We start from the raw sequence: 132535 nt of genomic DNA, 5'->3' as shown, positions 1-132535 counted from the left end.
CTAGAGATGCAACTGTAGTTTAGTTCACTACGCCTGAGGCACAATACAAAGTATTACAAGCGGCCACAGTATAACGAAAAAATTGTCCAACAGTTGAATGAGTTATTCGATAACGGAAGAATTTCAAGAATCGACCGATGCTTTTGGGCATAGACCGCTGCTGGTACGAAACAGGGTGAAAGGTAATGTCATGCGCCAACGTAACAGCCTTTGACCCAGATTTTGCTGTGGAGTCAAAGTTTCAAATGCCTCAGGGCAGCAAAAAACCCAAGTAGTGAAGCAGTCTACTCGATGTTTGAGCACATCGAGGCCTTACGATTTCCCCTTAACAATGGAGGCCGGCACGGAATGGCAATCCTTGGCTGCTAGGGCAAAGTCAAGTATACTACATGCCTTTAAGGCTATTCAAGGCCTTAGCACGCATATGACGGCATATTCATTGTAACTTTTCGGGGTATATACACAAGGGTTGGCTGTCTACGTTGGCGGCAACAGAATGCAGCCATGCTCAGGAGCAACTACGGCTTGACTTGCAAGCAATCCCTAAGAGTTAAGCGATGGTATGCAAGTGCTTGAAAGTGCTATCCTCCTAAGACTACACGTAAGCTGAGGCCGATATTTCGAAACGGGCGATTCAGGCTTGTCTGGCAAAAACGAGAACATACGGAACGGCATTAGCGTATTACGGTACGACCCTATAAATCGCCTCGTTTACAGCAAGTGTTGTTGATTAAGCTACAAAGTCGGAAGAAGAGATGTGCACTAAACAGGGTAATACTCCACACTAGAACGTCAACCTTAACAGCAACACCTGTATTCGCCACGCTGCGAGATTTCTGTGGATTCCAGCGGACGGAAGAACAGAGCCATAGCAGGACATGTATGGACCTGCAACTGATTTGTGCGAGACAGAGCTCCCTGAGTGTCCTAAAGTTTCGCCTTCGCCAGCCTGGGGCACCCCGTTCTTGCGGCGAGCGTTCTTTCACTACGGTTCAAGTCCAACGTATATTGGCATGTACTTAACGCTTACACGACAAGAAGACCTATCCGCTTAAGTGCATACTCCCCAGCTGATATGCAGACAGACCGATTTTCGCACGCGTTGTGCAGTGCGTATTTGATTGTACCTGCGTTACAGTTTGACTCCAGTCAGAAATAGAAGGCACGCACCTGAAAAGGCATGCATACACAACTGCACGCATTTGAACGTGTAAGCGCCTTAGAGACTTTTACTTCTCGCATGATGGCACGTCTGGTGAGGCGGTGCCGAAGGGAAGAGTGAATGTCGCAATAGGCTGCATTAGCACAAGTCAGCCTTTGCTGCCATCTGGCATCTCAGAATCACACTAGTGACGATTTCGCAGTAGCTGCACGCAAGCCTTGATGCAGGTTTATTTGTATTCGATAAACTGTTTCCCTTCTTGCGGTCCGCACAAGTTCCCAAGCTTGCACCACCCTCACCGCCTTCGCGCCTTCCCCCCCTCTTGCGCTACCCTCAATCTTTTCTAGGGTAATACTGATTGGCTGCTGGGGGCAAAAGCCACCAATCAAAACGAGCACCAGGTGCCCTTGCATTCTGGAAACGATGGGATTATCCGTTTTGAAGGCAAAAGCCTATAAACATAAAATGCGGCCTGTCGTCTACCGCATCCCCGCGCCAATTGGCTCCCCAGCCGGTCTCTCGATTGTGTTGGAACTCTTGGGGGAGTCCATAATGAAAGCTCTATACGACAGTGCTCGCTGTAGCTACTTCGAAGCGCAGCAAGCTGTGAAGGGAGTCTTGACTGAGACACCGTTGCTGTGTTACCCCCTAATCCCAGCAGTTAGATTTGCGGCCGCTGCGATCGCCTCAATGCCCTGCTGCAATCTAACCAGCTGCTGCGGAGTGAGGTGGTGCACTGCGGTGAGCAGCGCAGCAACGGAGGGATCGGCGTCTTCTTCATGAGCTGCGAGGTGCTCACCCCGACTAGCAGCGTCGTCATCTTGTGCTAGTGCTGCAGCTGTCCTGCCGGTGCTGCTGTTGCTCTGAGTGGCTGCGCGGCGCCTTTGCTGCTCCTGTTGCATCTGCAGCAGCAACAGCTGTTGCTGTTGCTGAACGGTGCGCCTTGCGGCAGCCTCTGCTTCCCCTATCTGGGGTATAAATGTCTTCTGGTAGAGAAAGGTAAAAAGACCCATGACGACTTGACAATCGAAACGGTCAGTGACTCCCCCATGACCAGGAATGAAGTATCCAAAATCCTGTATGCAAGCGCCTCAAACAAGATCACTCAATTGCAAAGGACGCACAAAAAGCCTTTGAGGAACGGACATGGAAACACGTGAGTGCCCCGAACACACGGATACGGTTTACCGGAGGTGGCTGATGGCTTGTGGGAAACATGTTTTTGTTGGATGCACTGTTTTTTACTTCCTTAGGGTAGAATGACATGAATATATAAATATATGTATATATATAAGGGAGGAATCACAAGCAGGTGTTATGGAGGTTCAAACAGCCCTTGTGGGATCTACAAATATGGGAATTTGCGCCTCTATACTCCTCTCTACTACATGTAGATCGGCTTCTTGTGCATATTGGGTAGAAAATGGACATATTGTGTAAATACCTTGATCCTGACGGCGCGCTTGAATCCTGATGCGAAAAAGCCTCCGAACGGCGCAAAGAAAGCGGCAAAGGATCCGAGTACCATTGAGTGGAAATCAAAAGGAGAAGCGAATAACGAGCGGCAGAGGCCCCTCTCGGCTGCTGCAGTCTCCTCTCTCGCGGCTTCTAATGCGAGTAGGCGCGCCACTAGGCTAGAGCGCATGGCTTGTATTGCCGCCTCTTGGTGCTGATGGTGTTGCTGTTGGTGCTGTTCTGGAGGCTGCAGTTGCTGAGAGTCCGAAGGCAAGGCGCTAGGCGGCTCGGATTCCCAGTCCTGCTGCTGCGCTGCAGCTGCTAGCAGCAGCAGCTGCTCGTCTGCTGCAGCGGCCTTCACGGTGAGTGCCTGGTGCTCCTTGAGAAGCGCGAGCTGCTGCCGCTGCAGCACCTGCTGCTGCTTCAGCACCGCTGGGTCGTCCTCCCACCAGCTAAGCCCAAGTCTGTGGATTTCGGTGTCTGTACACCGCGAGATAAAGACAGGCGAGGGCGTGCATGAGAGCTCTCCAATTACGGAAAAGGGCTTGAAGGATATATACGGCTGGGGACAAACAAACATGGGATGCGCTTCCAGCTGCCTACCCACAACCCATGCCCAAAGGAGCGTCACGCAGGCAGCTCCTAAGTACCCCTCAACCGTCTTTTTAGGAGAGAGCCGAATCAAGCGAGTCCTTCCAAACGCTGTGCCACAGAGATATGCAAAGATGTCGTTTACGATAACGAGGGAAGTTGGAAGAAAGAACCAAATAAGCCCGCTGTAGATGTTAGCGATTTGTATCAAAGATTGGGAAACCACGAAAAGGAGCACCACCAGCATAACACCCAGCTGGCTAAACTGGTACCGCAAGTAGCTCTTTCGCAAGGAAAGAATAAACCAAATGAACCCGACGAACCAGGCGACATACACACCCAAGGAATGATAACTCAACACCACCTCTGCCGTACGAGGATCCACACCCCGAAGACGCGGCAAGCCCCAGGGCAGCCCTATGGCTACAATTGTCAACAGCAACCAGTACCACTTCAAGAGGTGGAAATCGGGAAGGCGCTCCTCTTCCCGACGCTCCTTAGCCTGCAAAGCACAACAGAAATGCAAGAAGCACACTCTATCTATGAACAGAAAGGGCATCGCACGCAACAAACACTCCCTGCGCGAAAGTGGGTCTGCGACTTCTCGCTCACAAGGCGTACGTGCCCCCTGCCTGCATCTGTATGAATGTATGTATGGATGGATAGATGTATGAAAGGGATGTAAAGTGCATGCATGTATCCTCAAGCGGCCTTGCCAGGGAGTGTGGGGGTCACTTCCTGGGTACGGGCAAGGCCTGTGGCTCAATGGGGGCTAATGCCTTGGGAGGTGCTGTTTCGAGCGTACTTGAATTATTTCTTTGTAAATGGCAACAATGAGAGAAAGCACGAGCACCATGCAATATGAATGGCCAGCTGCAAGGATCAAGAAGAAGAGCATCACCAAAATGAGGGTCCAGCGGCAACGAACTCTGAAAGTGGCAAATCGCCTTTCCCAACTCTCTTGCTCTGCAGAGAGAGCTGCAGCGGATGCCATGGAGGAGGGAACCGCTTCAGCACGGCCACGGAATTGCCCTGCTGTACAGGTGCTGGCATGCTGCTGCATCAGCTGCTGCAGATTTTGCTGCTGAGCGCCGCTACCGTTACCACTGCAGCTGGCTGGCGTGCCACTTCCGGAGTACCCGCACGAACGACGTGAAAGGCCTCGTTGTTGCAGATCTTGCTGTGACGCTGCAGCCGGTGCTGAGAAAGACGAGCGTGCTCGAGGTCGCTGCCACAGCGTATTACGTATGGCAAAAGCGGTGCTGCTGCTGTTGCATTCAGGCTCATCTGAATCCCCAACAGCCTCTGTGCCATCGTCCCAGCCGCTTGCTGCCGCCTCAGAGGAAAATGGCAGGGCTGCCTCGGACTCTGACTCCGTCATAATTGTCTGATACTGCTGCTTTCTCTAGTGCACATGCAGGTACGGCCCCGCCTTCAGCGGCTGCTCGTGCTGCAGCAGATGCTAAGACTCTGGATCTGCCAACTGCATTTAGAGCTGTGCCCGTCCTTGCCCCTCCTGGCTTCCTGGTATCGGCGTGATGCTCCTTAAGGCACCCCCGGTCGTGCAACTCTCCGCAGGCTTGGCTTGTGCACACGGCAAGAGCCAAGTCTTGAAGGTGGTACAACTGCTACTCTTACAGCAGGCCCGCCCTGTAGGAAGGTGCTGTACCGAAGGAATGCAAGCCGTTTATGTCCGAAGCTTATCTGCGTCTACGGAAAAAAAGAGTACAATAGCGAAACCGAGGAGGGTCTCCCAGCAGGAGCAGTAGCCGCAGCCAGGGAATGCCCTGTAGGAAATATACTCGACGGTTGCGGGATGTGGCCTTGAAATAAGCAACTTTTGCACAACACATCGTTTGACATAGATTAAGCTTCAAAAGAGAGCCGGCTTTTCCCCCTTAGCGTCTGAACTGTAGAAGGAGCCCTTCTTCGGGGCTGCGCGCGTTGCTAGCAGCAGCGGTACCAGCAGCAACAGCAAAGGCTGTCTTGTACGGACGTTGGCTTCCCAACTACACACCAGTCATCAATCCCTTACATTGAGTTTTTCTAAACAGGAATTCTACGTGTGTGTGGCTTGCAGCCTGATGCAGGCCCCTAGCTCTCCAATGCCGCATTCGCCATGCGCAGGTTTCAGCCTTGTACGAGTTGCTCTGTAGACCGAGGTCACTTTACCTCAAGGAGCGCCTCTCGAAGGCCCTAAATTGTGCTGCTAAACCCTCACAGGCGATGCAGATGAGGCGCAGCCGTTGGGCTAAGAGTTTTCGAGCTTCCCTGCCTCTTGTAGGCAACGCCTTTGTTCGGTCACACTTGGTACGATTATGCAGAGGGGTCGGTTTTCAAAGCTGCAACTCTGCCCATTGGACTGTATGTGGCTTTAGCCAAAGGCACAGGCATACCCCATACAGTTTCATGAGTTGAATGTTGTAAGCCATGCTCGGACACTTTTCGAACCTGCAATGACTAGTCCTGCCACGCATTCATGCGTCAAGAAGTCGTCCACACCGCGATTTGCAAGCGTACACAGATAACGATGCACTCGCTGCACGTCTTTATAGCGGTAGCTCGTTGTTTTCGACGTTGCTACATATGCCTACGCAGCTAGTTGTAGCAAGTTGTGGCCAACCAGAAGGCCACGCGAACGTGTCACTTTCAGATATTTTGAAAGTTTCAAGATGATGCAAGAACTAAGTGGTCGACACTGTGTGCCAACCTAAAGGAGCGCTGTGTAGAGCGATACCTGCTTGTAGCCACACTGTCTGACGTATCGGTTCTACATCGCCTGAAACTGCCTACGCTGGCCAGTGCTCCTCAGAAGGCTGCTGTGACAGTGTGTGATGTAAGATTTAGGCCTTCCAAATGTGAAAGGGATGATCCATTTTCCTGAGACTCCTAAACCCCTCGGCCCCTGGCGATTCAATTCTCTGAAAAGGGGCCCTGCGGTAGCATCTGGCTAGAATGTTTGAACCATAAAGCCACGCTTCCTCACGAGGCACTTGCATGAAGGAGGACGAGTACTAAAGCATCGGGAAACTAAAATCCTGAAAAGCACTTCTTTGGCAGTTGGCCTCTTCCCGTGGCGGGTGTTACAGTTTGTTTAACAGCGCTCAAAAGCGTGGGACCTCTCACATACTACTTAGGCCTAGGATCACATTCGCTGCGTGTACAAGAAGGCGTTTTGTCACACACTGGCATACTTAGGCCTCCTCACCTTATGCATACTGCGTGTGCATTTCATTGGCTGCCTTATCAGCCACAGGCAGCTGCTACAGTCGCAAAAGCCAGGCGCCCTTGCGAGCGCGCGACCATTGCTGCAGATACACGCTCTGTGCAGCTACGTGATTACCCCTGCTTTTGATGTTGGAGTTGCGCACACTCCTCATTCGTCTGCTCGGGATTCCCAGCATCAACCGCAGCGCTTGCTTCCCCTTGCTGCTGGTGTTTGCGATTACGGGGGTTCTTATCGCAACAGTGCAGCAGGTGGTGCCTCCACACTTCAAGCTGGGGCCCCAAGCAAGCATCGCAGTACATACAGTAACCGTGCTCTGTGTCTGGGGGAGCTGAACACATCCCCGCAGCAAAAAAATTCAAAAAGGCAACGGAGCAGCATAATGTATGCCCTGCGACGAAGTTCACAGGACCATCTCTTGCGTAGAGTGCTGCCCACGGGAGCCCTAAGCCTCGACATGCGACCACTTCATCTTGCCCTAAGCTTCTTCTCTATAATTCTGTGTGGCCAGAATCTACAAACTAAATATTACACTCGCAAGTCTCTATTCGCCTGACGGCCCACACCTTAGCTCCGATGCCCCCACGTACGAGTGCAATGCGCGTGCGTATTGAGTTCCTCTAAAAGCTTGACTCGGAGACAGTTCGGGCATTGGCCATAGAGAGACCGGGCTGCACATTCTTCTAGCAGGTGTCGGCCCATCGTGGATGCCTGCAAAAGCACAAGGCGGGGCCGCATCAGGCAGTAGCAGCAGCACTTTTAGGAAAACCAATTGGCGATGCCGGGGCAGCACGTTGCGTGGGGAAGTCCACTGCAGGCCCGTTTTCGCAGAAGCATTGAAAGAGATAAGTGCGTTGTCACTAAAAATTGCGACCTGTATTCTTGCATGGATACAGCTGTTACGAGTGCTCCGGTTTCGTTACAGCAGCTGCTTCTGCAGTACCTCGAGTACAGTGCTACAATGGCTGCAGAGAGCAAGGCACGGGCATGCCTCGGAAAAGTGCTCGTCCATGCCGCTGCCCACGAGAGAAGACGATCGGAGAAGGCAGAACAGGCACATGGGCAACGCCTGCAGCAGCGGCAGCAAAATTGGCGATGTCGCATGCATCAAGCATCAGCTCTTACCGCAGCGGGCTGCAGAGCACAGGCTCTGTTCCGGCCAGAAAAAGCGGCGGGCATGAGGAGCGGGCAGGGGTCGGTCGGGGGTGGGGGGAGGGGGCAGTAAGTGGCTTAATAAGGAAACAAGAAGACAGCTGCCGGTAACAGGGCATCAGAAGGAAAAGCGGCGACGATAAAAGTGCCAGCTCGAACAGAGTTGTGGGTTTGCTGTCTCGTGTGTGGGACTGGCAGCTTGCGAGGTGCGAGGACCTGCACAATGGACAACAACGCAAAGTCGGAAAAGCCCAGAAAGGGACACCCCAGTTGCCGTGGAACCTTCATCGACTCCCATTTTGTGCTCGGCCTTCTCTGCGACTCGATACTACGTGCGCGAATTCCAGGAGACCTTGGAAGCATTAGAGTAAGAACTTGCCGTTTGCGCCGGTTGTGGCAAGCAGCTTGCTAGGGCTGCCGTTGCCGTTCGAACCTCCGGGCTTCCTAACGAGGTGAGGACCTTGAGGGTTTGCAAGTGACTCTCTGCCAGGTGGCTCCCACCGCTGGTGGGACTGCTCCTGCTACTGGTCGCGTGGTTAATACCGTGGGTGGACACGATATGCTGCAGCAAGCCTAGCCAGACCAGCCGACTTCTGTTACCCATGAGCCAATGGCGCAAGGAACGCAGCACAGCAGGCGCAGTGACGGTGGCCCCCCAAGTACTCAAGTGCCTAGACGTGAAAAGCCTTTACACAGGCGCCACCCGGAAGGACGCACAGAGGCTGAACGTGCAGCATCTCTAGCTTCCGCAATCAAACCCTAAACCCTGACCTCCACGGCGCAAACCGTCAAGCCTGACACCGAAGCCCCGGGCGCTTCATAAGAAAGCAAAGCACCTGTTTCTCAAGGCCACGCCATGCCGTCTAGAATTATCGGGTTTGAACGCTGCCGTGTTGGTGGTAACAGCTTCCGCAGAAAGGGCAGCGAGTTCCTGCTGCTCAGCAGCAGCAGAAGCGCCAAGGAAAGCGAAGCCCCTCGCGCATATAGGTTCCCCAAGACCCCGTCGCACGCAAAGCCGCAGCAAGAGCTGCTGAGCCCTCTCAGAGAAGCCGCTTGTCACGCAAAGGCATACGTTGTCCAGCACCTCCATAAACTAGAAGCGCACACAGACCGCATACACCCAGGCTCCCCGTACGACGAGAGGTCATCTTCAGCCACAAGCACAACAAAGCATACACGGCTTAGAAGGGCCTGCCTTTCGAGAACAGGCCTGGTGAAGGTCTCCCTGGAAATGCCTGAATCTTGATGAACGGCCACTACATCCTTTCAGGGCTCCCAGGCATGAGTTAATTCCTCTACCCAGGGTTAACCGCAGGCAAAACGAATTCTACTACTATCGCGGGACCTTTTCGGTGGTTGTATCGCTCCCTGCAAAAGAAACTAAACAGTCATTTAGACTACAGAGTTATGCAGCCACTCCCAGGCCCTAGGGCATGGCGGCACACCAGCGGTGAGTGGAAGTACGCATCTGGGACTGTGAGCTCATCTATGAGGCTTTCCAGTATCTGGGCGGCTACGAGGAGCACCTGCAGCAACGAAAACTCTTAAACGCAAGCGGTTGACCTAAGCTTCTAAAGCTAGAGGCGTGGATACTGCCCTCCGCGCGTCCGTGCAGCCCTTTTGCCTAGGCTATAAATCTCTGCCCTTTAGAGAAAATTGGCAGCTGAGATTTGGCTAGGCCGTGAGGCCTTCAGCATGAAATGTTTCCACCTTCAGGGTTTTGTCTGCAAATGCGGCGCGCAAAGCGATCGCGAAGGCCTTGAAGAAGTTTTCGGACCGCAACAGGTTCGCTGCAATCGCACCAGAAGCAGTGGACGCAGAGGCACTGCGCAAATGCAGCGGCGCCGTGGATACGTGCAGCTCATGCTTTCGCAGCGGATGGCATACCAGCCGCAAGATTAGCGGCAGATGCGGAAATACCTGTGTGCTCTTACGCTGCTGCTGCCGCTGTAGCTGCTCTTCGTCCTGCAACCGCTGCATGAGCGCCGTGAGCCCCTCCGCGCGCTTTCTCGCAGATACATGGGATAGGCATTCGACGACTTGAGGCTGCCAAAATTCTAGCAGCTGTGCCAGAGCACCTGCAATGCATGCAGCGCCCTCTGGTGCCGGCGTCGCTGCTGTCGGCACCGGTGTTGCTGCTGCGGGTGCCGCGAGTTCCTGAGGGTGTAGTGCAAACCACACCCCGGGTGCATGCAAATAAAGATTGGCGAAGGTCGAGACAAAAGAAAAGACCCCAACACTGCAGTGCTGCCACGAAGAGCGCACGAAAGTTGTTGCACTACAGGACGGACCCTCGGGGACTTCGAGACTCCTGCAGGTAGTTCTCCCACTTCAACGGGTGCTAGCTGCACACATTCACGCGGTGCACTTAAACTGTGGTATCTACCCCGTGTTCTAGCCGCCGCGCTGAGCTTAAGTAAGAGCGAAGCTTTGACCAACGCTGCATATGCACACGGCAGCGCCTGATCGGCGCTCCAGCTGGCTTGGCCTCACTGAGGCACTCAGGCAGCGCTTGAGGTCCTCCTCCGTAAGCTCTTCATCCGAAAAATGCAGAGGGTCTACGTCGCCTTGCAAGAGCAGGGCAGCCGCAACCGCACGGCGTAACAAGGATACGATGCCGTGCAGCTGCCGCTGCAAGGTCGCCGCGGCAACGAAATCTTCTTCTGCCACTGCAGCCCTATAGTGTACACAAGCATCACAAACCGTGGTGCACTCCCATCCCTAAACCCCTTAGCCTCAACGCTGGCAGTTGCCCGCCGGCTCTGGGTGTCTGCGGCGCTTCAGTCCTAGTTTGCACGCTTTAGGAATGGGGAGCTTCGAGCTAAGGCTCTAGAGCCCCTGCAGAGGGCATGCTGTACGTTTTCTTTGCTTCTATGGCTTGCACTTTGGGAAGCGCTTGCTGCAGCTTGACGATGGCCTGGTGAACACGGGCCGCACTGTTGTACATCTCCTCCTGCGCTCGCTGCTTCTTGACGTGCTGCAGCAACTGCAGCTGCTGCAAGAGAAACAAGCTAACCCGTTGATGCTCCTGCTGCAGCACCTCCTGCTCCTGCTGCGGAGAGGGCTGCTCCGCCGGCAGGAGGGACGCCACCTCAGGTGTCTGCAGGCACCACAGTACCAGCAAACCGTGGAATATACGCGCCAAAGCCACGGCCTTTACGCCAACATACCAATCACTTCTGCACACACAGGCCTAGCCGGCCTCTAAGCATCCCTGTCAAACTAGCAGAGAGCCAACAGAGGCGGCAACAGAGCAGCAGCCACTTGCTCCTTCCTGCTGCCCGACTAGAGTCTTGATTGCTGAGCAGGCTTTCCCAGGGGCAGCCAAGCCTCCAACCTTTAAAGACCGCAATAGCCGCTGCACACCAGCAAGGCAGGCGCACCATCTTCTTGTACCTGTTGCTAGAAACACTTTCGACAGACTCGTAGAAATAGAGGGTAGCTTGCAGCCGGAGGCAGGCGAGCAGCAGCAGCAACCGTGCAGATACAGCAGGAGCTCATGCAGCAGCCAGCAGCTGCGGCAGCAACACGTCTGACCCTTGCAAAAGATGTTACAGACATTCCATCGGCAGGAATGATGCAGAGGATTCGCAGGAAGCGAGAGTAGGCGTTCTGAGGTAGCCGGATGCACTTGAGCTGAAGACCCTGCTGCAGCCGCACATAGCCAGCTCGGGTGTATGTGCATCGGAGGTAGGCGGCAGCAACCCTGGCAGAAGCACGAGGCTCTCGTGAAGGGCAGCCTGTTGTAAAGCAGCACCAGCACCTGCCATGGTCATCGACTGAGACGTTTCCAGAGGACGATCCTTCGGCTGCTGCTGCTCCGGATGCTGTTGTTGCTGCTTGTAAAGCTGCTTCTTCTTGTGCTGCTGTTGCTTCTTGTCTTTCTCCTGCCGCGGCCCCTGCCTTTACTTGTGCTACCGCTGCTTCTGGCGCTACGGCTGCTGCTAATGTCGCAGTAACGTCTGCCGCTCCTATTTCTGCTTCTGCTCTTACTTCTGCCCTTGCTTCTGCAGGGTGGAGGGGCCCCCCCTGGGGGTCAGCCAGCCACTGAAAACACAAAAGCAAAGAATACTTCAAATATTGTTGCGGCTCTAGTCATATCCAGCAAATAGCTTGGAGAGGGGAAGGGTAGCGCAGCCTGGGGGAGCCTATTGCTCGAAGATGCACAAACACCTGTCTGGATGCATATATGTATATATATTTGAAATTTTGTATTATACGGACGATTTCGACTTTGGCAGGACCCTGAGCTGCGAATTGAAGGCAGAGGATGCGGCAGACGCCATTAAAGGCCACCCCTACTTCGTAGCTGGTCTTTCTGCAGCTGCAGCGGCAACAGGGGCAGCAAAATTGCACTGGCACCTGCTGCATCGCCACGAAAAACAGGCTATCGACCATAGAGCGCAGCAGCTGCCGCAGCGCGAGCTTACCTGCTGCTAAAGCAGTCAGTTGTCCAAGGGCCGCCAGGTGTAGCTCGACATCGTTTGCTGTTGCAGCAACAGCAGGGCGCCATATACACCACCGCAGTGGGAAGGGGATGAGGCACAGGGAAACAGCACTTGCTGCTGCCCTCATCATGACGCCTGTGCGTTTTAGCGTTAGCCAGCCGTTGCGGGAGCTGCTCCTGCTCTCTTGTAACAGTAGCCGACGAGGGACGAGCAGCTGGCAGGGGAAGGTCCTGTGCGGTATTGTCTTGGTGGTGCTGTTGCAGCTCGTGCTGCTGAGCAGCACCATGACGGCGCCAGCGGCTACTTCGCCGTCGTGGGGTCTCTTGAGTGCAGCAGTTAGCAGCCTGCTCCTGCGGTGTACTACCCTTTTGTAGCGGGAGCTGCTCCAACTGCTGTCTTGGCTTTTCCGAGGAGCTCATATTGGCGAAGGGCCGCTGCCACGGCTTCGCCTTGCCAGCTGCTCTCTCAGCTGCTGCTGAGGCGCTCAAGCTGTCCGGTGTAGGAAGGGGCACTCTCGTGGTCAGATGAGCGAATGCTTGCCTTGGCTCTGCTTCGATTGAGGAGGACGCGGCATGGCGGCTTTCGCTGCAGCTGCCACTGCAGCGAAAGCCGCACCTTCCACTGATGTCACTGCTCGTCGTCGGGTAGAAGTCCAGAAAACAGAGGCGCTGCGCCTCCTCGGGGAGGCGAAGAGCAGATGCAGCCGCAGATGGGAAGCACGCCGAGGCGGGTGTTACCGATGATCAATGCGGCGCGTTCCGGCATTATTCGGCGGCAGAAAAGGATGCAGAGGGGCACCTGGATTCTCGGTGATCAGCATTGAGTTTTAGGGCAGCAGCTGCAGCCGCAGATGCCGCTGCTTCTAACGCTGGTCCCGGTGCATCGAGTCGGCTGCAGCGCGAGGCTCCAGCCGGGGTGAGCAGCAGCAGCAGAACGGTACCAGCAGCAACAACAAACGCATTTCTGAAGAATTGAGAAGCAGCAGCTCTATCGAAAACACATCGCGACAAGTTTCGCCTGGAGGTGCAGCACCAACAGCGCTGCTGCTGTGTCTGCTGCTCCTTGAGACCTCGTGCTCTTTCAGGAAGAGGGGCGCAAGCCATGCTAGGCCCCCAGGGAGTGGCTACAAGAAGCCCAATGGCTGCAGTCGCCAAGCTCAATTAAAAGACGAAAAATCAAGCTTATCAAATTCAATCCAGCCCCTCTTTTTCGTTCGCTCTCCTTCGTCTCGGTAGCAGCAGCAAGTAGGACCCCTGCTGCCCGTCGGCAGCGCCAGCGAAGGCTCCAGCGTCCACCAGCAGCGATAGCAACACCAGCAAAAGACGCCAGCAACAGCCGTCAGCAGAAAGAATCGTGTCCACCTGAGAGTGCGCAGTTCGCACTCTCTGCGACTCAGGGCAGCAACTGAAGAAGCCCCACACCCCAAAGGCAGAAGCAGCAGCAACAGAAGCAGCAGCAACAGCAGCAGCACGAAAACGACAACTTAGCCAGACCATGCTGCACATTTCGTCGCGGCCTTCGCTGTATCTGTTGGTGCTGGTGCTCTGCTGCTGCAGCTCCTGCTGCAAACCAGCTCTGTGTATGTCGCTACAGCAACCTGGCGCTGTATCCCTGTTGCCCAGGCTTGTGCAGAAGCAGCAGCAACAACAACTCCAGCACAAGCAGCAGCTGCAGCAGCAGCACCAGGCTACGGGATCACAAACGCCTGTGGCGTTTACAATTGCGACGGGGAGACCGTCCTTCTTCCAGATATCCCATCCCCCGCAGTACATGAACACCTCCGCGCAGCAGCAGCCCCTGCCGCTGGTGCAGCGGCAACAGCAGCGCAATGCCGCATCTGCTGCCACTCGCCTACTGTATCAGATTCGCTTTCAAACGCCAGAAGGTACGTCTTTGACTGCGGCTTTCCCCCTCCCAAGCCTCTTCCTTGGAGCCCCCACTCTCGGGATTTCTTTCTGCCTCTTTAGCGCCGCCGCTCCTGCTGTTTGCTGTTGGTGTCGCCGCTGCTGCTCAGGCCAAGAACACATTGTCGAGTGTGCGGAGGACGAATATATTTTGGACGCTGCGGAGGCAGCGGGAATCGAGCTGCCCTACTCGTGCAGGGGCGGCTCTTGCAGCACCTGTGCCGGTACGCCCCCTCCCCTGCGCTACACCACGACTGCGGCTTTGCGCTGCCGTTTTCTTCTTTTCGGCGTCTGCCGTTGCTCGTGCCACGCCGCCTTAGCTGCCGCTACTGCCCATGTTGCGCTTTGCTGCAGGCAAGGTGTTGAAGGGGTCAATCGACGCAAGTGAACAGAGCTACTTGGATGCACAACAGCAAAAGGAAGGATTTGCACTGCTGTGCACAGCATACCCTAAAAGCGACTGCACCATTCTCACCCACCAGGAAGAGGCGCTTCATAGCCAATCCTAAACCCCCAATTCTAGAAGGCCCTTCAAGTGGTTTCCGCCAATCTTCCTCAATCCGAACCAGAGCCCTTCTCAAACGCTAGTCTGCGCAGTATATTGTGCCTATCAAGTAACGTCATGTGATCAAATGACTCTATGCACTCAGAGGAAAGCTACAGTGTCATCAGCTGCAGCAGGCGGAGGCGCAGCGATTGGATTGTCTAGCATCGGAGGCAGCAGAGAGCGGCACCGATAGAGGTCGTCCTCTGGCTCTGTGGCCCTATATTTGTACTCCTTTTGGAGCCCCTGAGCGAGTGCCTAGGCAGCTAGCCAGCGCTTTTGCCACGAGCTATCGATGCGTGTTGAGGACGGGGTGTACCCTAGTGAGCTGCTTACTTCTGATAGTTACAACCTGAGGGCTGAGCAAATCGTGCGCTGCCCCTCTGCCATTGCAACGGCAGTAAATTATTTCAGGGAAGACCGAATGCCCCGAGTGGGGCGGAACACAGAACAGAAAATAGTCGGGGACAGGATTATGTAGCACGTTGACCCTTTACAAGGGTCCTACAAAGAGGCCACCGGTGCGATACTACCTAAGACCTGCACGCCGCTGCAGCTTCATTAATGACTTCTGCAGCAGATGGCAGTTCGGTGCCAAACTGAGAAAGCAAGGGGACCGCCAACGGTGCTGCGGCACAGGCGGTGATGGCGGCATGGAGGACAAGTTCTTGCCCCTTGAGCAGCTTCTGGATCATTTGTGCAGCCTTCTGCTCGTCCGCCTCCTGGGTGCCCCAAGACTTCCCAACCTGCCCTGAGCATGCAAAACAATAGACGCGCAGCCTTGCCGAGCTTTGGAATGGCAGCAGACGATGTCTTGCGGCGCAGGCGCAATGGGAGCAACGGCAGGCACCAACACGGGTGCAGTTGTTCCACCAGTGGGGTGTTCTAGCGCAGTGACTGCGGTCGGAAAGCGACCCTCGGCGAGTCACTTAGGGATTTCATCTGCAAAGCGGGGATAGAGCAGCCACCTCAGGAGTTGAATGATGTGCCTACCGGATATGTTGATGAGGAAGCACTCAGGATCAACACCGGTAAGGTTGCAGTTGATTTCTGGGGAAGTGCTCATGGCCTGCTTCGGCTGATCAAGCCCTTGTGTCTTGCATATCGACGGGAAGGTACTCAGGGCCTGGGCAGCGCCACTGAAGTCTTCCTGGGTCTCTAAGAAAGCAAAGAGCATTGCAGCGGGCGAGCCGGCAAGGAGGATTTCCGGGCTTATCTCGAATTCTTGTGCATTGGAGGCGACAAGCGAAGAGGCACAAATAAGACCAAAGAGAAGAAATACGCTACGAATAATGTGCGCCATTGTTGCCCGCCGCGCGAATGGACTGACGATAGTAGTTGACGCCTTAGGGAAAGGGGGTGTGCACGCTGTCCCGTGTCCGTTGCAGGTGATTCTGTTGCCGCCAGAAAAGTAAGCAGAGAAAAAGAAAACCTGAGGCGATACAAAAAGCTGTCTCGAAAAAGTATAAACAATGGATACCGATGATTTACATGTTTCTTTTAGCTGACAGTGCATAGCACAGTGGAGGCACAAGCTGCCAGGTCACCTGTGGCCATGCCCGTTACTCCCTGCTGCTCCTCCTGCTGCCGTCGGATCTGCACCTGAGCCTATCCCTTTGCTATTTGTTCGTGGATCGTGACCCTTTCCTGCCACCAAAAAGGAGAGACACAGTTCCATACCAGTGTTTTGCAGGTTGCAGTTCGAACTTCCGTTCCAGTTCTTTGTGCTGCGGCATCTGCTGCGAGGTATCTTCGTGGCAGCGAGTGGACCTTGCTGCTTCCTTCACAGCCCTAGCAATGCTGCGATTATCCATCATCTCATTTCTTCTAGTATACGGTGTCAGGCTGGCCTCGGGGGCCCCCAATGGTACGGCTCGTGTGCCCTAACCCTCCATATAGCTTTCTTCGGCCCTGGATCACTATGCTGCCAAGCCGGCTGTAACTAGGCACTCTCTCTATCTTGCTAACCCACCGATCCGCTTAAATCTGCGCTGCCGTTTGTTTATGCGCATAAGTGTATACAAAAGCCCGTAATCAGCTGTGTTTGATGCCGCTACGACATACTTTTTCAAAAACAGAGAGAGACTGTAGCATCCTTTCTGGCTTGCTCACTCCTCTCGTTTCGCATGCAGTGGTTTCTTTTTGCTGGAATGCGTCCTCTGCCCTCCCTTCTCGTACTCTCGTGTCACTTGTGCCGGGCCCCTGCGTGTGAGAAGCACACTTTGCACAACCGGCCCGCCGACCTATTTCCGTGTGCTTCGTGTCTCAGGCACCAGCAGCAGCACTGATGTAGATTGCAAGGGAGGCTACGGTGCGTGGTCCCAATGCGAACCGCTCGAAGGCCATGACACCCACCACGACTCGGAAGACGAGTTCAACCTACAGCGGGGGCCTGACGGGTACTTCGTGGGGGAATGCTTCCAATACCGCACTTACCATGTTATAACTCCGGCCAGGGGAGCTGGCAACAAGTGTAGCAAGCGGGATGGCTCCAAGGTCTTCAGGTATTGCAGCGACTGCAGCGCTGTTCCTGCGGTGTACAAGCGCCTAGATACGCCCCCCGTTATCTCCAGCATGCGCTTTTTTGCGGTTATTGCCGGTATCTTCTGCCTTGTTGCCACAATTGTATTCGTGGCGATTTGCGTGAAAAAAGTTTTGGGTGAAGACTCGCAACAAGTCAGAATTCCCTTCTACCCAACACAAGCAAACAGACCGGTCACGCCAGCCGCGCCCATCGGCGAAAACTCAAAGGGTCTCTGCCTTTCCGTGGAAGAAATGACGGACGCTGCCTCAACAAGGTAAAAGACGCCTTGGTAGCAGACAGCATAAGCGCTTTGGATCAGCGTGCAAAAACAACAGTCAATGACGGCTGTGTTTGCGCTACAGCAACAAGCGCAGCACTTCGAAACAAGTAGCAAAACAGGCTACCGTAGTACGCAGGTGCTCTGAGGGTCACTGATTGGGTCCCCCAAAAGCGACAAAACCAATCTTAAGTTTTAACCTTCATCAAGAAAAGCGTGCCACAGCTTAAGGATCACAGCAACAGCCCCTGCTGGTGTTGCTGCTTGTGCAGATAACTGGGTAGTTCATAGCTGCATATGTTGAAGCATGCCCCATTAAGCTGCACATTAAGACCCAGTAGGGAGACGTAGCAAAAGTGAAGGAAACAGCAAGCTGACATCGACAAATATTGAGCCTCGGGTTAGGGTGCCATCGGCGCTTGGCTGCGATAGCGCGCGCTCTAATGATTCACACAATGACGAAAAGGAACCCAACACTGCTTCAGCATTACCCACTCCATTTGCATGACCACGATTTGCGGTATGCACCCTGGAACGGCAGCTGTCGCTCAAATTTGCTCGCACGACTACCCACACATCCGTTATCTCGAAGTGTGAACTGCTGCGGGAATACGAGGACTATGAGTGCTGAGCCGCGCAAGCAGCAGCGCACAAGGAATAAAACAGGTCCTCGATTGCGGCTATGATTTTAATTGTTTTTTCTTAAAGCAAAGGTCTTGTTTTGGTGCCTTTTTATCAGGTCTTGCGCTGTATCTACGACGGCCTCGGCAAGCACGTTGGAAGTTCCCACCACGGCGTCGAGTGCATGTGTGGTTGCTGCTGCTGCAATGGGAAACACCGTGGGTATTCTCGCTAGGGCCATGTCAACCCGGGGCAGAGGCACTGTAGGCAGTTGCTCCTCCAGCTGCTGTATATTCCGGAGTGTCCGCGATGCGCCCGCAGCTCCAAAAGGTGTTTCTACTGGCTGCCCCACTGTGTGACTTGCCAGTTCTTCAGCTACTGCAGGTTCATCGCTTGTCAGCTTCGCGTCTTGTCCTTCTGAATCAAGCATCGTTTCTGCGATTTCACCTGGCAACCCGTTATTTGCTGCTCCAGATGCAAGCGCCTCTGCCACTGCTGAACCCGTTTCTGATGCGGTTGTGATGTGCAACGCAGAGCCTGTTTCAACTGCTGCGGCTCTTTTGAGTGCCGCCTCCCGTGATCGATTTCCATTTTTCTGCGCAGTGTATATCTCGTTTGGTGTTGGCACTACATGAGGACCGGCGACTTGTGCATCTGGTGCTACGCTTAAAATGGAAACCTCTTCTAAATCTGCCGGAAGTCGTGCCTGATCGTTTCTTCCAGAGGTGACAGGTACCGTTGTGGGTATACTGGGATTTTCTGCAGGTGAATCAGATGTTCCTAGGCGTTTCTCTTCCTCAAGCGTGGCGATGTGTGTTTCGCCTGTTGCCGCTACCATTGTACGTTTGTCTGGCGTAGCCGTCTTCAGCAAGGCAGCCGATGCGTCTTCCTCCACTGCTTGGTCATGCTCTTTCAGGTTTTCTTCCTCCTCATAACCAAGTCTATCCTCATCCAAAAGATCGATCAATTCTTTTATTGTTTGTTCCATATTTTCCCTATCAAGTACTCCTTCCATGTTTGTTTGTGGGCTGACCATTTTCTGGGCCAGCAGCATCGCAGCGTCAGACATATACACGAGAGACCGTTGGGCTTGCTTCATTGCTGGGATGTTTCTAGTCTGTTCCATGAGCTTCGAGGCAGCAATAGAGAAGGATGTCATGAACTCTGTAAGTAGCAAAGAAAGAGCCTGTTGTAGCCGGGGTGTTAGAGCTTCCAAGAAAAAAGGTACTTCAGGTGAGACCAAATTCAGCAGGTTGCCGGCATTTTCGAGGCTTCCTAAAAGTACAACAAGGTTCGAACTACCAGTTTAGTAGGAGCACAGCCTCATTTACCAGTACTAGATCCTAAGTTGAAGCGTTCTTGAGCATTCGAATTGCCCTGTGGCTCCCGTTTACCTCTCTGCTCGCATCGTACCAGTGTACGGTCCTACCTGCCGTCCATCTTTAGGCACCAGTTCATTCCAGTGCACGTCTGAAGTGTCTCAAATAGGGATGAAAGGATCATGCGCTTATTATGTAGTGAGATTTCATACCGTGTGTTACTGCTGGTGGATTCCCTGCGTGGCCATTGCCCTCCGCGGCATGGGGAATCAAGTTAGCCGGTCCGTCAGCGGCACCTACCGACGATAGAAGGGCCCCCGAGATGCATAACTTGGCGCAAATCAGGGACCCAATAAAGATGGTGCGTCCCTTGGACATCATATCCACTTTCTGTCAGCGTTTTATAAGAGAACTACTGGGGACTGTTCCGGAAATGCTGATTGCTGCATTCAATGGAAAGCAGACGAAAAACATTAATTGAAGGACACAGATATTCACTCGTGAGTTGTGAAAGAACTTTGGATCTGAAAAATGATGAGTAAGGATTGATCTGACAATATTCTATCCCATTAAACGGAAGTAATATGCTGCTTGCCAGTTGCATGATCACCTTCCTGCGCTCTGGTTCAGGTGTCACTACTCGCAAAACTTTTTCATTGGAAAGCAGTGAATCATCAGCATAATTCTCATGTATATTGATAATTTGGTTCTGCTTTTAATGTTAAAAATCTGTTCTCTGCGTCCCGTTCATCCTGAACAAAGCTGATAGAAAGCACTTGCACTGGCTTTCATGCCTTCGCGTCTTTCATTCCAATACAATCCTTGGCGAGAGTTATGGCTAGAAGAAGAAGATGGTAGATGCTAAGTTACGGTACTTGTGAACCAACACGACAGGGCAGAACGCTTCGAAGACTGGCATACGAGCCTTGTTGCAACCCTGCTAGTTTTTCGTCTCATAGCATTTGTCAGCAATAGGATCTAAGTGCGGATAATACACTTCTAGAAGAAAAAGTGTATATGTATATAGAATGAACCTATGAACCTTCGTACTGCTCGGATACTATGTGACAAGCGTATTTACTAGGATGTTGCACAGATAGGCCGTCGCCTTCATCAAAGACAGACTGCTGAGATTTTGATTGCAGCTATCGAATGAATGATGAAACAGAATTCCGTTTTATTGATCGCAATTATACCTAGAATCCTACACTGGACCTCTACCTACGGGCTCTGGACATTCAATGTTTTGGGGCTGCAGCCACGTGTTCGATCAGGTGATACTTCGGGTAGTGAGGATCGAACGCGGGAAACACACGCAATTCCAGCACAGAACTATTACTGAGCTAAGCTGGCAGTCCAATGCATAAACCAGGCTTCCTCGTAGGACTCTGTATACTGGGGTTTCTCAGCAAGAGCCTCCATATTGCCGGCATTGGCACGTTGTCAACTGACTACTGGCGAAGCTTGGCTGTTTCATCGTTGGATGAAAGGTGTAGGACATTGTTGCGGCCATGTATTCCCACTGAAAGTGAAGTTGCTGTGGCTGCTGTGTTCCTGCAGCTGCGGCACGAGACATGCCGCCGGGGCTGCTGATTCCCTTGTCACACCTTCCTTCTCCAACTGAGCATCGGGTTTTTGAATTTCAACTGGGTGCAAGCAAGCCTATAGGGCTGCCTGCCCTGCAAAATGGAAGTCTAGAGCCGGATTTTCTCCTTGTGGGGTTCCTCTTGCGCTGTTGCCTTTTCTTGTTTTTCGCTCTGAAGCTTCCTTAGATTTTGCCTTGAATTCGCCCTCAGCTGCACCATGTGGTACGGACAGCTGGTGATAGGGCCCCCCGGTAGCGGGAAAAGCAGCTACTGCTTCGGCATGCAGCAGATGCTCGATGCATTAGGACGGAGGCACATTGTCGTGAACCTTGACCCTATGAACGACCTGCTTCCTTATAAATGCGACATTGATGTCATGGACCTAGTGAAGGGGGAGGACGTCATGAATGCGCACAGCCTTGGGCCTAATGGAGGCAAGGCATACACATCTATATACACACGCAAATACATTCATGCCTGCAACCTTACAGACGTACTGCGCTTCGCTCACTCTTTGCTTCCCCTTCATTTCTTCACCTGCGATGATTTGTTGGCTTTTCTTTTTACCAATTATCTTCGTGTGGCCCTTTGCGTAACTTGTGCTCCTTTCAAGCACTAGATGGCCCATGTGCTCTCCTGTCTGTGTTTTGCGGATCACCTGAATCCTGCGCCCTCCTGAGGCTTACCCATTCCTTCGCATTTGTATGGTGCATCTGCAGCCATGATCTACTGCATGGAGTACTTATTGGAAAACGTGGACTGGCTGGTTGACAAGCTGAAGGCCTTCACAAGTACCGCTCAGAACGTTTGTTTTCCAGAGCCGCTAACGCAACGGGCAACGCATCCATGGATGCCTGTTGAGTTTACGGCCCTTGTCGTTTCCTGAGGTGTAAAGGCCATATGCTTAATGGATTTCTGTGTGTCCATGTGTGGGTCGTTGCTGCTTTTATCACCACGGCAGCGCTGAAAGCATTCAGCATCCCGTTTTTCATGCGTCCATGCGGCATTGAGTTCTTCTGCGTCTCCTGCCTGCTAGATTCCTACGTCTTGATCGACTGTCCCGGTCAAGTGGAGCTGTTCACTCATCACGATGCACTTCGCGCGATTATCAGGCACCTCGAGAGACTTGATTTTAGAGTAAGGCGCGGCAGGAGAAGCAGTGGCGTTCCCAGTGGTAGCATACGCCTTTCAGCAGCACCCGCAGCAGCAGCAGCGGTGGCGTGCGAATGCAGTGTTTTGACTCGCTTGTAAAAATAGGGAGTCCATGATTTTGCTTTTTTTTGACGTTGTGGCCCTGCAGATGACGGCTGTCCAAGTCGTGGATAGTACTCTCTGCACAGACGCATTCAAAGTGAGCAGCAGGAGAGCGCTGATGCTCCTAGGATCGGAACCACAGGGCACTTGACGTGAACGATCGTGTTAGCTCGTGGTTCTACCGACGCAGATGCTCAAAAGCGCAGACGGACGAAGCGTCCCGTAACAGGCATTTGAATTGGGTGGTCCTCGTGCACCTGAGTGGGTGTGCTGCTGCAGCACATCAGCGCGCTGCTGATGTCTTTGAACGCGCAACTGCAATTAGAGCTGCCGCATATCAACGTTTTGTCCAAAGTCGACCTCTTGAGACTCCACAGGAAGGACTTGCGTATGACACGTGTAGCGCTGCTGGGCTTTATTCTCCTTGTCCTTTAGCCACGCGGGTACTGAGGTTGACACTTGTGGGTACTCTCGCCGCTGGTGCACGAAGGCTGCTTCATGGATACAAATCAAGTGTTCGCGGCTCGCCAGCTGCCCAAGGGCACTTGACTGCATTATATTGTAGCAGGCATCAGAGCAGCCATACGCGCAACAGCGCGGGTGCGTATGCTGCTTTGGCTCCAGGGTTTCGTCTGGAGTTTTATGCTGACGCTTACGACGTGTCAGCGCTGCTTCAGGCCATGGAAGATGACCCGCATCCTTTGGGGGTGAGCGTTCATGTTATCACTTCATTGCTGCTGCGCTCCAGCTCCCGACTCATATGTGCGCACACGTCTGCCTATGTGGAGCTAGATCTACGTCTGAACACGCCTGCAAAGAGGGGCAGAGCCGAGGCGCAGCTATTCCCCTTCATACTAACCCCTCCATCTCTTCGCAGGCTGCCTTCATGTACGCCACTGGCCGTGTCTGCCTGTGCGCGCCTACGCCACACTGTTCTTCTCTTTCTTGTGCGGTCGTTCTGCGAGGGGCTGTGTTCTTCGACGACTGCACTGGAGGACATATGTATACATGACTGAAGATGCATATATGCATACATACAATCGATTGTACTTTAGCATGACTTGCCGGCCGATTCACAGATCCAGGAGGAAAGTTTTGTTCTGTTCCTTGCTGCGGCCACGTCTTGCGCCTGGCGCTTTGTGCAGCAAAAGCTGTTGGGCTTCTCTCGAGCCGTTTGCGAATTGGTGGAAGACTTCAAGTAAGAAGGGTGATCCGCGGCTGTGTGTTGCTTCTCCTTTTTTCACGGGGGTACACATGCACCGGTGCGGCGCTATAGTAGATATAAAGAACTGCACGCATGCATGCACTCCCTTACATGCATGTATGTTTGTTCGCACAAGGGTCTCAGTAGCTTCTCTTGTTGGCCCATGGCTGGGGATGACGTCCCTATTGCAGCGTATGCATTTAGTTTTTTCATGGCCGTCGTATGTGTATATGCATACTCCTACACATGTACAGATGTGTATGCCTTTGCCTTATTGTATCGGCCTTTGGGGTCTGAAGCAACGCTACCTAGGCACATATATCCGGCGCTTCCTCCACTCGAGTTGCAGGCGTCCCTTTTTCCGTGCGTTTTGTCGCTGTGGCTTCCTGTGCGGGCACCAGCCTGGTATCCTTCCTGCCTGTCTGCGTCACCGACAAGGAGTGCATGTTGCTAGTTCTGAGAGCTGCCGATGCGGCAAACGGATTCGCCATGGGGAACTACGCTACAAACGAGCGAGGTTACCCCTTGCAGCTGGATACCGAAGAAGAGCGGCAGCAAATGTACGCCTCCACGAGCACGCGCGTTCTAAGGCCTAAGCGAGCTTCGAACAAAACGTGCTCAGCATGGGAACTGTAAAGCTACAATGACGCAACGGCAGTAACCAGTGCCGACGGCCATTGAGAACGGGTGGGTGTGCTGGCGCTGCTTTTTCACTTCCTGAGGTGCCATGGGTGCTGCTGCGAATGCGCAGAATGGAGAGGCTGCAAGAAAAGTACGTGGATTTCGACCCGGAGAAGGACGAAGCGCCGATTGAAGAAGCCACGGAGGCAGAGTAGGCCTTCCGGCGACAATAGCAAAGCGATTTAGAGGCCGTTCATAGGCGCGCGAGCCACTCATAGCCAGACTAAAGCTGAATGCATTGTCTTTTGTATTAGCTCTGTTAAGGGCAGGGCGGGGCACGGCTTCTTTTGCATTTGGCAGTGGTCTCGCAACCTCGTCAAGGATGCTGCTGTCTTTTAACAAAGCGCACAGCGCTAGGCACCGGGCAACTCTGGTTGTCTAAAGCCATCTGCCCCCACCACCTATTCAACTGCAAATATAATCACTGGCGGCGGCACTTTTGCTACTACTAATAATATCACTCTGTGGTCACGAAGGACTGCTGCGCGCCGAGAGCGGGCACTTCATGTGGAGATACACGCACAGCGGACTACGATATTTGTGCTCCAACACAATCCTACATACATAGGTACATCCTTCCATAATTCAGGACTTAAAACAGCTGTCTGCAGAGTGTAATGTGCGCATTTATGGTAATGCATCATTTGTACATCTTACTCACGAGCATAAAACACTGGCAACGACCAAGCAAGACTGCAAGCATTACTATGACATCATGGAACCAACGAGCCCATATTGAATCCTTCTTTTTAAGAGGCAAACTAGTGGCCCCAACTTGACGCAGTTTCGAGTGTAGAGATGCACATCGTGGTATTGCTGCAGCTTCGCCCACGCAGCAGTGGCAAGACACATTAAGATCCGCCCACACGAGCTACAAACCGTATGTATGTGTATTTGATTCTGCAATTTCTCCGGTAAAGAGCAGACAGTGGCGAGCGCCTTGCTGCGAGCAAACTTCGCCGCAAAAAGCTCCGGCTGCCGTCAAGCAACAGCAGCAGCAGAAGAGGCAGTCATTGGCCTTGCGCGGTCTTTAGCTTTTGCTGCCTAGATATTGTACCAAACGAATGTACGAGTAGTCAACAGTGGAGTGACGTACTTCTCTGCCTTAAAAGTGACTGGGAGTTTCAACTGCCATTATTCCCGCCCGTTGTGCGCCCATCCATGTTGCTCGTTCAAGTGGCGATGGCGGGGTGTCATAAAGCGAATTGGAGGACTATGGACAGGAAGGCATGCTCGCACACAAGCAGTAGGAAATTGCCAGCATTAGCGTTAGGAATTCTCACCAACAGGGATGTCTCAGTAGAGATACGCGGTTTCCTCCGCCCCACATTAGCTAGACTTGCTTTCTTCTGAGTGTCTCTACTCCCATGTGTGACCGCCCCTCAGCTTTCTTCTGCCTCTCTACTGCAGAAAGCAGTGAGCGACCTAGGCCTAGGCCTTTAAAGATTAGAAGGGTGCGAGTGAAGCGTGGAAGATAGCACGAAAGTCTGGTCGAAGTTGCTCGTGTTTCTTGGGTGCTCTACCCGGATGCAAAACTCCCCATCGCAGGGTTTTTTCACTGTAGGAAAAGGGGTTCTAGAGCCTTCGGGCAGCTAGAGACTTGCAGCGGTACACATTCCCCCCAGGACGCCCCACTGTGCGCCACGCCTCAAATGATCACAACTTCGATCCTGCCGCTTTTGTTGCCTACTCTACTCCCCTTCTAAGATGGCGTCACCTTGCTCCCACACTAACCCCACGCCCGCCCGCGCTCTACTGCAAAAATTCCAGGCAGAAAGTCTCCCACGTAGAGCCACCACCTCAAAGATACTCTGGAAAGAACTCAGCAAGTTTTGCACTTTGGCGTACGGGTCTTCTGCGGCGCACTGTGCAGGAAGGTACAGCGACTATGACCCTCCACTATGCATCAGAAGCACACAGCCAATCCGGATGGCATCACGCAAGCTCTGCTCTGTGCGGGTGCGCAGTGACTCCTCGTGGGATGCAGCTATGCACTTGTGGCTGGTGGGTATCTTACTGAGGCTCCTGCTGGGGCAAAGGGAAGGGCGTCCGACGAAGGACTGCATGCTGCCCTTGAAGCTCCACCGAAAAACCACCCCCGACGTCTAGCCTCCAGGCCCTCTTCCTGATGCCGCTGCATGCGGCTGCCTTTGAAAGACGAGATGCAAGGTCTTCCACCGTTTGTGGCAAAACATCGTGGCCTTCCATCCCTCTAATAAGCCAACGGTACAGCAACTGCTGCCGCACGAACTCGGAGGCGACTTCAGACCAGGCACGAAGGGGGAGCGCTGACACTTGCTGCCCTTGCAGCCGCTCCTCTGTTCGTGCACCTGCATCTGCAACCGTTGCCGTTGGTGTTGCGGCTTCTGCCGTTGGGCTTGCTGGTGGACAGGGTGGCTCTACGGCGGCTCCAGCAAGATGCACTTTTGCTACAACATCCGTTGCAGCAATAGCAGACTTCGCGCTCATTGCAGCGGCAGAATTCGAAGCCAAGCTAAGGTTTACGCGCTCCCATGCCGCGGCCTCTTGATGGATGTGTAGCTTCAGCAGTGTCACTTGTCGATGCAGCAGGTCCATGCGGCGTCGCAAAGCAGCGAACCCGCGACTAGCCATTGCGTGCGTTGGTGCCGTCATGTCTGCTACTGGTGCTGCCGTTGTATCTGAGCGTCCTAACGTGAGTGCAGATGGACTCGTTTCCAGATTGTGGCTTGCGACAGCTAGTGCTGCAGAGCTCGCTGCCGCTGAAGGCGCGGCAGATTCTGGCACGGGCACACCAAATGCCTTGCCTGGTGCTGCATGAACTGTGGTGGTGGCAAGAACGAAATCGTGCTGCTGCTGCTGCTGCTGTTGTTGTTGTTGTTGCTGCTGCTGTTGCTGCTGCTGTTGTTGCTGCTGCTGTTCTCGCGTTTGCCGCTGTTTCTGCACAGCGGCGTGCTGCGTAAAGTTGGCTAGGACAGGCAAAACCTTGCAGCGGAAGGCGTTCCTGAGATACTTGCAGCTTTTGTTAGAGGAGTCCTCGCACCAGCCACTTCCAAGGGCCTGTGCCAAAAGCAGACGCAACAGTTTGTCTTCTCTGTTCGACGAGCTGCCAACGGACAAATCTCACGCATTAGCACCAGCAAATGATTGTAGCCTACCTCAAGATAAGAACGCAACCACTCCTTAGGGAGCGCCAGGAACGGGCGCCCGATGTGCAGGTGCGGCTCGCCAGCTAGCTTCACTTGGCTGGCTTGCTGCTGGGGGACGCTGTCATCCGAAATCGTCGCAAGGGGTTCCATACCGCTGAGCCGCATGCATCGAAGGACAGCAAAAGTAAAAGGTCACAACAGCACACGCAGCACCGACGACGACAGCTCAACGGCACGGTCCAGCATTGAGGCATTCCCAGTGACATACGCAGCAGGCCCGCTCGAAGCAACAAGGACTGCATGGCAGCACCAACACAAAAGCAGTGCAACCCGTCTGTTTCGGCAGAAAGACGGACTGCAGGTTAAGGAGATGCACGCCTCTCAGAAGCTTCAAAAAAATCGTCTCTAGTTGATCGTCTGCATGATGCCCGGTAAGAACAAAACCCCTTTGCTGGTGTTGCTCATGCTGCTGCTCTTCTTGCTGCAGCATACGGATTAGAAGGGCTTTTGTTTCACTTCTTCGCCAGTTGCGCATGAGCTGCTGCGGCGAGGCCTTGCTACCGCGTCTACTGGAAGGATGGTCTTCTTGCTCCTCCTCGCGCTGTGTTGTGCATTGACGCAACAGGCGGTCAGGCATTGCGATGCAATGTAACGGCAGCCCATACGCCTGGCACATGGCCCTAAGATGCTTCTTCTCAATCTCTACTTCCTCGTCTCTCAACCTATGATTGAAGTATACCGCTGCAACGCGCAAGCCGACGCCACCCATCTCGCAGTACGCGGCTAATCCTCCATCGCGTTCGCTGCTGTTGTTGTAACAGCGCGTTGTGGCAGTGCCAGATGCGCTATCAGAAGTGCCTTGCAACTGGGTTCTGTGTTGCTGCTGCTGCTTTTGCTCCGTAGAGCCAGTAGCGGCAGCGGCAGCAGCAACAGCAAAAGGAGTAGCAGCACCAAGGCCTAAAGAGCGCGCAGTTGCATGCAGCAGGGCAGTGCTGTCCGAGCCGCCGCTGCAACTGAGCAGCAAGACTGGCTGCGGATGACATGTGTTTGTTGGTGCTGCGTTTTTTCCTGCAGCATTTCCGGTGCCACCTAACGGGGAACGGGCGGGTGTGGTGCTCAGCTGAGGCTGCTGCAGAAGCCGGAGCAGAAAAGATCTAGCTTCAGCATCCACTGTTTCGATAGCACTACGATCCTTAGGAGCCGCAACTAGGCCAGCTGCAGCAAGGGTGCTCGCGGCGCGTTCCCTTGCCGCAGCATCTGCGGCCCTCTGCCACCGTTGTCTAGATGCTACCACGCACTTGCTCGCAGCAACTGTTTCTCGTGCTTCATTAGACAGTGCGGCAACGCTGAACTCTCGCGTCGCTGTAGCAGCGCTGTACACAGGAGGGCGTCCAGCGCGCGTCAACAGGAAGCAGCTCCGCAGCCTTAAAGTTGCGCTGCTTGCCGTATGCAGCGGCAGCAGCAGCGCGAGAACAAGCGTAACGATCGCCAACTTCCCGCTATGCTGAGCGTGCGGGCTCATGGAACTGGCTTAAAGAGATGGGGAGACGTCTGTTGGACACAAGGGGGACAGCGCCTCGAGAGGGCATCAGAGAGCCCCTCTCTGAGAGCTGCCCGCTGGCTCTGCAGCTGAAGAAAATCCAAAGACTAGCTCTGCTTGGTCATTCGCCTGAGCAAGCCTTCCAAGCAGTACCTCGGACAAAAACTAGTAGCGCGCAGCGCCGCCGCAGGGTTGCTTGCTCGTGCCTTGCTGGCAATTAGGTAATACTCCTCTGTGCAAGGCTCGGGCTGGTAAGGCATGTAAAAAGCGCTAAAATTCATGATTGTTTACTCGGAAAAACACCATGTGTTAACGGCTCTAGCTACCATATTGGAAGCGGAGTGGGCCCATAGGGGCCCCCTGTTACCGGGGTGTATGGTCAACCGCTCAACGGCAGCCACTCGTTGCCGCTGGCAAAAAGAAGAAAGCCCGCCAGATTCGCACATTGTTTTGCTGCTTTCATCGATCAGCTATCTCGGTTGAGGGTTTTATGTGCTTCACCTGTGCACAGAGATGCACAAGCATGATTCGAATGCTCTTCAGTAAGCAGAAGGTCTACCCAACACTGCAAGAGGAAGTGACCTGACACTGTTAGCCTTGAGAAACTCGCGCATGCCTCTACTAAGACTCTCAAAATACCACCGTATGGCTCGGAGGTGACGGCACCGCTCGCATCCATTTCAAGTTTTTCATAGGTGTGTGTGTTTGTCTATTGGCGGTGGCTTGTAGGGTCACCTGGCTGAACTTCTGCCTGCCCCCTTCCTCTCAACCCCCAAAACCTCCGCTGTAGCGATTCTTACCCGGCGTCCAAGGGCAGGCACTCTGTTAAGACCGAACCCAACCCAATAAATGGAAAGTTTGGAAGTAGCCCTTCATATGAATTGCCTTCACTCCATGCCCTTGCTCCTCAGGCTGCAACGGGGGGGCACAGGGCTCATACCTATGATGCATGGACATACCTTTAGCTGGCGAAGCTACATGTAACACTTTTGACCACACTAGCTTTTAGGGGCGGGGGCAAGGGGAAGATCCGAGTTCCTTCGAGGAACATTCAGTTAGTTTCCATCAAGTTTGAACTGAGTCTGGAGTTAAGTGCCACCCCACGGAGACCTTAGCTGCAGTGTTACAGTTGGTAGCACTGCATGGTTCGATGCCACTGTGCCCCACGCATCCACTGGCTCTAGCTACAGTAGGGAGTCTGGCTTCCCCACAGCGGTAGTCTGTTTCCGGTAATCATTTTGTAGCTCAATAAATAATTTTCAGGGGAGCTGGCTGCGCACTCTCTGGAAGTTGAAGTGAAGGGTGGTGTAATGCCTGTTGGGGCAGCAGAGGCCGCCCTGCACGCTGATGTGGACGAAGTTACTTCTAGACGGCTAGTGGGAAGTCATGATTTGTAAGCTAATCAAATGTTTACGGATGCATCGATGAGGCTATGACAGCCATAAAAATATATTGGCCGTAAGGATGTGCACGTGCTCCAAAATTTCACCAGCCGGCCTAAGAGGCACCTCACTTTGCATATGACGAGGAACGAGTTGTCCTTGGGCATGTTTATTGGAGAGCACATTACCTTAATGGTGGCTCTATTAATGTACAGGAGTTCGTATGTGTTACGGGGTAAAGACAGTCTAAGCCTTCGTACGAGTCCTGACCCATCGCTTTGCGCCGATATCAGCTCAACAGCTTGGGATATTTAAGAACGCTGAAGCGCAAGAATCTATTAATAGATCGGTATGCCGGGAAATATGAGACTTTGGCTTGCAACAGCCACAATGCATATAGGACATGTGGTGTATCAGGGGCTTTTCTCCTTCGCAGCATGGAGATCAGCTTTCCAGTTGAACAGCCGACCAATCAGGCTTCGACAAATGTGGGCCTTCTAAAACCTTAAAAGCAAATGGGGGCACCTCCTGCGCCCTTCGCTGGAAGAAGCAGCAGGTTAGGATGTGTAGAGCGCATGAATGTAAGGGCTGTGTCAAAGGGCCCTCGCCTACAGTCTAAAGCCGACCCCAAAGCCAGAAGAATTCCACGTTCGTAAGCAGCCGCAGTTGGCCTCCTACCAACGCTCCTACTTGTCTATCAGGAAATTGGCCAGACCGACCGGAACTGTGAGCGCATGCAAAATGGTGAGGAACCCGAAAGACAAACTAGGTCCAGCAGAAGTAAGCTGCTTGGCAAGCAAAGCAGGCGATTTAGGGAAATTGAAAGAGCTCCACGAAGAGAGTAGCGCAGCGGAGGGAGTTCCAGAGGATGCAGGGGCTCTCAGGATACATCAGGGGCAGTTCATAGCTGATGCAAGCTCTCATCAATGGTTAAGAATTGCTAGCGCTACTTGACACTAAATGTGATGTAGATCTGTAAACCGAGAAAACCATGCAGAAGTGCAATATGCTTGTTTACTCGATAGTGCAGTTCCTAAGAATCGCGCTTTCTAGCGAGCATCAGAACGCGAGAATCGGCGGGACTGCCGCAATTAATGCTACTTCGAACCGGAATCGAGGTCTGCCAACATCAAATGTGAATTCTATATTTAAACCCTGCACCATGACGTTATCCTAGGCATGCCATGGGTGGGAGGTCCAGCGGAAGGTGCGCCTGCAGCCACAGCTGCACGTTCTAAAGGTATGTACGCCAGGAAGCGCTAGGAAGAAGCAACTTTTGGTTTCCTCAACAATGCTGCGGCTCGATCCACGTAACTGTAACGCTCCAGCCAAGATCTGCGCAGAAAGGCGCCTTAGTGCAGACTGAATAGGAACTTTATAGACTTAATAGCAAGTTATCAAGAGTTTTCCAAAGAACTGCTTTTCCATGTTCACATCCCTGAGTCTCCGATATGAGGTGGAAAAATCCCGAGATAAGAGAGGGGCAACTAAGGTGCTCATAGGTGCACCCTCTATGTATCCGGGCATTCAGAGCACGTTGCACAAATCATACGGTGCACCATCCACAACATTTCGTTGTTTTGTAGTCGAGAGCCCGGCAGTAATACTCTGTATTAAATAAGACATAGGCGCAGACAAACCAGCCGGTCATTTCTGTAGTGATTTTTAGTCAAATAGAGCTAGTGTAGTCGAAAGTGCGAGGTGTAACTTAGCCCGCTACAGCTACAAGCGCAGTTTGCGGACTCACCCCTGTGTGCCATTGCAATCTGCAGTCTGCCCGAACCCTCCAATGCGCCAGTTCTATGGCTACCTATATCCAGCAACAACTATTTCTAGATCACGGCAGTTGGTCGTTTTTCTAGTTTGCAGAGCAGGGTGTAATATGATGCACAACTGGATGTAGACAGCACGCATAGATAGCCTAGACAGAGCTGGGTGTCTCACAGAGCGATGCATCAGTGGTATCGAAATGAGCAGCTTCGGCGCCGCCAGCTGAGCCAGTGTTAGCCAATCCGATACTCAGAAAGGGCTCTTTGCCGAGTGTACCGCAATGGTCTCTAGAGTGTGGGAAGGTGTCTTGCTACTGCACACGGCGCATTTGGTGCTCCCGCATGCGACAAAGGACGCCACTGCGGTCCCAACAGCCGCCAATAACTTCCCTACGTTGCCAGAACACAATTCGGCTAAAGAACAAGAACAACACAGCAGCATCCCCAGTAGCGGCATCAGGTGACCTCCCGAGCTGCCATGCACGTCGTTCCCCAGTAGCATCAGCGCACTCTCTGTGCATATAAGAGTCACTAATGCAGCTGCAATGGGAAGAAGAAAGGGGAACCTGCAGGGGCATCCGCAGCAGGAGCCGTGGCAGCTAGTGGAGATAAGCAGCAGTTCATGTACTGGCTGCCACGGAGGGGGTAGCAGCAGAGCGGCAGCGCCATCAGCGTTGCTACGCCGCAACTACTGCCTTCCTGAGAGAAATTCCATTAAATTGCGTAAGACATGCAGTCTCTATAGCGTCATACTGCGGAAATGAGCGAGGGCTTCTGGTCTGTACTGGCTGACGACAGCAGCAGCGGCAGCTTCTCTGTGTGGCGTTCCACGTTCCCGCGCATACATGGGATATTTTTGCCGAGGAAGACTGCAGTGACTTTTGGCTGCTCCGTGCAGCAGAGCAGATGCATTAGCATGCCACCAGCAGCACCTGTGTTGTAACCCTGCAGCAACAAAACTACCGGCTCTACTGAGGGGCACACTCTTTGCAGCAGAAACTGCACGGAGCAGTAACAGCAGCAACCCTTGCATCCCTCACGCCGGCAGCAACAGACCAGCCTTCTCGACCTGCCCACGGCTCCGCGAGAGAGGGAGAACGCTCGCAAGGCTTCCCATGCAGCAAAAGCCACGCTGCTCTTGCAGTTAGACCTAGATCGCGCTCCTGCGGTGCCCTCTCCTGCACAGGCGTGGGTACCTCGGCTCGTGTAGAGCAAGCCAAGGGCAGTGGTGGAGAATCGAGCGCACTTCGCGGCAGCATGGAAAGCAGCACCTCATGATGACTCCCACAGCAAGTAGCAGCAGCCCATCTTCTCCAGGGGAGGAAAAAGAGAGGGAACGGTGAGGTCTCCTTCTCTGCCTGCTGCTGCTGCTGCCGCTCTTGCTCTTGCTGCTGCCTACCCTGCAGCTTTTGCCGGCACGCCGGGTATTTCCTGGCTCTGCTATCTGCAGCCTCCTCAACTGCATCTGCGCTGCAGCTATGAGGCCGACGAGGCTGCTGCTGCTTCTGTTCTTCTTTGCAGGAGCCAGGCAGGCGATACGGCTGTTTCAGCGCCGACGCCAGGGGGGGGATCGATTGCAGATGTAGACATGCATGCAGCCATGCTGCGACTTCCACGGCATTTGCTGCTGTCGACGGGCATAAGGGAGGCTGTGCTGCAGCCGGGAGTGGCGCCGGAGTCTTTAGTGAGGAGGCACACGAGTTCGTGCGACTGCAGCAGCAATAGCAGCAGCAATAGCAGCAGCAGTACCACCACCACTACCACTGGCAACAGCGCAAGAAACAACAGTGGCAACGGCAGCGCTTGGCCCCCTGCTGCTCTTGCGGGGAGAACAAGCAATGCCACCTCAGACAGCGCAGCGAGAAAAGGGGGTACTGCTGCAGAAATCGCCGCAGCGAATAGCGAAGAAGAGCAGAGTTTCCTCGAGAGGCAATCTGGATATGAGCACTCAGATCACAGCACGCCTGCTGGCAGCAGGAAGAACTGCGACAGGCAGTCTTCAAGAGCACCCCCGCAGCTCCCCGCAAAGAGGCAGCCCATGTCTCCAACGCCTTCTCCGGCAAAACTCCCCTTCTGCGTGAGTGCAGTGCTCCAGCAAGGAACGCTGCTGCAAATGCTGCTGCAGCAAATGCAAGGCAGTCCAGAGGCAGCAACAGCTGCCGCCGAGATCAACGAAGGGGGGCTTACTGCGTATTGCGTATATTGCGCTGGTCACCTTCTCGTTCCTGGCCTCTTAAGACTTGATAAAAATCGCCTTATCTTCAAGGAAGGTATGCTCTTATTGCTGTTGCCGCTACTATTGTTGCTACTATTGTTGCTACTATTGTTGCTACTACTGTTGCTGTTGTTATTGCTACTATTGTTGCTACTATTGTTGCTACTATTGTTGCTACTATTGTTGCTACTATTGTTGCTGTTGTTATTGCTACTCCTATATCTGCTGCTACTATTATTGCTACTATTGTTGCTACTGTTGTTGCTACTATTATTGCTGTTGTTATTGCTACTATTATTGCTACTATTGTTGCTACTATTATTGCTACTATTGTTGCTGTTGTTATTGCTACTATTGTTGCTACTATTGTTGCTGTTGTTATTGCTACTATTATTGCTACTGTTGTTGCTACTGTTGTTGCTACTATTGTGGCTACTATTATTGCTACTATTGTTGCTACTATTGTTGCTACTACTGTTGCTGTTGTTATTGCTACTATTGTTGCTACTATTGTTGCTACTATTGTTGCTGTTGTTATTGCTACTATTATTGCTGTTGTTATTGCTACTATTGTTGCTACTATTGTTGCTCCTATTATTGCTACTCCTATATCTGCTGCTACTATTATTGCTACTATTATTGCTACTATTGTTGCTACTGTTGTTGTTGCTCCTATTATTGCTACTCCTATATCTGCTGCTACTATTATTGCCACTACTATTGCTACTATTATTGCTACTCCTATTGCTGCTGCTACTAATATTTGCCACTATTATTGTTACTATTATTGCTGCTGCTACTATTATTGCTACTCCTATTGCTGCTGCTACTCTGGTTGCTCTTATTGTTGCTATTGCTGTTAAGCGCCTCCCGCACTCACTTGCTGCCCTTTTACACGCAGTCTACCAGTGACGTGCACAGCCGCTGCAGCAGCCTGCTGCTCCCCGCAACTTTGCCATGGACTCTCCCTGCGTGGCACCCCATCTTTTGCTTCTTCTCTGCTGCTGTTGCTGCTTTTGTCACGTTTTCTGGCGTGTTCTACTGCTCCGTTCTGTGTTTTTCAGCGCCTCCTAGGGATGACAAGGGCCACCTTCTCTGCCAAAGCGGCCAAATTCCGGAGATGCGCATTTTTCTGGGCGACATTTTGGAGTGTGCATGCGTCATGGCCCCTCCTCTAGACGACTTGCTGCCGTCCCCTTCGTTAGCAGCCACTGCTGCAGCCGAGGCAGCAGCAGCAGCAGCCGCTGCGTCGGTGCAGCGGTCCTACACGGCTGCAACTTGCAGCCTGCTCGACGCTGCAAAGGCAGAACCTCCCTCCTACTTGCAGGTGCTGCTAAGGACGCTAGGCTCAGACCAGGAGCCAGCAGCGCACACCATGCAGCAGCAGCAGCAGCAGCAGAAGGCTACACGGCGCGAAGGGAAGAGTGGGAGGTGGCCTCTAGCGGATGTCGAGCAGGTGCCAGCATCGCACGTTGCGGTCTGTGCGGGAAGCCCTTGCAAGTCGACGTCAGCAGCAGCGTCCTTTGAGGAGCTGCCCGTTGGCTCTGCAGCAGCAGCAGCCGCCGCAGCAGCAACAGCAGCAGCAGCAGCAGCAGCAGCCAATGGCCCTTCGGCTCAGCAAAAACAGGCGCAAGGCAAGTCGTCTCCGCAAAGGAGAGGCTCCCTGACGGAGTGGCTTCGATCGTGGAAACACACCAGCACCCCGCCTACCCCCGAAGATCTACCGTCGCAACAGCTGCCGCAGCAGGAGCAGGAGGGGCAGCAGCAGCAGCAGCAAGCGCAGAAACACGGAGGCATTGCGAGCAATTCTCTTCGCATGCCACAGGGAGAGTGAGTTGCGTCGTCCTTTCGAGGCGGGTGTCGTGCCTGTTCTTTTCCTCGGGGTTGCTTCTTCTTTTTGCAGGCACGAGTTCAGCGTTGCCTTGCATGCACACAGCTAGAGGATGAGAGGATCTATGATGACTGCGGTCGTTTGCGCGCTTGTGTTGCTTGTTTGCGCACCTACCTATAGGCGTCTTCGAAGCGGCTCAAGCAGCCGCGCAAGCAGTGTCGGCTTCCCTTCAGCTGTTCGTGGCCGTCGGCTGTTCGTGCTGTTCGGATTCATGCGGCGAGCGGACGCAAATGCTTTCACAAGGCGCCTTATTGAGGAAGTAGATGCTTATGCTCAGGTGTGTGTGTTTGGTTGCTTTGTATTGTTAGGTATTGTATTATTATGTGTTGTGCTGTATTATTATGTGTTGTTGTATTATTATGGGTTGTGCTGTATTATTATGTGTTGTATTATTATGTGTTGTATTATTATGTGTTGTATTATTATGTGTTGTATTATTATGCGTTGTATTATTATGTGTTGTATTATTATGTTTTGTATCATTATGTTTTGTATCATTATGTTTTGTATCATTATGTTTTGTATTATTATGTTTTGTATTATTATGTTTTGTATTATTATGTGTTGTATCATTATGTTTTGTATTATTATGTGTTGTATTATTATGTTTTGTATCATTATGTTTTGTATTATTATGTTTTGTATCATTATGTTTTGTATTATTATGTGTTGTATCCCTGTTCCTGCCTGCCTGCTGTGTTGCTTGCTCGTGCGCGGGCAGCAAGTGTCTCGGTAGGTAGCCCATCGGTAGGCTTGCTTCTGTTGCTTCCAGGATGTTTTTTTACTCCGTTTTGGCTCCAGTTCGGACAGCAGTCTTGTAGTTCTCGACCTGGCGCTGAGTGTGCTTCTGATGTGGCTGCCTGGATGTTGAGGATGCACAACCCGTGAGAGGAGTCTCCCGGATTATGTCTGTATCTGCCTAGGAATACGGCCTTTGTGTGCAGCGAGAATGTGAGGACGAGGAAGAGCATCAGGAGCAAGAGCACGAGCCACAGCCACTCAAAGCTGCAGGCCGCAGTTGCACGATGGTCCCTTGCTCATCTAGTGAGGCTTGGCGCTTTATTTACGGTTAACGGTTTAGGCTCTATATATATATGTGTATGTGTATGTGCATATGTGTATATGTGTGTGTATGTGTATGTGCATATGTGTATGTGTGTGTGTGTATGTGTATGTATGTGTGTGTATGTGTATATGTGTATATGTGTATGTGTATGTGTATATGTGTATATGTGTACATATATGTTAATGTGTGCGTGTGTATGTGTATATATATGTATATATATATGTTACGCGTGTTTCTGGATGTTGAGGTTTTAATGGGGGGAATAGATGTTGGCGTTTGTTGCAGATGCGGTGATAAATGCATGGGAAGAAGCACTTGATCGAACGGCGGAGTTTCCAGTAATGTGAGTTGCGCCAGCTTGACTTGTGGGGAGGCCGCCTGAAGCGGGGTAGCTGCTGTCCAGTGCTGCAGTCTTCTTGCTGGAAAAGGAGTTGTGGGGAGGACGCCTTTGTTGGCAAAGGCTGTGCGGTTTAGAGTTCAGGGTGTAAGTGTGTGCGAAGAAAAGGGGGGTGCTGTGCTGCAGGCTGTCCTCGTCAATAACCAGCGGTCTGGAGGGCAGCGTGGAGCAGCAGCAGCAAGGCGATTTCTGGTACGACGAGGGAAACGTAGCAGCTCTGGCAGCTCCGCAGCAGGAAGAAATGAAGGGCCCTCTATGTTCGTCTTCCTTCGCGCCGTACGCGTTTGCCGCACCCGTCCTCGAAAGACCTCCTGGAGCTGCTACGTTTGTATCTCCCCATATTGCTGCTCAGGTGTGTTGTTTTTGGCTGGTCGTTCCGCTGCGGCTGGCATGCGGTGCTGCCCCTTTCTTCTCGTTCGCTGAGCGACCAGCTTCTCGGCTGCTCTCCTTTCTGCCGCTTTCGTTGCCTCCTCCTTCCAGCAGCCGAGTCGCTCCTCTGCTCGGTGCAGCGCCCTCTGCTGCTGCTGCAAAGGTGCTCCGATAACTGTCGCTTCAGGCAAGGCAGCAGCTAGGGCCCCCTGTTTGCGTCGTCTGGCTGTGCGTTCAGATTTGCATGCACTTGCCCCTTATGATTTCGATGAAGCGTTGGCATCTGGCCTTCTGTCTCAAGCTCCACGGCATTTCGTTTCAGACGTACGGTGCTGCTGCTTGCCACTTCACACTCCAGCATCCGCTGCGTTGCCGCAGTTTGATCGCTGGTCCCCCGATGATACGCTCTCTCTTCAGACACTGTATTTTTCTTGTGGTCTTGCTCCAGGTTCTTTCGGAGAGTGAGTCATTCTGGTGGGTGCGTCATCGCCGTAGAGGATTCTGAAGGCGTAGTATTTGGAGCCTTCACAGATGAATTCCACAAGTCGTACAAATACTATGGGTCCGGTGAGCTGTGCACCTCCCTACTTGGTGTTCTTTCTACGGAGGGGCGATTGTGCTGCTGCTGCGTAGCGAATCTCGCGGGTGTGCTTCTTCCCCCGGAACGGAGCACAGGCTTTGAAGCTCGACACTTCTTGCGTTCTGCGCAGCCGACACATTCGTCTTTACTTTCAAGGGTCCAGATGGCAAGCAGCCAGCAGAGAACCCCGTAAGCTGTTGGCGACTTCTCGTTGCCGTCGCGCGAGGCAGCCCTCTAACAAGAGGCCCCTCTGAAGAACTTGTTGCTTTTGAAGGGTTTGTTTGTGGACGGCCTAGCCTAGATCTCTAGGGGAGTTACGCCTTGAGTTTGGCGAAGTAACTTGACGCAGATTTGCACGTGTCTGTGACGCCGTGTGAATGGGTGTGTGAATGTGTATGCATACGCGTATGCGTGTTTATATGTATGTATACATGTGTGTGTATATATGTGTGTATGTATATGTGTGCATCTACGTGTATTCCTATGCATGTGTGTGTGTATGTATATGTCTGTATGTGCGTGTGAATGGGTGTATGCACATGTATATGTGCATGTATGCACGAGTATCTATGGGTTTGCGTGTCTTGTGCGTTTCAAAGAGTATCCACGTGTACACCTGGAGCAGCAGCAACGCTTTCTTTTGTTTCACGGATGGCGAGACTATTGTCGTTGGAGGGGGTGGTCATTATGCCCTTACGATCGATAGAGACTTCTTAAGAGGCAGTTCCCAGTGCTGCCCCACTTTCAACTCTCCGCCTTTAGCGTCTTCGCAAGACTTTATCCTCAGAAACTTGCAGGTAGGGAGGGATACACAGGCATGCAGGCGTTCCAAAACGCATGCTCTCACACATATGCGCGGAGAGGAAGACCGTTGCGCACTTCCTGGCTGCTCTGATGACGCGAGCCTGGGGAATAGGGGGTGGCCTTTATAGAGTTTGCGATTTGGATGTAGGTGGGGGGGCTTAACAGGCAGCTAGGTCAAGCTGACGTTGCAGAGAGTTTCGTAGGGTGTTGGTGCTGTTGCCGCAGGTTTGGCTGCTGCTGGACTAACTAACATGCGTAGAGACTGCAAGAACCATTCTAGACAAGCGGGCAGCACTGCACTGCTGATCTTGCGTTCACTCGACGCGCCGCTTTTTACTGCTGCTGAGGCATCAGGTTTAGCGTGTTGACTGGCTGCCGCACACCTTTTAACAACGCGTAGCCAATTGTCTGAGTCGCCACTCGGCAGCCTCTGCCTGCAGCAACGGGTTACGTCGCTTGAGCAGCTGCTGTGGTTGCGCTGGCGGCACTAGCAGCAATCGCCGCGAGGAGCACCTTTTAGAAGTAAAAGGGGATGGGGCCCTTGTTGTACGTGTGCTTCTATCTGTCCATCTATACCTCTATATACATGCGTGTATCCGAAGAGCGGCATTCAAGCGACTTACTTGAGCCGTGCGGCTCACCCCCCATTTCTACCTACGTTCTTGGGAGTGGATGGTGCTGCGCAGCTTTCAAGGGTGCTTGTTGCTCCCTCGAGGGCCTCCTCTCTCGCATGGTTTTTGCCGTTATTTTGTTCTAGTTGTGTCGAGGGAGACGCACAAATGCCAGTTTGAGACTGCTGCAAAGCCTGCGAAAGAGCATGAAAGCGGCTTCTTCCAGTTAGTCACGCGACATGAGATGCCCGTATTCGGACTATGGGAAGGTGTCCGCGGGCGTCTTATTGTGCATCGACGTACAGTAAGACTCCTAATATATTAGTATAATTACCGCCTACTACCTACCATCGCTTTTAGATCGTGTCCAGAGTCTGCGAGTCGCGCATGCTTGCGCGCATGCACACAGCAGGCTGCGTCGGTATCGCGCCTGCGTGCATCCGCGTGCGTTCACCGGACTCATCAGTCCCGTCCGAATCACTAGTTGGGGTAATGTAGCAGCGCAGCAGATACGACCCCTATGTCGGAAAAGCAGCGGCCCTCTAGCAGCAAGCAGCGACATTGTGCATTCTGCAGCACGAGCACGGAAATCCCGCAGCCAACAAGCCAGCCACGACGCCTTGGGGATGTCGCTAGTGTCGATTCTTCTAGGTACTACTGACCTAGCGTACACGATTCACACCTAGAATGTGTCGCACTAGGCTTGGGGTATAGGGTGAAGAGCAGCTGCGTGCAGGCGAACCAACTAGAGAGGCCTCCCTGTCTTGAGGATTTCCCTGCTAAGCCAGCCACGCAAGGGTAGGTCTTGCACTTCTGACAGTCCGTCACCACGCAGCAGCAGCAAGGGCGTCATCGAGAGCCTGAGGCGTGGCGTGTATATTTTCTAGTGTGCTCGAACGTGGTAGGCACGTGTAGGCTGCACTCCTGCAGTCTCTCGCCACGACGAGCGGAACCTCCCTACAGCTTTTAGGCTCATTTGTGCGACCAGCAGCAACAAAAACGACAATGCCCTTCAGGTACCTCGGAAAGGTTGCATTCACACCACTGCACCGAGGCGGATTTTCGAGCCGCATTAAACAGCAGGCATCCGCTTGATACTCTGCAGTTTAAAGGCGTTTCCCAGCAACGTGATTTCTACCTACGGGTTGCTAATTTATTGCGGCTTTCCTACAGCGCTGCCTCCGCTGCAACAGAAGAAGGAAGCCGACGCACAGCGCTTCGGCTGTGCATGGCGCGGCACATTTACGAGTGATTGTCTGCGTCAGCAGCTTTTTTTTGCTTTTCTTCTTCAGCCATCGTCGACTCCTAAAGAGACACCCCCGGTACCAACGGTAATAATACGCCAATCAACGGGAAAGACAAAGGGGAGGAGAGCAGCACAGGAAAGCGCCAAGTCCATCGTAAAGACACACAGATATACATATACATCTATACACATATAGATATTCATACACGCAGAAATGTACGACGCTGTGTGTAGTCCGACGCTGCACAGGGCACGCCGCCAGATACTGAATTCTCAAACCGCATACTCAAAAGGTGCCTAGTGCTTATCACTGCGGAACGTTTTCCAATAAAAATAGCGCATTAAAGACGCTTCTACCAGGCCCACCAAAGGCTCTGGACCTGCACACGAAGCCTACAGCGTTCACAGCACTAGCTTTGGGGAAGCCTAAGTCCTCCTCACCTTCTCCTTCCGCTCCGCCTCTCTCTTGTTCTGGATTTTGTTGTCGATCAAATTGTGCAGTGCCAGCACGGAGCGCACCACACTCGCTGCAACGCAAAACTCGTAAAAAGAAGTTTTTAATAACACGACACGCCCCCAGTCTGTGTGTCATCATCCCTCACGCAGTAACACCCAACCAGCCATACACCACACGCAGGCCGCCTGTGCACATTTGGATAGGCAGAAGCATGCACATAGCGAACTCCATCCTCCGCTTGCCTAGATAAAGCGTCATCATGCTATCGTTGGTTTGCGTTGCGAATGCCTTCTGAAGCTCCGGGCAGGAGCTGTCGGGAAGCAGATTAAATATCTCCTGCGGCAGATTGCGCGCGTTCAAATCGGCATGCGCACCAAGCAGTGTCTTCTACTCAAAGTACATGTTCAAGCCTCCTACCCGCCTTTTCAGTGTATGCGCCTTTCCCTGGCGCTGTATACACTTGCTCTCCGCTTTCCTCCCCCCTGCCCTTCTCCGCTAGTCCCCAATTCTTGCGTGCCCGTGTACGCATGCAGCTCTGCTGCTGCATCAAGTCTTTTGAACCGTCTGTGGCTATAATATTTATATATGCATGTATACATATATCGCTGCCTCTACTAACATCATTCCTCCTCTTGTTACAACTAGCGGATCGCCTCCTGGCTGCCCGTTCGCAGCGACTTTGAGGTGCTCTTCGCCTTTCGACTGACGCGAATGGTGCAAGCATGGATTGACTCAACTAGCCGCAACAAGTCATTCTCCCCCCTCTAAACGCACCAACCTGACTTGTTTCCCCGACATCTGCACTTCTCCCACCGCTGGTCAGCCCTTACTTGGATCGTGTAGATGATAGTCGGATTAGGCTTCAGCTTGTTGCTAGCCACGTCCTCGAGATAGGCTGAGATCTCGCGAAGGCGTCGTCCGAGCATCTTGAGTGTCTCTAGCTGATCGCCCACCTATAGCAAACAGTGGTGTGCAGCAGCAACTGAGACGCGGTTCAGCAAGCAATGCAGGACGGCTCCTCTCTCGAATGGCGCATGTGCAACTCCCCACCGTGCCTCACCAAATTCCCCAAGAAGCCTTTCCAACGCCAAAGCACACTCCAGAACCGCACAGCACACACAACAGGCGTGAAGGCCTGTGAACTCCTGCAGCCGTTTTTCCCTCTCTCCCCTTCCCGCGAACTACCCCGATGTTTGGTGATACAAAAATAAACCCCCTAGAAATGCGAAGAAGCATGCGTAAAGACGTTCGCTGGAACCTCTTCGATCTCCTCCTCCTCCCCCCACTTTCCCCCTTTTCCCTCCCTCTCTCCCTCCCCCTTCCCCCTTGCCTGTGTGCTTGATTCTCTCAAAAAGAAGGGCAGAAGAAAAACCCTAGAACGGGGAAGCTGTGAAAGTGGTGGTGTTCGTCGCGGCAAAACACGCCCCCATAGGATACAGACATGCAGAACGGCATACAGACAGTGCCTGTCTGCATGCGTGTAAAAGCACCAGCATCCAACATATGTACATGCGGGGTAGGAAAACGGCTGAATGAGCATAGCGGCGTTTGGCAGCAGTAGCTGACCTTAGTGGCCAAAGTGGACGTGGAAGCGTTCTTCGTGTCTCTTAGAAGATGCTCCACTCCGACTTCTTCAGCTTCGTATGCCCCTACAGAAAGGAGGCATGGCAGCAACAGAAAACAAGAGAGCGATAAACGCGCATGCCTCTCGCCATGCTGGTTAAGGGGTGGGGGGGGAGATGGCGCAGTGTGGAAGTCGCGTAGGGGGCTGGAGGATGAAGCTTGCCGCAGGAGAAGGGGAGGCTGTCCATAGGAGAAAGAATGAATGGAGGGAGGGAGGGAGGGGGGAAAGAGGGAGGTTAGGATAGAAGGATGGATGGATAGAGGGAGGGAGGTAAGGATAGAAGGATAGATGGAGGTAAGGATAGAAGGATGGATAGAGGTAAGGATAGAAGGATCGATAGAGGTAAGGATAGGAGAAAGTGTGGGGGAAGGGGGAAGGGATGCGAGTCACAGCGAGAGGAGACGCCACGAAATGACAGCGCTAGATGCCGTGCCAGGGAAGCCCAGAAGGCGGCAAAGAAGAGAGCACTGACATACGAGAGAGAAAGCATGCAGCAGTGGTAAAAAGTGGAAGCGTGACGAGATCTGACTGACCAATAGTGCAGGGAACATAAACAAAGGATTTCCGAAAGGCTTTAGAATTTGTTGGCTCTTCGATCGTGCAGTACGCCTTGGCAGGCACCACCATATCCTGAGCAGCCACTGCAGTTTCTGGATCTTGCGTGGGAGACACGCTGCGAAGGCTTTGTTTCGCAGCTAGCTGAGTGGAATGCCCCTTTGGCTAGCTGGGTGTTAGCGAGGCATCGAAGAGGACTGCCTCTACCCGGAGCAGCGTGCTAATAAAGCCGCGCAGACGGCAAGCAATCCGCTGCGATGTACATACGTCACTTGGGGAATAATATTCCCAGGAGTCTTTTCTCACCTTCGGCTCGACGTCTACCAGCATGTAGAACGGATTAGGGCAATGTTTCCTAAAGATTTCATGGATGTCGAGATCTTGAGGCTTTGCGGCTGTGCCAGTGCTGTACCACCCTAAAATCCTCTCCATTGTGTTTACCTTGAGAGAGCGCACAAGATCGCAGATCGCAGAACCTGCCATCGAAAGGGGCTTGAAAAAAGTGAGGCTGCATGTGTTATTGTCAGAAAAGGAAGAAAAACCTTTTCCCCCACCCTCCTGCTCCTTCTGCCTCCTCTTGTTGCCCTCACCTTCTTGAACATAATGAAGAGTTGCTCGAGATAGTCGCTGTCTAGGAACCAAACGGCTGGATCTTTGGGATCTTCTTCGAACGGCACGGCGAAGGAGTTTGTCGCATGCCATTCATCTCCGACAGCCTCGCCCAAAATGCAACCGACAACCCGCCTGCTTGTACCTTGAAAGAAGTGTTCATACACAGCATCCACACAGCTACCAAGCCTCACAGGCTTCCGTGGGAAAGAACGCCTTTTCTTGTACTAGTGCCCCCACAAGCAACGCAACCGAACAAAGCAGAGCAGAGCCGAGAAGAGGCCGCACACAGCCCGCTGCTTTTAACCCCGGCGGAATGCAAGAAAGAACTGCTCGCACAGAAGGGCAGAGTAGGTAGAGAGCAGCGCCTTTGCGCAGAGGACGGCTAGGAGCGAAGGCTCTGGAGTGTGGCAAACCTTTTGCAACCCTGTTGTAGTGATCGACCACAGAAAGCAGCACAATCGGGTGTACTACCACCTGAACAGACACCGCAGCGACACCCAGAGAGAGCCTAAAAGCTGCACATGCTGAACGCTCATCTGAACAGCAGTTGCAACCTCCGCAAAACACCCACCCCTACTCCACAACGAAATCTAACAGTCACATACCACTTTCTTGGTGAGTAACCCGGCCACAGCGGAGTAACTAGAGAGGCAGTCCACGGCATCGTTTCCAGCCATCTTGAATCCTAAATTAAAAGACAGCGCAGCTCGATGGGCTGCCGTGAGAATTGGTGCAAGAGTGGTCTGCGTACACCTCGGCGCCGCGGGGCATGCAATCTCAGAGGCTTCTGCACACGGACAGCCGTAATGAAAGTCGTCTTTACCTCAGGCTGGCTGCCTAGGCTGGCAGCACTGGCGTTTGAAACAGCGACCCCGTAAACAGGAGCTGTAACACCAACTCCGAATCCGAGCAACCCTTTTTGAGCGTCGGTTTGGCCAGTGGCAGCACAAACTGCAGCAGCAGCACCAGGGGCAGCCAGCAGTTTCCTCCGCGTTTCGGGGGAAACAAGCGGACACGCGACACGAAAAGACAGTTTCCCGAGTCGCCCCTCGAAACGAAGCGGTGACGTGCTGCCCCCGCTGGTGATCAGCAGCAGCATGCAGAAGCGGCGGCACCAGCGCAAGGGAGAGGAACAAGAAGCAGCAACGAGCAGCAAGAAACAGAGAGATCCAAGCGACCTCTTGTTATGTTTTACAGCAAGAATTGCAGCCGCAACAGTGGCAGCGGCGAACACCAGCGCAGCCGACCAGGAGCCACAGAGAGAACCCCGAGAGGGGGGGTCCCTATGCTGGCGTTCCAGGAGAAGCTACTTGCCCTTCTGATGACGATTTTTGTCGCCTCAACTATATTTTAGGGTCTTTACGCGCTTAAGGAGCAACAAAGTCATTTTTGGAGGCTTATGGGCTGTCTAAAGAGCTGTGTGTGGAGCGAAACTCCCCCGTTCTAGAAGCAGCGAAAGCTGCGTCGGCTGTGTACGGTGCTGCAGCTAGTGCAGCGGTTGCAGCACCTCCTGCTTCTGTAGATTCTCTCAGCAACACGCGTCAGCAGCAACAGCGGCGGCAGCCATCGCTGCTGCTGATCAGACATCAGCATTGGAGGAAACGAGGCGGGCAGGAGGGAGGGGGAAGGGGCTGAGTGGCTGGCGGCACTCTCCCCTGCACGCAGCTCGTCACCCCTTTCTCATGATGCACTGAGCACCAGGAAGCTTCTGCCTTCGTTTCCTAGGCGCAAGCAATGGCTAGGGGCTTGCGCTCTACAGCTTTCGGCGTAGGAGCGGCCGTTGTACGGACAGCCCAGTGCTGGCGTCACTTTCGCACACACACCTGAATCCAAAAGCCGCAACTGAAAAATGCTGGATACATCTTGTCTGCGGGGGGCTTTGAGCAGAGCCGCTCCCCAGATAGACCCCCAAACAATCGTCATTGAAGTTGGCACCAGGTAGATGGGGAGTTCTTTCTGGGGGGGGGTGTGAAGCACTTCTTCTTGCACTCGTCCTTGCATTGTCACTTCTCTGAACCCGCTGCTGCTCTTTAAGTAAATTAGGGTGCTTCTCGCGTTGCTCCTGCTGCTGCAGCGAGGTGCGCGTCGGATTTGCGGGTGCTCTGCATGCGGCTTGCCGACTCCCTGCATTCGTCTCCCGCAGTATGCATGCTGAAGGCCTTAAGGTGAGCGAGCCTTAGCCCTTAGACCTCACCTGACCGGTGATTTGTTCATAAGAATTTGCTTGCTTGAAAATGTACAGATATCTATGCATGTATGAGTATGTATTTACGTATGTATGTGTGTATGCATGTATGTATTTACGTATGTATGTATGTGTGTATGCATGTATGTATGTATGCGTGTATGCATGTATGTATGAATGTGTGCATGCATGCATGTATTTACGTATGTGTGCATGCATGTACGAAAGTATGTATGCTCGTATGTATGTAGGTGTGTATAAACGTATGCATGCATGTATGCATGCATACATGCATGGAGGCTGGCGGGTATGGCGTGTGCGGATTGCATCTCAGACGCTGTTTGGATGGGAGTCCTTTGACAGCCGTGACAGCAGTGGAGGCTTTGGCTATTATCCTGTGTTTGCTGCTCACCCTGCACACTGCACCAGTAGCGGAGGTTCCTTGGATTTGCTCATGCTGCTTCTCGATGAAGCCTTTGACAGAGTGAGCGGAAGAAGCGGGGATACTGCCCCCCTGAGCTATTATCTTTGGACTGCGGTTTGCCAAAGCAGCGTCTTGAAAGGCGTCGAGACAGTCGCACCAGGCTGTGTGTGCCACAGGCGTTGAAGGCAAGACCACATACCAGCAGCAACGAGGATAACAGCAGCTCCTGTTGCAGCGAGCGCAACCTACTGCTGGTGCTGCCACTACCAGGGGAGCCTCAGCTCTTGGCTGTGCTTCTTCGCTGGGCTTTTGAGCAACGCAGATTTCGGCGTAAGATCCATAAGTCTGCCGATCTAACGGGAGTACAGCGCTTGTTTCTGTGCCTTGTTGGGGGGGGAGCCTTGAGGCGTTGCGCAGTCTCCACGGGGAGTGACGGCTTGTTCCTGACTTCTCGCGTCTAAAAATGTGTGTATCGGCGTGTTTTCCTCGAGTTGCGAGAGGATTCGAAGGCGTGCTGCGTGCTGCTGCAGAAGTCAAAGTGATGACAACAGAGCGAATGGCAGTGTATTTCCATCTGCCCCATTTGCCAGATCTCTGCTCGCAACAGGGTGCGTGTGTGTGTGGGTGTGGGTGTGAGTTTTTCTTCTCTCCCTCTCTCAATAGCAAAGGGATACCGTACCCCCTAAAGCCGTTTGAGCGGCCTTCTTCGCGGTGCTCTCTTCCTTGCGTGAAGCACTTGCCGCTGGCTCGCCTTTCTCCCTTCCTTTAAGAAACGCTGCGTCGCTGAGAGCTTAAAGCGTAGAGCTGTGTTTTGGGTGGGATGAGGTTTGCAGGAGCACTTGTTGTCGACGTAGGAGAGTGTGGACTGCGGGTTTGCCCTGTTGAAGGCGCCTCTTTATCGCCAATTTCATACTGCCGTTCTGAATCTCTGGGAGCAGCGCAGCTGCTCTCCGAGCTGCTGTTGCTGCACTTGAGGAAGCGGAAACCCTTGCCATTCGCCAACACTGCTACTGCTGCTCCTGCTGCTGCTGCTTCAGCTGCTGCAGCAACCTGCTCGCCAGACGCTGCAGCAGCAGCTGCGGCAGGTGACCAGGGAACTGCGGGTGCTCGCAGCGAAAAAAGAGAGGTGCAGCACGCGAAGCAGCCACAACTTCTTCCACAGCAGACTGCAGCAGAAGCAGCAGCAGCAGCAGCAGCAGCAGGGCACACTGCCGGATTTTCATTTGGTGCAGGCTCCGGCAGATGGGGTCCTCAATCACTCGATTGGAGAGACATAACGCGCTACAAAGAGACGCAGTGCTATGTTAGGTGAACTCGAGGGATTGTAGGTTTAGTGCTACGGCGATGTTCACTTGTTGTTGCAGTGTCTGGGGTCCACAGCCAGCAAGAAGGAGAGGCTGTCTTGCACAGAGGGATGGTGCAGAGCTTTTTCTCCCACGCTTGTGCGTTTTTTGCGCTGCAGCCTAGATCCTGCGCTGGACTTACACCTCCACAGAAATCACAAACAACTTAGGCCCCTCTTCACGTGCAGCGAGTTCGTCTTGGATCGCAGGCAGTGAACGTCTGCCTGCTGTTCGCTGTGCTGCACTTGAAGTTTTAGCCCCCGAAAAGAGGCTTGCGGTGTGCGCGCTTACTGCTGCAGCTCTGGTGTTTGTTTGCGGCTGATTTGCGGCTTTTGCAGCGGCTCTGTAGTGCAGCCTTGGTCTGAAACGTTTCTGATCCCAGAGGTTTTATTCTCGCCGCAGTTGCTGCTGGACTCGAACCTCACCGCCGTTGCACCCAGCATGGATGTATGCTAGGCAGATAACCCTCTTGAGGAGAAATTGTCGCTTGGTCTGCACTGTAGAGCGCTCGATACGGGCTTGCTGCTTGCAGAGGGACTGCTCGCACGGGGGCTTACTTCCACGCGTGCATGCGCCTGCGTGCTGCAGCACAAGAGCATCAGCGAAATGATCATACAGTGCTTCAAGCGATCCTCAGTGTGTGAGCGCGAAGGGTGGCTGAAGCGCATCTGCCTCGTCGGTGGCACTGCCCAGCTTCCCAACTTCGCAGAAAGGTGAGCGCTTGATCCTGCCTGCCCTTCCGCCTACCTCCCCGCCGCTACTCCACACGCACTCAGAAAGGCGTCGAGCATCTTCTGGCTCTCCAGCGCGATCCTCAACCGAGGTCTGCTGCAGCCTTCGGTGCTCCATCAAAGAGTACCTCTGGATGCATCGAAATCACGCATTCCAAGCGTCCACTCTCTCCTCCCCTCGTTGCGAATTGATGCCTCCATGCGCTACAGACTCGAGATGGACTTGGTGCAGTCTTGGCAGGAGTCTGCGGGGAACTACTTCCGCACCAATGACAGTATTCAGCAAGCCAAACCCTCGATAATTACCTATCTGCGTCACGAGTAGTTCACGAGCTCCTGATTAGGCTGGAGCTCAAGTTTAGCATAATAGCTCCTCAAACCTAAGGCGGGCGATGGCGTGAAGCTCCCAAGCCGCACGCCTCTGAGACGCTTATAGGCTCGCACTTGGGGTCTAATGAGGGCAGTGTTTTTCGGAAAAGAAGGCTTGCAAGCTGCGTTTGCAGCGCAGGCTAGTGACACTGCGGGTGCCCTTGCTGCTGATCGCTTGCTGCCTGCTGCAGGGTAAACGTGCTGCCCTGCGAGGATCGGCAGCTAGCGGCATTCCATGGAGCCTTGCTCTTTGGTACGTCTCTTGAATGTGGCGTGCGTAGCAGATTCGCTCGTAAGAGCCTTGTTTGTCGAGGGGGAGGAATTTGAGGCAGTCAGAGCTACCAGGAAGTCCACTGGCAAGGGGAGATTGCAAATCGTGCAAAACGTTTTTTGCTTGCGACTTAGGGCTTGTGGCTCGTCAAGAGCCAGAGGCTTGGCTAAGTCGAGGACTCTATGAGAGAACAGAAAGCCTCGAGAAGAGGGCAAGGCAGATGGCGCTTTACAGCTAGTCAGGCAGCAACTGTGCGGCTGCACTGGTCAGCCGTGCCGACTGACGCCTAACTACGAGGATCGTGTTGTTTGCACACGTGGCTGTTGCGGCACTAGCTAGCTGGCTGGCTAGAGCTGGGTGGGGGATTGGGGGATAAGCGGTTACAGAACTGTGGGGGGCTACTGTGCGCCCGTTGCAGCGACACACAGGGAGTCGAGGAAGAGGGGAGACGCGACGGACTTGAAGTTTAGGGGTGGGGAGGCTGCATTCCAGGCTGATTGATGGCTTGGACGGGGGAAGGGACGGCTCGGGGGGGGGAGAAGGAGTTGCCGCAGTCGCCCTTAGCTGTAGCTGGCTCTGCACACTTGTGACGTTGGGGATGTGTCTGTGCCTTTTCTGCAAGCTGAAAGCCTGTCACCCTTTTTCGTGTGACTATGTTCTCTCGTATTTCTGGCAGACGCGCGACAGTAGCCGCCTATTTGTAATAGCTGTTAGTGTAGCTGCTTCTGCGCGCGTCAGATTAAGCATGCGCGCACTAAAAGCTGGGACGTTAGGGCTTTGGTAGAGCAGTTCTTAGCTGTGCTCGCCGCAGCAGAAGCAGCGCATTGTGCCCATCGGCTGCCAATAGCAAGAAGCCTCTCTGGCTCAGTGCGGCCGCTGCCTGCTTGTTGCTCATCCTTCTGCGAGTGCTGCTGCTGCTGTTCCTTCGCTGTAGCAGCTGCAGCAGCTGTAAAGCGTGCTGCAGTGTCAGCCTGGAGCAACAGTGGAGTGGAAACAGGGCATTCCACAACATTTTGGTGCTGCTGAAGGGCAGGTGTATGGACACCTCAGCAATTTGCCTGAAAAAGCGCTCCTCAAAGGGCAGAGCGCCGCAGCGTCTGTACGGCGGCGTCTGCTGCTGCTGCTGCGCGAGCTGCCTCTGCGTGCTCTTGAGCCGCTGCTGCAACAGCACCTTGTCGTGCCCCTCAACTCGCTGGTAGAAGGCTGCAGCAGCAGCAGTAGCGGCAGCAGCTGCGGCGTTGGGTGTGTCGAGCACTCTCACCCAAATGGCCTCTTTGCATTCCATGGATGGGGCAGCTGCGTGACAGCGTGCCAAGCCAGTGGTAACTCTGGAGCTGTTGCAGTCTAGAGCTTCCTCAGTTGCCAGCAGTTGCGCCTTGGCATACCCCCACAGTCGTTGTTGTTTCGCCGTTAGTGCTGCTGCTGCTCCTTTTGCTGATGGTGCTGTTGCTACATGCGCTGGCTGGGCAGTGTCATCTTTGCGCATCTCCGCGGCTGCTCCCGACCGCATGCTTGCCACTGCAGCAAGCGTGCGATCAGGAGCAGCGCAAAGCCTCTCCAGAATAAGCCACCGCTCCCGCTGCAGCAGGAGGGGAAAATAGAGCAGCAGTCCAAATACGCAGCGGCAGCAGCGGCAGCTCAGATCTCCCCCTCCCCCACACAGCGCGTCGAATTGAAAGCCTGTAGATGCCCTCGAACTAACCGACTCCCCCCCATGAGCTGCAGCAGAGGCCGCTGTTGCTGCAGTAGCGCCTCTACCACACACGAAATCAAGGAGTTCAGCGAAGAACGGGCATAGAGCAACCCCGCAATAACTTGCTGCAGAAGTCTTCGCATCCGCTACAGCAGCTTTCGCAGAGGCGCAGCATGGCAAATGCTGCTGCAGCCGCAGCAAGCAAGGCCAGCTGCCTCGCCTGCAGTTGCACCTGCATGTTGCTGCTTCTGAAGCACTCGCAGATGCTCTGCCGAACCCTCCAAGGTGCTGCTGAAGTAAGGGCTGCAGCAGCAGCAAGTGCACCAACAGCAGAATATGATCAGCTGACACTGCAAGGGTTGTAGCTGCATGCAACCATGACACCTGAAGAGGAGCTCGCGCTTCTTCATCCCTGCTTCTACTTCTGCTTCTATTCCCATAACGAGACCGTTGCCGCGGCTGCTGCTGCGTCTGCTGCTGATGTTGCTTTTGCTGCTGCTGTTGCTTTTGTTGCTGCTGCTTTTGTTGCTGGTGCCTCTGCTGCTGCTTCTGATACTGCTGCTGCCGCTGAGTCCATCCAGCAGCGCTTCCCAGGGAGATCTCAAAGACTTTCCCAGCCTCAGAGTGAAAGATACCAGCTGCACGAATGAAGCGCAAACGCATAATAATGCCGAATCAGTCGGAGGCTCGAACAAAGTTCATCTAAGAGAGGCACAACAAGCGGTTTAAGCGAGGGGGGATTTGTGTTGTAGTGCTCCATGTGCTAGAGAGCGACGTTTGCGCTGTATGCGCAGCATCTCTCGAGCTTAGGCAGGAGCCTTCTTGGCGTAAGAATTTACGAGGCAGAAGGTGAAAGAGGAGCTTGGTAACAGAGCGAATTCCAAACCATAACACCCAAGGGTCTTCTTCTTGCTGGAGTGCATGCACCATCTGGGAGCAACAAACGCCACACACGCCATACAACCACTCATGATTTCTTGCAATTACGATGCCTCTGCTGCAAGTAGAGTCTCTAACTTGAGGGCTTGGCGCAGCTCTCACTAGGCCAGTGATGCATTCGACAGCAACTTGGCCTTGAGTTGCTTTGCGCAAGGCTGCCGCTAGGAGCAGCAATCGGTGCATGCAGCTCTGCAGCGGCGGCTCCTGCTGCAACAGAAATATCATCGCGTCTCTCTCCATGTAGGGCTGTATGTACCTGCAGCAGCAGCAGCAGCGCAGCACACGCAGGCCGCATCCTTCCCAAAAAAGGCTTCACACCTGAAGCGGTGGGGTGTTTCCTTTTCAGGAGAGAAAAGAGAAAAAAATCTCTCGCAAGCAAAAGCAACAACCCTCTTGTGAGGAGCGAACACGCACGCTGCATCATCTGCATTCAGGATGAGAGCTCGAGGAAGCGCTTTATAGCCCAATGCAACTGCTGTTGCACGACCTGAGAAGCCACACGAAATTTGCTTTTCCAACAAGCCTGCACAAACAGACGCACATGCATTACAAACAGCAGCACATGCATTACAAACAGCAGCACATGCATTACAAACAGCAGCACATACACATGCCGCAGCAAATGCATTACAAACAGCAGCAAATGCATTACAAACAGTAGCACATGCATTACAAACAGCAGCACATACACATGCCGCAGCAAATGCATTACAAACAGCAGCACATACACATGCCGCAGCACATGCATTACAAACAGCAGCAAATGCATTACGAACAGCAGCACATGCATTACAAACAGCAGCACATACACATGCCGCAGCACATGCATTACAAACAGCAGCACATGCAGCACCAATACACATTCCAGTCAAGAAGATGGAGGCGGTCCTGAGTGCAATGCGCTAAAGCAAAAGGCTTTTGCTGCAAGGCAAGGATGAAGGAGACAGGAAATAGAGGTGGCAGGAGCAGCAGAAAGCCCCCTTCCCCTCCGAGTATTTCAACGTGAGGCGTTTCTAGGAATAATTCATGCGGTGGAAGCCTCTTAGTGGCTCACAGCTGTCGCTTGCATCCGTATAGAAGGCTGATATCTGAAGTGCCTTGAGGCTCTGCAGCCTATGCAATTGCTGCGAGACACCGTCTCCCTCAAGGCCTGCTGCTGCTGCTGCTGCTGCTGCTGCTGTTGCTGTTGCTGCTGTTGCTGCAGGGGCTGCTGCAGCATCGTATTGCAGCAAGTGGAAGGAAGCTAGCGACAGACCTTGGGAGCCGCTGCTGCCGCTCCCACTGTATATACTCACCTGCAAGTAGCCACGACAGAATTCACATAAAAGCGTGACAGAAGCCTCCGTGGGTGTAGATAGTCTTACCCTGTGTTTTTTCAAAGTGTGTTTTGCCTTGGCGTGCCCTTGACTCGACTGTTAAAAAGAACTCCACTACACAAACTTGGTTATTTTTCATCCTTGATTCGGAGCTTACAGGCTTGAGAACGGAAACGCCAGCTGAACCCCACCAGCGTCTGAGGGTTCTCCAGGCGGCAGCAGCAGCTGCTTCTTCTTCTTGCTGCTGCTGCTGCTGCTGCTGCTGTTGCTGCTGTTGCTGCTGTTGCTGATCGGCAGCAGCAGCAGCTAGGCAATGCTCTAGAAACACGCGAGCACATGGCGAGGCGGCGTGTCGCAACTGTATGTACGTCCTGAGGGCCTGCATGTCAGCAATAGCAGAAGCAAGACACGTTTCCACATTACACCGCAAGAAAGAAATAAAAACTCCCTATTCCATTCACGAACGCTTCTGGCTGTGCACGCTGCCAGCAATGCTTTCTTTCAAACCTTGAGATAGCTAGAGTTTCCATAAGTCTTGCGATGTTGCCGCAAGAGAGCTGCAGCCTTCCCCCAGAGGAGCGCTCGCTGAAGCAGCAGGTGTTGCTCTTGCTGCTGCTGCCTTAAGCTGACGCCACTCCTCCGCTGTATGCACACTGGGTGCGAAGACATCTGCAAAACATACACACACACACACACACACACACAGAGCAGCACACCCTCATCTCGACTGTGAACAGAAAGCCATCTATTTATCCATTCCAAGTGATACTGGCGTGGAGCTCCAAATAGGCTGCTGCAAAAAGGCAGCAGCGCTGCATGCAAATTCGCAAAACTAACTTCGCTATACCTTCTGATCTGCCCTGTACGCCCACTGCTTGATGTGGCTATGAAACCAGAGCCACATAAGAGAATCCCTGCGGCTGTTGGTGTTGTTGCTGCTACTGCTACTGCTGCTGCTGCTGTTGCGTTTTGCTGCCTTTTCGTGGGCTTCATAGGGCTGCTTGTGTTGTTGCTCCTCCTCCCGCTGCGCGTGCTGCTGCTGATGCGCCTCATCCTCATGGGTGTGCAGCCATCGCCAGTCTTCTGCTGCTGCCTGCTGCAGCAGCAGGAGCAGCAGACGCGCAGGCTTCAGTGGTTTGTGGTAGCGCGTTTGTTTGGAGAACGGCCTTATTAGCACGCCAGCTGCGGCTGGCTCAAGTGGGCTTGCCGATCCCGCGTCTAGTGTATGAACACCAGAGGGCTGTGGATGCCTCTGATACTGATCAGGGTTCCACTCCTGTTGTGACCGCAAATGAGGCTGCTGCTGCTGCTGCTGCTGCTGCTGCTGCTGCTGCTGCTGCTTGTTAAGACCCTCGGAAGCCGCTGTGCTGCTGCTCTCCTGCTTCCGCAGCACTTGGTGTCGAAGAAACATTGGTGCCACTTTCTGCTGTTGCTGCCTTGAATCCACAGAATTCTCGGCTTGGGAAGCCCCCCCCCCGCCTCCAGCAGGATCTGCGCGTGGAGTCGCTGGTGCGCTGCTGCATTTCTCCTCGCTGCTGCTGCTGCTGCTGCTGCTGCTGGCTCTGCTGACGGCGCCTGCACTGCTACCCAGAAGCAGCAGCCTTTGCATGCATCGCAGCCGCAGCAACTGCCTCAAAAAAGCGTCTCTCTGCAGCACGGCAACGAAGCGCAAGCCCTCACCCTTAGGCCGACTCAGAGGAGGCTGCAAAGGCAGGCGCTGTCTTGACGTCTCCCAAGGTAAGCTCCAAGACGCTGCGCATCTTTGCGATAACGCCTACGAAAGACTAAGATCTTTTAGATGCTTCGGACAGAGAGAGAGAGAGTGAGATAGAGAGAGAGAGATAGAGAGAGTGAGATAGAGATAGAGAGATAGAGAGAGTGAGATAGAGATAGAGAGAGTGAGATATGTATATATATATATATATATATATAGATAGATAGATAGACAGAGACAGACAGACAGACAGACAGACAGACAAACAGACAGACAGACAGACAGACAGACAGACAGACAGGCAAACAAACAGAGAGATAGAGATTCTTGCTGCCCTATGCAGGCTACAGGATCGAGGCAATCTGGAAGCTGGCATGCTTACCTTGGGTGTGCTCAGAATTTCGGCAGCGAGGTGTATAGACACCGCATCCCCGAGCCACGAGTCGTCGTGTTGACAGGGCATCCTTAAGGTGCTGCCGCAGCTTGCGGTGCAGCTCAAATTTGCATACCTTGTGGGGGAGACTCTGCTTGAGGCTGCATCACTGCGTCTCGAACGAATGGTGGTCGTGGGTGTGGTTCCTGTTTCCTGCATGTCAGCAGAATCCTTAGATACACTGTGCGCCTGCCGCGTGTTTGGGCTGCTCAAGCTGCACTCACTGATGCTGCTGCTGCTCTTGCTCGTGCTGCTTCTGCTGCTGCTCGTGCTGCTTTTGCTGCTTTCACTGTCGAAGACACTGTTGTCGCCGAAAAAGAACATGCTGCTGCTGCTGCTGCAGCAGCTGCTCTCGCTCTCGCGAAGCCTGCAGGGCAGCATTGCCGCTGCTGCAGAGGAGTCACGGGTGCGCATGCAAGAGCATGCACTGCCCCTCCCCCCCCCATGTAGAGTGCAGTGGGAGTCGCTGCTGCAGACTTGGCGATGGCGACGACGACTGCGACTGCTGCGGCTGCTGCTGCTGCTGCTGCTCCCCGGCTGCGTTGCAGCGGCTGCGCTGCCACTTCCAAAAACGCAAGTGCAAGTGTTTCCGTAGTAGCAGGTGCAGCAGTTGCTGCATAGCCACAGCAAGCACACCCCCCAATAGAGACTGTGCAGAGCCGTAATCAAGCTCTCCAGATCGGATGCTGCTTCTGTTGCTGCTGCTGCGTGCGAAGTGAGGTAACTCCCGGTAGAAAAGCCTGCTGCCGCAGCCGCCCTCCCTCCCCCTGCTGCTGCTGCTGCTGCTGCTGCTGCTGCTGGGGTTTCTGGTGCTGCTGCTGTCCGTACACCTCGAGGAGCCCGCCGCAGCGGAGGCGCGATGATTTCCAGCAGCAGTTCGCTGCACAGCAGCACGCCTGAGTATGCTGCAGCAGCAACGCCGAAAACAGCAGAAACAGCAGCAGGAGTCTCAGCAGCAGGAGTCTCAGCCGCAGGAGCCTCAGCAGCAGGAGTCTCAGCAGCAGCAGCTCTTTGCCGGCTACACCTCGAAAAACGCTCCAAAGAAAACGCCACAAAGGCGCTCTCTGTGCTACAGGGATGCAGGGAGATGCAAGAGGGTAATTCCTACCCTTGCATAGAGGCACAGCCAGACCTGGACAGAAGACTACGTGCAGCTGCCGCCGCTGCAAAGGGCAGCCAAAGGCTTCCCCAGCGACTGACACAGCGTCTCGCAGCAACGCCAGAAGCAGCTGCAGCAGCAGAAGCAGCAGCAAAAAGCGTCCTTGCGGCCTTATGTGCAGCTGCACATAAGGCTACGGGAAGCCACTCAGGATCTAGAGAGCCTGCAGCAAGCTGCCTGTTACGCCACGTACATTTGTGTGGCCTAAGGTTCAGTGATCCCCTCACCTGAACATCCCAGTGCTGAATGCTGAGCGCCTCTCGCCAGTACACCCTCAGACTTCTCGCGAATTCACCTGCATACCAAACAACACGCCGTTTTGCCACTGTTGCCGCAGCAGCAGCGAGAGCAGCCGGGCAGAAGAGCACCTGCCTTCCTGCGATTCTCGAAGACTCTGGACTGTAGTGTGCTGGCAATGGCCTTAGAATGGCAGTGCCTTTCGGGGAAGAGGGAGCATGCATACATACATACATGGCAGTTCGCCGGTATGAGGCAACGCTGCAGCAACCACCTTCATTGGTCCTGCAGCTACGAATAGCGAGCTACAGCTGCATCAGAACACAAACTCCTGGATACAGTCTACCCATGCACAGTGCGGCTTCCCACCACAAGCCCTACAAAATTTCAGTTTAAGGCCAGACACCTCCCCCTCTCCGAGGCACTAGACTTCCACAACCCCCCAACGCGGAACACACACTTCTGATCGGAGTCTATCGAGTTCATACACTTCAGGGAAGCACAGTCTGAGCCAGCCGCAAAAATAAGCTTCAGGGATCGACGAGCATGCGGATTAATGCGGACGCACTTTATATGGCCTGTCCTCTCGAATACCCATACACGGCAACTTTCGCTGAGCCGTACATACACCCGAATTATACCCTAAATCTCTGCAGCCCCTAACGCCTCACGGCTAAAAGGAACCAAAACTCAGGCTTCAAGGCCCCCCTAGCAAGGCACCGAAGTCTGGGAAACAAAACGCAGAGGCTTTCTCGAGGCTTAGAGAATCTGCGAGGCGGTTTGGACCCCACCGTGGCAGTTCGTCGAGAATTGAAGGTGGCAGAGACTCACAGCAGCCGAACGGCTGCTGCGCCTCTACGCTGTATGCTGTAAGGTCCCCATACATCGCAGCAAGGGGTTCTGCGAAACAAACACCCGAGCAAACAAACACACAAACACAGACACATACAAGCAAACACATAGGCTGGATGTAAGTGGCATCGTTTTTCACGTGCATGCGGTCTTTTGTTTTTGTAAAAACCCAAAGCTGCCAATCTTCTCCAGCACCGAGACATGCGGCCCTTCAGACTCGACAGCCTTACACCTATTTGCCTCTTACCGTTAGAGACAACTGTAAGCCCTGGAGGAGCTGCAACGGTGAGTTGGACCGTCATCTGCAGGCGATGCCATGCCGCAAGGCGCAATCGATGACTCATGGGAATGCATGGCATCCATGAAGATACACCCTAAACGCCTCACGCCGAGACACTTGAATGCCTCACCTTGCCGTTTTGGCTATCGATGCACGGCAACAAGGTTCTTCCTTCAAACGGCTGCAGCATGGTGCAGAAAAATGGTCCGCCTTCCTCCCCCAGCAAGCAGCAGCGGAGGCCTCCTCCCTCTGCATGAGCACAATGCGCACACACCCTGCCTGATCGCTGGAAGCGACAGCCTTGCTCTGCTAAACCGACTTGGAAATGCCTTCAAACAGCGCTAAAAAAGAAACCAGCAGCACTTGTAAGAAGCAAGACGGAGCATAAACTTAGCGGCAGCAGCGGCGCCAGCAAGCAAGCTCACCGGCTAGGGCATATGCATTGACAAAGTGGATGTACAGCTGATTGGTGCCATGCCGAAGCATATCCCCAGGAATACGCAGCAGGTGGCCTCTCCAAGTCACGGGCTGGTGCAGACCTTCAAACAGAGAAACTGCGATCGCAACAGCGAAGCTGACAAGCGCACCGCGGATCTGAACATTTTACTAGTCGTATGAACAGTGCTCACCCCTATTGGCAGTGCCTTTGAAACTGAAGAATTAGGCTCGAAAAGGCAGGACTAACGTCTTTCTGTGGGGCGTCCATCTGCGCCAACGGGCCTGCCGTTAATGGAAATCCTTTGGAGCACCCCGCCAGAGAAGTTCAGAAACACGTCTTCTCTCTGGCTGTGCGCCTGCTGTAGCACCAACTGCAGCAGGAGCTCTCCGCTGTATCTGCAGCAACTGCTGCTGCTGCTTCCGGTGCTGTTGCTGCCCAGCAACAAGAGCAATGAGCAGTGCGCCTCATAGACGTGCCTGTTCAAGCCCTCGTGCTCTCCCTCGTCGTCTGTCTCACCCTGCGGCGCAGAGGGGGTGTCACAGCGGGAACACTGAAAAAGATATGAAATGTATCCTCAGAAGCCCGCGCGCGAAGGAGCTTAGGACGAGAGGCTTTGGGGGAGCACCTTTTAGAGCATGCTTTTATGTTGCGATCATGGATCTAGGGTGAAGCTTTGAGATTACTTCGTCTTCCTGCATCCACAAGGGTTGCGGAGCTTCATTGTTGCTTCTCAAGGCTAAGCCCCAAACCCGAGAGGCCAAAACAAAGGCCGCGCCGGCGGTACAAGCCCATTGCAGCGCACTCTCCAGCACCATCCCTCCATATATGCCCCCTTTTCGTTTTGAATTCCAGTGATGCAGATTTGAAGGGATGCACAATGAGGAGGCTCCAGGCACACAGCCCCTCTCTTAGAAGCCCAAATACACATAAATTAAGCTGTTCAGACAGGGGCTAGCCCCTCAATCGTCATTCATACACCGTGAATCATCCAACCCAGGACTCTGTGCCAGAGGCCTCGGTGGGATGCAATAATCACATTGATTGAAGGTATGCTGAAGCGTAGAGTCCAATAAATGCCTTCTAAATAGCTTTATTTTAAACCCAACACCTGTAGTTTGGCTATTTCTCTGGAGCCTTGTCGCTGTTGCGCGAAGAGCGAAGCAGTGTCTGTCAGGCATGGGTGAGGGTCCCGCACACCCAACCCTGAACCCTCGAGGTGACCCTTAACTTCCTGATCAAAAACGCAATTTTTGATATCGTAAATGCGAAAACAAAAGCTATATACCGTTTTGATCGTATTGCGTTGGCTATTTCCGGCCAAAGGCTTGCGCTCGCCTGAACAAAAGCCGTGCGGTCGAGAGCCCGTCGGCATGAGGGTCACGTCCTGTCGCCCCCCCTCCATGAAAACGATGCGCACAAAACCTTCACCCAATAGTCCTCCGCCGTCAACTCCGAAATTCCCGCTTAAGATCCCACTTCTGTGGCTGTAGAAGATGATGCACTCGCTCATCTATCCGGCAGTAGGCTGTAAAGTCAAGAGTTAACGATTTAGACCGAAGCCCGCTTCTGAGCAGCAGATGCAGCCCCAAACACACACAAAAACCCCAAGGCTGCGCCATATTGAAGAAAATATGTAAAAGCGCTTTTACTGACCAGTCTGCATGCTTACTGTAGCCCGTAGCTCGGCTACCCAATGTGCTTCAACATAGCAAAATCATATCGATCAAGTGCCCTAGGAGGCTCGCCGTGACTTCCTGAGTTTACTCTCCCCCACATAGTCTAGCAGCCTTAAGCTCCAACCCGCAAATCACGAGCCCTAGAGCTCAGTTCCGAAATTCTTTATTCCTAAACCCGTCGCCAAATTCCCCTAGTTCCACGCGCTCACGCCTACGGTATGTGCCTCTTGACTTACGGCGACAACTGCCGACTCCCCATTCCAAAATTTAGATCGACGCTCGTTAGAACCAGACTCAAAAAGAGCGCCACGTGCAATGCAGCACCCTTCCAGGGGTCCTCCACCTTTAGGAGGCCCCTGGGAACCTCCCGGCTTCTCCAATGGCCAGAGCACCACCGAGTACAGCTTTTATCCGCCTCACTATGAGTCGACCAGTCACCCGACAGCCAACCTAGCCAGCTCCGCTGCTAGTTACTCTGGGAGTCGCACAACTAGCCGCGCAGCTAGCTACGGGAGAGGACAGGAAAGCTCAAGAGAGTCAGACTCTTACCCATGGGAAACCCAGAGTTGGCGTTGGGAGGGCCCTCATGGCCAGCCCCCTGAAAGCCCCCCAAAGCCAGGCTACATTGTGAGCCAGGCGCGAAGACGGGCAGATAACTCTACAGCAGCTGACATCAGGCGGCAGCAGCGGCCATGGCAAACGGAATCCCCCAAGGATCTCCCAAGAAGACGATCAAGTGCCGCGCAAGAATTCCTAAGGCAACAGCGACAGCACCAACAGCAGAAGCAGCAGCCCCAACAACAACGCGGTAAGTACATGGCTTCCACGTATACTGGTAAAGCTGGAATCTCAGCAAGTGCAGCAGCAAAACACGCACAAAAAGCAGCAGCACTCAACAGCAGCCTTGAGGAAGTGCAGCGAACGCTCCAACGAGCGATTCAGAAGTGTAGTCTGAAGCACCAACAGCAGCAGCCACAGCAGCACGAGCAGCCGAGGCCACAGGAGCAGCATGTTGGACCTCTCCCCCCTGCTGCTGCCAGCCGCAGCGAAGCAGATGTACGACACGATGAAGTCTACAGGCAGCTCCTTAATCACGGCGGAAAACATGGCGGGATAGCGCCTTTGACCAAAAGCTCTCCTCAGCACCATCCGCAACAGCCGCAGTCTCTGATGATTGAAGGGACGTTTACCGCCACTTGCTCGGCCTCCCCTGCCAGTAGCGTTCCCCAAACTCCAGCATCGATCTGCCACAGTGCAGCAGCTGCTGCTGCTACCGGCTCCGCCCAGCAGCAGCTGCTGCTGCACAAGAAACAGACGCCTAATGAGTCAGTGCTTTTGCAGCCTTGCCTCCCTAAGGAAGCGGCGGAGAGGCCAGCAGACATCTCCGGATATCCCACAGCGCAGCAGCAACAGGAGAAGGAGCAGCATGCGGTAAAGCAACAAATCCAGCAGCAGGAGCAGCCACAGCAGCAGCAGCCGCCGATTTCCGAGGTGGCCGCCACGCCACTGTCTTCCGGCTCGCAGAAGCTAGCTGTGGAGCTTTTGCGGCGGCAGATGCTTCAGCAAGATCAGCGACGCCAGCTACAGCCACAGCATCTACAAGAAGAGCAGCAACGACGGCAGCTCATGCAGCATCAGCAGCAGAGGATGCATGAGCTTGGGCAACAGGCGGAAAAGCGACAACTCGCAACAAGTGTTCCCCCAAGGTTCTTAGGTCCCGCTGGTTTAGTCTTGTCAGAGCGCCAGTCAGTTCTGCAGCACCAGCAGGAGCGGCAGCCGCAGAAGCAGCAGCAACTGCTCTTCCAACAGCAAGAACTCCAGCAGCCGCAGCGATATTTCCAGCGGCAGCAGCAGCACCAGCAGCCGCTTCCACAATACACAATTTCATTATGTCCCTTACAGCAGGCGCAGCCACCACTGCAGCAATCGATGCGTCTGCATGCACCTGCAGCAGCAGCGTCACCCGTGCAACCAGCAGATACTGGCACACCAGGCATACGCCGGAGCATCAGTGGGCCCCTGTTGCTGCCTCTGCAGCAGCGTTTGCAAAATCCGATGGTGCTGCAGCAGCCTCAGGTGCTGGGATACCCCCCCCTCCCCTCTCAGCACAGCAGCAGCAGCAATGAACTCAACCGCAGTAGCTTCGATGCGCAGGCGTACCTGCTTCGGGTGTATCTCTTGGACAGCTGTCACCGCCTGGAAACCCTAAGAAGGTCTATCCTTGCAGAGCTCGCAAGAGACGCCTTTTCTTTCTGGTTTCTTCAAACCAAGTAAGGTTGGCGATCCAGCGCTTCAGGTTTCAGGGCAGTGGCGTCAGTTGTGCATGCCTGCAGGAGTTTTCAAATGAGAATACTGAACAGTCTGGCACTTGAGTGAGCTTTGGAGGGCCTAGATCTACGGAGGCTCGTGGTATAGGTTTGTCAGGCTTTGCGAGCGGCTTTTGCGGCTTAGGCAGCCCCAGTTGAAGGCTCTATGGGACAAAAAGGTATTGCGAGAAACGTGTCAGCTACGAAGACTGGAGCAAAAAGCTGAGGAAGCCCAGCAGAACCTCTGTGCCTATGCAGCTCAGAGGCAACATGTAACTCCTAGCCTATAAACCAACTGTTTAATGCACGAGTCAGAGAAAGAAGAAACAGGAGAACGGCTCCAGTGGGGCCGTCCGTGGGTTCCCCTGGCACCGCGAATTCAGAGGGTGGGGGATACTGTCGGGAGTTTAGAGCGTAAGAGTCAGCAGTGTGCGCTAAGGGTGCGTGCGCTTCAAAGGCTCAAGTGGACTCCCGGGTGGGGTTGCCCACCTCAAGTGGTCTGGCTTCCGAGGTTGTGGAGGATATGCAGCGGCAGGTGCTACACCAGGCAAACAGACTCAGAATATACAAAATCAGAAGAGGAGTAAGCTCAAGGCTTCCCGTACAGGGTGTGTTGCATAGGTGCTACGAGGCCCTCTGTCGGAATGCTGACTCCGGATGAATGCGGCTTGAATGTGCAAGATTCGGGCAGCATTTGCACGTGTGGCTTGGGCTGTCCCTTCAGGCTGCTTTAGGTGGTGTGATACTTCAGCAGCTGCTGAGAAGGCTAGCAGTAAAGCAGCAACAGGATACTATGATGCGATTAAGGAATGGAGGCCCCTCGGAAACGCAGCTACTGAACCTGGCTGTGCAGATGCTGCCCAAGTAAGCGCCGCGGCTGCGGCTACAGCAGCAAATGCAGCATCAGGCACCGCAAACACAACAGCTTGAAGCCGCAAGCCTGGCTGCGCACTGGGTGTTGCGGGAGCAGCTTGTAGGAATCTCGTGGCTGCAGTCTTTAGCTAATTTTGCGATCTAGAACGCGTTAGGGGACCATAGCGTGGCTCTCATGTGCTGCTCCTCTGCTGTTTTCTAGGCTGTTACCTCCTGACTGGAGGGAGCTGGAGGTCGCTGAACAGGCTCAGAGGCTGCACAAAGAATATTCGTTTATACTAACCCCCACGCGACAGCACCTGGCTAGCTGCAGCGCCCTGCTGCAGATGCATCGGTTAGCCGTCGCCAGCAGCAACCACAGGATTCTCGTCACCGAAAAACAAAATCAGAGGATGTAAGCCCCGTACCCTATAATTAAAAGCGTGGCACCCTGACACACCACTACGAAAGCGGGAAGGCCCTTTTCAAATGCTTCAGCCCTAAATGTTCCTCAACTACTTCGGTTCAAGGTGCGCTGGGTTTTGGCATGCGCTGAGCAGGATAGCTGCGTTTGCTTCTCTTGCTACTTGGGTGTCTGGCCATCGGCGGCTCCAGTTGCTTGACGCCTTTGGTCGCATGCGCTTTGCTGCTGCACTGTTTGGGGCTTTGAAACAGGAGACTATAGCAGCAGAAGAACGGGTGTCAAGAGCCCGGCAAACAGCGCAGGCTGAGATCTGGTCCCTGCTGCAGCAGCAGGGCAGATGCAGCACAGTTGCCGCTGGAGCTGCTAGCAACACTGTAGGTACACTTGCGGCAGCACAGGGAGTTAACCTTTGCAAGGCCAATCTGCAGTCACTCTTGAGCCCGAGTGCGACACACCAGAGTCCCCGTCAGAGCCCTCAGCAGCAACAACAACACCAAGAGCAGCCACCAGCGCTGCAGCTGCCACATGCCCCTTTAGCTACACAGCTTCGGGCTGCTACCATGACTTCCCGACCATGTAGCGCTTGCAGCCCCTTGCAACAACAGCGGGAGGTACACCGCATCCGTTGCCACACCGCCAGCAGCGGCTGTCACTGCCGCCGTTTAAAATGTGATAGTAGCTGCAGTAGCTCCAGAAGCAGCACCCACGACGTACAGGAGGTCCATATCATATCTCAGTCATCAATACATCCCGATAGCCCGGTGATCTCTTTCCCCAACAGTCCCCGTTTAGAGCATACACAGCAGCAGCGGCGCAAGAAAGAGCGCTGCTGTCGCTGCCACTGCCGTAAACACAAGCCACGAACTACGGCTGCGACCAGAGCAGTGATGCGGCAGGCTCATACTGGTCCAGCAGTGGCTGGTACGCCGAATATCCCCACAAGTGATGATCAACAACTGCAACGGCAGCAGCAGTTACTACTGCAGCATATGGAGCAACGTCATCAAAAGCAGGAGCTGCTGTTGCAGCAGCAGCGACTGCAGCTAGAATCACTTAACAGTGGTCTCACCAATACAGCGTACTACACAGAGGGGTCCCCGCTGCTCCCGCGTAGAGCAACAGGGGCAGCGGCACTTGCTGCTGCTTCTGTTACTATTCCAGCTGCAGCAGGATACTCTGCAATAGAAGAAGCATCAATAACTCCTCGAGAGGAAAGCGCTGATATGACTCCCAGATCACAGACTCCACAGTCCGGTTCACATTATTCAAATGAGCTGCAGCAAACGGAGCTGCGTCAACAGCGACTCAAGGTGCCACTGCGAAACCCCCCACAGACACCAAAAAGTCCGTCTCCTCAAAGCGGCCACCGCAATTCTCTGCAACAAAAGCGGCTGCAACATCTTCACGAACCCCCGAAACAAGCAGTTCACGTCGTCAGTCGGTCGTGCTCTTCCTTGTCAAGTACACTAGCTAGTTAACGAACGCAACTAGCTAGGGATTCACAGCTCCGAAAGACGAGAGCTTCGCTTTCCTTTCTAAGTGTCTGGTTACATGCAGTGGTGCTGAATAGCTCTTCATAGTGGTAATTGCTCCTGCGAAGCAAGTGACTATGACGGTCCACCCTCGATGGGTTTTCAAGCCTTTTGCTACCGCCAAAAGACTTGTTGAGGAAAGTCTGCCGGTACAGGATAGGTTCCATCAATACTAACGCGATAAGGGGTAACGCTTTCAAGCAAAAGCCGCTTAATCCTGAGAGAAACCACGACGAAACCCTAAGTGCCAGTGCGATAGAATACCATTGCCTTTGATACACTCCCTAAATACCGCTATTCAGATCCAGCGCAAGTACTAGTTCTAGTCGAAAACCATGCGCTCCATACCCGACGCATTGTGTACATCATGCCAAAAACCCTCATGCTACGCCATTGTGAATCATAACTCTCGAATTTAAGCATTTAGGTGTTCGCACTTAGACCGAAATTGAGCAGTAGCTCGTCATTTTCTTCGTCTGAGGTAACGAAAAAGTCTGCGCCATTGTTCTCTGGCACACTGTTCAAGAAATCTAGAACTGCGCCACTGTGTGTGACCGTTGCGGAATCTTTGAGGTTTCCCTGTAACTTTATGTATTCCCGGTTATCATCCTCCACCTTGAACCCGTATTTTGTTGCATATCCAGTGGTAATTACAAACTTAAGCAAACACCAAGAGTTTACCGTTGTTGACGTTGGTGGGGCTTGTTGTGCCTTCTCTTCTGCTTCGGGAATTCTAGCTGCTAAAAGCCGATCGCAAAATAAGTGCGTAGACCATCGCTATTTTTTTGTACCGCTGTTTCCCCTTACACTTGGCTATTTCGGCTTCCAGTAGCACCTTCCAAAGCTGAATAAACCAGAAGGAGGCGAGGCCTGTTTTTGCACGACGCAACAATCCGTCACATGTGCAGTCCAAGAAATTCGATTACTCCCCTTACAGCTCCATAAAGTCGCGCAATTCTGAACCAAATAATGCATTCAAATAGGCTTCAGACAAAACAATATGCAGGAATGGACTTGCCCAGAACAAGCGCTTGAATGATCGAATATTCGCCCCGTCTACGAAGGAAATGCATGATGAATGAAGCACGACAGCAGGAAAGCCGATGCGAACGAGCGATGCCTTACAGCGAATTGCGTTGTATAATTGACTAAATTCGTAAAAGAGAGAAAGCAATACCATTGGCACCAGCAACCGCCGCACAAGCGAAACGCGAAGCCGCCTCAATGCGAAGAGGCAGCAAACCCCGGAAAACATTCTGATATAACTTTTGGTAATCCCGTTGCCGCTACTTCACGGTTTTTCGTTGCCTTACTGGACTCCTGCGCCGAGACCATCCTGTTATTTTGGAATTAGACAAAAAAGATGCAAGATGCAGCTGTACATTAGGGACATGAAAGCTCTTACCTCATGATGAAAACGAAAGCAGCCACCAACCAACTGAGATGCAGCTATGATGGCGCAGAAAAGCCAATTACCATCCACCACCAGTTTTTGCATCTTCCAAATATGGAAGATAGTACACAAAAGGAGCAACTGCTTTGGCTTTTTTACATCCAGAATCGCAGACGGGGGAACGGAAAACACGGAGGAATGCAAGACACCGCGAACGATCTAGGTTCCAAGCAGCTTTAGACTAAAAATAGTTCAGCACGGGAGAATCATGGAATTGTCAAAAATGCAGTTGAATTCCATTTTGCACATGCCCTAGCATTTAAATTCATTAGAAACTTACACTTGAGCAGCTTGACAAGTAGGTGTACATACATCCTAGCAAGTGCTATACAATGATAAAGGAATATTCGTGAGTCAACGAGTGCCCTCTCACATCCACCAGTACTTTTGTGGTTCTAAGTTGCAAATTTGTTTGCCGCTGCTCAGCGAAGGGGTTTCATTAGTTGAAGCCTTTTCTTTGGTGTTCGGAGGGAAACAGCCCCATTTTCACGTTCCTTGCGCTTAAGTTTTTGGGGTGAAGGCTCTAGGGTTCAACAGCAACACATGCTATGTGACTCGCAGGGTGCTACTAATGCCCAAGTGCTTCTAAAGCAGAGTAAGCAACCAGCGTGCTCCGGCAAATTGAAAAAACGAACAGAACTATGCGACGACGGAGAGCACTGGGAAGGCACAGCATAGGCCAGAATTCCAAGCGAAAGAATGGTAAAAAAGTAAATAGATGATTCTGCGCATGGGAATGCGGCATGTTTGGCATGCTACAATCGGCTTCATTCTGCAACGGCTTCTACTGCCCGTTGCTCCAACAGATCCTCCGATGCTTTAATCGCGGCTTCCACTTGTCGTTTCTTCACTGTGATTTGCTCTGCGATGTTCTGAGAGGCACTTGCAGCCTTTCTTCTCCGCTCCTCCTCTTGACGCTCCAGTTTTGTTGTTTCTCTCAAGCAGGGCTGTTCCAAGACTTGTGAACATTTTGCATCCAGCTCCTCTCGCCGTGTTTTCATCATCTTCACAACCGATAGTTCATCACGAGCGATTCCGATTCCACTCTTCAGCTGCATACACCAACAACTCCACATTATTTTCCAACTTCAGATGTTAGCACCTCAACCGCACATCCTAGCTGGTGCGCCGTGGCGAAATCGCGAAGACCCTCAAGGCAGCTACTATACCCTTGAAGCGCAGCTCTTGGATGTGACACACACAAACCCTTACCCCTACGCTAGAAAGCATGCCTCTATGCACTCACCAGCTTTATTCGACTCTGTATCTCTTCTTCCATTTGCAGCACATCTTGCACGTCCTGCAGTCTAGACTGTAGCAGACAAAGATGCCGGCCTAACCTGGCCCTGCACAGCCCAAGCATTTGGTGAAATCCCAACAAAGCCTCGTTCCACTCCTCATCCCCCTCTGTTGGAGCCAGCCTAGGAAAGAAAGCAGCAAAGCACACACACAATACATGAAACAAGTAACGTCAAACGAGAAAACGCAAGGGATACCGGAAAAGCCCTGAGCTCGAGAACACACGATCTAAAAACGAAACTGAAACGCGCACAAAGATTGATCCAACATAGCGCCGCAATCCACGTGAGGGCCACCTTCTCACTTAACGGATGTGCAACAAAAAGATGCTGGTTTAGTTGCCGCAATAGCCAGCAAGGGAGGTGGAAAAAAGGAAAATGCTCCCTCAACTGCTGTTGCTGCCGCCATTCAGAAAAGCTAGGCCCTATTGTTTGAGATTTGTGGCGGCATCCTACTTGCATAGCTTGACTGCTGCGCTCATGAGGCCTGAAACCTCAAAGTGCTCGCTCCAAATAGCTTGGAAACCACACCCCCGTAGAAACTCTTCCTCTGTCTGCAGAGGGAGCTGCTGTACCGGCGCCCTGCTGCTGCTGCTGCTGGTAGCCGTTGAGCCTCCGCTGCTACTGCTACTGCCGCTGGCAGCTGAGGCGCCAGTGTTGCCGGTGCCTCTCCCCCTGGGAGCTGGTGCATGTGCTTCGGCGGGAGCAGCCGCTGGGGGTTTCTTACTGCCTGTGGCATGGGTGCCTCGGGGGGCCCCTGAGGAGCCACTTTGTGGGCCCCCTTTGCCTGAGGAAGCACTCGTTGGGGTGTTCGAAGCCGGTGCTGTTTTGCTGTCGCGTCCTGCAACAACAGCATGCCCATCTCCCTAATTCTCACGTTTCGTCCAATGAGACCCTCTTGGGAGCACTGAACTGGTCGAAATCTGCAAGAGTAAGCTGGAAACGGGACCGGCTTGGGAACCAAGTATCTAGGATGGAGGATTTAGCCGCAATGGCCGTAGTATTATTCATCTCCCAGTGTACATGCAAGAAACGGTTCCGTCGGAGGTCTTACCCTGAGAGTTCCCCATTGCAGCCCACCCTTCCCCCATTCACACAGCGTCTGTCGCATCTCACCTTCTCTGTCCTTTTGTTGTTGGAATGGAGGCTGTTTCTGGTGCAAAGGAGAGGCACGGGGGGGCGCTCCTGATGCGCCTCCCATCCAGCGCCCCTCCATTGGTCTGCCACAACAAAGTATGCGGTGTAGAAAGGATGATGCGAACCATAGAGTTTCGTGTTTTAGGACGAAAAGGAGCACTTACAGCGCCACGGCTACTGCGGAACTCCCTACAGAGACCCCTTTGGGGTAACTGGAAAAGAGATTAAGGCGCTAGGCAGTAATTTTACTGCTATTCCCATTACATTCGTAATCCGTTTAGCCAAAGTAATCAATGATTCACAAGGTGCTCTGAAATCAAGCCAAAGGCCCCTAGGGCATCCCGCAGAGGCGCATGCGCCACAGGCCTCGCGACAGGGCCCGTCTCAACTGAAATTCAAGAAGACAAGTGCTACACTCTAGGCCCTCAATTTTGGAGCCTTCAGTTCTTTGTTCGAAAGCCCTATGTGGGGGAAGCATGTGTAAACAAGCCCCGTTGTTTCTGTGAGGAAACTGCCCACGCCATGTGTTCGCTTGCTCAAGCCGGCACATCAGCGTGCAACCGTGAAATGCTAAGCCTCAACCCTTACCCCTGCTAAGCCCTCAGCTTATTTTCCAGGAAGCTCTTTAGGCTGAAAGAGGAGTAAACAAGCGGAACGTGTGCACAGGAGGAAGCTACAACTCCAGATGCCTCTCTTGCGTTCTGGCGCTCCAGCATCGTAGGAGACCGTTACTCGCCATTCGTGGCTCTAGTGCTGCTGCTTCTGGAGAAGCCGTAATACATGAGCCCTTTGAACTTTCTTTTCAATTATTTCGCTGCATCCACGTTTCTTCTCCTTCTTTCAAAGGGAATGACTCAACCCCCAAGCTCAAGACCCTCTAAGGCCTGTTAGGCCTGCGGTCAGGTACCGGGTGTCTTCGCCCCCCAAACCAGGCCTAATGCCGTGAAGCTTCTTCCTTGTATGCGTCAAATTCAGCAATTCTCTATGTTTTGGAGATGAGAGGGGCCTTCCGGAGGGCTTCAGGGGCCCCCAGAGGCTCCTGGGGTCTGTTGCTGTTACCCCCGTTGTTCGTGTGTCTATCAGCCTTCGCCTTTAGATATCCTCGGCAAAATGCCTTCTACCGCACTCCAGAGCATGCGCTTTCCACCCTGCAGCTTTCCGAAGAGAATGAGGGGCCCTCTCTGCCCCCAGAAGTCGCGGGAGGCAGCCCTGGGCAAGTTGTTGGGAAAGTCGGTGCTGCTATCAGCAGCGCCGACCTTCTTCAGAGTGCTAGCAGCAGCAACGCCTCGAATGCAGCCCATGCTGCTGCGCCACATGAGCGTTCGACTCGGAGCAGCACCGAAGGCGCCGTTTCGTTACATCAGTCCTTATCTTCTGTGGTGGATGATTTGTCTCTGTCTCTCAAGTCCATGAAGCAATTAGAAGTGCTGAAAGAAAAGGCCGAAGAAACGCGTCATGCCGTAGTACTCGACGTGATGGCGTTAAACCACACAATCCAGCAGGAATATGCAAACATCCAAAAGCTTCGGACCTTCGAGCAGGAGCAAGGCAAGGCCCTCAAAGCGCAACTCACGTATCTCATACCAGAAATAACGACACACAGCCATGGCAGCAATGTAGCGGCGAGCGGCACAGAAGACGCATACTTGCAAACCGAAATCGCAGCTACAGGAGTTGATGCAGGCGATAGCCGAAACAGGATATCGCCGATACACATCTCGAACAGCGCAGCCCCCACTGCCGCAACAACAGCACCGTCAGCGGCAGCAGGGGCCTCACTTGCCGCAGCTGCAGCTGTTGCTGCTGCAGTCTTTCTTCTCTGAGGTTGAAGGGCCTGCAGCTCGTTTCGCTAGGTGCCACCAATCTCGATTTTCTGCCAGCCGCCTTAAGTGAAGAAGGTGCTTTCCTGCAGTCTCAGCTCCCACGAAATAGAGGGCAGCGAGAAAAAGGAAAAGGGGGTGAATATAGAGAGCAGTGGCAAGGGGAAAGTGTCAGGCAGAAAGGGCAGCTACGTAAGGAAGGGGGGGAAGACGCCGCTGCACCAGCCTTCCCACCTGCTCTAGCGTCAAGTCTGTGAGCTGCCTTGGGCAACTCACGAACTTTGCATCGTAATTCAGAACCCGTAGTTGGTGCACGGTGTTGTGGTTCATGTTCACTCTGAAGCCTGCCAAAGTCTGCTTACAAAGTGAGGAACCTTAAAAGCCCCGGCAGTTTGATAAAAAACAGCCGATTTTTGAAGGGTGTTTCGCTTTTGTGTTTCGCTTTGGCAAATCCTCCTCGAATAATCTTTCTTTGAATTTTCCTACGGCAGCCGACGAGCGCACCATGTGCTCAGCAGCAGCAGACGGGAGCACTGCTGCGGCAAATGCTCGATGACAGCCTGCCGTTTACGTTCTCCAGCATTCTGCAACACAGGCTAAAGAGTTGCTAGGCATGCAAGTTGCCACGCGCTACCCACCATGCACCTACTTAGTTCGACACCTGCCTTTAGTGGGTGCTGTTACTCCTGGTGATGTTTACTACTCTTTCTAGAGACGCAACGCTCCTCATGCAGTTCCTAGCCAACTGGCTTTCGAGCCGGCCCCCTACAGAACGACTTCGCCCGTAATCCGCAAGCCGTCGGGTGCTGTCAGAAACTCAGAAAGCGCCGCGCAGCAACAGCATGCGAGCTGAAGCGAGGAGCTAAGAGAAGGCCCTTTTTAGCTACGGTCCATCAAGAGGAAAAACTCTAAAAAGGTGTGCATCCACCCGCTTTAGACTGCTTGGAGCTTTGAACGAGATGTTGTATGTAGCGCTTTCTCCATGGTCGCTGTGGGGGCAATCAACTGCAGGCTTCGGAAACACCTAGGAATGGACTACAACTCTTAGGAAATGAGCTTCCGCCTTCTTCCCCTGCCGTCACCCTTCAAAGTTCCCGACATGAGGAAAGACGGCTACGCATAACTGCACAACTCGAGCATGCACAATTTGTTGCATGGAGCGTTTTGCGCAGGCGTGCACAACTATTGATCTTCCTTCTTCCTGTAGCGAGCTCGCAGACCAGTGCAGTAGACAAGATGAACGGACAGATCAATGAATCAGTCATTTCTTTACCAATTTTTCAGTAAGTATACCGAATTGGTTGGGAACCCGAGGGGTCCATCTCACGTGAGCCGCACGCTTTTGAAGGATGAAGAGCACTCACCCTCCCACCTGGGCTGTACAGGCTGACGGCGCAGCATAAGGCCTGCTTCCTAAAAAGGTTAACCTGGACACGGATCACGACTACCTAGGGGATGTTACCTCTAGCATCCCTTCGGATCTTCAGGGAGACCTGAGATCTGCTGTAATGCCGAGGAAGGAAGCCACAGGGATATAATGCCATGGGCTTGGAGCCTGCTGCTTGCTTGCGCTCGTCCAGTAACAGGGGGGGAAAAGCAGTGGTGCGTCTGTGGGGGTAGAAGGTGCACTTGAAACACGCGCGAATTAGTAATGAGAGGCAAGCAGAAGTGGCGACAGGGAAGAAGGGCTGAGAGCTCATCTGTGGAGGCCAGTTGGTCATGGCGGCTCACCGGTCTGCCACATTGACAAGGAGCCCCAAAAGCCCCATTGAATATCAGTAAACGTCTACTTCGTACAAAAGGTGAAGTCCGAGCCGTACAAAAAGCGCAATCCGCAATATTGAAATGCGCAGAGCATGGAGGGGGGAACGATTCATTGCAATTGGGACAGTCGCCCTGCCATGGACGAAGCACATTGCTACTTTTGGGGTTTTTAATTTTAACCTCTGAACTCTAAATGTGATTAACTGTATGATGTTCGGAGGATGCAGCCTGTGTTTGCATTTAGGTCCGCTTCTGTCATTGCAAGCACAGGCCATCAGCTCGAAACCACTTGCAAGGCGTGCACAGCGCCGAGCTCCAGAAAGAGGTCTGCGGGTGCAACTGTTCGTTAGGAAATCATACTCTATTACCTAGGAGGCCGGAATCAGTCGTCCACGCGGGTAGTGGCGTTGGAATAGGAAGTCTCACGCGGGCGGACCATCCGTCTTCCTTCCTCGCTGCTTCACTTGCACGCTGCCGCTGCTGCTTTCTTCGGCTGCACTGCGGCGCAGAAACGCCCCGGTATACGCGCAGATCTGAGGGAGCCAGCGCAATCAGGGTCCGGTACTAACGGCAACTAAAGCGACAGTTGCATGGGCAGCGCCCTGGCCACCACGTTAACTGCATCTTCAGTAGCTGCTGCCAGTGTGCAGGAAAGGCTAAAGCTGCATCAGGCATGGTTCACGCGTAACAATTATCCTTGAAATGCAGTTTTATGGGAGTTTGGCCTCTTTGAAGGGCCCCCTTCTGTTTCTTGTGGTACTCCCAGCTGTGGCAGCGACAGCCCATTCACTACACTACGGCGATGCAGTAGGAACTACAGAAGCAGAGGCCTCTCCGCAAGTGGCTGTGGCAGAAACGGCGCTAACCTCCGCGGCAGTGGCTCTAGATGCGTACAGTGCATCATCTTCGACTAAGCTTCTCGAAAAGAAGTTCAGGAAACACCTCAAGGGGCTTACACAGCTGCGCACGGATTCAGAACCACCGACCACACTAGGATTAGGAGATACGGCAGAAGACAGTGCAACAGATGAAGATTTCGGGGCGACTTCACCTTCGGATGCTGTTGCATCAGGAGATCAGCAGTCGTCATTAAGAGCGAGGAAGCAACCGACGCCAAGGTGGAAGATCCGAGCGAGGCATCTGCGGTAAGCCGGGGCTTTGTATGCGATTTGGGTGTTCTTGAGTGTTTTTTTCCTAAAGGGGCATTTGAATTGTTCTGGACTTCCTTTTTGGCCTTTTTACGCGACCCCCAGCAGGTTTCTGTATCGCGCTGCACGTATATATCTATGTATATGCATATGTATGTATGTATATATGTAAATATATGTACTATGTATATACGCAAGCTTGTCTGCTTGTCTGCATAGTATGGACATGTAAACAGATACATGTAATAATCCATGATGGCTAAATTGTGCGCGCTGTGGCTTGTGGCTTCAGGAGTGGCGCTCCCAAGTTGGTGGGAGCCATTGTGATCCTCGTGGTGCTTTTTTGGCTAAATCGCTTTGTTCGTAATCAGCTTGGCAACATGGCGGCTCGTGCTTTTCTGGAGGAAGAAGAGTCGGAAGGAACGAAGGCATTTCAGGAGGATTTGTAGGGTCAGCCCGAAATGGAGCTGCTGCACGCATGGCGAGAGTGGGTGGCACTGCTCTGTGCTGGCTGGCTCATGGCGCTGAGTGACATCAGCGCCTTGGGCCTTGTTGGGAGACAGAGGATGTGTGACACTGTGGAGGGGCTTCCCCGCCAGCTCAGCAACCTCCGAAACAGCATAGTGGATTTCTGGCAGAAGGTGGGGGGGAGCGGTGGCTATGCTGGCATTGGCGAGAAAATTTGGAAGGCGGCCGTTGCGCCGGGTGTCTGTTGTCGGGATGAGGGGGATGAAGGGGGGAAAGGTCTCTGACTGGTCAGTGCCGTCTAGACTAGTGCTCCCTCTCTCTTTATATTATGTATGTATATATATATATATATATATGGATCTGCTATCGCCTACGATGTTCGAGGAGCAGCAAAGGTCCGTGCAGGGGGTTCAAAGATTTTAAAAAGTTTTCTCTGAAAAGTGCTTCAGAGAGAATTCAAGACGCGCAGGGGGAGGGCCAGCACCCGTGCACAGAGTGGCCTCCTAGCGGGAATAGGGGAGAATCGAGATGAAGCCTCAGGCGGCCCCTTACTTGGTCGAGCTTTGTTCAAGAATCAGTAAAGAACCTGGAAGGCGTATTATCTTGTGGGGCCAGCTATCTGTAAAATCCCCTGATGAACAAGGAAGGCGATGGACTGCCCGAATGGGGCCTTGTTTGGATGTGTGTAAGTGTGTTAGTCCATTCGGCTTCCGATGCAACGCAATAGACAATGCGGGGTTTTTTGCTTAGGGGATGTGCAGGAATGCCGAATTTTGGCTCCAAGCCTTAATTGAGGAACACATCAAAAAGGAACCGAGAGAAAGCCTCCTTACGATGGGGTAAATACATGTGTGTGTGCGTCTTCGAAGGTGGGGAGGGAAAGCTTAGAGGGGAGAGAGAGAAAGAGAGAGAATAGCTTAGCGCCGGCGAGCAGTATGCATACGCCAACGCGCACAGTCGCATGCATACATCCACACAAAACACTTGATTATGCTACAAAATTTAACGTGAAGACCCCGACTGCTCGGGTTAGCACACCTCGGTGTAGATAGACGCGGGGGAAAAGCGGATAGAGACGCACAGACTGCGCCTTCCTCCCTTGGCTAGAGCAGCCCTGCCGGCTCCAGTAGCAATTCAAGCCGCAGTCGCGTCGTTTCAAGCGTTCTTGCTGCTGCAATTGTTCCCGCTGCTGGAGCTCAAGGGGCAGCTTCCATCAGGACAGGCCCAGTGCCTTCAGATCGGCAGCGCTCTCATCGCTGCTGCTGCCGCAACAGCACACAGTGCTGCTGCATGCGTAGCAATGCGCTGTTTTTCCGTGTAGCTTGATCTCGGTTGTACGCTTTCCGATAGTCACGCATACGCGATCCACTTCCACCCACACATCGCGTAACCCCGTGCTGCTGTTGTCTTTCGCTTGGCTGCCCTGCTTGCCAACGACACTTCTGTTGTTGCTGCTCGTGCGGAGGCTGCTGGTCTTGCCGCTGCAACACTGCTGCTGGAGCGTTTCTAGCCCCTGCCCTTCAGCCAGCAGGAACCACCCCCCCTTGGAGCTACTTGTGCTCCCGTTGCTGCATTTGGAGTCAGTTTCTTGATCCGCAAACTGCTTGAGAAACTCAATGGTCGGGGTCACCACCTGCGAAACACAAAGCACATGAAATTCTGCCCACTCCAAAGTTTCTGGCACCTGCTGAACACTGCACTTGCCGATGTGCGCCCTGCCATCGGAGTCTGCGTGGCTGTTTCCCATTCGAGGAAGCAGCCGAGGCACCAGAAACTGAGCCTGTCTGCAATGGCAGTCCATCGAACCGCGCAGCTACGCGCAAAAACAGCGTGTCTTGCCCGCAGTGAGCACGACACGGGTTAGCGGCAACGCAGCAGGGCGAAGAAGAAGCGGCAGCAGCAGCAAGATCACCGGCTAACCAATGAGGTGGCAGCGAGGGAGACATGAGGCTTCAAAGGCCTCCAAAACGGTAAAAATCCAAACGCCGAAACGACCGAGTCTACTGCAGCGAACAGCTCCTCGAGCTTTTCCACACAAAGCCACACCCCACAGCACTCCTTCGCAGCCTTGCGTGCTATATTTTAAAAGGAAGCGGGCACGTAGAACGAAGGCTGGCTGCATCCTTTGTGTGTGGCTCTTCCTTCCCTGGGGTTCTCACGCTGCTTACCTGCTGTCGTTTGGTGCTCGGTGTTTGCGCGGGGAGGGACGCGAAAAGCCTCGAGTTATCCTCGTTGGTCAGGAAGCAAAGCGAAGACGCACTTAGGACTAGCGAAAAGCTGAACGCAAAAATCCCGAGCCATGATTCGTAGATCCTCTGTACATACAGCCCAGCGAGGCCAGGGTGACTCGCCCACAGGTGTGTTCATGCTGCGGTAGAGGACAGGCTGCTGCTACTCCTGCTGCTTAATGGGGTGAATTCCACGCGCAGGAACTTTAAATTTAGGGCTTTAGCACCTTTGAATATTTCTAAGGGCTTTACGGAGGGCTGCAACAAAGGCCTCCAGCAGGTGGTCTTGCAGCAGCAGAAGTCGGGATAAGCTTAAATGCGCATACTCCTGAGGATCACTAGTATCAGCATGTGTACACTGCTTCTTGTTTCCCCCCGCTGATGCCGCAGTCCCTAGGCGCAGATACCAAGGCTGCACGCGCAACAGCTGCTGCTCTTCGAGCTGCTGTTGTTGATGGCGGGCATGCTGTTGCTGCTTTAGAACGCGGCAAACTACAGAATCGAGACAGTCGACACACATTTGAGTTTGCTTCTTTAGTTTGCTGCCCTTCACTGCAACACACAAACAGCCAAGGGCCGCCTTCAAATACACAACAGAATTCCCAGCAACAGTGCTTCTACTGGGAATCTTTCCCGCAGTAGCAGCCCTCCCCCCCCGACCACCACCTCCACGATGGATGCTGCATTTAAGGGGGATCCAGTATTATTCAAAGATTTATTCTGAGCAAACGCGTCAGTATCAGACCCGGGATAAAGACGAACGACGCAAAAAGTCCCTCCGTGTGCGGGATGCGCCGCTTGCGACCCCAGTACATGAAATCTGAGAAACACGAAAACCACCAACCCTGAGTTTGCACATGAATTCACAATCGAATCTCCACGCTACACTGAAGGGGATGATGATGAGGCCTCGCCATTTCTCTCTCGCTCTCAGCTTTACCGCCGCTAGGAGCCAGTGGCGGAAGGGGCTAGGAATCTGAACTTTCATCATGACCAAGTCGAAGCATCTTTTGATAAAGCCGCTGCTGCCGCCGCTGACGGGAACCCCAACCCTGAAAAGCCGGCATAGTGTACCTGATGCGGCTGCTTCGGAGTCGCACGGCTCCATGGGCAAGGAGCGTTCAGAATGCCGAGGACTGGCTGCCATTCGCTTCCGCAACACGCACGAACTCCTCTCTCGATACCTTCTAGAACTGGCCATCTAATTTCTACTTTTTACTTCCTACGCTTCATGAAGAAGCTCGTTTCAATGCCTGCCGCCCCCAGCCGAAGCCCGACAACGAATGTCCACCATTGATGTGTAAAGGGTTCTACGGTGGATTCTGCATACAGCGAGGCCAAACGCAAGCAAAATGGCGCATGCAGAGCTAACTGCGAAAGCGTAGTATTTGTGTGTGTCGTGTGTGTATATCTCCTGGGGCGAAAGGAGGAGGGGGAAGGGGCCTCTCGAGGGGCCCCCAATCGGTTTCTGCAGCGAGAGGTACAGCAGTCAGCGAAGGGCCCCCTGCAAGGTGCTGCAGAGGCTCAAGCAGCAAGGGCCTTATGAGTGCAGCTAAATTGCAGCAGCCTCAGAAACACCTTACTTTATACCGTAAAATTTGCGTGTGAGCTTGCGCCGATACCAGGGGTCTTTGCACCGGCTTAGCCGGAGAAGCACATAGCCCGCTGATTCCTGGCACGTTTGGAAGTTTTTGACTTTGATTTTTTGCCCGTGAGCGTGTTTCTGGAGGAGTTTACACTCAAAACCTTCGCTGCAGAAACAGACACCATGGGTAAGCTTGAGCCGTTGAGAGCACCCCCGTTGGCGGCAAAGCGAAAATCCGAGGCCTCTACAGAAACGGCTGCCCACCAACCCTCGGTGCCAGCCTTCGTGTTTGCCTCCACGCGCTGTGTAATTTTGCGCAAGTATGTGTATGTGTAAGTATGTGTATGTGTAAGTATGTGTAAGTATGAATATGTGCAAGTATGTGTATGTGTAAGTATGTGTGTGTGTAAGTATGTGTATGTGTAAGTATGTGTATGTGCAAGTATGTGTATGTGCAAGTATGTGTATGTGCAAGTATGTGTATGTGCAAGTATGTGTATGTGCAAGTATGTGTATGTGCAAGTATGTGTATGTGTAAGTATGTAAGTATGTGTATCTGTATACACGTCTACGTTGGGTATATCTGTGGATCTGCCTCTCTGCTCAGCTCTTCCCCAAGAAAGCCTGCCGCAGCAGGCTGTCGTTAGAGTGCTGCCGTTCGTGCAGCGGTATGCGTGGGGATGCCCAGCAGACACCGCAGTTGTTGCGGCCCTTGCGAAGCGCACAAAAGGCTGCATCAACTATGATGCACAGGAAGAGGCGTCTCGGGAGCAGCAAGGAGGATCCACAGACTCCCGTCCTTTCGCGGAGTTGTGGATAGGAACGCATCCTAATGGCTGTGCATACGTCATGCCCGTGGAGGCGGATGCCTTTCTATCGAGGGGCCCCCAAAGGCAAGTCACTGCACCGGTGTGCCCCCCTCTCTCGCTGATGGAGCATTTGCAGCAGCAACATACGCGGCAGGAGAAGCAACAACATACGCAGCAGGAGAAGCAACAACATACGCAGCAGGAGAAGCAACAACATGCACAGCAGGAGAAGCAACAACATACGCAGCAGGAGAAGCAAAGAGAGGCTTCTGGCCTGCCGTTTCTGCTGAAGGTTCTCTCCGTTGCGACTCCGCTTTCATTGCAGTCACACCCAGACAGAGCTTTGGCTGCACGGCTGCATGCGGAGCAGCCGCTGGAGTACCGTGATGCAAATCATAAACCTGAGATGGCGATCGCGATTGGGGAGTTTGCAGCTCTCGCAGGCTTCAGACAGCCAGCGGCAGTCGCTGCACTGCTGCAACAAACTCCAGAACTGAGACAGGCACTTGGTCAGCAATTTATGCAGTCTGATGTCGGTCGGAAGTTTCAAACGCTCCCGCAGCAGCAGCACCAGGACGGAAAGGAAGCAGCTCATATGCTCAAGGCTGCATTCGCTGCCCTGTTGCAGATCGACCTTGAGCAGAACCAGCAGGCACACAGTCGGATTCGAGAGCAGCAAGCCGCTCTCAAAGACTTGCATGCGCGACTTCTGAAGGAGCCGCCTCCAGACCCCACAAGAGCGTCGCAGCCACAGCTGCAGCAAGAAGCGGAGTGGGTAGCTCTGCAGCTTTTGCAGGCGTATCCAGCCGACATTGGCTGCTTTGCTGCCTTCTTCTTGAACTTGGTCTTGCTGAAGGACGGGGAGGCGCTCTTCATTCCTCCGAATTACTTGCACTGCTACCTCAAAGGTCAGATTCGCTGCTGCTGCTAATGGACGGCCTTGCTCGAAGTCGAAGCGAGGCAGAGCCGAGGATGGCTCGCCGTGCTGCATGGCGCTGTGCGTGCACTTCCTCTGGAGAGAGCCGTCTCCTGTACCTTCCCGCTGCGACACACACAGCCTTCTGTCGCTGCTGCTGCTCCTTCGGGGACTGCTGCTGCTGCGGTTCTGCAGGGCACTGCGTAGAACTGATGGCGACTTCAGACAATGTCATTAGGGGCGGTCTGACTTCCAAGAAAGTAGACGCTCCGCTGCTGCTGCAATCTCTAGACTTCTCTCCTCTGCTGCAAGCTCCTGCTCGCACTTTCCCGGCAGCTATGCCACAAGGCGCGGAAGAGCAGCTTACCCTGCTGCGGCGCCTCTGCATGCCCCCAACAGACTCTAGCCCGCAAGAGCAGCAACAAGTGCAGCAACAAGAGCAGCAACAAGAGCAGCAACAAGTGCAACAGCAACAAGAGCAGTGCTGCTTGTATCATCCACCCCTCTGGCGCTTCCCGGAGTTCTGTACTGCGCGCGTTTCTCTGCCGCTCGGCTGCTCAGTCTGTGCCGACCCTAAATGCTTAAGCCTCCGGACGTTTCCTAAATAGCTTTTTCGACGTCGCCTGTAGATAAGAATCCGACAGAGAGAAAGAGAGAGAGGATTGACCACCTGCGCGTGCCTGCCTGCCACTGCTGCGCTGTTTCTCTGCAGCGTTCCTTGGAGCTTCTGCACCGAACTCCAGGTGTATTGCTTGTCCTTTGGGCGCCTTTTCGCGCGGCTATGCGCATACACTCGAAATCGCACGAGGTTGCTGTCTGTCTCCGCACTGGAGACATCTTTTACATTGCTGCTGAGGCAACCGTAGTCTTGGTAAGTGGACGGGCAGTCTCTCGGCTGCGTCTCTTTTTACCCTCCTCTGCAGCCTTTTCGTTCCCCCTCCGTGCGGCACCAACGGCGCGGAGTGTCTGCAGCCTTCCTGAAACACAAGTGCGCTCTTCGCAGTCTACCGATTTGCGGCCTTCAGGACTGCACACAGCTCGAAGCTGAAGATGGCGTTAAAAATCCGACACAGAGAGAAACAGCCAGAGACGGTCTGGCGAAGCTGCTGTTGCAGCACGACAATCCAGAACCGAACAGGCACAACCTGCTGGCCTTCCTTGTCACTGGAGGAATAACTGAACACCTGCTACAGTGATCTGTGACGGTCTCTGTGTCTCTTTCTCTCTCGCGCGCGCCCTCGCTTTCCATTTTAAAAAAGTATTGCCTATTTCTGTCAGCCGCCGCTTCGTGGCCTCTTCCACTGTCTTCGCCTAACGTGTTTCTGCGAGGGGTTTATTTGTCTCGCTGTGCTATGTACTGCGTGCACCTCTCTCTATGTATCTCTCGGTGCCTCTCTTTGTCACTTTTCAATTGCGGAGAGAGCCTAACTGAACTCTACGCAACACGCTAGACACACTAGACACACATAGATAAGGCCAAGCGAATTCTTTCGCGTCATCGCGTTTGCGACGGACTCCGAAACGCTGGCATTCGGCGCAGGCCTCCCTTCCTTCTTGTGGCGCTATGCTTACGCCCACGCATATTTATAAGTGGTGCGAAACAGAGTTCGTGTTTTCCTCCGAAAATTTCAGAGTCTAGCACCCAAGACAGTATTCCCATAGACTTCAGAACCTGCAAAAATCCTTAAGAAGGCCGTATAACGCTGCCTTCGCTTTCATCACGTTTCTCTCCCCTAATTTCCCTGTGGCATGGCTCTTGCGCCGTCTACGGCAGAAGCCAGGCACCACGTCCTTCCTCCTTGCATGCGTCATACTTGCATGCGTCATACCCTTGCTTCCCCGTTGAACCTCTTCACTCTTCGAAGGCATCATTATCTTCGCCCTCAAATCCAGCCTCCTGGTCGTCATCTGTGTCCGTAGAAGAATCCTCCTCTCCATGTTGTGAGGTTTGACTTCTAGCCTTCAAGAATTTCATCACTACAATCAGCACCAGTCCAATTATAGAAACTGTCAGCGCCATTATGGGAACCCAGAGGCCCAGAGTTGCACCACTCGCTAAAATCATAATTCCGACAAGACCCAAGAGTATAAGACCAATCAGCAAGCGCTTCCCCTTTTTGTGACGTCCGTTATGTACACCTTCCCCCTCTGACTGCAGCAGGGAAGAAGAAGCTCCCTGAACACGCAAAAGCTTTCCAAAATAGGGCTGCTCCGCGGCAACGAGACGGCGGACTGGCGATGAAAACGCAGGGGTGCCTCTCCTTTTGCTCAGTTGCACTAATGCCGTAGCCGCCAGCACCCCATCAGCCGCGTTCCCTCCTCTCTTTCGGGCTCTCTTGGCTTCTTTCTTGGCTGCTTTCTTGGCTGCTTTCTTGGCTGCTTTCTTCGCCTTCCTCTTCACCTTGCTCAGCGCCGCTTTCTTTCTGCTAAAATAGGATTTTAGCAGCGCTTTCACCAGTTCGCCTTCCAGCCGAGCACTCGCTTTGTCCCCTGATAAAACGACTTCACGAACAAATGCCTTCACGAATTCGGCCCAAGCCATGGATCCAGGGTACAACCCCAAGAAGGGGAGAACAGAAGCATTTCTTCCGCGCTCCAGTCTCGCTGCTGAGGCACTGTGGGTTCTTTTGTTTCTCTTCAAGAAGGGCAGGCAAATCTTCAAGATGAATTTCAGAAGGCCAACGAACATTTTCCGTAAGAGTTTGTTTCTGGCAAGCACCCGCTTGAACCGGGAAGTTCTTTTGCCTGCTTTCTCCAAATCTGAGGAAGCGAAACGCAACAAACAACATCCAAATCCAGCGTAGAAGGATCCGGTTTTGCAGATTGTGCGTGCACAAGGCAAGAAACATAGGCTGTTGCATTTCTTCACGTGCAAAGATACGGAACGGCTTTCGCTAGAGCACATGGAATGCTTGCAACTGCCTTTGAAATTTTTCATGCAATTTTTCCAGCAATGGGTCAGAAACAGAGCTACAGGGAAAACTGGGAAGCAGACTAACAACAGTTTCACGGCTGGAAAGGCACAAAAATGGGCATGTCGGACGCAGCAGTGTTGCAATGAGAGGGCGCCACAGATCGGCTATCCCTTTGAGTTTGTTTCTCATAAACTATCTGAAGCTATGTGCTTGAGACTGTAATGCTGTCAGGCATGGACGTACACGTCGTTAACACCGTGCTGTATTCTTCACGTATTATATCGTCGAGTTCTTGCTGCATTTCCGTCCCTACCGCTTGTGAAACCTGTGTTAATACGTCTTTTTTCCCCTCAGCCATTTCGCCCAAGCCTTCTAGCATTGGTATGCCCGCGAGGAAGAGGTCTCGTACGCTTGCGTTGTACTCAGCAACTGGGTTGCCGCTCACTGAAGAAATCTTGAGAGATTTTTCGAGATGCTCAAGCAAGACCTTGTTCCTGACTTCCTCCATCTTTACCTTGTAAGGTGACCCTTTTCCAGCCGGCACGAGTACTTTGGCCTTCTTAGGGCACTGTGAAAGGTCTAAGGCACTTATCAAAACTTTGGCGAACACAGCATCCACTTGCGGTGGCTGTGCCAAGGCGTATACACCTGACATCGCTAATCCCTAAGAAATGATGCCAACGCGCAGGCAGGAGAAACAGTCGAGGCACGCAAAAGGTGAAAAAGACCATCATAAAGAAAGCCTGTTTTGTCCGTACTTCCCCCATACGGTCGGTGCAAGGTTACGCACCTGGACAGCCTTCATTTTCGTCTTCTTTCTTTTCCAGAATCTGCGCGTTACCTTCTTTGTTTTGGCTTCGAGTTGGCTATGCAAGTCGCGGACTCCACTGTAAAAGGTTCCCAAATCACTCCCACAGAAGAAACTATCTTCTTTGCCTGTTAATTTTGTTTTGGTTGCTTTTTTCGAAGCTCGTTTGCCTTTACCCTTCTTGTGCTTTTTCTCTGGCTCCTCTTCTTCTGTGATGGGATGCGTAAATCTTGAGAAGTCAAACTCGGAGGCGCGCAGGCCGAATGAAACTGAGGAGAGCAGAAACAAGCAGGGGAAAGCCAAGACAACGAAAGGATGTGGAAGAAAGGAGAGAGACTGATAAGGTGACAGTATGAGGGACATAGAGGGAAAAAAAGTGTATATTCCCGACACAGCAAGGAAACTCTAGAAAAATCAGGGAATGAGAGGAAATAACAGGGGCGCCAAGTGTCTGAGCACCTTCCTAGGACTCATTTGCCTCTTTATGCAGGCAGCTACCCACCACAGTCGAGCCAGTCGTAAAAATAACAAGGAATAGGAACAGTGCGAAGGCAGAAACAAAATAAGTGAATAAAAGCGCGCAAAGTAATACGAACAACTGGCCGCATTCAAACCTTCCCCCAGGCAAGCGCTTTGAACTGAAGAGAGCGTCCCTGTACCTATTTCTATGTTTAAAAAAAATACCTGTGGGGTCTGAGACTGTAAAGAGGGGATGAATCAAAGGCAGTGTTATGTCCTCCTCTAAGCAAACTGAAAGAAGAACAAACGGAGAAACATGATTTTCCAGCATTTGCTCCTTTCTGCATTTATTTTTTCACAATAGCCGGGCCATTCATCCCTTAAAATAACAAGGGGATGTGAATGCCTCTGGTTCGTTTCTCCTTCCCTCCCATGACGTACAACTCATATCCTAGACGTTCCCATGTCGTCCTTTTCTTTCTCAATCCCAACTAGCGTTCGCCTTTCTTCTCTCTCCTTTCCCCCTCTCCTAGCTCTGTATCCCTCTTGCTTGTTCTATGCATATATACTTACGATGCATTGGTTTGTTTGTGCATCCTTGCGCTAGCTGTTCCATAAATTGCACTGCAAGCCTTTCCAAACGCTTGCAAGCGTTTTGGAGGTTACCCTCCAACCCGGAGCACGTTGTCTTAAGGAGGGCCTCTATTTCCTGAAGAGGTTTGACTTTAATGCAGTCAAGCAAACCTGAACTCGCATATACGTGAGCAAGTAAGCAGCGCAGAATGCACAACTCAACGAGAAAACTGAATCACTAAACAGATGAACGTGGAAGACGGATTACCAACCTGTTGATAGGTTGCCTACAGGTCAGCATATACATACATATATATATATATATATTTTTCACGGAACAAAAGAGTCTCCATGCATCACACATGTTCCGTATTTTAGCAAGGCATTCTTTTGTACTTACTTTTTGCCTCCTCCGTTTGGATGAAGACTTGGATTGCTTCTTCCTTGTTCATCGTCCTTCGGAATCTTTCCATCGAAAACACTCCTCGCACGCGAGAAAAAAAATTCTACAAAAAAAGAATATGAGGAAAGTGGAGCGTCTGGTATAACTGAGAAAGAATGCAATTCAATGTCCGACTGCTGCACAGTACACACCACAAATTTGATGTACATAAGCACGCAAATACACCACATGCATCAGGCCTGCGTTTCTGCTTACACCTAGCGACATTTTCTTTTTTTTTCTTCCCTTTTTCTTTGGTTCGTCTGCCTCATCCTCCGTGGATAAGACGTCTATGCCATCGCCATCGCCAAGGACTGCCGACCCTCCCGAAAGAGCGGCACTTGATGTGGCGTGTGGACTGTCATGGGATGCTCCGTCTTGTGTGTTTTGTGCTGCCCCTGCACCTCCAGCTTCCTCAGAAGAGTCGCCCGAAGAATGATGCACTTGAGCAGTGACTGTAATAGGACCAGCTTGCGTGTCGGGGTGTTTTGACCCTTCCCCATCAGTTGGTACACCTGAAGCCTGCGCCTCCTGTGAAGAACTGGAATCATCGTCCCCCTTCCCCTGAGCATGCTGTTGACTTTGACCGGCGCTTGACGCTTCAGCTTCGCCGTGTGCCTTATCCGCATCGGCGTGACTTGATGCATGCGCTCCAGAGGCGTGTGCACTGCTGGGAGAGCCAGGCGCGGGGGAATGAGTGGGGGTTGTTTTACGGGGTGCAGGAGAGGGAACGTTCTTGTTCTTGGGGGAGTATTTCCGGGGAGTCGGGACAGGCTTCTTGGGAGGGATTCCTTTGGGACTGCCCTTAGGTTTGGGTTTAGGGCTGTTGCCCAGTTTTGTAAGTGCAGGATGTGTACTCTTGGAGCTGTCACTTTCGTCTCCACTGGAGTCATGTTTTTCAGCGTCTTTTTCTTTAGACCCGCCACTTGCCTGAGCACCTGGTGCTTTATTGCCTTGCTTATTGGAAGCATCGGCAGCACTGTCCGAATTTCCGCTGGGATTGGGACCTTGCAGCTGTAGAGAAGTTGATTCCTGTAACCAGGAGGGGTAGGCAGAGATTTGGGCACTCTCCCCTCTTAGGTTATCGGCTTTGTTTCTCCCATATTCTGTAAATACACTGTAGTCGCCAATGTTTCCTGCGGGAAGCACAAAAGTATTCTTCCTGGGCGAGATCAGGCCCTCTGCAGCTCCAGTGGAGTCGTGGCTTGCTGCAAACAGCGCAACAAGGGGGTCCTAGGATATTGTGCACTAATCAGCAGACAATCGTTTGGGCGTAAGCAGACATGTTACTGCATGCAACAATCTGCGAAGGAGTAAACCGAGAAGACGGTGATGCAAAGGGGGATAGCTAGCAGAAACGGCAGTTTGCGTGGGCTTCTACCTATTTAGCAGGGTTCAGCCGGAGATCTATCCACGAGACATGCAGCACAAACAATGATTCGATCTATACTAAGGCACCAGTAGACGGAAAATAGTCTAGCGAAGGCCTCCACGAGCATCTAAACATGCAACCTTCCAATGGTCTTGGACTTGGGAGTTCAAAGGGCAAGCTACCTTTGGGCAACGGATTGGAGGCGTTTGTTAAGGAAGAGAGAACAAGGACCGTCAGGGCCGAGACGGCCGTTTTTAGAGAGAAGGGCTTCATCTTCGACTCATAGTTTCGTTTTGCGTTCCGTGGTGTGGGACGCACAGAAAAAGGGCTCAAGGTGGCCCTTTCTCACTAGGGAATTTCATGAGGATCAACACCCAGACTACTCAGAAACAACCGATATAAGTGACTGCACAATATTTCTATGGACACGCTTAGAAGAGAAGGCGTGGACGCCCCAATACAAAGGACCGCACGGTAACTCTCGGGGAACGAGCAACGGCTCTGAGATTATCCGGTTCATGAATGATCACCAGTACTTTGCCGCTAAGTTGCAAAAAATATGAACAGAAAGAAAAGTTACCCAAAAATTTTATTGTTTTTAATCAATAGGAGAGAACACCCTGCAATTTGCCTGGTTGCTCTACCGAGCCTCCCGCCTCACTGGCCTTGTCGCCTGTAGCGACAGTTGACCGATGTAGAACCACACGTCCATAGCAAGCAAGAAGACATGCTTCGTCCACATTTTTAAATGTTCGACCTTTTGTTGTGTCTTATTCATGCCATACGCTAATACCTTTTTCTTCCCTGCTTCCTGTTTTCGCATCCTCTCAACTACTGTAGATCTAGCTGGGCTTTCATTGACGAAATTCATGATGATGGACAACAGAACTGCCTCCGTGTTCTTCCGTGGCTCTCTATAAGAAAACCTCCGTGAACAGCACAATAAGTCGTCAGCTATGCCTTATAGAGCTGAACCAATAATTGTAGCTCTTCAACTAGAATCCCCATGGGGAGACAGTTTCTATAGAGCTAGCACAACACTCGCACCCGCATTGGTCTTTCTGAAAAACTGAGGGCGCCTCGTAAACACAAACACTGAAAGCACTGAAAACCCTGTAGGGCCTTCGGCTAACAAGGCACTCAGTTTGACAGTCTCACCCCTATAACGCAATACTACACAGCGCTGTGTACCCCGATAATCGGGCGAAGGTACTTTTAAGCCGAATGCCTTGACCCAGCTTGATACAGCTAAAGGCTAGTAAGGGTCATTGCTGTCCTGAGTGTCTGTCTCCATAGATTTTGGCCCCCATCTAGCGGATTAAACAAACTTTGGCACCTTCTACTACATAAGGTATATTTAAGCTGAGAACTGGTGGAGAAATGACTAATTTTCTCCCCATTTTTATACGTCTTTTCTTTCGCAAAGTAATTTGAGCTCGGTAGGTGGAGATGCGATGTTGTTTGCTTATGTGCTCGGTGCTGTGTGCTAGGAGCTGTGAATATTTGCAGTGCGTAGAGGGTGCAGCTGCGCGCACAGTAGCTGGCGCAAGCAGGAAAAAGCGGGTGTTCTCTGGTGCAGCTCTCGATTACTTTATGATGTAATTACTGCGTCCGCAGAAAAGTGTCTTCCTGCAGGGACGCCGGAGGGGCGTGACCAAGATCCTCTTAGGCCGTCCTCGATCTGTTTAAATGCACCCAATAACGAAAGTTTTCTGGATTCAGTCTACAAGTCGCTGTGAAATCACGAATTATTAGCTCCTTCGGCATCCCTCTTATGAAATTATAGGGCCTTGTCGACGTTTCCCCCAGCGTCCCAACCGAATCTTTTGAGAAAGCATGCTCCCCATTCGCTGCCCTCTTGGGCCCTTGGTAAAACATAGAAGATGCAAGCCAGTTAGTGCCGTCAAAAGACTTACTCTTACAAAAATGTGAAGCCAAATAAAAACTCTTGGAGCTTAGATCCCTGCAGGTGACCCAGTGCATTCTACAAGAGTAGAACCATCGAGAAATCTGTCTTCACGAAGCCCTACGCATTCCGACTGGCAGCTTTTGCTTTGCACAATGCCCTTTATGTAAGCCTGCGTTTCTCCTTCGAATTTCTCGGCAGACTTTTGTGAGATATTCACGGCTTCTGATCAAAATGTGTATCGCCACAACGCGCACCGAACCACCCTGACATACAGAGCATAAATTGCCTTGTGTTATTTTGCATTGATACTTGTCTAAATCGTTTGGTTGAGCGTCACACTACCGCCCGTTCTTTAGAAGGCTCGCCAAAGCCCCTTTTCTTGTAACAAGGGGACGGGAGAGGCAACTATTGCACGGCTAGCTACACAGTTTGTTCTCAAAAGAACGCCTTGCTTGTTGCCAACATCTCATTTAGTTAAGCAGCTTCGGTTATAAGGATAAGCACAACCTCGAGGTGCCCATCAAACCTTCAACAATGCCAAAATTTGGGAAGTTTTGCCGGTTGCCTCTGAAAGCAAGCAATTATTCGTTGCAACCAGGTGACCGGTACCTGTCAGACATTCCTACAATAAATAATTGGCAGAGTGTCTCTGCATCTCTAGTGTGCCCTTTCAGAGGGATGCACAAAGTTTTCCTCTGTGTATGTTTTTTTATAGTATATATACACTTGCTCTCGCGCTTCTTCTAAGCTTGCGTGAGCACCGAACTTTGCGTGAAGTGACGAGAGGGGGCTTGACCCATGGCTCTCAATGTAGCGATGCCTGCAGAGGGGGAGCTATAGTTGCGTGAGGAAAAGCGCAACCACTGCCAAGCTTCGCAGTCTAATAAGAACTATCATATCGGAAACGCAATCGCCGCCTTGGACTGGGGGTGAATCAGAGGTATGCATGTTTGCCTATAATTGCAGCCATAGGCGTGTGATGGCCCCTACACATGCCGTTAAGCTCTTGAGAGCATAGCTAAGCCCTTGGACAGGAAACCACTGCAATTACGTGGGCTAAGGGGTTTTCTTTTACCGTCCAGCCAAGGGTTGCCGGCCTCTGGCCTCAGGAGCTTCAGGATTTTGTATGAAATGCCACCCTAGAAAAGTTCACATGGCTTCGGTTCAGTGAAGCAAAATGCGAGCCGTTACCGCGTTACTCGGCTGCATCGACTTCCATTAGGCTACAGGTAGTAACATGCTTCGCCGCTTGGGGTGCTCTCACGCGCAATGTTTATTCGTGTTGCTTTCAAAGGAAACGCACTCCGTAGCACGCAATTAGCCTGCAGAGTGGCACTTCGTTCACCGGAAAGAACTATTCCCATCCCTGTGTTTTCAGCTGGCTTGGCCCTTCCGTACGCCAGAACTGCTGCTGGGCTGCAAGCGGCTGCCTCCACTAAACTTGTTGGATTCAAAGGAGGAGGTCTTCTTTGCAACGTTGCTTGGAGAGGACGCTGGCACGCAAGCTCTCTGTCCTAGGCCTGAGATTATACCTACCAGGATCGCCGTGGGTTGAATGCCCATTCGACATCGTTCCCACCAGTATCATCACGGGGAGACTCGTTCGCTTGATCTTCTAGCCAAAAACATTTCCTTGAAGGGGGGTTCTTCGCCTCCGACGGCGCGGCCGTTGCCCCTCCCACATACGACGCCATGCCAAAGCCAGTGCACCGTCTTCCGCAGTTGCATCGTGGAGCGCTGTAGCTTTTATCTCCTGCCTGAGCCTGCTACGCGCAGAATGGCTTCTTTGTAGCAACTTGGTCTCAAGGGGTGCACATACTTTTTCAGAGGTGTGTGTCAGTTTCACTGGCCGTGCACTGTATATCGACCGTCATAACGATCCCACATAGCGTGTGCTGGTAATTCTCATCGCCTCACAGTGCGCGCCCTTCCTTTAGGGTGTCTATGGACCTGCTCTGCGTAATTGGCATCCTCACTCGGAGCCCAACTTCAGGCGTCCTAGAAGAAACTGCAGGCTGTTGTTCAATTCATGCAAAGTTGCACCGGATCCAAGCAGGCCGTCCGCGTCTGTCTCGATGCAAGCCTTGTGCCTCCAGCTGGTGTGAAGTAGGTGGGAAGCACGTGAAAGGGAGAGTGGACGTACCAATGAAAGGGTGTCTGCTGGGAACAGCCCCTATCTGTGGGAAGGAACGAGCCAACGCCAGGAGCCGATAGCGAGTTCCTTGCCCTGTCAAGCTTTGCCGTTGCTCTTGCTGCACTGTCAAGACTTGGAGCTGCCCAGCTATAAATAGGGGTGTCGCTCAGGTGCTTGAGGGCAAGTAGTGCTGCGGTGCAGGGGCCTCCTGGGCTTGCCGCGCGCGCATTCTCACCTGTGCCAAAGCCGCCACTGCACAAACAAGGCACTTGCGTGCCGTGCTGCGTGTTGCATGTTCGTCAGGCAAGTCTGCAGACAGCTCGACAGGGGCCTCACTGGCGTTGAGGCAACGAGGGCAGCCTTGAAGGCTTTCCCGTGAACCCCCTGTTGCGTGCCATACCCGTGATTTTCGGCCATGTTACCCGTGGTGGCTCTACGAGTGTATCTGCACTTTGTGCATTTGCGTGTCTCTGTCACGCTGGGCGATGAACGAGCGCGCCTGATGTTGCAGCCATTCTAAAATTGCCTCCAGCCACTGCCTCTCCTCTAGCCCCCGAAAACGATTCTAGGGAATTCTTGGCAGGCAGGCAGGCAGGCAGCAGAACACCCCTGTAGCGCAGTTTGCTATGGACGCCTCCCTCTAACGTGACACAAGGCACACAGCATGGAGAAAGACCAGTGCCCTCCCCCCCCCCCCACCCCTCCCCGCAATATCTCTTTCCTGCCGCTCTGGCGAAGCAGTAGAAGCGCGTCTTAGGGACCAGGCCAAGTCGCAAAGCCTTTCCCGTCCAAGAGGTTGGTAGGAGCCAACAACAGCCGTAGGTAATAGCCTTGTCAGAGCTCAGGGAGAATAGATATACTCTGCAGCTCTGGAGTCTCTATGCAGATAGAGAAAGGGGAAGCAGAAGCAGAGAGAAGGCAATACACGAACACCGCTGCTGCAAGACACCGGATCGGGCTATGCATATCATACAACAGGGGAGATGGCGATACAGCGGCCTTGTTTGGAGCTCAGCTCTCGGAAAGGTGGAATCATATCCCGAAGCAGTTTGTTTTTGCCATGTCAGTGATTACGAAAAACGACACGTGACTGGCAGTGCGAAGGTAGAGAAAGCAGGAAGGCTGCGCTTTACGCAGAGGTCAGCTCACGTACCACGGCTCAGCTACCCATAAATGGGAAAACAGCACCATCTCAAGGGTCCTCGAATCCGTGTGTGTGAGTGTATGTATGTTTATGTTTATGTATGTATTTATGTTTATGTTTTTGTATGTATTTATGTTTATCTTTATGTATTTATGTTTATGTTTATGTATGTGTATTTATGTTTATGTTTATGTATGTATTTATGTTAATGTATGTGTGTGTTTCCATGTATGTATATATATATATATGTAAATGCGCGTGCTCTTTGCTAACAGTGCAGGATACAACAGCACGGGAGGGAGCGCCTAGCAGGAAGGCGGAGAAGGTTTTTTCAATAGAAAGAAAGACACAGGAAGTCTGCGAGAGCCCAAATATCTGCAGCTGCCGCAAGATTCTCTCTGAAGCGCAGCCAGAAGCAAAGGGAAGCCCCAAACAAAAGCCGGCGGCACAAAAGGCGGAGCTCCAGCTGTTCGCGTTGCGTTTGAGGGTTCTGCTGGTGTTTTTCTCGCCCACGGGAGAGTTCGCGAGCTCCCCCCCCCTTTCGGGTATGTCTTTGCTGCGAAGGCATGGCAGAAAATGGGGGGGGCTGAGGGAACCACGGCCTAAGAAGCTTCTGAGCGGCTGCCTCCGCAGCGTCAGTCCCCCCCTCTGCTGCTGCGGTGAGCCCAACGGGGGATGATGCCCTTGCCTCAGCGCAAGCGCAGCCGCACGTGGTGGCTGCTGTTCGTGTTGCAGCTGCTGCCGTCTGCTTTCCCCTGCTGCATCCAGGTTCGCGTTTAGTCGCGTCTCCCTTGAGATTCCTTTGCCGCAACAGCGCCACTTTCTCACTGCTGGAGCTGCAAAAAGCAGCAAGCTCTTGTCGAGACAGCAGCAGCAAGCCTCGCCCTCTCACGCCGCCGCTGTTGCTGCTGCTGCAGCTGCTCACCGCTGCTGACTGAAGCCTCAGCAGCCGCAAGACGAGGCTCAAGAGAGACACACAGTCCGCGGCAGAGGGGCTGAAGAAGACGCAGCAGAGCCATAGGGGGAGGAGACATTCGCGGGGGAGTCCTAAGAGACACGTGCCTGCAGCACCGCACAAGCGCCAATTTGCTTCCAAAATTCTCTTGGGGGGGGCTGCTAGGAGACAATGCCATATGCCTCACCCCCAAACAAAGTTCAGAGGCTGCCCTCAAGGCTTGGTGAGGCAGCATCGACAGCACAGCAGCACTAGCAACGATCTCGTCGCTAATGCTGCAACTTGAATCCATATTTTCCTGTACAGACCTCATGAGAAACACTCAAGGAGCGCCCTCGAAATCCTGACACCGTCTCAACATCCGCATACATCCGGATATCCGCCTCCTTGGCCTTATTCCCCTTTCCTCCCTGCTTTTCCAGCCCCCTCCCCCCTTATTCCCCCTTTCCTCGCTGCTTTTCCAGCCCCCTCCCCCCTTATTTCTCTTCATTCTCCCTCAGACATCCCCGCAGAGCAGAGGCGCCCAGCAGCCACCTTCGCAGGTGTGCGTGTATGTGTGTGTGTCTCCCTGCAAGGTACGTTTATGCAGAACTGCCCTCGCGAGCTTACTCTTGGGTGTGGCAAATCGCGCCTCCAGTTCCTCCACATCCGAGGAGGGCACGCAGCAAAGGACAGATGCCGCAGGTCGAAGAGGAGCCAAGAAAAGAAGACATGCCAGAGACAGCCAGTTGCAGGGGGAGCGAGGATTTCGCAGCTGCAACGAGCGCGCAAGGCGATACGGCAACGCGACAAAACAAGCTCACTCGTGCCGAGACACACCCACAACTGCAGCAGCACGCACAGTGAGTTGCACATGCCACGCAAGAGACAGAGACCAACAGCTAGCCAGCCGGCGAAAGGGGTACCCTCTTCGCTAGCTCGGTGATTCAGCAGGCCTGCACGAACGCTGCGGAACGTACAGTGCAGTGTAAGAGAAGCGCAAACTTTTGAGGCGGTGTGAGAAGCTCAACAGGAGCCTCACAAAACGCAGCAGCCGCTGCACCACCCCTGCATGCCAGAAACATACGTCGCACACGCACAGAGGGAGGCCAGCAGTAGGCTTGCATGCACGCCAGCAACTGCAGCAGCTTTCTTTGCCGCTAAGGAGAGATACTCCCCCTCGCAGAGGGAGGATTTCTCCTTGAAGAGGCGTTTACACATGAGCCACATAGCGGGGGGCGGACCCCTGCTGAGACTTCAAAGAGTCGAACCACCCACACAAAATACTACATGGCCATCCATACTACGCAACAACCGAACGTAACGCTATGAAATCCACACTTTTTAATAAAAAGAGAGCATGCCTGCCTGCATGCATGCATGCATGTCCGCCCCCCGCGGGTGTCCATACACTTACACACCTACATATCGGTACATATATATATAGGTGTACAAATAAGTCCACACACATATGCATAGTAAATACCACACACATATGTATAGTAAATAGCTGGAATATTCTAAACACACGCACATATATGCGTACAACGTACGGTATAGTGCTCCTCTATATGCATAGGTGTATTGTACATGCACATAAAGCGGCAGGTCTAGTCACGGCGTGAAAATACAAAGACGAAACTTTCTTGGAGTAAAGATGAGACACGGCAACCCACAGCCAAGGATGCGAAGCCTTCGGCGGATGCTGCAATGAGTCGACACGAAGACGAGGGGTTATTAAGGGTACGCTTGGTAGTCGCTCACATGTTGAGTCCGCATACGACGCGCAGAGACAAAAACTGCAGCAACAGGAGCAGCAGGCAGCAGCCCCCACACAGGCGAACAAACGGCAGCACAATGCTAAATATTGAGTTGTGAAGCCTGAAAAGTTCTCAAGACACGGAAGTGTGCCTGGCATGGGAGATTCCAGTAGTCACGGCTCACAAGCAGATGCTGGATCCTCGTGATCTCAGAAGCCTCCTCTTGCGCTAAGAAGACTTCCAAGGGGCCCTGTTGATGCAGAAGCTGCTGCTCGAGGCGCTCATGGGCTGCAGGTTGCGCCGCTTTCGCGCTCTTGCGATGTTGCTGCTCCTGCAGCAGCTGCAGCAGCTTTTGCTGCAAGGGCAGCAAGCAAGCCACACGACGCCTCAGAGAAAGGCCCTCACGGCGAGACTTTGCACCGAAACGAAGTAAAGCGGCAGCGACACACTAGCACCGACACAACTTGCCTGTAGAAGAAGCGAGCGAAATTCAGCGAGAGCTGCGTTTTGTGGGAAGCGGCGGCAGAACATGTGCAGCAAGCCCAGACACTCAGACGTCTGCACAATACACAGACATACACCTGCGTCTCTGCTGCAGCAGCTGCTGCTGCAGAAGCCAGCGATCGATCGAAAGGAAGCAAGTTTGAGTCTCGCATCGGCCGGCTCCTCGTACATCGGCAGCGATGCGCGTCTAGACAGACTCTCGACAGCCGTCCTTAGCTCCTCCCCAGTGAGATGAAAAGAAGAGGTCTTTCGGGTTGTATTTACCTTTTTGCGATTCAGCAGCAAATGAAATTGCAGCAGCAGAGGAGGAGGGAACTGCAGCACACCAGCAGCGGCGGCTCGAGTCCATACACTGGAATTATCCCTCCCTCCTCCCTCCCCCCACACATACGTGCATGCATGCATATAGGTCTAGATACCCCTTTTTTCTCTCTCTCTCTCGCCATAGCGATTCCTGAAACCAACGCGCTTACCAAACCGTGCTGCACTAAGCGAAACAACGCATCCTCCGTTTCGTCTCTGGTACAGAGAGAGACACAGAAACATCGCGATCAGACACCCCAAATTGCGTGAAAAAGCGATGCAGCGAGCTTGCTAGAGGTGAGGCCTTTCCTAACTATTGAGCCAAGTCGACCTTGTAAACCAAGCAGAGAACAGTGATGAAAACACACAGCAGAGGAGCAGCGTGCTGCACTAACAAGTCTACTACTAAGGCTTGCCTGAGATTCCGTGGCAGGCTGTCAACAAGCTTTGACGCAAACATTTCAGAATCAGCAGCTGTCTCCGGAGATAAATCTGCGCCCCTGTCTAGACTCCTCCTGCCATTCATAAGCAGCGGCACTTGCCCCTCCTCTCTTTGCTGCTGCTCTCTTTGCTGCTGCTCTCTTTGCTGCTGCTCTCTTTGCTGCTGCTCTCTTTGCTGCTGCTGCAAGTCAGATAAGGCCTCCTCTGCTGCATGAGCACAACGAGTTGCCGTCACAACAGCTGCAACAATTGGATCGCCATACAGCCGCCACATCCCGGCTCTCCTGTAAACACTCAACGCGTGCTCAAAACACTTATCCTTGCAGAGCAATCCTGCGCAGCTTGACGGCTTCTCGCCAGCACGGAGCAGCGAGCAAGTCTCTGAAAGCATGTCGGCTCGAATCAAAAGCAAGCAGGCAAACGGAAAGGGAGACAGCTCGCAAAACTCTGCATCTTTACGCCGCAAATATGAATTACGCAGCAGATATTCTCACTTGACAGATTCTTCCTCCGCAAGGGCTGTATGGCCACTACTCAAACGCATGTCCGCTAGCAAAGTAACAATTCGTGCCCTCTACACACATACGTACACATACAAAAAACGTATACACATACAAGCATACACACATACATACATGCATGCATACATATACATATACATACATACACACATACATACACATATACATACATGCATACATACATACACATATACATACATGCATACATACACATATACATACATGCATACATACATACACGTATACATACACACATACATACATACACATATACATACACATATACATACATGCATACATACAAGGGGAGTTGTTATTTTTGAAAGTGTTGTTGGTAGCACTGTTGGTCGTGCTGCTTCGGTGAAGGTGTTATTACTTTATTCCACCCGATAGGGGGCCTGCTGGTATTGCGACACTGCCAAGACGGTTGCAAGCGAAGAGGCTGCTGCTGCTGCTGCAGCACATGGCCGTTGCTATAGAGAAAGAAACAAATAGAAAGAGAGAAAAAGAGCGAGCGAGAGAGAGAAAGAGATAGAAAGCTGTTTTGAATAGACATACCGCGCTGGGAGTGGAGGCAGCACATGCATGCAACGTCGTGAACACACATTCTACAAGCGCCTCATGAGCTTTCGCTGCTGCATGCGCCAGGCGCTGCTGCTTGTGCCTCCTGCGTTGGCGAAGGGTGGAGTGGCAGCTGCTGTCGCTGCTGCAGCTAGTAGAACTAGGCAGCTCGCTGCAGCTGTAGCTTTCGCTGCAGCTGCCGCTTTCGCTGCAGTCTTGCAAGTAGGGAGTGCAAACGTTCGCCCTCGGCTGCCGCTGCGCCTGCTGCTGCAGCTGTTGTTGCTGCTCCTGCTGCAGCAGCAGCTGGTCTGCAGACGCAGAGAGCCGAGCATGCAGCAGCAGCAGCAGCAACAACAAATCCCCTTGAGTCTGACCGCTGGGAGCCACAGCCCTCAGAAGAACTCCAATAACTTTCGCTGCAGCTGCTGCATGCGATCCGCAGCCGTACAGCGCCACGGCGGCTGCAGCAGCGTCTGAACGAGCGTAGACTTTCTCGTCTTCGCCTCTGCAAGCCGCTCCAAAGATGGGCAGCTCTATGCCCGCCTCAGCTAAGGATGCTGCGAGGGAAGCAGCTGAGCCTGCAGCAGCTGCAAACGGCGGCTGTTGCTGCAGCAGCAAAGCTAACTTCAGCAGACGATATCTCACAGCTCGCTGTGGAGACACTCTCTCATACGTCTGCCTCGTGCTACGTCGAGCCTTTGCAGGAGCGGCAGCAGCGGCAGCAGCAGCGGCGGCAGCGGCTGATCTTGCAGCTTTTGCAGCAGCTCCAACTCCTTCTGTGCCTTCTGCTTCGCAGTCCTCTTGGCTTCCGAAGGTGGCTGCTGTTGCTGCGTCTCCTCCTTCCTCTTCAGAGAGATCGCTGAGGATGTAGAGCAGCACGTCTTCGGCGTTGTTGGGGTGTACGTACAGCGGGTCCACCTGCGGGAGTTGCGGCTCGAGCGCATCGAGACTCTCGAGAGCATCGAAATCGACGTTTCGCTGCAGCAGTGGCAGCTGTAGCTGCTGAGCAAAGGCAGCCAACGCAACGTCGCATGCTGCGCAAGAGCTGCCGAGAGTGACGGCTGGGTGAGTGCCGCAAGCCCAGCAGGTGTAGAGACACCCCGCTGCGTGAGGGGATTGTTCTTGTGGAGCATGCGGGAAAGTTTCATCGGGAAAAAGCTCCGGCAAATCGGCGAGCGCGTGTCTCAGCAGGAGAAGTGTCTGCGCCTGCCAAATGCTGCTTTCTCCCCGGAGGCTTTCCTCTAGAGCAGGGGGAAACGCAGAGATCCACACGCTCCAAAAAAGTCTGTGGAGGGGGGAGGAGGAAGAAAAATCGCTGCGGGGATTGATGCAGCGGGGGTGCGTGCGACGCCGTCTACGCCAGTCAGATCGGCTGGTCGAAAAGCCGATACAACGATCCAGATACTCCCGACAAGACGCTCCTCGTAATTCTGCCGCGCTCCCTTCTGCACGCCATGCAGCCACAGGAGAAGAAGAAGCTCCTTCGGCTGCTGCCGCACAAGCTCCTCCTTGGAGCTTTCCAGAGGCAACACTCCCTGACATCTCTCCCCGCGCATCCTCTACCCTCATCGAGGCAGCCCGGCAGTAGTAGACGCCTTCACGTTTCGCTGCTCTTGCCGAGGGGGTGTGCTAAAGGGGCCTCTTCGCATGAATGTTGCTGTTCGCGTTGCTTTTGTCGTTGCTTTCGCTGTTCTTGTTGTTGCTTTTGTGGCTGTTGCTGCTCTTCTTGTTGCTGCTGGTGGTGCAATTACACCTCCTCCCGCAGCGGACCCTACTAGCGCTGCTTTCTCAGGAGACGAGTGCCCCCTCTATCTGCAAGAAAAGGCTCTCAAACGAGGTTTCTCAGTGGGCTTTTCTAGTAAGAAGCCCTTAAGAGGGCGCAGCGAGGAGGGAAGTGGACATGTGGAAAACACCCTATTCCCTCCAGAATGCTGCAAAGCTCCGTTACCGCTTCCTTTTCCCATATACGCACAGTAGCAATTTAAAATAGAAGTGTCTAGAGTAGAATACACAGCCTCTTGTAGGCGTGAACTGCAAGCGACATCCGAGGAGAGCGCAGGGGGTAGGGGGCCCCCCTGGGGGGCCCCCTACCGCCTGCGGGGAAGCCGAGGCGATGGAATTTCTGGGGCTCTCGTTGCAGTGCATGCGGCGATGTGGTAACGAGTTAGGGAGGAAGAAGTGAAGCCGTTGAGTGGCCGTGGTTTTCCGGGCTGTTTCAGACTTCTCTATATTCAGCTGTATGTACACCTCAGCCCGGGGGGGGCCTCGAAACTCTGAATGTGCATTCATCTAATATACCATAACAGCTGGAACCCGGGGGCCTTTTCTATCCTCCTTTTTATATTTTGCAGTTGTACAGCGAGTGCTGAGCCGCTTGAGCCGGCAAACATTACTCAGCGCCTCATCTTCAAGTATTCATGATACAGGGATACCCCATGACCAAGAGCGATTCGATTCCTGGCTGCGGCTCCTAGTCTGCAGAAGTCAGCGCAAGTAAGGCCTATATTCCAACTGGCTACTATGCTGCTCCGTCCGACATGCCCAGGTGCATTCAGAGGTCGAAGCAACTAGAGCGGCAGTGACCACAGAAACGCAGCATTGGCGTGGAGGCGCACGAAGAGTGGCGAATCAGCAGTCCCAGCAATAGCAGCAGCAATAGCAGCACTTACAGCAGCAGCCATTGCAGCAGCCATAGCGGCTCAGGAATTCCAGCCGTCATTCCAGCCATCACGACGGCAGCTGCAACGCGAAGCACTGTGGCGACACAGCAGCCGCCTCATTGGAGCCGCCTCGTCGCATGAGGCTTCTTGGAATTGGAAGCGATGGACAGCAGCAGAGACCGCTCCCCCCTTTGGGGGCCCCCCGCGGATCCGCCTCCCAGAATGCAGCAAATTCCGTACGAGGGGGGCCTCTTGGGGGCCCCCAGGGGGCCCCCCGATCCGTCGGCGACCATCAGCCTGAGCCAGTCTATTACGGCTTGGCACGTTCTCACGTATCCCATTCAGACCGTAAGAAGGCTGATTGTCGCTGAATTCGAGGACGGGGGTAGAGGAGCGGGCAGAGAAGAGGGGTGGGTAGGATGTAGGCTGGAGCACGCACTCTCCGGGAAGCGCATGCTGTGACTGCTCTCTTGTGGTGCATATGTACATACGTGCATGCATGCATGCAGCTGCAAAGCAGGATTCTTTGCGCGCGGTACTTGTCACCAACAATTTTCCCCGTCTTTCCTGAGTATTCGGGAGGAGTCGCACACCCCTCCAACAAGCCAGCAGCCTCAGCCGCAGCACAAACAGAAGTCGTGGATAGTCCAAGAGGGGTTCCTGTCGTGCTGCGGCAGCCTCTGCTTCTTGCCAGTTGTAGCCCAAGTGCTCTTAACGTCTTCGCACTCGTGGCGCATGCAATGCGGGTGGTATGGTTTACACGCAGCTGCTGAACCCCCACATCAAAGGCTTTTCCCATGTTGCGCATGCGATGGCCATAGGATGCGCATCTGTATGTGTACGTGTATATGTATCTTTATATGTATGTGTTTGTATGCACATGTGTATGTATCTGTACGTGTGTATGTATGCATGTATGGGTATGTATGTATATATGTGTGTATCTATATATCTATGTGTGTCTGCATGTGTGTATGCGAGTGAAGGTACGTGCATGAATATGTACATGAATACGTATATGAATATGTACATGAATATGTATACGAATATCATATACGTATATGTATCTTTACATGTATGTGTGTGTATGCACATGTGCATGTATCTGTACGTGTGTATGTGTGCATGTATGGGTATATATATATGTATATATATATATATATATGTGTATCTATATGTCTATGTGTGTCTGCATGTGTGTATGCGAGTGAAGGTACGTGCATGCATGTGTGTATGAATATGTACATGAATATGTACACGAATATCATATATGTATATGTATCTTTACATGTATGTGTGTGTATGCACATGTGCATGTATCTGCACGCATGTGCGTGTGTGTGTATGCATGTATGGGTGTATGTACATGTATCAATGCGTGTCTGCATGTGTGTATGCGTGTGAAGGTACGTGCATGCATGTGTGTATGAATATGCATATGTACAAGTGCGTCTGTATGGCTTTGCGGGTGTGCCTTCTAGGTGTACGAAGCGGAAGGCGTTTCTGGACTCTTTAGGGGCTTAGTCCCTTCTTGTCTCCATAGACTAGGCCGGTAAGGGGAGAATGATGGGAAGAAAAGGGAATTAAAAGTATTTATTTGCACGGCGGCGGGGGTGGGGGACGGAGCATTCGTCCAGAGCAGTGTATTCACGCAAACGGCAAAAAAAAGTGCGTTGACAAGGTTTCTATGGCAAGCATGCTCCTTCGTATTCTGCTGTTTTTTGAATTCCTTGCCTGCTGTCGAGGTGGTTCGTTCCTCCGTCCTCGTTAGCCTCATTTTCAGCCTTCTTACGAGAATTGAGGGAGGGAGAGCCTTCGGCTGTGTGTGTGGGCGCACGCAGAGACTGCCTTCACTGGCTGTTGCTGCGGCACTGCTATCGTGGAACTGTCTTTCTGACGCGCGGCGTGTTTGCGACAGTCGGTGAGTGCGAATCGGACGAGCCTAAAGTCGGGAAGAAGGGGAGTGTGGCTGGGAGAGGGTCGTAGACTGTGTGTTTGTTCGCGTGCTTGCACGAGGCAGCAGCGCAAAGTCTTTTTCTGCGGCTTGACTTTGATTTTTTCAGGGTGTCTCTTTCGGCCCTTGCGATGGAAGCGGGCAGAGAATCAGCGCGAGGATTCCCCAGAAGGCAGCTGCGAGGATGGCAAGGATGGCAAGGATAGCAGCAGCTCCAGTGGCAGCGGGAGAGTGCAAGCTATCGGGAACCTGAGAGAGGTGGAGGAGGGCGGTTCAGACGGCAGCTCCATGCTGCTGATGCAGAGGAAGCAGCGCCAACAAGGAGGGCAGCAGCATGCGCAGCAGCAAGAACAGGAGCAGCATGCGCAGCAGCCTGCGCATGCGCTGCTCGATCGTGTAGCCACTGACCTCCTTCCTCCAATCCTTATCAAGGTGCTGCGCCTGACACTCATAGGAAACGCCTCAAAAATCGCCTCGAGACGCTGCCTGCGTCGCGCTTCTCGCAGCGCGCCATCCACAAGCCCTTCTGCGCCTTTTGACGATGGCTTTTTTCAGGGAATTCGTAGCTTTTTAGCACTTTTGTGCTCGCGCTAGGCGATGCGTTCCTTCTTTCCCCGTCTAAGTTCTGTGCGTGCTGCGAGCCGTCCTTTGCGTGCAGCTTTTCGCCGAATTAGCGACATATCCCTTGCTGGTTGTGTCGACGCGTCTGGCGGTTATCGAGTCTCCCTTCCCTCTGTCTCCCCCCGTGTTTCTTCCGCGAGTCTTTTCGCTTTCTGGCTTTTTTGGCTTCGCTGTGGACTTGTTGTCTTCGCAAATGGTAGTCGGCACATCAGAGATGCTGTATTTGACGCTGAAGGCAGACGGTGCGGGAGCCTTCTGGCGAGGGGCCGTTCCGTACATTCTTTCCCGATCAGTAGATGAAGCAGTTACGACCCTCTTCTTCTTCACGCACAGGCGCGACACCGGAGGCAGCAAGCGCAGCCTCTCCGACGGGGGAAGGAGGGGAAAAGGCAGCAGCGAAGGGGGTGCTGCTGGCAAGGAGACATCCTTCCTGCAGCAGGAGCAGCTGCAGCTCAAGGAGACGGAAGCCATCGCCCTCTCAGCGGCTCAGCCTCCTGCTGAGCAGGAAGAAGACTCTCCCGTGGAAAGGCGGCTGCAGCAGCTTGAAGAGTACACGATCCGAGCTTGGCTTTCAGGTGAGCCGTTTCTGCGCAGTGCTTGCTTTCTCGTTCGGAGTCTGTGTAGCGCTCCGACGACACATAATCCAGCGAAAACTTGGCTCACTTCTGATTCATACGGACTGCACAGTCTCTGTAAGCGGTTGACAAAAAGTGCCAAGCTATAATAGGAACGCATGCACATGCAAACTCCGAGCTTCTGAAGCCTCCTTAAAGCCCCAATGCTAAAGCCTCGAGCTTTGTGATGCTTCGAAACAGCAATCCTTGGAACTGCCGCGGCTCCTTTGGCGCAACTCTCCGTCATTCAACGGTGTCAGTCCACGCTTCAGGCAAGCGCAACCCTTCAGTTCGTGTGTTTTGCCTGCCTCTCCTCGAGAGGTTCTCCGTGCTAAGACTCTTTCGCGTGGTAAATCTCAGAGAGTCGAGGTTGCTGTCGTGCGATGCCTCCCTCCGCGCAGGGACTGTGTCAACACAAGCCTTGGCTCAAGGTTCTCTCCGGAATGCCTTGGAAGGTTTGTCTATGTCTCAGCTAGCCGTGCATGCAGTTAGCATGCGTTCGCGAAAAATCGAGGAAATCGCGGCGCTCGCGGCGTCTTGACGAGCGCTATTTCTTCCCGCTTGCTTAGCGTCGACTGTGAAATGCGATGTTTTTGATCTGCAGCCGCTCATGGTTCAACTTGGCGTCTGCTGCCTCTTCCTGGCGCTTAGCGGCGCTGTAAGTCTACCCAGCTGCCCCCGAAGGCTCTCCTCCGTTGTTGCCGTGCGGCTGCTGCTTTCCACTGTGTTCATGGCGTTTCCACGCTTACTCGTGGTGTTATTCTTGTTGCTACTCCCTCAGGCCCTAGCAACGAGCCACCGACGCCTGTCGGCAATCGAAAGCGAAGAGGAAGAAGAACTGATGTGAGGCAGTGTCTCCAGCCAAACAGTTAGCTAGCTAGCTAGCTAGTCAGTCAGCCAGTTGGCTAGCTAGCTATCTGGCCATTGTGTTTTCTGTCTCGCGAGCCGCCGTATTAGCGGGGGCAGGGAAGGGGGAGAGGGAGCGGATGGCTGACTAGTGCGCGAGCTCAGCTGCGGAAGTTGCGGCTGGCTAGCTAGCAAGTTCACGAGCAGTGGAGCTTGCCGGCTTTGGCAGCGAACAGTCAGCGCAGCGCCTCTCGGCTTAGATGCAGACGCTGGGGGAGAGGGAGAGGAGAGGGGGGAGTCTTGCTGCTACCTCCCAGTGTGGCTGCTCACGGCTAGTTGCGGAGTCTCAGTGCTGCGACTCGACACACGCGCCACTCCTACGGATCTGAGCCACCACGTTGCTGCGGCTACCAGTGGAGTGTTGTAACAGCTTTGTCTGCGTCGTAGGTTACCAGACACTGAGCTCTAGAACCTTTGGATAGACTAATGACACACATACACATGGCTTGAAGACGGGTTGGAGTGTCTGTCTGTCCTCGCCATATTGCACACACGTTTTTGCCGCTAAACTGTCGCCAGGGCAGGAGGGAGGCGTAGGTTCAATTTGGTTCTCTAGGATTCTCTCTGCTCAATGCGGTTGCATCTCGCATGACCAGAAAGCTGCCGAGGAGTTCGCAAACATCGAGGAAGCGCTTCTCCAGGTGACCCCTTGCCTCTGCCTTCCCCCCTCTACCTTCCTGCCCCTTTTATAGCAAGAAAAAGAGGCCTCCTGCGAGAGAGGCACCAGCATTTCGGGTAGAAACACCCTCTGGAGAGTTGTTTACCGAGGAGTATTCGATTTCCTGGAGCTAAACGCTTTTTGTAAACAATCCTTGAGTACTGGGGAGAGGAGACTCGCGATCAAATCGAGAGAGAGAGAGAGAGAGAGAGACACGCGAAATACAGACCTCGATCTCCGAATGCCAAACGGAAAAACGGCTAAAAACGCAGCTAAAACTGACTAACTCAGTAACACTTCACGGGAAGAAAGCCATCCGCCCAGCTAGAGCCAGGCAGTCACCTGGGTCCTCGAGCTCTCAAACAAAAGCTTCAACAAAAGACTTTTGTTGGAGACGCTGTGAGGAAAAAACATCGAATAAATGACGCCTGAACAATGCTGCATCACGCCGAGAGACACCGAGTGCACAACCCTGTGAAGCTCGTGCTTCAGCTCGCGTAGACAAGCGAGAGGCTTCCCTGTATATGTATATGCGTGACTGCGTGAAGCAGAATCCTTGACAGCTTGATACAGCCAGGCATCCTCGCAGCAGCAGCAGCAGCAACGGCAGCAAAGGTGGAGAGGCTACTGGTGCTGCTTTTGCTGCTGCAACACCTGACTCCAGATCGGGAGGCTTCGGCATATTAGCCCCCTAAATTGCAGCAGCTGCGGAGTTTGCTGCCGCCTGGACGCTTGCTCCACGCCTCTTCCCCTCTCCTCGTGAGACTGCTGCATTGGCTGCTGCTGCAGTGGTAGCTGCCTCATCCCCCGCCGATTCGCTTGCCGCCTTACTGCTGCTGCTCGACTGCTGCTGCTGGCTTAACTCGGATGAAAGGGACTGCTTCCTCACGTTCGCCAGCCCAGAGAGGTTCCTTTCTACCTGCGTGCGCGGAAAAAGCAATTGCCGCGGCGAAAAAACGGCAGTACATGCAAAAGAACGATCTCACACCGACTCGCAGACACCCCACGAAAGCTGCTGCTTCAAGTGTCTGAGGCAGTGTTGCGCCGCTCGCCCTTCAAAGCCTCGTCTAGGGGTGCTAAAACTACCGTACTATGGAGAGGACTTGCGACTGCTCTGCCCGTGGCAGCTTTAGAAGCAGACATCCTCCTGGAGAGGAGCTGCTCTCCGTCCCTACAAGGGCAGTCATAAACTGCAAAAACACACACAAACAGACACCGATAACATGCAGACACAAACAGACACACATACACAAACAGACAGACAGGCAGACGCACACACATACACCAACAGACACACATACACCAACAGACAGACAGGCAGACGCACACAAACACACCAACAGACACACATACACAAACAGACACACATACACCAACAGACACACATACACCAACAGACACACATACACAAACAGACACACATGCACCAACAGACACACATTCAGACACACATACGCAGCCCCCATCCCTATAACCGCTTTGACATGCAAATGGATCTGAAAGTCGCAGGGGGAAAAGTTGCAAAAAGGGGGGGTGTCTCTGTGAATTTTTTTCGGAGCCGACAACACACCTCCTCGAAGTCGATGACTCCATTCTTCTTTATGTCACACTGCGCGAGGATATCTTCCACCAAGAGCCCCCCGTAAGAATCACCGAGAATTTGCCGCAAGTTCGCCAAACTGATTTCCCCGCTGTGATCAGCGTCAAGCCTACACCCACTCACAGAGCCAGACTCGCTTGACCATGTACAGCTCGTAAGCATGCTATGAGCGCAGCAGCAAGCCTCAAGAAAGCTGCCGTCCATCGACACAAAAAAAGCCACTTTTAACGCCTCTTGTACAGCTAGGAAGCCGTGCAACGTGGCAGCAACACCCCCCCACTCCAACAATACATGCGGACTCTTTTATGTCTGAAGTCACAAAACGTAAACGCCGCTCGACAGAGACGCATGCCAGCAGCGCACCGCTCAAAAGCCTCTCTTATGAGGGACTGACTAAGAGCCACTTGGGTTTGAAACGTAGCGGCCAAGAACTCGCTGTAGTTAATTTCCTGGTCGCCTGTGTCGATACACCGCAAGCAGCAATATATCTCTGCATACAATACATATATATACAGATATACATATAGGTATATATATGGATATATATATAGATATATATAGATATATGTATATAAATGTATGTATAAATAAATATATATATATCCCGCAAGGCTCAGTGAGGTGGGTAAAGCCGCAACCCCCCCTTCATGCGCAGTTCAACGGCCCTTGGAGAGCCTCTCTCTGCTCTCATGCCACGTTTCTTTTTTGCCATATAGCACCTGTCTGATCGATCCTCTGAAATATATGCAGAGCTTCTGCCTCAGGGATGTTGAGCTTCGCCACAAGAGTTTCGACCAGGCCCTCAACCTATAGAAACATATACACACCCCCGCGTGAGAAGGCAACGAAGACTCCTTAGGAATTGGAGACGGCTTGGTATGTGCGCAGCACGTCAAAAGGGGAAGAAAAAAGGGATGGAGAAAGAGGAAAGGGAAATAAGGATGGAGAGAGATACAGAAAGAGACAGGGAGGGAGAGAGAGAGGGAGAAAGAGAGAGAGAGACAGAGACAGAACGAGAGACACAGAGAGATACAGAAAGAGAAAGACAGAGAGAGATACAGAAAGAGAGAGGGAGACACACAGAGAGAGAGAGGGGGGGGGAGACAGAAACAGAGAGAGACACAGAGAGAGAGAAAGATACAGAGAGAAAGATACAGAGAGACAGATACAGAGAGAGATATACAGAAAGAGAGAGAAAGATGCAGAGAGAGAGATACAGAGAGAGAGAGATAAAGAAAGAGAGAGAAAGATACAGAGAGAGACACAGAGAGAAAAATACAGAAACAGAGAGAGAGATAAAGAAAGAGAGAGAAAGATACAGAGAGAGAGAAACAGAGAGAAACATACAGAAACAGAGAGAGAGATACAGAAAGAGACGCAGAGAGAGAGATACAGAAAGAGACGCAGAGAGAGAGATACAGAAAGAGACACAGAGAGAGAGATACAGAGAGAAACACAGAGAGAGAGAGATACAGAAAGAGACAGAGAGAGAGAGATACAAAAAGAGACACAGACAGAAATACAGAGAGAGAGAAAGAAAAAAAAGACGGATAAGAAGGGCAAGCACACAGCGGCGAGAAGGGGTGAGAAGAAGGGGGTGTGAGAAAGCAGCCTCTTGTGAGGCTGTTGCCTGCGTTTTGCTTTCTGCGGATCTGCCACGTTGTATTTTTGTTTGCAGAGGCAGCGACACCTCGTCCTTTGCATCGTGGCACTAGATCTGCGAAGCCTCTTTGCCTACTTCAAAAGAGGCTTTTTTTCTTGTCGAAATAGGAAGCAGAAGGATTAAAAATGTGTCTACTGACTCGAATAGTTCCTGTTCCCTCCGCATCTAAAGCCCAGAAGAGGCGCTCAAGCTCCTCGAGATCTTTGCTGCTAGGCATCGACAATGCAATTAAACCTGTAACAAACAGACGAAGACATGCAAGTGCATGCCTCACATGCGCTTTACTCGAGGGTTGAAGACTCGCGCCTCCACCATGCCTCGGCTGTGCACAAGATCTGCTTCTCCCGATCTCTCCAATGCCAGTAGATAGGTGCTTCCTTCCCCAGACACCGCAGCATAGGACGCCTTTCTGCTTTTTTCACAGATTTACCGAGCGCAGCCCGCTGTATGATGGAGCACGCCGCAAATCGCTGCATGCATTTCAAGACATCCAGATTGATGGGGTGGCTCCTTAGCTCCGTTTCAGTCGCAGCTAGCCAAGGGTGAGAGAGTGCCTGGGCGGCAGACAGCCGTTCGTGAGGATTTCGCCTGAGCAGCACACCCCAACAAAGCACGAAACTGCCTGCATCGTGGCGTTCCCCGCAAAAGGACGCATTTATACACACCTATCTAGCGCTGCAGTTCGCACATACGAAACAGACACCGACAACAAGGAGACTCCACTGAGGGCGACACACAGCAAAACTGCAGGCAGGCAGGCAGTTTCGCATGCATGCATGCATGCATGCAGTTTTGCATGCATACACACACGCCTAAAGGCACACTTGAGCAGCCCCGAGATAAAACACTTCGCTTGAGGCGACACGCCTTGCCATCTAGGCCCCTCGAAGGTGTATTGACAGCGTCGAATCTTGACGAGAATCTCTTGATCCGTCGATCCGGCGAAAGGAGGAGTGCCAGATAGCAGCATGTAAACAATGACGCCTGTACGAAGACGCAGCTCACTCCTCAAGCGACTGCTGTTTTCGCGCAAACCGCCGTACGTTCTCAGCGCCACAACCGTCGTGGCTTCCCTCCTGCCTTATCCCCCTCCCCTCGCCGCAAAAGCTCCTCGCACAGAAAGAAACACCCCAAAGACACCTAACCAAAGCTCACCAATACTCCAGACGTCGCACAGCTGGTCATATTTGCCGTCCATGACTTCGGGAGCCACGTAATACACAGTGCCGTGCATCGCGCTCATCAAGTTGTTCGGCTTAAACAAGCAGCTAAACCCAAAATCAATCTACAAGGCGAAGCACACCACTCACACACGCAGCCATATCCTGCGCTTTGCAAGCAAACAAGGCAGCTGGATAGCCCTTACACCCCCAGCTAAGCCTTCTTGTATGCATCCGCAATCAACAACCACCACCACAACAACAATCGCTTACCAATTTAAGAGGAGCATCTTCTCGTTCATCGAGATATACCCAATTTTCCAGCCTTCAGACACCAAACAGCCAGAAACACACACGCACAAGGCAAACCAAAAGCGCTCTCTTGCTTTCCTTCTTTTGTTTGTTTGCTTTGTTTGTCTCTCTGTCTGTCTGTCACTCCCTCTCTCTCTCTCCTCTCTCTCTCTCTCTCTCTCTCTCTCTCTCTCTCTCTATATATATATATATATATATATATATATATATAAGTATATATATATTATATCTTTCTCTTTTTCTCTCTTCCTGACAGCACGAGGCACGCGAGGCAGAGACACCCGCAGATGTGAAGAGGACGCCTTGTAGAAATCAGAGTGCAAGAGGAGCCACATGCCCCTTCCTTTTACCCCCCTCCTCCCGCCTTCCCCCTCTTCTCCCCACTTTTTCGCTGCCCCTCTGAACGGCGCACAGGAGCCCAACGGCATGCAGCCACGTGTGCATGGGGAAGCTGCGTATACACCTACTTCAAGTCTCTATGGCAGATCGAATGCTGGTGGCAGTAATTGACAGCAGCAAGCATCTGCATCGTAATCCGTGCAGCGTCTCGCTCCGAGTATTTCTTCTTCTTCGCAAGTCGCTCGTACAATTCTTTCCCGCTGCAAAGCTCCATGACCAGACGAAAGCACTTGTGACTGCCGCTGCCAGTATCGCCACGAGAGAGAACTTCAGAGGCTTCATAGGCGGAGACACGAGCATCGCCTGCCCTTGCCATCCGATCTGCTGAAGCTGCTGCTCGAGATGCTGATGACGGATTGCCGCCAGCTGCTGCGGATCCAGCATCAACAGAAAAACGCGATTGCGGAGACGCGAGTTCATGTGGTTTCATGCCGTCGAGAAAGATGTCAAGGAGCTTGGCAATGTTGGGGTGATCGAGCTGCATGTACACCGCAACTTCGTTGTACAGCAGAGCAGCCCTCCTCTGAGAAATCTTGGAAACGTTGAGAGTCTTTACTGCAACGAAGCGTCCACTGACTCTGTGACGGCCCAGCCGCACGGCACCAGAAATTCCTGAGGATCGAAAGGTGGCAAAAAGTCGAAATTCAGAAAAAAACGCACGGAGCATAGCAGATACCTCTTCCTCCCCCTCCATCCCCACTGGCGCCAAGAAGAGGCAACCAAGTCAGGCGGAGACAGCACCAACAGAAACAAGAGCGAAAGCAGTAGCAACAGCAAACAGAGCAAAAGCAGCAAGAGTAAAAGCAGCAACAAGAGCAACAGTCGCAGCAACAGCAGTACCAACAGCAGCAACAAGAGCGAAAGCAGCAAAAGCAGCAAAAAGAGCAAAAGCAGCAACAAGAGCAAAAGCAGCAAAAAGAGCAAAAGCAGCAAAAAGAGCGAAAGCAGCAAAAGCAGCAACAAGAGCAAAAGCAGCAAAAGCAGCAAAAAGAGCAAAAGCAGCAACAAGAGCAAAAGCAGCAAAAAGAGCAAAAGTAGCAGCAGCAGGCGCACAGGAGACGGGAAAAAGCCGCTGAAAGGTCCTACAGCGTCTCTAAGGAAAGCATGCGCGTTCAGATAAACGGTGAAATGCCTCGAAGTGTAGTGACACTTCGAAGGCGCGATGCATGCATGCAGAAAAAAGAAGCGTAAGGCAGCAAGAGGCACAGCCGTCAGGAGAAGCTGAGTGAAGCCGTGATATACCGCTATCGCCAAGCGTATCCACGGCTCACCTGTTCCTAAAACTTGATGGGTGAGCTCATAGTGATCTTCAAAACAAGAGGACGTCTTCAAACGAGATGCGAATAGCGGCTGGTGAACCACCTGCTTCAAAAAACTGCCAGCCCCTACAGGGACTGCCCCACTGTCTTCTGTCTCTGATCGCTGCATGCAAAAATAATTAATAGTCTCAAGCCGCTTATATTTCTTAACAGAACCTCGCACCGACTGAAAACTGCCTGAACGCCTCCTCCTCTTCCTACTGCATACATGACATGTGCATGAATGATGAAGATGAGTATCTTCATGCGTATGTGTCTACCTGCATACAGAGAACTATACCTATCTCTATATACATGCATATGAATATAGACCGATAGAGAGAAAGAAAGAGACACAGATGGATACACAGACTCGTTATGCATAGGTAGGTGGGTGATACGTGTAGAGCATGTATACATATATATAGTACTTGTAGAGTATGTATACATATATATAGTACTTGTAGAGTATGTATACATATATATAGTACTTGCAGAGTATGTATACATATGTATAGTACTTGCAGAGCATGTATACATATATAGAGTACTTGTAGAGCATGTATACACAAATAGTACCTGTAGAGCATGTATACATATATAGAGTACTTGTAGAGTATGCATATATATATATGTATAGATATAGATAGATAGGTGGCTGGAGGATACGCCTTGGCGCATAAGGCTTACAGCGTCGCTGTATGAATCGGAGGAATCCGATCCGAATTTCTCGATCCGAGAGTAGCAGCTCTGCTGCTGCCGATTCTTGGGGCTGTTGTTGCTGTTGGTGCTGGCGCTGTCGGCAGCAGCAGCAGCGAAAGGCAGCGGCAGTCTGTGCTGCAGGAGGCGTCTGCTAGGCTTCAGACCTTTACTGAAAGAAGAGGCACTGCGACCTCCGAGTGCTAGTCTAGCTCTGCGTTCTTTAGGGCTGCTGTTTTGGCTGTCTAGCCTGTTTTTTTCTCTGCTGAAAGCCTTTACAAGGCGGTGCTTGGTAGCTGCGGCGCATGCAGGCGTCGCAGGCTGGCACTCCCTTGGCGATCCTTCCAAGGCGCTGCACGCGAGCGGCGCAGGCGAAGCCTGCCTGTTCGCCCCCTCTGTACGTACAGCAGGCCGTCTGTCGCAGGAAGCAGTGCTTCTGTCTGTGGAGGGATACTGCAGCGGTCTCCTCCTCTGTCGGTCCCCTGGGAACGCCTTGTTGCTCTCGCTCGAACCGGGAGTGAGCGCTGCCACCCTGCTGCGCTGGTGAGACACGGAACACCCCATTCTGGGGGCCCCTCTTCGTGCAACTTCCCGCGTGAAGGTGAATGTCGAGTTCAGCGGGAGAAAATCCAGGAGCAGGAGGCGGCCTCTGCTAGCCGCAGGCTTTCTTCAGAAAAATTCAAGTGTAGTTACTCCAGGCAGAACGCGGGGGAGGACAAGGAAACGTCGATCGGCGTGCGATCGTCGGAAGGCGAACGGGTGCGCCGGCGGCGAGCTGTACGTACAGCGGGGCCCCCAGGGGCCCCCACCAGGGGCCCTCCAGAAAGACAAGCAAAGAGGCGTCTAACAACACAAAGAAACGGCGGACCACGGAGAGACGCAGAAAAGACCACGGTTCGAAAAGGATGTTGCTGCAACAACAACCAACCCTCCACTCAAAAAATCCGCGGAGAGACCCCCAATGAGCCGACAAAGAAGAGATGCGGGCCGACGCCACACACGCATGCTAAAAACGAAGATTTATAGCTCTGAATTTTGCATCCTATCGCCCTAAAGCAAGAACAGACACCGCTTATAGGGGGCGCAGTAGGCGCATGCATCGCCGCCAGCAGCTGGTGCTGTTGCTGTGCAGTCGCTCATGAAACATTCGCCGTGACCGCTGGTCAAATGATGGAGCTTCGCCGCCTGAAGAATCCCAAATGCCGCGACTCTTCTTTAAAATACTTTTCCTCCGATTTGCACTCAAGAGAAACGACACGGTGTCTGTACACCCCACGCCCTAGCCCCTTCTCATACAAGTGGAAAGCCGCAAAGAAACTACACGGGTGTGTTGGCTGTAAAGAGGCAAAGCGGGGCTTCGATGAAAGCAGAGGTTTGCTTGCGCATCTGCGATATAGTGCCACTAGAATCTAGGATTCAAATTGGAATAGCTGGGTGTCTGAGCAGTTGCTACGCCTTGAGCGTCGTCTATGGGGGCCCTCTCCTTCCCTCAGTCTTAAAAGACACACTACGCCTAGCCCCCTTCTACGAATGTAAGGCAGCAACAAAAGCTACAAGGAACTAGCTTAGCCGCGCAGAGGTAAAGCGACTTCAATGAGGGCAGACGTTTGCTGCCTCTGCGAAGCAGTGCCGTTAGGATCTAGGAGGAGTCAGTAGGAATTTCGAAACGTCAGGAGAGGATGTGCGCCTTGAGCGTATCTGGAGCCCCTTCTCCCCTATGTCTCGCCCTTAATATTACACCCTACGCCCTACAGCAGTACGCCGATTCGGCATGGACAGTTGCTCAAGCGTGCCTGCGAGATCTTCTTCCAAAATGCCGAGATCGGCAGCAGCAGAGGCCTGCGGTCGAAGGGCAAAGCGTGTTGCGGAGAAGACGTATATAGAACAGAGGGCAAGGGAGAAGGGGGGCAAAAGACGCGGAAACATACAACCAAAATGACGCTGCGTCGATCAGTCAGGGGGTAGGGTGGGGTGTGGCGGCACATACACATAGACGCCGCGAGGAAGTGGATGTCATGTGCTTGTGGCCTCTCAGCAAGAACTTTGCTAAGAGAGGAAAAAGCCTTTCAACTTTGCTGAGAGAGAGGGAGGGAGAGAAAAAAAGCCTTTCGCGCTGTGTCGCTCGCAAACGCAGCTCAACGCACCAGCTGCTGAAGCGGCATGTAGGAAAGACTTGCGACGAGAGGCCAGTGGAGTCGAAGCGTCTTTCGGAGAACTAGGCGTGTCTGTGCTTTCGTTTCAACGGAAAAAACAGGAAAAGAACATATGACCTTTACCAGCTGCACGCCGCAAAAAATACGGCACACAACAAAGTGCAGGACGCAAGAGTCGGTGGGTGTACGCATTTCGCGCTTCGAAAAGTGCACAAGACAACTCGAGTATGCTGAAATGCATATCCTCCTCACAAACACACGCTCACCCCACGTCCACCATCACACCAAGAAAGACGGAAGGGGAGGCAAAAAGGAGGAGGTGCCTCTACGACTTGGCTCGGCTCATGTTGAGAGTCTTACGTCGGCTGCTGATTCGAGCTGCTGCCCATTCTGCAGCATCTCTTCAAGGCGTTCGCCAAGAAGCTTGAAGTAAGCAGAGGCGCCCCGCAGCAAATTTCTGCGATTGCACAGACGCAAACAGCAGCTTAATTCACGCCTAGTCAAGGAGGAACTGCGCTGACGAGGCACGACGATCCAACGGCAGTCCTTGCATGCCCTGTACCCCGGATTCCAGCGGCTGCGGCTGCTGCTGCGGGTGTAGAACTGGAGGCGACTGACTCTCTGTGTGGCAGTGCTGCCTCTGCGGCGTTTTTTTCGCACGGTCTGCAGACGCTAGACGCCGTCGCAGAGGAACCTGAGGCAGTCCCCCGTGCCTTTCTGGCAAACGCAGCAATCGCGAAAGTCGTGTTGGCCAGTTCTGCAGACTTGAAGGCGCGCACTGCCTCTGCAGCTCGTTGCGTCAGACGGCTCAGCAACTCCCACCGCCTCCCCTCCGAGAAACTCTCGAGGACGGGGAAAGCTTTGCACAGTGAATACGCAATGATGCTTATGCTGCGTGCTCGAGGAGCGGACTGCAAAGCTGCAGCAGGAACTGCGAGACGCTGCGTGCACTGCGTGTCAGTTACAGAGGGGCCAGCAGAGGAGACATGCGCTTCCCCCCAAGCTCCTTCAGCCTTGAGGCGGCTCAGCACTTCGCAGCAAATCATCTGCACCAGCTTTTCGTCCGCGCAGCAGCAGCCTCCCTGAAAGCATAAGACACCCGTAACACCCCACCCATAGGGGCCGACACACACGTGCACGACTCCTCCGCTATGCATGCATCCGCCGCTACAGGGTGTATTCGCAGCATCAGCTGGTCTGCAGCTTTCCACCTTTGATGCGGCCTGTAGCAGCAAGGCGAGAGACTGCCAGCTCGCTCCACGCAGCACCTGAAGGAAGCAGCATCCGCAAAAATCGAAACACGCTCTCCCTCAGACTCCCATCGTCGCCTTGGAGCAGGCTGCATAGCCGCAACAACCAAGACGTCTGCACTCCTACACACAGCAACAGGATCCTACGCCTCCTAAAACGGCAGCGCTGTAAAGGAACGCCGGCATGAGAGCCGCAGCAAATATAAATCTCTCTCTATAAATATATATTTATACAAATATATATACATATATTATATACAGCAGGTGGCAGCACGCCTATCTCTCTCTCTCTATAAATATATTCATACAAATATGTAAATACACATATTATATACAGCAGGTGGCAGCACGCCTATCTCTCTCTCTATATAAATATATCTATACAAATATGTAAATACATATGTATGTATATATTCTATATAGCAGGTAGCAGCAAGCCTATCTCTCTCTCTGTAAAGATATTTATACAAACATGTAAATACATATATATGTATATATATATTATATATAGCAGGTGGCAGCACGCCTATCTCTCTCTCTATAAATACAATTATACAAATAGATAAATACATGTATAATATATATATAGCACGTGGCAGCACGCCTATCTCTCTCTATAAATATATTTATGTGATTATATATATTTTATGTAGCAGGTGGCAGCACGACTATCTCTCTCTATAAATATATTCATACAAATATGTAAATACATATATATGTATATATATATTATATATAGCAGGTGGCAGCACGCCTATCTCTCTGTATAAATATACAAATATGTAAATACATATATATTATATATAGCAGGTGGCAGCACGCCTATCTCTCTCTCTATAAATATACAAATATGTACATACATATATTTATAATATATATAGCAGGTGGCAGCGCGCCTATCTCTCTCTCTATAAATATATTCATACAAATATGTAAATACATATATATGTATATATATTATATATAGCAGGTGGCAGCACGCCTATCTCTCTCTCTATAAATGTACAAATATGCACATACATATATTTATATTGTATATAGCAGGTGGCAGCGCGCCTATCTCTCTCTCTCTATAAATATATTTCTACAAATATGTAAATACATGTATGATATATATATATATATATACCGCGTGGCAGCACGCCTATCTCTCTATAAATATATTCATACAAGTATGTAACACGTATATTATAGATTATGTATAGCAGGTGGCAGCACGCCTATCTCTCTCTATGAATATATTTCTACAAATATGTGAATATATAGATATCGCAGGTGGGAGCACGCGTAGGATCAGGTGTCTCAGGTGTGTGTGTCGTCTAGGGGTGAGAGGGTGCTATTACGGAGTGTGCCCTTTGAAAGATTAGAGGCAGGAGGGGATGGTTCCATAGGTGCAGTCGTGTCAGTCCATTGGCGAGGATAGAGAGGCTTTTTGCATCTGCCATGGGTAAGCCCAATAGGAGGATCTGAATGCACAAAGAATGCTCCGAGACTGACAGCCTGCGCTTTACGAGGCCTATGGCTAGAAGCTGCGAATCAAGCCGATCCTTGCACGATGTTATGAGGCTCTGCTGCTGAGTAGCGTTTAAAACGAAGGAGACTTCCGCGTGAGCCGAGGGGGCTTAGAAGCGGCTGTCTGCGTGCATGGGAGAGGCTACACCTACCTCCTCAAGCGCGGCTAGCATGGGCTGATGCAGAATCTTCGCCTTGCCGTATACCTGAACGAACTCGGCAGCCTCAGTCCACGAAATCTCGCCTTCCCGAGCAGCTCTCTCTACGGCAAAGCCGAGTTTCTTGAGCGCACCAACAGCAGCGGAGGGCGCCGTCTGGAGAGGCTTTCTTGGATTCCGCGCGAAGCAAGACGATCTCAGCGCTTCTCTGGGGAGAAAGCCTTTTCGCGCATGTCCTCTTCTTTCCAAAAAGCCTTCTTCGGCGTTGTCGCAATAGCCAGAGGTCGCTGCGGAACGCATGGGGGAAGAACTAATGGCCGTTTCCTCCTCACCCCTACCCCCACCCCAAGAGTCGAGCTGAGCGTAACAAGCAAATGCTCTGGTTACACCCAAGAGCAACAGAGGACTGAGCGCAGCTGCGTGGCGATCTGCAGCGTCTGCTGCAAGCTGCCAAAAAGAAGCAGCGAAAAAACTGGCTCTGGAAAAGGACGTAAGCAACAGGAAGAAACTCGAGGCACACAGCGAGGCGCTTCCCCCGCGTTGCACCTCTTCGTCCACATGCACAAGAAATGCATGCACTGCTGCATCTGCCCTGCGGGCTGCTGCTTTTGGCGCTTCTGCCAGACGCCTCGTCGAGTGAACTCCCGCACTGCTGGGGATTGCCGCGGCAACAAGGAGCCTCCGCACTGCGGGGTGTGTTGCAGCTGCAGCACAGCGGCTCAGGAGAGCAATCCCGCAGCAAGGCATGTGCTGCTGCAGCTGCTGCAGCAACTTGGGAAACAACAAAGTGTTCACCTTGCGAAGTGCATCGACGGCCGCAATCGCGGCTGCAATTGCTGCAATTGCTGCATTTTCTACACCTCCAGATCCGGGTGCATGCGATTTCTTCCCCGCCAAGGTGTCGCTACACCCCGCGTGGTCCTCAAGCAGCTGCCACAGCTCCCCTCTGACTTGCAATTCTTTCAAAGCCGCAAGATGCGCATACTTCCCAAACGCCTCCCCACGAGCAAACGCCACACGCGAGACAAGGGCCTCTCCGACTTCTGCATACGTATGGATTCCTTCAGCCTCTAACACCGTCAGCACACAGGGAGCCGCAGCTGAGGAGCTTTTGCCTGCTTTCGCATCTACTACTCCTGCAGCTGCTGCCGTTGTTGTATCTACTACTCCTGCGGCTGCTGCCGTTGTTGCATCTTCTACTCCTGCAGCTGCTGCTGTTGTTGCATCTTCTGCTCCTCCTGCAGCTACTGCACCTGCTGCAGCTGTTGTTGCATCTTCTACTCCTCCTGCAGCTCCTGCACCTGCTGCTGCAGCTGCTGCTGTCCAAAGCTTGAGGCAAGGCCGCAACAGCTCTTCTCTGGTTGCGAGCAGCAAGCCTGCTTCTGCTGCTAAGCATTGCTGGTGCAGCAGTGCAGCGGCTATGCTTCGATCCAGCTGCCACAAAGCGGTGGCTGCCGTAGTGGCAGCATCCCTTGCTGCTTCCGCAGGGGCCCCCCGTGCGCTTGCTGCCTTTCGAGCCTCCCGCAGCAGCAGCACCTGTTGGAGGGATGCAGTGATAATCGACTGGATGTTGTCGCTGTTTGGCATCCCCACGGCTTTCACGAGCTGCCGTGGAAGCGGAGAGGCGGCAGCGGCAGTTGCAGCTCGTGCCGCCTTTGCTTCCTCGTACGCTGCCATCAAGTCGAGGGGCACAAGCGATCGCAAGGCCTTGTGTTGAGACTTCTCGCTTCTGCTGCGGGGGCGATGCAGCAGCCCGAAGCCTTTGGATGGAGCGTTCTCGAGAAAGCCGTTGGTGGCGTTTCGGCTGCGCTCGAGCCGAGGAGGGGATTCTCCACCACGGCTGCGGGCGCTACAGAAATAGCGGCGCGAAGCTGCATCTCCCGAGTGTGTGGTGGGTGCTGGGCAAGGCAACGACGTGCGAGACAGTGCAACAACTCCGGTGCAGTACCCCCGCGGCACGAATGAGGCGACTCGCGAAAGGCCGCGGGAACTTGGCGTGCAGCTTCCCATACGCCTGCAACAGCTGGAAGGAGCACCCATCGCCCGCTAGAGAGTGCCTCATGGGCCCGTGAGAATCCCCCCCGGAGCGGTTCTAGGGACTTCTGCTGGAATCTTCATGAGCAAAACGGCAAATAAAACACGAAAAAACACTATAGGAGGGACATCGCCTCGCAAAAAGAGGCCAGCACCGCTAAATGCCGCAGGAAGATCGTCGGGCTCCCAAGGTACGGCCTCGGCAGTCGCTGCGGGATCATGATCTTCCAAGGCGGTTGCGTATCGCGCACGATCGCCTTGAGATACATTTGCAAAATGTCGCTAGAATAAGGTGTTTCTGGCGTTGGGTGTCGAGATTTCAGCGCATCTGAAGTCATCCCGTGGGGCCACCCGACGGGGCTCCGCGAGTCTGTGGATGAACGCATGCATGCGTTCGCTCCAACTTGAATGATTTTCATGCGATACACATTCGCCTGCAGACACAGGTTGAGCCTTCCCAAGAAGGATCTCGAGTTTGTTGCATCGCCTCGAGCTGTCTGCGCACTCGGCGCGAAGGAGTGCGGGTTCGCTTTGCCAAGGGTTGCCGGGCAGGTGTACAGACACCCCACATTTCTGGTGCCGTTCGAGATCTGCTGGTGGTGGTCTTGCTGCATTGGGGCTTTCCGCATGGCAAAAAGCTGTTTGCTTCATTCGGCGAAGAAGCGCAAAGGCGGCGCAGCACTAGCAGCAGGGCCACGTTCTGCCATCGCCAGTATTCAAACACACTTCGTGTCTCTTCCCTGTAGCGGATGCCAGTCATGATCTAGGAATTCGTCTTTTTCTCATGATTTGATACCCGCTGAGAACCCTCCTCCTCGCGCTTCCTGTGTCGTCCTGGTTCTGCAAGGGGTATCCACCTTCATGTGTGGCTGCTGGCACCACATCAAGACGCCACCACCAGCCGATTTCTCAATTCCTGCTTGCTCTATGTCGCGTTGGCCATTCTGCTTCTTTGCAGTTTTTATTCTCATGGCGGCGTGAAGGGAACCGATTGCCGCTGGACTTGTTTATGTGCACGCGCGTGTAGAGCGCGGTGTTTCGTTTCGCGCGATTTTTCGCATGTAGAAATGCCTCTCGGGCCTGCCATATCGAGCACGCCGCATTTCTGAATACTGAAAGTTGTATCTTCCCGGCTCTATTCGTCGCCTCAAGCCCATTCAATGCCTCGACCCTTCACGGGCAACACCAGGCAAGCCGGCAAAGAACCTGAGGAAGTCAGGGGGGAACTCGCGGAGAGGCTTTCCAGCGAGCGCTTCATGGCAGCGTCCGAAGCGACATCGAGAGGAGGAGGCCTTAATGGGGAGTCTGCTACGCAGGATTTCTCTGAAGCAGCGCGTAGCGATGGCCTCTCGGGAGGTGTAAAAGGCACAAGCAGTTCCTCAGGAGGGAGCTCGCGAAGACGCCAAAGCAGCGCTATCCGGGGGGATGGAGAAGTTAGTAAAACTCTTGCAGGACGAGATCCAAGCACTTCATCTCCTGCAGAGGAGGAGACCTCGAAAGGAGGCACATGCAGTGGCATGTTACCGACGGAGGGCTCCCAGGTGTCTCTGCAGCAGTGTGTCGTTGACGGTTTTTGGAGGTGTTTCACTGCACAACAGAACGACTTGGCACTCGCTGCGGTTCACGCACTCGCCACAGTTGTGCACTTGTAAGCCTGAGCCGTAACTAGGACGTAGGGGGATGCGCAAGGCGTCTGAATCTCCTGATGAGCTGAGAAGCTCCCTTCCTCCCCCCTGCATCCCTGCCTGCCATACATACAAACATGCATAAATGCCTCCCTGGGTAAGGCTGCGAGCCTTCTTGGAGTGTGGTTTCGCGCAGATCGCGGGCGGAAAGTGTTTTGGAGCTGTTCGTACACCTGAGGGCTGCAACTGAGGCCTTGGAGGCGTATGCGAGCAGAGCTGACGTTTTGCTGTATATTTCCAAGAGGACTGCAGTGAAGGTATGTAGCCGCTGCATTCAGAGTTGCAGTGCGTGGCTTACGCGCCTGCCTTTCTCGGAGCTTTCTCCTCTCACATTTCCCCCCCTTTTCCCCCGCCTCGGGGGGTGCCTTGGATAGAGGCCTAGTCCAGTTGCAGCTTGTGGGGCTTTTGCTCTTTGCGTCTAAGCGGCTGACGACGCTCCCGCTGAGATCTGCTTGCTCGCTTTACCAGCAATTCGCGGTCCGTCACTTCGAGCGAAAACCTCAAATCGTAAGATTCAGGCGGCAGCAGTCAGGAAACGCAGATTCAGAAAGTCGGAGGCTTGAAGGCCGCATATCCATCCACGGCAGCGCATGCACGCGCAAGGCTGTCACCGAACGGAATTTCTCAGGAGTCAGAGCAGAATTGTGTGGGCGACCCCTTGTCGCTAAGATTTTTTCCTCTCGCGTCTGCTTTTGTGGATTTGTGTGTGTGGAGTAGTCTGTGATGGAGTTGAAATCTCTCCTCATCGCGCAGTCTGCGAAATTCGCCTCCCGCATCTCGCAGAGCAAGCAAACCATTGCCGATCTTGGTGAGCAAACACAGGCATCATCCCCCCCGTCCCCCCTTCTCCCCCTCCGCTTCTGCCAACGGACGGCGCATGCGCTCCGTGGGGCCTTTAGGGAGGTTGAAAGGCGGCTTTGGAAGCGGCATTCTTGATCTTCCCTTTTCACGTTTTTTGAATCCATAAAGCGCATGTCGCTCCAAACCCACCTTGCCACTTTGTGAGGTGACGTGGCCAGGGTGTGGGGGCTGCATATATTTATATTTATATATATATGCATTCGCACATGTGTATGCATGTGTCTGTGCATGTATATATATATATGTATATATATATGTATATATATATATATATACATATATATATATATACATGCACAGACACACACATACACACATACATACAAACACACATACACACATACATACAAACACACATACACACATACATACAAACACACATACACACATACATACAAACACACATACACACATACATACAAACACACATACACACATACATACATCTACATGTGAGTACACATACATACCACCCCTTGGGACTTATGGGAGCGACTTGCCGCACTTGTTTTGCACTGTAGTTCAGAGACTGCGGCTTGCTTGCTTGCATGCGCTTTTTGCGGCGACGTGCGGTACAGGGCGCATCATGTTTACGAAGGATCAGATGGTCGTGTTGACGCACGGCCAAAGCTCTTGTGTGGAGCGATTGCTGTGTAATGCATGGACTAAGCACAAGAAGCGGTTCAGTGTGATTATCACCCAACACGAGAGCGCCGCGGCTAGTGGCGGAGCCTTTGGGAATGACGAGTAGGGCCAGTTGCAAAAAAAATTTGCATGCACCCGACCCCCTCTAGAGAGTGCGTAAGGGGGCACGCAGGCAACGTGTTTTTGGCTGCTGCTGTATTGTTGAGCGAGCGCTTGCAGAGTCTGCCGCTGTCTGTGCGCGTTCTGTGTTGTAGAGAGATGCTGAGGGCTGCTCTGTCGGCATGCGGGATTCCCGCCGTCTTAGCCTCCGTCGGCTCAGTGGCTCGTCTGATTTCGAAAGTTGATCTCGTGGTTATGGGAACAGAGGCAGTCAGCGAAAACGGGGGGATCATCAACAGGGTGAGCGAAGGCCAAGAGGAGCCACGATGCCACGCGCCTTCTGCTGCGTTGTGTGTGTAGACGGATTTTTCTTGCGGCGTGGCGGCAGAGAGCTGTCTTGTTTGCAGCTTGCTTCTGAGAACGTTCCTTCTTTCCCCCCCCCTCCCGAGTCAAGGGGGCGTGCTGTCTGCTTGCTTTCCTTTGGCTCTAGGCCTCCTCCCGCTCTGCGGCCTTTTTTCTCCCTACCTTGCCGTTCTGTCTCTGCTGCTGCATTGCCTTTGCCTTCGAGCGATGCGCGTCTCTGCTGCTGCAGATAGGCACTGCCACAGTGGCGATCGTGGCATCAGAGAACTGTGTGCCGGTATACGTAGTTTGCGAGGCTTGCAAGTTCGCGCGAACAAACCCTCTTTACCAGAAGGATGCGTCAGCATTCTCCGTGGAGAAAGCGAGTCGCACAGACGTAAGGCAAAAAGGCAGCCCAGCTGCTTCTCCTGCGCCTCCCTTTTGGATTGCAGGGAGCGCTGGAGACGCGGCCTCTGTAGAGTGTCTAAATGCATGCATTTCCACTTTTTGCTTGTTTTTTGGCCTTTCGACACTTTTCCGCGGCTTGCTGCGACCTCTCTTGACAAAAGCTACGTACATGTGGCAATGCGCATTTGTGCGGCGCGCTTCAGCCGTTGGAGACTCTGTACTGCCATGAGGCGCTGGACTACACTCGCCCTGAGTACATTAGTCTCCTCTTCACCGATCTGGGCATCTTCACTCCTCAAAGCATTTCTGACGAGCTCACCAAGCTCTACCAATGAGGTATTTATTTGCTTTTCTTGCGGTGGCCTTCGCGAAGCGCCACGCACAAGGGAGGGTCAAGCGAGACAAATGACAGACGGAGAGACAGACAGGGAGACAGACAGACAGACAGCGAGACAGCGAGACAGACAGACACGCAGATAGACATGTGGTAACAGCAGCAGCAGCAGTAGAGCGGCGCTCCGAAAAGGGAAGAAGCGAGCCCAGCACGTTCGCTGCTCGAGCTGGCCTCATCTTCCTTCGAAAAAGCTTAGGTCACACAAGGCCTAGCATCGCAGGAAAAGGAGGAACGCAGCAGAAAATGACACACACACACACACACACACTTAGCACAAAAGAGCAAAGCGGCTCATGCGAGGGTTGCCTGGTCGGTGCTGCTCGTGGAGGGCGCTGACAGCCATAATCGCGCGCACATTCCCCAAATATTCGCAGCAGTTTCCCAGGAATTCATGGAATGACAGTCACAACAAGTAGCCGGGTATTTTTTTAGTTGACTCCCCGTCTATGCAAGCCACAGTCACGCCCGTGCAACACAGACAGACACCGCCTCACGCATCGCCCTCCATCGATACTCTCTATACGTCTCCGCATGCATATTATGTCGCCTCGTAAGTACGAAAGGAGCATATATATATATTTATTTATGTATGGGAACCTCCTGAATCGAGCATTTGCTGCGAGGAACAAGTTTGAACGTTATTACCCTATGTAGCTATAGAGCCCTGCACGTATTCCCATACCTAGCGTATGGGGACAGACAAGCAGGCACGAAGCCTAAGTGCGGCCTCAAGCCTCGTGCAGGAGGCGAGATAGGTACACTTGCATGAGCCAACAACTCTCGCTACGGGAGGGGCCATGGAAGTAGCCGAAAGTGCCCCTATTTGTGCCCACAAAGGCGCAGGCGATGCCGTTAAATTGTCAGCGAAAGCGTGTCTGTAGAGGGGTAGATATAGAGATTTCGGCATGAAGGTGGGGAGTATGCAGCGGCCGCACACGCACAGTATTGCACATAGGACCCCTTTCCTGTTCATCAAAGGCGAGTAGGAACTGTTATACACCGCATGCTCGGGCGATTTCATGATTCATCGCCCTGCTTCCATAGAGCAGTGGGCGGAGTGGGTGTCACCTTTTGGGAATATGCTGTAGATAAGGCTGCTTGCGCAGCAAGTAGAGGGAGCTCTGCTGCCTTTGGAATAGTCTATTAGGCAGTTTGGGAGGCCCCTTTTTGCACACGCCATACACTACCCGTCGACGGGTCATGCGTTTCCGTTCATCAAGGAGTTCAAGTTGTGAATGATGAATGGCTGTCTGTGGCAGCTCCGGTACCGATGCGTTACACCCCATCGCTACACTCCATGGGGCTGAGTGCTCGAACTTGGATCTCGAAAGCGTGAAATCTGACACCTACCTGTGTAGGGAAAGCTAGCAGCAATTCAGGGAGACTCGCTGAGCTACAACTTGCCAGAGCTAGGCATAAGGGGTCGGAACAAATTTTGGGGTGTACAGACACCTGCAGACAGTTTATGAGAAGCTACAAGCGGCCCAGTCTGTTCTTGCGATTCAGTCAAACCCAGTTTCCGCGCCGCAGCCCTTCCGAAAAACCTTTCGCGCACCAGAGGTATTACCCAAAGACGCAGTTTCGTGGACAGACTGATCGGCGGCATACTTTCATGATCGCGCAGCACATACCCATCATATGCAAACGCGAACGCATGTGTGCATGTGCACGGATAGACGCACATCGAGAGAGAGAAGCCGATGCGTCTCGAGGTAAACACATCCTTTTACAGCACAGTTTCGCCCCGTAGCATACGCTGCAGGGAGTGTGGATTTTGAGATCAGTTTGGGGAGGCGGTATGTACAGCACACTAATAGAGATCATTGGGGACTACGCCGCTGTGCTGTCTCTGAAGGCACGTCGACACGACGCTGTTGGATATCCCCTGAGACTCTTATAGAAACGCCGCATCATGATGCATTTTTCGAAGGGCTATTATTTAAACGCTGAAGCAGCGGAAAAAACCTGCCAGCCCTCCTGTGGTGTAGCTCAGTATATATATATATATATATATATATATATATATATATATATATATATATATATACATATGTATATACGGGCAGTTGCAGCCAGAATTTACCGGCCTCTTCGTAAACCGTCCTGTGTGTGTGGATACGGATACATAGAGGAACGTATCCAGGAATAGAATTATTATTATAGGTAGATGGATGGATACTGGCTATACCTCTCCGCATGCATATATTTTGGTATATAAATAGGTAGGTAGTATATTCATATGCACAGCGTGTCTGTGTCGTAGACAGGCGGCATCGCCACATCTCAGCACCCTCCCCCCTGTACACGCAGCCACACTCTGTATACACTACAAGGCGCTGATGCAACTGCTACACCCATTCTTCTGGTGCTTTATATATATATATATATATATATATATATATATATATATGAAAGCTGCTGATGTTTTTGCTGCTGTAAAATGCTTTCCTGCTGACCCCTTGAGTGGCTGCCTTCTTGGACGTCTTACCCTTCGATTACTGTGCATCCTGCCGACTTTCACGCGCAACTGACATCTGCCTCCTTCGAATCCATTTCCGTGGACATAAGAAGATATAAACTACGACGCGTATGTCTTTTCATGGTACTCTCGCAGTGGCTGAGAGATGATGGGCCTACTGATGAGACTGCTGCGGCAGCGGCTGCTGTTGCTATACAGGCTATCAGGGTGAGGCTTTCCAACTTTCCAGAAGTTTGCGCTACAGAGCAATACGAAAAACTCTCGACGCCTACAAGAGGCAGCAGAGAGGGCTTAACCAACAGCGAGGGAGAGAAGGAGCAAGAATCACTCACGCAGCAGCAGCACAGACAAACGCACAAAACGCCTGCCTGCCTGCTGCTGCTGCATCTACCCCGATGCATACAAAAATACACCCTGAGATGCATATTTATAAAGATAGATGATAGGTTTCGTAGGAATAGATAATCCAACTCTACACACAGAAGCACACACACACACAGAAACACACACACACTAGATCCGCATGAGGCGTAAAAGAGGGATGCTGAGGGAGGAGGACCTATATATGCGTGTCTGCTCGCCGTCGATGAGCAGCGACACGGCCAGTGCACTTCTCAATGCTTGCAGCAAAGGGAGAGAGCAGCCAAATGCGCAATTCAAAAAAGACGCAGCGTGCAGTTTCAACGGCGGTGGCATACATATACATACACACATATGGCTCTTCTTCAGCTTGTCGCTACACCCCGACTTGATTCAACATCCATGTCTCTTTCACGACTCCAACATAGTTCCCGCGCAGCAGCTGTGCCCCCCCCGCCTGCTGCAGCTGCAGCAGCAGCAGCAGCTGCTGCAGCAGCGGCTGCCGAGCCTGCAGCAGCGTCTCGCGTTGGCTGGTTTCCCTCAGACTCCGATTTTCCTTCATCAGACTCCAGGGGGTAGTCGCGACTGTCTGAAGAAGAAATGCCGGGGCAGGAAGCAAGAAGGCTGCCCCCTCCTCGCTGCTGCCACGCCTCAAAGCTGTGCGAAGAAGTGCAGGAGAGCTGCTGCAACTGCTGCTGAAACATCTGCTGAAAGGATGCTGCCGCTGCTGTTGCCGCTGCTGTTGCTGCTTGTGGCTCATGTACCTGAGCAGGAGGCGAAGAAGAACTGGCAGGAAGAACGCTCAGAGGAGCCGACAACTCCAACTGAGATCGTCGCGCAGGCAGCCTTGACACCTGCGTTGCATGCTCATAATACTGCTGCAGAGCACGCAATCCAGTCTCCCGATGCAGCTGCTGCTGCAGCAGGCTGACAGGAGAGTCTGTCGACAGAAAAAGAGGCAGCTGCTGGTTTTCGTACACTGGCCCAGAGGGCTCGCCGTACTGCTGCTGCTGCTGCTGCTGCTGCTGCTGCTCTTCTCCCTGCAGCTGCTGCTGCAGCTGCTGCAGCTCCTGATACCGCTGCTGCTGCTGCAACTGCAGCTGCTGCTGTCTCTGAAGCTGCAGCTGGAGCTGCTGCTGCTGAAGGGCGTAGTGCTCGTGAGGGTGCCCTTCGTGCTGCTGCTGCTGCTGCTGCTGCTGCTGCTGCTGCTGCTGCGGCTGCTGCTGATGATGATGATCTGCATGCTCAGGTGCTTGCTGCTGCTCTTGCATGTGATCGGGAACCTCGGCTGCGTCACATGCGCACACGCTTTCTCCCTGCAATTCTAGATCTTCAGCGCGAAACAAGTCCACCCACCCACTCTCTTCATTCCCAAGCTAACAAAAATCTGCTCTCGCTGTCTCTCCCTCACACACAGCCCAACGACCACTACAATGCAAAAAGCAACAGTCGATATATGTCACTAGACGTCGGAGACGCAAGGCACGCCAAACTATATAGCCTCATAGGTTGCAATACCACAACACGCAGACAGAAACACAGACACAGAGAAAGAGCGAAAAAAAATTTTAAACAACACAAACAGCTATTCTTCCATCTGCAAAAAGCCTCCGACCTCCAAATGCGACGATAGGCATCCGTCAAAAAGACGGGAAAATGCGAAAAAAAGAATCCACGCGCCCAAACAGCGCGCAAGAATTAAAGACAGCTAAAAGCCCTTACGAAAATGAGTGGAAGCAGGAACGTCTGAAATTTCCACGACTGCCTCTTCATTTGCTGCCGAGCAATCAACCGAGAGCTTCACAACACTGCGCCCTACTTGAAGCGCTGCCACTGCAAAACACGAATAAAAAAATAAAAACATCCGTCTGCCAATTCACACACAGATGACAGCACCTGCAGCTGTATATCCAACCAAACAGCCTTCTACTTTCTCTATCTCTCCTGTCTCTCTCTTTCCCTCTATCTATATATCTCTATCCATCGATCTCTCTCTATCTATCTCTCCTGACTCTCTCTTTCTGTACTCTCCACTCTCCCCTTCCCCCTCGCCTGCCTGCCTGCCTCCCTCCCTCTCTCCCGTCTCTCTCTCCTGTCTCTCCCCTCTCTCCCCCTCAGCATAGCCTACTATGAAACGGTAAAAATCAACTCTCCTCCGAGCTAAAAAAGCAACCTGCATCCCCTGTTCGTACAGAAAAAACCAGCTCCCGCGAGCTTCTCCAGCCGCGTTTGCAGTCTCTCACCCGAATCGCCAACCGCAAAAGCTTTCCGAAGAGAAACGAGGGTTCCGAATTTCGAGTTGTGGTCTTCCAGCTGGAAAGCGCCATCTACAAAGCGAATGGTGGCGTGATAGCGGGAAATTGAAACGTCAGGGATGCGCACATCGGATTCATGACCTCGACCCTAAGAAGCGTGGCACGCAGAAATTATCAGCTCGCAATTCTAACGCCCTATGTAGTTTTGTGCTGTGTATTTACGTGTGTGTTGGCTACGTGCCTGTTTGCAGCGCTGCACGAGCATGCAAAGCGCTGGAGGAGAGAGCAAGCAGTTCGCAGCCACACTACAAGGACGCAAAAACGGCAAGCAACGGAACGTGCAGCTAGCTGGTGACAAACAAAATGCTGCGCTTCTACTGCCCAAGCGTCTACCATGCGGGGAGGACGCAGAATCAAGCAGAAAACACACATCATCCACAACCAACCCCACACCCCTTCTGCTGCCGGCACGCCTGCCCAAAGGTCTGGCTAGCTAGCTAGCTAGCTAGCTGGCAGCATCTAGAAGCAGCAAGTGAAATACACGGTTTGCCTGAGGCAAAGGCACGGGAATGAAGGGGGGAGAAGGCGTTTTACTAGGTGAAAGACAGAGACACGGACAGATGTACAGACACACCGAACTCCCAGCACAGGACCAGCATGCAGCACATCCATGGATGCATGCATGCATGCATACATGCAACCATACACGCGCCTTCCAAGTCTGCGCATTTGGTGTGCCTGACGTACAAGCTTGAGATCCTTCTTGGCACTCATGCTTATGACATGAACGCCTTTCTGATGCGAGCCGACCATGTTCTCCAGCACGAGAAAAGGCGGCTCTGTCTTAGGCACCGTTACCACTTGCAGCCGTTCTGTTGACACATACACCGCAAAAGATTCCACAAGTGCCAAGGTGTGTCTGTCGCACAAATTAAAAAGTCTCTGCCAGGAGAAGGGGCCCCTCCGCTCACATCCAGCAACACGCAGCCGAGACATCGAAGCACAACTCAACGAACCAACGGGAAGATCAAGAAACGAACGGGCAGCTGCTAGAGAGGAGCACGCGCCTCCCATGAAATGCAAAAATACACTAGCGGCCACACACATGCGCAAGATGATTTTTAGCATTCTCGGTAAAATGCCCAAGCAAAGCAACCCTAAAAGAAGAAAGGCGTCCAAGGATGTCATAAATCCCCCGCTGCCTTCCTCTCCCTTTCTCCCCCCTTCAATCCATCCTTAGTGTTGCCTTCCACCTCTTGCCAAGCAGCACGCCAGCATGACAGATGCGCATGTAGGGGAGTTTATCTACGCCCGTGTGTTTAAGGCGTACATGCACATATATGCGCGTGTGTAAGTATGCATGTATGTATGCGTCGACACACGTACGTAGGCACGTGTGTAGGTACGTCTATGGATACATGTGCCTGTGTGTGTGTATATAGATGTTCATACATATGCAATGTGTAAATATACATATATATATATGTGCGTGCGTATGCATAAATGTGTATGTGTGCTGAAACAAAGGGAGTACTGACGCATGGGCCAAATACGTTGCATGAGGAGGAAAGCAGGGTATGTGTATGCATGTGAATGCATGCATGCATGTAGGTATGTCTGCATGCAAGACGCCTTCGAAAGAACGCCTAGCGGCCTAGGATCACGCAAACGACTCTGCTGGCATTGCCGTAATCCTTCAAATGATGTCTCACTGTTGTTATAATTAATGGCCGTCGGATATGGAATCTTGCAAAGCTCGCACAGCAGCTGGCGAACAAAAATAGGCTTCTGCTGCTGCTCGTGGAAGTTGAGCCGCCCAGTGATCCAGTGACGCAGACACTCCAGATGGACGAAGCGAATGGATCCTTTGCAGTCGCACGGCGAAATTAGGGGATCTCCTTCCTGGTTACCCTCCAGCAAGCAGATGCGACACTGCATGTCGCTGCAGAAGACAGACAGATAGAGGCAAAAGGAAAGTGTAAAGGCGAGAGGGGAGGTGATCCGTCGATCCACACTGCATAGCATGCAGGATACAACAGTGCAGCGAGCCTGCCAATATGCACAGTTAGGAGCCAGACGATTCCGCCGCTTGATTCGCGAGTTTTTCATGAAGACTTGCAGCTTGTCAATGCTCCCTCAAGTGACGCGCGGCAAGCAGACAAACAGAGCCAAGCAAGCAGAGAGACCAACAGAGCCAAGCAAGCAGAGAGACAAACAGAGCCAAGGAAGCAGAGAGACAAACAGAGAGAGAGCCAAACAGAGCCAAGAAAGCAGAGAGACAGACAGACATGGGAAAAGCGTGGAGGCAAGCTGACAGGGGCCTTCTTGGAGGCTGCATCTTCTGCATGCATGCATGCAGGCATGCAGAAGATGGACTGACTTTGAAGCAATGAACGACATAGGCGGCTCTCCGTCGTCTAGACGCAGATCTGGAATCTCCGTGGGATGAGTGCCTTCATCCTCTCGCTTGCTGCTATGCGTCACGAGCTGCTTGACTCTCAGCTTGTAGCGGCCTAGTTTGATGACGTCATTCTCCTGCAAGACGTGTCGATTGTTATTCTGCTCTCGTACAATTGCCCACAGCTTCTGCGGAGTGCATGCACCTGGGGAAATTCCTGCAACAGAGCGATCCGCTGGTACTACCATGTACTTCCCTGCACACGCAGACGTCAAGCAACACAAAACAGAAAGAGAGGCATCTGACCAGCAGGTGACAGTGGGTAGGCACGCAGGGAGGAGACAGAAAAAGCACCTACAAACACACCACACGCTGCTAAAACACTCGCAAAGACGCGCGCAGAAAAGCAACAGTCCTCAGCACACATACACACATACATACATAGAGACATGCAAAAAACACATACACATATACACACAAAAACATACATACACATATACACATATATGTACATATACACATATATGTACATATACACACAAACATATACACATACACATATATGTACATCTACACACAAACATATACACATACATATACACATATATGTACATATACACACAAACATATACATACATGTACATATATATGTACATATACACACAAACATATACACATACATATACACACAAACACATACACACAAACATATACACACAAATTCATACACATACACACAAACACATACATACAGAAGCGGGAAGAATGAAACTCTATTCTGCATGCTGCAACATGGCCTTCTCTCGCAATAACCCTTGTTCCTCGCAACAGCTGAGTTCATCCGACAGAGATCCAAGGCAAAAGACGCGTATCGGATCCACGAGAGGCTACATATCTATATCCAGATATCTAAACTTTAAAATATACATAAATACATATACACGTACATATACATATACACCTATATATACATATATACGTATACACCTATGTATACACATATACGTATACACCTACATGTACATAAATACATATACACCTATATACGTATACACCTGTATATACATATATATACACATATCTGTATCCACATATATACATATATATATATTTATTTATTTATTTAAGACCGCCACAAGGCACAGGGAAGGAAAGACGTCATCACAAACGCGTGCAGCATCAACGAGAAAAAAAGGAAAACGCATGCTGCGCCAAGCGAGGAAATGCGTTTGTTTCTTCCATTCGTTGTTTCGGTTTGTTTTTTCCCGTTCTGGAAGAAAGAAACCGTGCAAGTAATCCAACAAATAGCTGCCGCTACTTGAAGGCAGCGAGACGCGCCGACTCACCGTCTCGAGAGCAACGAATTGAGAGAAGGAAGTCGGTGCTCTGCGGAACTGTTGTTGCTGCTGCTGCTGCTGCCTCCTGCTGCTGCTGCTGCGGCTGCACCTGTTGGCAGGGTGCTGCTGCTGCTGCTGCTCCTCCTGCAGTTGCTGCTGCTGCTCCTTCTGCCGCTGCAGCAGCAGGATCACCGCTTTCCGCTGGCTGCGTCGCTGCTGTAGCAGCTGCAAATTCTGCATCCACCGCAGCTGCAGGGATAGGCGCAGCAGCTTCTCCTGCAGCAGGGGAAGAAACCCCCCCCTCAGGCACAGCCGCTGCAGCGGCAGCATTCCCTGCCGCTGCAGCCGCCCCTACAGCAGCAGATCCAGCTGTGGGGACCGCTGCAGACTCGGGGAGACACTGCACCAAGGCGCCTACTCTGAAAAGCCTCGCTGCACCAGACACGAGAAAATGCCGAACATTCACGTGGCGAGCTTCATAATCAAACAGCCCGTGGCTGTCTCTACTCCACGTCGTGCACTCCACACGCAACCTGCGCACGGCACAATCCGACAATACCACATGTCGCGTGCTTTCCCACTGTCTGCCCCTTTGCATGCATGCAGCAGGCCCCTTTCTCCCCCCCCCCCCCCCCCCCCCCTCTCCCCCCCCCCCTCCCCCCCCCTCCCCCACCCCCCACCCCCCCACACCCCCCCCCCACCCCCAACCACAACCACACACGCAATAAAGCTTGTATCATAACATACGATCTATCTGATTCTTTCTTCTTCCTTTCTCTTTTTTGCTGTTTTCTCTGTACCTTCTATCTGTTTTTACTTCTGCTCTTCCATCATGCGCACATGCGT

General features: G+C 52.7%; 20 protein-coding genes across 20 annotated transcripts; 7 read left to right on the top strand and 13 right to left on the bottom strand.

The window, feature by feature from the left end:
• Nucleotides 1–1803: 1803 nt before the first annotated feature.
• LOC34622484 lies at nt 1804–5071 on the bottom strand. The gene is made up of 8 exons (XM_026336053.1): nt 4938–5071; nt 4576–4792; nt 4291–4544; nt 3955–4081; nt 3584–3659; nt 2937–3142; nt 2607–2873; nt 1804–2238 (listed from the first exon to the last, which is right to left on the bottom strand). The coding sequence occupies exons 1-8, from the start codon at nt 5069–5071 to the stop codon at nt 1804–1806; spliced, it is 1716 nt and encodes a 571-aa protein (XP_026191838.1).
• Nucleotides 5072–6547: 1476 nt separating this feature from the next.
• On the bottom strand, nt 6548–9618 carry LOC34622483. The gene is made up of 7 exons (XM_026336044.1): nt 9532–9618; nt 9267–9344; nt 9032–9112; nt 8423–8679; nt 7939–8179; nt 7378–7503; nt 6548–6925 (listed from the first exon to the last, which is right to left on the bottom strand). The coding sequence occupies exons 1-7, from the start codon at nt 9616–9618 to the stop codon at nt 6548–6550; spliced, it is 1248 nt and encodes a 415-aa protein (XP_026191829.1).
• A 3910-nt stretch (nt 9619–13528) lies between these two features.
• Nucleotides 13529–14447, top strand: LOC113147001 (ferredoxin-like). The gene is made up of 4 exons (XM_026336036.1): nt 13529–13660; nt 13802–13919; nt 14049–14162; nt 14293–14447. Exons 1-4 carry the CDS (start codon nt 13529–13531, stop codon nt 14445–14447), a joined length of 519 nt encoding a protein of 172 aa, XP_026191821.1.
• A 568-nt stretch (nt 14448–15015) lies between these two features.
• LOC34618314 lies at nt 15016–15719 on the bottom strand. Its single transcript, XM_022731649.2, has 2 exons — nt 15476–15719; nt 15016–15233 (listed from the first exon to the last, which is right to left on the bottom strand). The coding sequence occupies exons 1-2, from the start codon at nt 15657–15659 to the stop codon at nt 15016–15018; spliced, it is 402 nt and encodes a 133-aa protein (XP_022592847.2). The 5' UTR covers nt 15660–15719.
• A 5307-nt stretch (nt 15720–21026) lies between these two features.
• LOC34618317 (GPN-loop GTPase QQT1) lies at nt 21027–24103 on the top strand. The gene is made up of 9 exons (XM_026335909.1): nt 21027–21243; nt 21529–21600; nt 21846–21946; nt 22110–22160; nt 22343–22451; nt 22688–22770; nt 23209–23261; nt 23669–23827; nt 24019–24103. The coding sequence occupies exons 1-9, from the start codon at nt 21027–21029 to the stop codon at nt 24101–24103; spliced, it is 930 nt and encodes a 309-aa protein (XP_026191694.1).
• A 1858-nt stretch (nt 24104–25961) lies between these two features.
• LOC34618318 lies at nt 25962–29295 on the bottom strand. The gene is made up of 6 exons (XM_026336016.1): nt 29113–29295; nt 28770–28864; nt 27433–28449; nt 27170–27230; nt 26880–26987; nt 25962–26729 (listed from the first exon to the last, which is right to left on the bottom strand). The coding sequence occupies exons 1-6, from the start codon at nt 29293–29295 to the stop codon at nt 25962–25964; spliced, it is 2232 nt and encodes a 743-aa protein (XP_026191801.1).
• Nucleotides 29296–33355: 4060 nt separating this feature from the next.
• LOC34621889 lies at nt 33356–39217 on the top strand. The gene is made up of 10 exons (XM_026336007.1): nt 33356–33517; nt 33797–34037; nt 35047–35780; nt 36797–36917; nt 37225–37282; nt 37463–37688; nt 37944–38029; nt 38154–38272; nt 38416–38474; nt 38885–39217. The coding sequence occupies exons 1-10, from the start codon at nt 33356–33358 to the stop codon at nt 39215–39217; spliced, it is 2139 nt and encodes a 712-aa protein (XP_026191792.1).
• A 1725-nt stretch (nt 39218–40942) lies between these two features.
• LOC34621888 (26S proteasome non-ATPase regulatory subunit 7 homolog A) lies at nt 40943–44871 on the bottom strand. The gene is made up of 10 exons (XM_026335888.1): nt 44800–44871; nt 44608–44668; nt 44173–44336; nt 43889–44023; nt 43561–43657; nt 42970–43052; nt 42234–42356; nt 41646–41739; nt 41388–41473; nt 40943–41005 (listed from the first exon to the last, which is right to left on the bottom strand). The coding sequence occupies exons 1-10, from the start codon at nt 44869–44871 to the stop codon at nt 40943–40945; spliced, it is 978 nt and encodes a 325-aa protein (XP_026191673.1).
• Nucleotides 44872–46043: 1172 nt separating this feature from the next.
• Nucleotides 46044–49755, top strand: LOC34621887. Its single transcript, XM_026336063.1, has 11 exons — nt 46044–46132; nt 46269–46359; nt 46714–46863; nt 46980–47133; nt 47334–47411; nt 47637–48111; nt 48266–48337; nt 48485–48593; nt 48735–48859; nt 49438–49499; nt 49652–49755. Exons 1-11 carry the CDS (start codon nt 46044–46046, stop codon nt 49753–49755), a joined length of 1509 nt encoding a protein of 502 aa, XP_026191848.1.
• A 531-nt stretch (nt 49756–50286) lies between these two features.
• On the bottom strand, nt 50287–59394 carry LOC34622604. Its single transcript, XM_026335999.1, has 19 exons — nt 59263–59394; nt 58826–59096; nt 58566–58694; nt 58271–58389; nt 58108–58162; nt 57800–57908; nt 57577–57621; nt 56168–56492; nt 55562–55891; nt 55003–55113; nt 54313–54477; nt 54004–54134; nt 53623–53848; nt 53207–53444; nt 52564–52672; nt 52252–52405; nt 52050–52140; nt 51721–51848; nt 50287–51684 (listed from the first exon to the last, which is right to left on the bottom strand). The coding sequence occupies exons 1-19, from the start codon at nt 59392–59394 to the stop codon at nt 50287–50289; spliced, it is 4266 nt and encodes a 1421-aa protein (XP_026191784.1).
• Nucleotides 59395–60570: 1176 nt separating this feature from the next.
• On the top strand, nt 60571–63429 carry LOC113146990 (mediator of RNA polymerase II transcription subunit 15-like). Its single transcript, XM_026335990.1, has 6 exons — nt 60571–61524; nt 61597–62160; nt 62362–62525; nt 62707–62833; nt 63001–63144; nt 63286–63429. Exons 1-6 carry the CDS (start codon nt 60571–60573, stop codon nt 63427–63429), a joined length of 2097 nt encoding a protein of 698 aa, XP_026191775.1.
• A 4627-nt stretch (nt 63430–68056) lies between these two features.
• LOC34622606 (class E vacuolar protein-sorting machinery protein HSE1) lies at nt 68057–69336 on the bottom strand. Its single transcript, XM_026335981.1, has 3 exons — nt 69175–69336; nt 68577–68986; nt 68057–68243 (listed from the first exon to the last, which is right to left on the bottom strand). Exons 1-3 carry the CDS (start codon nt 69334–69336, stop codon nt 68057–68059), a joined length of 759 nt encoding a protein of 252 aa, XP_026191766.1.
• Nucleotides 69337–75203: 5867 nt separating this feature from the next.
• On the bottom strand, nt 75204–77500 carry LOC34622609. The gene is made up of 6 exons (XM_026335970.1): nt 77431–77500; nt 76913–77237; nt 76626–76734; nt 76378–76482; nt 75960–76090; nt 75204–75282 (listed from the first exon to the last, which is right to left on the bottom strand). The coding sequence occupies exons 1-6, from the start codon at nt 77498–77500 to the stop codon at nt 75204–75206; spliced, it is 819 nt and encodes a 272-aa protein (XP_026191755.1).
• Nucleotides 77501–78037: 537 nt separating this feature from the next.
• On the top strand, nt 78038–81696 carry LOC34622610 (mannose-6-phosphate isomerase). Its single transcript, XM_026335963.1, has 6 exons — nt 78038–78064; nt 78415–78571; nt 78818–79179; nt 79261–79987; nt 80221–80255; nt 81658–81696. Exons 1-6 carry the CDS (start codon nt 78038–78040, stop codon nt 81694–81696), a joined length of 1347 nt encoding a protein of 448 aa, XP_026191748.1.
• A 151-nt stretch (nt 81697–81847) lies between these two features.
• On the bottom strand, nt 81848–83565 carry LOC34622611. Its single transcript, XM_026335953.1, has 2 exons — nt 83121–83565; nt 81848–83007 (listed from the first exon to the last, which is right to left on the bottom strand). The coding sequence occupies exons 1-2, from the start codon at nt 83563–83565 to the stop codon at nt 81848–81850; spliced, it is 1605 nt and encodes a 534-aa protein (XP_026191738.1).
• Nucleotides 83566–83640: 75 nt separating this feature from the next.
• Nucleotides 83641–86837, bottom strand: LOC113146979 (mucin-1-like). Its single transcript, XM_026335945.1, has 4 exons — nt 86651–86837; nt 85386–86400; nt 85151–85234; nt 83641–83947 (listed from the first exon to the last, which is right to left on the bottom strand). Exons 1-4 carry the CDS (start codon nt 86835–86837, stop codon nt 83641–83643), a joined length of 1593 nt encoding a protein of 530 aa, XP_026191730.1.
• Nucleotides 86838–96082: 9245 nt separating this feature from the next.
• On the top strand, nt 96083–103471 carry LOC34621943. Its single transcript, XM_026335932.1, has 11 exons — nt 96083–96250; nt 97024–97081; nt 100045–100184; nt 100917–100987; nt 101277–101400; nt 101528–101620; nt 102048–102314; nt 102513–102585; nt 102826–102896; nt 103026–103079; nt 103406–103471. Exons 1-11 carry the CDS (start codon nt 96083–96085, stop codon nt 103469–103471), a joined length of 1185 nt encoding a protein of 394 aa, XP_026191717.1.
• A 1408-nt stretch (nt 103472–104879) lies between these two features.
• On the bottom strand, nt 104880–109539 carry LOC34621942 (calcium-dependent protein kinase 1). The gene is made up of 11 exons (XM_022735127.2): nt 109391–109539; nt 108885–108936; nt 108607–108736; nt 108276–108435; nt 107882–108039; nt 107591–107685; nt 106508–106595; nt 106152–106245; nt 105759–105897; nt 105280–105378; nt 104880–105107 (listed from the first exon to the last, which is right to left on the bottom strand). The coding sequence occupies exons 1-11, from the start codon at nt 109534–109536 to the stop codon at nt 104880–104882; spliced, it is 1389 nt and encodes a 462-aa protein (XP_022592712.2). The 5' UTR covers nt 109537–109539.
• Nucleotides 109540–113972: 4433 nt separating this feature from the next.
• LOC34621941 (ice-structuring glycoprotein) lies at nt 113973–127336 on the bottom strand. Its single transcript, XM_026335916.1, is given in 9 exon segments — nt 113973–114740; nt 116066–116188; nt 116441–116749; nt 116984–118152; nt 126157–126288; nt 126678–126753; nt 126756–126932; nt 126992–127075; nt 127283–127336. Coding segments are annotated over 9 exon segments (2892 nt in total).
• A 71-nt stretch (nt 127337–127407) lies between these two features.
• Nucleotides 127408–131768, bottom strand: LOC34619087 (the record flags this gene model as incomplete). Its single annotated transcript, XM_026335898.1, has 6 exons — nt 127408–127532; nt 127943–128102; nt 128702–128826; nt 129667–129896; nt 130335–130608; nt 131699–131768. Coding segments are annotated over 6 exons (984 nt in total), but the record flags the coding sequence as incomplete, so codon positions are not given.
• Nucleotides 131769–132535: the final 767 nt, after the last annotated feature.

This window comes from Cyclospora cayetanensis, unplaced genomic scaffold, assembly GCF_002999335.1.
Source record: "Cyclospora cayetanensis isolate NF1_C8 unplaced genomic scaffold, CcayRef3 CcayRef3_contig_117, whole genome shotgun sequence".
NCBI classification, from domain to species: domain Eukaryota; phylum Apicomplexa; class Conoidasida; order Eucoccidiorida; family Eimeriidae; genus Cyclospora; species Cyclospora cayetanensis.
The sequence above is the reverse complement of the archived record's forward strand: the minus strand, read 5'-3'. Positions and strand labels throughout refer to the sequence as shown.

Coding starts and splice junctions, on each gene's coding strand:
- LOC34618317 (XM_026335909.1), top strand. CDS start 21,027: ATGTGGTACGGACAGCTGGTGATAGGGCCCCCCGGTAGCGGGAAAAGC. Junction 22,161..22,342: donor TCTGCACAGACGCATTCAAA/GTGAGCAGCAGG, acceptor GTGCTGCTGCAG/CACATCAGCGCGCTGCTGAT. Junction 22,452..22,687: donor ACTCCACAGGAAGGACTTGC/GTATGACACGTG, acceptor CTTTGGCTCCAG/GGTTTCGTCTGGAGTTTTAT.
- LOC34622604 (XM_026335999.1), bottom strand. CDS start 59,394: ATGGTGCTGGAGAGTGCGCTGCAATGGGCTTGTACCGCCGGCGCGGCC. Junction 58,695..58,825: donor TGGACGCCCCACAGAAAGAC/GTTAGTCCTGCC, acceptor TTGCGATCGCAG/TTTCTCTGTTTGAAGGTCTG. Junction 52,141..52,251: donor TCGAATGCATCACTGGCCTA/GTGAGAGCTGCG, acceptor TGTTGCTCCCAG/ATGGTGCATGCACTCCAGCA.
- LOC34621942 (XM_022735127.2), bottom strand. CDS start 109,536: ATGGAGCTTTGCAGCGGGAAAGAATTGTACGAGCGACTTGCGAAGAAG. Junction 107,686..107,881: donor CATACAGCGGGCTGCGCTCG/GTAAATCTGTGA, acceptor TGTTTGTTACAG/GTTTAATTGCATTGTCGATG. Junction 106,246..106,507: donor TCAGAGGATCGATCAGACAG/GTGCTATATGGC, acceptor GTATCGACACAG/GCGACCAGGAAATTAACTAC.
- LOC34622484 (XM_026336053.1), bottom strand. CDS start 5,071: ATGTCAAACGATGTGTTGTGCAAAAGTTGCTTATTTCAAGGCCACATC. Junction 4,545..4,575: donor ACAATTATGACGGAGTCAGA/GTCCGAGGCAGC, acceptor TTTTCCTCTGAG/GCGGCAGCAAGCGGCTGGGA. Junction 2,239..2,606: donor AGCGCGCCGTCAGGATCAAG/GTATTTACACAA, acceptor GCTTGCATACAG/GATTTTGGATACTTCATTCC.
- LOC34621888 (XM_026335888.1), bottom strand. CDS start 44,871: ATGGCTGGAAACGATGCCGTGGACTGCCTCTCTAGTTACTCCGCTGTG. Junction 43,658..43,888: donor TGGTAGACGTCGAGCCGAAG/GTGAGAAAAGAC, acceptor GTGGCTGCTCAG/GATATGGTGGTGCCTGCCAA. Junction 41,006..41,387: donor AGGCGGAGCGGAAGGAGAAG/GTGAGGAGGACT, acceptor GTGTCTCTTTAG/GAGTCGACGATGGCTGAAGA.
- LOC34621889 (XM_026336007.1), top strand. CDS start 33,356: ATGCATGCAGCCATGCTGCGACTTCCACGGCATTTGCTGCTGTCGACG. Junction 33,518..33,796: donor GCAATAGCAGCAGCAGTACC/ACCACCACTACC, acceptor CTCCCCGCAAAG/AGGCAGCCCATGTCTCCAAC. Junction 35,781..36,796: donor CGCAGAAACACGGAGGCATT/GCGAGCAATTCT, acceptor GTATCTGCCTAG/GAATACGGCCTTTGTGTGCA.
- LOC34621943 (XM_026335932.1), top strand. CDS start 96,083: ATGTCGGCTCGAATCAAAAGCAAGCAGGCAAACGGAAAGGGAGACAGC. Junction 101,401..101,527: donor AAGTCGGGAAGAAGGGGAGT/GTGGCTGGGAGA, acceptor TTGCGATGGAAG/CGGGCAGAGAATCAGCGCGA. Junction 102,897..103,025: donor GGTGTCAGTCCACGCTTCAG/GCAAGCGCAACC, acceptor CCCTCCGCGCAG/GGACTGTGTCAACACAAGCC.
- LOC34622611 (XM_026335953.1), bottom strand. CDS start 83,565: ATGTCAGGTGTATACGCCTTGGCACAGCCACCGCAAGTGGATGCTGTG. Junction 83,008..83,120: donor TGACAGCATTACAGTCTCAA/GCACATAGCTTC, acceptor GTGCCTTTCCAG/CCGTGAAACTGTTGTTAGTC.
- LOC34618318 (XM_026336016.1), bottom strand. CDS start 29,295: ATGGATGCGAGCGGTGCCGTCACCTCCGAGCCATACGGTGGTATTTTG. Junction 28,865..29,112: donor CATCTCTGTGCACAGGTGAA/GCACATAAAACC, acceptor ATGCCTTACCAG/CCCGAGCCTTGCACAGAGGA. Junction 26,730..26,879: donor TAGCCAACTTTACGCAGCAC/GCCGCTGTGCAG, acceptor GCACCAGGCAAG/GCATTTGGTGTGCCCGTGCC.
- LOC34622483 (XM_026336044.1), bottom strand. CDS start 9,618: ATGCCTATCCCATGTATCTGCGAGAAAGCGCGCGGAGGGGCTCACGGC. Junction 9,113..9,266: donor TTCATGCTGAAGGCCTCACG/GCCTAGCCAAAT, acceptor TCGTTGCTGCAG/GTGCTCCTCGTAGCCGCCCA. Junction 7,504..7,938: donor CTTACTCTAATGCTTCCAAG/GTCTCCTGGAAT, acceptor CCGCTGCTGCAG/GCGTTGCCCATGTGCCTGTT.
- LOC34622606 (XM_026335981.1), bottom strand. CDS start 69,336: ATGGAGGGGCGCTGGATGGGAGGCGCATCAGGAGCGCCCCCCCGTGCC. Junction 68,987..69,174: donor TGCAATGGGGAACTCTCAGG/GTAAGACCTCCG, acceptor CGTGAGAATTAG/GGAGATGGGCATGCTGTTGT. Junction 68,244..68,576: donor GCAGCAGTCAAGCTATGCAA/GTAGGATGCCGC, acceptor TTTCTTTCCTAG/GCTGGCTCCAACAGAGGGGG.
- LOC113146979 (XM_026335945.1), bottom strand. CDS start 86,837: ATGAAGCCCTTCTCTCTAAAAACGGCCGTCTCGGCCCTGACGGTCCTT. Junction 85,235..85,385: donor AGCAGAAACGCAGGCCTGAT/GCATGTGGTGTA, acceptor CTCGCGTGCGAG/GAGTGTTTTCGATGGAAAGA. Junction 83,948..85,150: donor CCAAACGGAGGAGGCAAAAA/GTAAGTACAAAA, acceptor TGACTTCTCAAG/ATTTACGCATCCCATCACAG.
- LOC34622609 (XM_026335970.1), bottom strand. CDS start 77,500: ATGTACTGGGGTCGCAAGCGGCGCATCCCGCACACGGAGGGACTTTTT. Junction 76,735..76,912: donor GCCCTTAGAAATATTCAAAG/GTGCTAAAGCCC, acceptor TTTTGCGTTCAG/CTTTTCGCTAGTCCTAAGTG. Junction 76,091..76,377: donor CCCTCGCTGCCACCTCATTG/GTTAGCCGGTGA, acceptor TGTGTTTCGCAG/GTGGTGACCCCGACCATTGA.
- LOC34618314 (XM_022731649.2), bottom strand. CDS start 15,659: ATGCTCTTTGCTTTCTTAGAGACCCAGGAAGACTTCAGTGGCGCTGCC. Junction 15,234..15,475: donor CTTCCTCATCAACATATCCG/GTAGGCACATCA, acceptor TTGCATGCTCAG/GGCAGGTTGGGAAGTCTTGG.
- LOC34622610 (XM_026335963.1), top strand. CDS start 78,038: ATGGCGCATGCAGAGCTAACTGCGAAA. Junction 79,988..80,220: donor CTTGCACTGCTACCTCAAAG/GTCAGATTCGCT, acceptor TGGCGACTTCAG/ACAATGTCATTAGGGGCGGT. Junction 80,256..81,657: donor GCGGTCTGACTTCCAAGAAA/GTAGACGCTCCG, acceptor GTATTCCCATAG/ACTTCAGAACCTGCAAAAAT.
- LOC34621887 (XM_026336063.1), top strand. CDS start 46,044: ATGCTGGATACATCTTGTCTGCGGGGGGCTTTGAGCAGAGCCGCTCCC. Junction 46,360..46,713: donor TGCATGCTGAAGGCCTTAAG/GTGAGCGAGCCT, acceptor ATTGCATCTCAG/ACGCTGTTTGGATGGGAGTC. Junction 48,112..48,265: donor GAGACGCAGTGCTATGTTAG/GTGAACTCGAGG, acceptor TTTGCGCTGCAG/CCTAGATCCTGCGCTGGACT.
- LOC113146990 (XM_026335990.1), top strand. CDS start 60,571: ATGCAGCACCCTTCCAGGGGTCCTCCACCTTTAGGAGGCCCCTGGGAA. Junction 61,525..61,596: donor ACAGTGCAGCAGCTGCTGCT/GCTACCGGCTCC, acceptor GTGCTTTTGCAG/CCTTGCCTCCCTAAGGAAGC. Junction 62,834..63,000: donor ATGCAGCTCAGAGGCAACAT/GTAACTCCTAGC, acceptor GTGTGCGCTAAG/GGTGCGTGCGCTTCAAAGGC.
- LOC113147001 (XM_026336036.1), top strand. CDS start 13,529: ATGCTGCACATTTCGTCGCGGCCTTCGCTGTATCTGTTGGTGCTGGTG. Junction 13,661..13,801: donor TATCCCTGTTGCCCAGGCTT/GTGCAGAAGCAG, acceptor CATCCCCCGCAG/TACATGAACACCTCCGCGCA. Junction 13,920..14,048: donor TCGCTTTCAAACGCCAGAAG/GTACGTCTTTGA, acceptor GCTGCTGCTCAG/GCCAAGAACACATTGTCGAG.